This window comes from Pistacia vera, unplaced genomic scaffold (assembly GCF_008641045.1).
Source record: "Pistacia vera cultivar Batoury unplaced genomic scaffold, PisVer_v2 Contig367, whole genome shotgun sequence".
Classification (NCBI taxonomy): Eukaryota; Viridiplantae; Streptophyta; class Magnoliopsida; order Sapindales; family Anacardiaceae; genus Pistacia; species Pistacia vera.
The window spans coordinates 97,014-201,784 of record NW_022196187.1 but is presented as its reverse complement, the minus strand read 5'-3'; the positions used below and the strand labels follow the sequence as shown (position 1 = coordinate 201,784).

Genomic DNA, 104,771 nt, shown 5'->3' with positions numbered 1-104,771 from the left:
AAGTTCTCAATGCCTTTGAGCTACCTCAGCAATATAAGGCAAGAGAAGGATGAATCCATCCAATCGTACATCGATCGATTCCACAGAGAACTTAATAAGGTAGCTCACACTCCCGAAGAGTCTGTTCGAACTATCATCATAGCGGGAGTTCGCCTACAGACTGATGTTGAAAGAGTTACAGGCTGAGGATGATGTTTCCCTCACCCGCTTCTATAACCTCGCGGAGAAATACCTTCGTATTGAAAATTTTTTGGCGATGCTCCACCGCCACGACCCCGACGCTTCAAGTAGTGCGCCTGGTTAGGGGGAAAGTAGGAGAGTTGATCGCAGATGGGCTACTGACAATCAACGGAAAGGAAAGAAATCGCACTATGAGCCCAAAAAGTCTTATGCTCCAGTTCCCTGTCGCGATCGTGACAAAAGTTAGTATACGCCTTTGAATGTGTCTGTATCGGCTATTCTTGACAAGTCAGAATAAGCTAGCCTGCTTGGATAGCCTGAGCCCATGAAAAATCCCCTATCAGCTAGAAATAGTAAAAAATACTGTCGCTTTCATCGTGATAATGGGCATCACACCAATGAGTGTCGAGCTCTCAAACAGGCGATCGAAGACCTCATCAAGTAGAGGCATTTCAAGGAATATATTGATGACTCCACTCCCGCATAGGAGAAAAATTAAGGGAAACCAGGAAGGAAGCGTCGTGATCACAAAGGTATTTGCAGCGTTGAAATGATTTTCGGGGGACCGCACCTCGCGGGTAACTAGCGAGGTGCCCAGAAAAGATATGCTCATGCAACCCATCACGACCCCATCAGTGTGATGAGCACGTCGCGACGACCACCAAAGGTTCACAAGGAGGAGGAAATTATCTTCTCCGAAAAGGATGCAGTTCGATTGCATCATCCCCATGATGACGCTCTCATGATCACGCCTCTGATAGAGCACAACGACGTCCACAGAATGTTGGTAGACAACAAAAGTGTTGTGAACATTTTGTTCCAGACAACTTTCGAAAGAATGAACTTGGATGAGGCCAACGTAAAGCCCGCCTCAATGCCCATATATGGTTTTATAGGGGACCACTTGATCCCCAAAGGAACGATCTCGCTTCCAGTCACGCTGGGTGACTTCGACGAGGTGACCAAGGTAACTGAATTCTTGGTAGTGGATTGCCCATCCGTTTTAATGGTATCCTCGGGTGACCTCTACTGAGAAATTTCATGGTGGTCACTTCGATATACCATCTGAAGATGAAGTTCCCCACCCCGACGGGGATAGGGGAAGTTAGTGGATCACAGTGCGCATCTCGCAACTGTTATGTAAGGGCAATGCAGATGGCGTGCAAAGGGAAAGGCATCTCGCACGACATCCCCCGACAAGCAATGGCCATCAGCCAGATCGAGCCGCAGCCTGGCCCCGTCGAGGATAATATGGATCCTCGTATTCAAGAATGCCCTTCCAGCGGGCCAGTTAAGGATTTGTCTGAAGTGTCGGTCAACCAGAGCGAGCCAAGCAGAGTGTTAAGGATTGGAAGCAATCTCAACCCCCAGCTCGCCACCGAACTGACCAGTTTCCTTAGGGAAAATATCGATGTGTTCGCATGGTCGCACGCAGATATGTTCGGGATCAACCCGAATATTATTTGCCATGCCCTGAACATCGACAGTGAAGCCAAGCCGGTTCGCTAGAAGAGAAGGGCGATGGATCCGGAGTGATATGTTGCCTTGAAACTTGAGGTAGATAATCTCTTTCGGAATGGATCCATCTGAGAAACACTCTATCCGAGCTGGGTTGCCAACCTAGTTCTAGTAAAGAAGCCCAACGACAAGTGGTGGACCTGCGTCGACTTCACCGACCTTAACAAGACATGCCCAAAAGATAGCTTTCATCTGCCCAGAATCGACCAGCTCGTGGATGCCACCTCTGGACATGAGCTGCTGAGTTTCATGGACACGTAGTCGGGATACAATCAAATTCTGATGTACGCGTCGGACGAAGAGCATACGTCCTTTGTTATAGATCGGGGGTTGTACTGCTACAAAGTTATGCCCTTCGCCTCAAGAACACTGGTGCAACTTACCAGCGGTTGGTTAACTAAATGTTCTCCGAACAGATCAGAAAATCGTTGGAGGTCTATGTAGATGACATGCTGGTTAAGTTGCATATCGCTTCACATCACATATCACATCTCGCTGAGATGTTCGACATCCTTCGACAATACAGAATGAAGCTAAACCCCCTCAAGTGCTCATTCGGAGTATCCTCAGGAAAATTCTTAGGATACATGGTTAACCAACAGGGAATAGAGATCAACCCCGAGAAAATCCAAGCTCTCATCGATATGAAAAGCTCGACCAACAAAAAGCAGGTCATGAGCCTCAATGGGCGAATAGCAACACTCAATCGCTTCATATCAAGGGCAACATATTGCTACTTGCCATTCTTCAATGTTCTAAGGGCCAATAAAAAGTTTGAGTGGATTCTCGAGTGCGAATAGGTATTTCAGAGTATTAAAGAACACCTCGGGAAGCCACCTCTTTTGTCCAAGCCTCTCCCGCAAGAGATCCTCCTCCTGTATCTGTCAGTTTCTCAGTTCACGGTCAGTGCAGCCTTAGTTCGGGAAGAGAACAGGGCCCAATGGCCAGTGTATTACGCAAGCAAGCGTCTGTTGGATGTCGAGATGCGGTATCCAGAAATGGAACGATTAGCTTATGCCCTGCTGATCATTTCCAGAAAGTTACAACCTTACTTCCACGCTCATACGATCCATGTGATGACCAATTACCCACTCAGGTAGGTCCTCCAGAAACCGGAGGCGTCAGGTAAGTTGCTTAAATGGGCCATGGAATTAAATCAATTCGATCTGAAGTACAAACCAAAGACAACCATCAAAGGGCAGGCCGTTGCCGACTTCATATCAAAATTCTCATATCAACCGACGAATGAGTCGGAGCAATAGCCTAGCAAAGTCATTCAGGAAACTGCTCAAAATCTATTGACCTAGAGTCTCTATGTTGATGGATCATCGAATAGAAAGAGGGTCGGGGCAAGTCTTCTCCTTTTGAGTCCCGAAAGGGCTCGCATTCATGGCATTCTCTGGTTCGGTTTTAAGGCAACCAATAATGAGGTCGAGTATGAAGCTCTGCTCGCTGGACTGCGGTTGGCCAGAGAAATGAGTGCAACTGCAATCAGTATCCATAGTGACTCCATGCTGGTCATTAACCAAATTTTAGGGGAGTACCAAGCCAAGGGAGAAAATATGATCATCTATCTGAAGAAAGCTAAGGCCGCACTCGAGCCATTCAAGCACTTCATGATCACACAGATTCTTAGAGATAGCAACTCTGTGTCAAACGCCTTGGAAGGATAACCTCGTCATTGGACTCAGATGCACCAGAGAACATTCCTGTTCAATTCATCGAGACCCCCAGTATCAGCCCAATCAAATAGGCCGTGAATGTAACAAAATCAGATTCCTGGATGACCCCTATCATTTAGTATCTTAGAGATGGGACCTTGCCTGACAACAAGGTCAAGGCAAGGACTCTGCGAACAAGATCTGCTTGTTATACCCTCATCAAAGACTAGCTATACAGGCGAGGGTTTAGCGCTCCTCTCCTCTAATGTGTAACCAACGAAGAGACAGATTACATCATAAGGGAGATACATGAAGGGATCTGCGGTAATCACAAGACCACACGATCTCTCGCCAACAAAGTTGTTCGTTAAGGGTATTACTAGCCCCTAATCCAAGAGGAAACCTACAAGTTTGTTAAAAGGTGTGACAAGTGTCAGCGGTTCACGAACATACCGCGAGCTCCATCCCACCAACTGATAACCATGACTAGCCCCTGGCCATTCTCCATGTGGAGAATTGATCTCATCGGTCCCATGCCAGTTAGTAAAGGAGGAGTCAAGTATGCCGTGGTCGCGGTGGATTACTTCACCAAGTGGGTTGAAGCAGAACCGTTAGCCGCGATCACGACCAGAAAGCTCAAGGACTTCGTCTTCAAGAACATCGTGTGCCGCTATGAGATTCCTCACACTCTCATCTCAGACAATAGCAAATAATTTGACAACGAGGAATTCAAGCAGTTTTGCAATGAGCTGGGTATTCATAAAAAATTTGTCTTAGTTGCAAGGCCGCAAGCAAATGATCAAGTTGAAGTTGTCAACAAAACTATCAAGCACACTCTTAAGGCCAAGCTTGGCACAGCCAAGGAGAATTACGACCTCCCCAAAGTCCTATGGGCATACAAGACAACTCCGAGAACCTCTAGAAACCCTTTTTTCGCTAGCATACGGCTGCGAAGTGATGATCCCTATGGAGGTAGGAACCGGTTCACTTCGGAGGGATCTGTACAACGAAGCCGACAATGAAGCATTTATGCGTACAAGTCTAGACCTAGTTGAAGAACATCGCAGCAAGGCTCAACTAAGAATAGTAGCCTATCAGCAACGCGCAAAAGGGTTCTTTGACTCTAAGGTCAGGAGAAGAAACTTTTGGGTCGACGACCTTGTTTTGAAAAAAGTTCTTCTCGGTACTAGAGAACCAAGTGCGGAAGTTCTGGGACCAAACTAGGAAGGCCCATACCTCATCGCTAAAGTGATAAGATCGGGGACTTATTATCTCAAAAGGCTGAATGGTTCCGAAGTACCCCTAGCTTGGAACGCTAAGCATCTCCGACCTTATTATCAGTAGTTCCGAGCTCAATTATTCCCTTGTAAAGGTCGGTTTAAATTTTTGCAATCTTTGTAATAGCAAGTGTACAATTCTGATCATTTGTAATCATTTTCCCATATATATACAATTCTGTTCGTATCAACTTGCACCAATATTATTATAAACAGTTAGAATGCGATCTCATATGTAAAAGAATGTGGAAATTGTAAATACTCACGAAAGAATGTGAAAAGCATTATCTTTAATAATGGAAAAAAGGAAAGTACATAAGCATAATAGGAGAAAACAAGAGAAATGGATCACTGATCCTCTCCCCCAGGCTGGTCGCCGGTCGCCTGATCAGGCGCAAGTTCTTCGGGAGAGAGTTTAGCCTGTTCATCTTTTGGGTTGGGCCCCTGAGTCGCTTCCTCGGCTTCAACCTGTGCCATGGAAGCGAGCTCGCTCCGGTAATCCTCACGGAGGTCGAATAGATCCATCTCAGGATTCCTCGAAAGAAGGGCAAGGATAGACTTAATCGTCCGATCCGCAGCCCTATTCTCGATCTCTGCCTCTTGCTGCTGCATCTCCGCAGTTAGCAAAGTGACGAGGCCTCAAGTAAAGTGGAGCTCGGCCTCCAGCTCTGCCCGCTGCTTCTCAGTATTCTCCCACAGCTCACCCCTATCCAGTTCTGCTTGCGAGACCTGCTCAACGGCCGCTTTCAGCTCTTGGTCTTTCTCACTGGCCTCCCTGGTGAGTCTGGCCACAGTCCTTCGGAGCTCGTTCATCTCCTCCTCTTGCCTCTCCAGCTCGGCCTTTTGAAAGTCCACCGTGCGAAGAGTAGCATTTCTCTCGTTTAGGTACTGCTTCGCCAAGGTGATGGACAAATCTCTCTCTGCATCGATGGCTGTCAGGTCCCACTTAAGCCACGCATTCTCTTCCCTCATCTCCACCAATCTCTCAACGGTCCTGAGCTAGACTTTCTGCAGAGATAGGCACAAACAGAGCAAAGCTTGCACAGTGAAGAGAATAAAGTTAATTATTTCGCATAAGCAAATGTCTTCGCCAAGGGCAATTCGTTTATCGGGCTCAGGTGGTGGAAGGACGTGGTCATCAGGTCCATGGTCCCGGAAGCCATGAACTGCTCGAAGACCTCCGCGAGCCCGCATTCAAGCAATGCGAAAACTACCTACTGCAGATGGTCTGGTAGATGTCCTATTGACTCTAGGATGGGGGTACCAGTGCCCGCCGCAGGTAAAGTCCCTGCCAGCTCTTTTCTTGACCTCCTCCCGGGGATAGAGGTTGTCTATTGCCTCACCTGTTGGCCCCCAGAAGAGATGGAGATATCGGTAGAGCCACCAGCTGGCCTTTCCGAGCGGTAGGCTTGGTAGGGCTGTGACCTCTCTGGCTGAATACCCAAACCGTCCGGTTTGGACTTCGACTCTTCGGTCCGAATCAGCCTCCTCTTTTTCAGCTTCTAGGCCATGGTTTTCTACTTAGGGCAAACAGTGCCCTCAGGTCGGGCAGGTGTCCCCCCGTCGGAGGGACCGTGGGAGCCGCTCCAGCTTGTCCGATGGCACCCCTTCGGGGGAAGGAAAATTGCCTTTGTTGTGGTGACTTGGACACTCTGGGATGCATGGTCGCTGCATGCGAACACCGTTAGTAAAACAGTTTGCTACGCAAAGAATAAAAAAGAAGTCAAGAAAGTTACTTGGCGAGGTCTCTAAGGCCGCGTTTTTATTAAAGAAACTGTATTTCCGCAAGTTCGCAGTCGTCATGAGCAGCCTCGCATCACAACTTACCCTGGGCAGGAAACCGAAGGTTGTGATCCTGTCCGAGTCCGCGAGCAGATCTAAGTTGGTCTTTTTGTTAACTGTTAGAAAAATAAACGGCTCGTTAGCAAAAGAAATAAATTCAATGAATTCGAAAAGAAAAAAAAAAGGACCTACTCGGCTCCAGAAAGTGGCAAATGTCGTCGTAACGAAAGAAAAAGAACTTCATCTCATATGGTCCTATATTACTCGGGTAGCTGTGTATCCCTGCTTCTATGTTAGGTCATTTGGACAAGTAATAGGAATCCTTGTCCTTGCTCTTCTTAAGGATATATGCGCAGTCAAGTTCTACCGTAGTCAGCTTGCCCAGCCCATTCTCACAACAAGCGATGTACATGGTCACGACAATCATGTACCCGTTCGGCGTGAGTTGCATGGGCACAATCCCGAATGATCCAAGACCGACCTGACAAAAGGGTGGAAAGGGATCAACCCCCCCCCCCCTTGATAATATCCTCGGAGATCGCGGCCAACCCTAGTGGCGGATACCGAGCTGTACGTGTCCTATCGCGGAAGACCTCCACGTTGATAGCGTACTGATCTACCACCCTTTCGAGCTCTTCCTAGGTGAGTACTGAGAAGATCTCTCGAATAGGACCCGCAAGAGCATCTTGCATGGGCGAACTAGTCCCTTCCTCGGCCTTGGTCGGTAGGGGGTCCATTCTGCTGCGGTCTGCAAAAGCAACAAGCAGGGAACCATTCAGTCCTCATACACTATTTTGTACGATGACGTGGAAAGGAAAATAAATATTTCCTCCCTTAAACCCTAGAAAAACCCTAACAGAACGCTTAAAGGGCCACCATTAGTGAACCTGACAATGGAGAATATTTCATCTCCGACGAGATTCCAACGGACAGTCGTCACATGGCAATTGTCGAAACCAAAATTAAATCAAAATAAGAGAAGGGATTAGTCTTTACCTCTTAGGATGAGAAAGATTGGCTCTTCTACTCCGAATAATCTGTCAAACACCACTCTGGAAGGCAAAGAATCAAGATTCGCAAAAGCTTCTTGCTCTTTCTCTAAGAATGAAAGTATTGTGACTTTGCCTGAAAAGAGTTTGGGGTTTATATAGCTGAGGAAGTGGCACATTGGTTTTTCGAAGTCAAATGACGTTTGGGCGGAAAAAGTATCTGACCGTTGATCACGACCACGTGTCATGAATCAACGAGGAAGAGTGATCGTCACGCCTCTAAAAATCAGATTGTCATCCGCTTCCGTTGAAATACTCAAACGACGGCACGTTTTCCCTCCTCAACATTTAATGCGCCCACGTCCGCATTTAATGCTCTGATAGGGAATGTCGTTTCAGTATGGCTCGCATTTAATGCACATGGCTAGCACTTATTACGTTTAAGACACGCTTGTCAGGGCAAAAGGTGCTTCATTTAATGTATATGCTGCAAAAGTGCAACGAATAACATTCGAAGAGGTCGTTATGAAAAACACTCTCCGTTTCGTAAGTCGCGAGGCAGAGTGACTCTTCAACCTCACCTCGCGTCAATTGCAAAGTGATGTGATTCCTCGACCTCGACGAATATTAGCTGCGAAGCAGCAATCACTTATCCTCTTGAAAACCGCTAAGTGTGAACGAGTCGAAGATTCCATCTAGGTTGGATCCATCATTATAGCACTGGATACCCAAATCCAGGTCGCTGACTGTAAGGTCGAAGATCGCCTCAAGTTGCATGCGAGGAGATGTCCATTTAAGCTCCTTCACAATCAAGTCACTTCGAACAGCATCTCTTCAAGCACGTCAAATCAAGGCATTTGTAATTTCCAAGGTTCGATTCTCAAACCTTAAAAATCAGGGGACTTCTCTTATGCCTGGAAAAGCAGGGCTGACGTAGAGCCTGGTCAGCGCAATTGGTCAAGGTCTGGGCAGATCTTGCAACCATTCAGGCGCGGCCACGTCGCATGCTGGCTTGAGCAGCATGCTCCTGTAAGTGCAGTGGGTGCGAGCCAGATTGACAAAAGGCTAGAGGTCGTCCACGTGTCCAATCCCTGCATAAAGCGAGGAGATCGCGCGAATAGGTGAATAACGGGACGTAAAGGAAGATTTGCACAGAACCTGACCCCTTTTTACGGATTTAGTAATGATTACCTTAATGAATCCCACTATAAATAGAGAGCTTCTCTCCCATTTGTGGGATTCGCTTATTTTACTCTTAATTAGCTATCTTTCCTCTTAATCTCTCTCTCTCTCTCTCTCTCATTTGTATTCTCATCAGTTCGCTAAGCCACAACCTGATCCTTTAACTATCAATACAATATTAGTGGACGTAGGATTTGCTTGGTCAAGCATCCGAACCACTTTAAACATTGTCTTGCCATTATTTTCATCCTCAATCTCCCATTCACGTGTGTCTTCTGGACCAGCTCAGCATTTCACATGTGTGGTTAGTTGGTGTCAAAATCACGCATCAACAAAATTCATCGCGTCTAATTACAAAATTTAATGGATTTATCCTTATACAGTATTTGAATAATTATTAATTTTATGAAATATTTTTAATTTAAAATCTAAGTAACTAGTTTATAGTAAAAATAAATCATCGAACATTTTTCCAACAAATTTGATATATATACGGCATCAAAGAATGTCTCACAGTGTTAAAAAGACAATCATTTGATACCAAATTATCACCAAAACTGCCAATTTTTTTCCATACACCATATTGTGCAATAAGACTCTTTAGCGTAATAGATTTAAAAGGTATTTTAAAAAAGAAATCACAAATCTCATTTAATATTATTATATAGTCAAATTTATATATATAAGGATAGTAATTTAGTTTATGTGTTCAATGAAATTTATAGTTTTAGATTAAGTCATTACATTTTACTTTTCTATTTCGTTTATTTATCTAAACATAACTGGGCATTAAAAAAAAAAAAAAACAATTAGATTTAAGATTTAATGAGTGATAAAGGCAGACACATCTTTTATTTAAGAATTTTTTTTTATGATGATTATATATGTTTAATAAGTCTAGAAAATTTTAACAAATATGTTAAAATATTTATTTTGAAGCATAGTTTAATTAATTTCAGTAATAGGAATCAAAAAAGGCAGAACTATCATGTGCTGACACTAATTGCTAGCCAACTTAATTGAATGGATCCAACGACGCAACGCTAATATGACCCATCCCTAGTTAGTAAAAACGCGAATTATACGCGAATTCGCGTATAGATCTGGTTCACTGGTTCAGTCATTCTTATTCAATTCTTCGGCAGTTCAGCAGCAATTCTTCTTCTTCCTCACTTCTTCTTCAGCTTTTCTTCCTCACAAATTTCCACAAGCAATCAATCAACTCCCACAATCAACACACAATAATCATCTCCAGCAAATAATCAATTTCCACAACCTTCGTCTCTTTTGTATAGACATAAGTTTATACTTTATACAAGAGAGCCGAAGTTTAACTTTTAAGAAGAAAGTGAAGACTGAAGAGAAGGTGGAACAAAGAAAAAGAAAGAAGAGAAGAAACTTACAGAAGAAAGAGAGAAGAAAGCTTTGAAAAGAACGAGAAAATGAAAGAGAAGAGAAAGGAGAGAGAAAATTTAATAAAATATATACTTTTAAGTTTTAACTTTTACTTGATACATTTGTAATTTTTGTAAACTGACTGTAGGGTGTATTTGTAATTTTTATAAACAATTGGTTTTATTATGATTGTGTTTGAGTCTGGAGACTATAATTTGAATATCAGTTATATTTATATATTGTGTATTTGTGTTATTGGTTAATTGAATACTTTGCATTTGAAATGTTATATTGATTTTAACTAGGTAGTCCATAAAAATGTTAAAACTAAGATTGATATTGCCGTATTTTTCAAAACGTATTATTGACAATGCACCGTATTAAACCCTTATATATCCGTACCGTATTTTTTCCGTATCCTAATGTTATGGCCGAATTTTTATAAACGTATTTTTTACCGTTTGTCGTATTATACCCGTAAAATTCCCGTACCCTTTTTTTGCCGTACCTGTATTTACTAACCAGGGTCCCATCTATGGATAGTCCAAATTATTAAGGTGAGTTTGAGATAGTATAGATAAGTGTATAGTTTCATGTTTAATTTTTCATCTAAATGTTTGTGATTTAAGTAAGGGACCGTGACGATGGATTATTGTGTTAGTTTCTCCCGAAGATTAGTTGAACACCTTAGTTAAAAAAAAAAAAAACGCTAATATGGTTGTTGAGAAAGATTAAGTGAAGAATGTATCTTCTATTTTGCAACAAACATGCAAGTCTTTGGTTGGTTAAATATATCATCCAAAGTCGATCACAATAATATCGAGTAGTGAATGCCAAAAATATGTGGTAGAAGACTGGTGGCAGTCATCTTACAACAATAACTGATCTTCTTAGTTCTAAATAATATTTACCAATCACATTCTCACTTATTTTAAAATATTATTTTCACAATTGAGTAATAAGTGATTATAGTTAGGGAGAACGACATTTTCCGCCAAGGTTTGGCGAAACGGTACTTTTCCATCCGTCAAGTTTCAAAATGACACTTTTCACCATTCGTTAGGTTCTGAATATTTGATTAAAAATACGAAAATACTTTAAATAATCTATTTCTTAGTTAGTTATTATAAATTAAAATTTAGTTAAGTCGAAGTCTTTACCGATTATTTATTATTAAAGTGTAAAGATAAATTTTTCCTTTTGTTTATTAATTAATTATGAATATTGATTTCATGTTAATCAGTAAAAATGAAAAACATTATAAATTTAGTAGATTATTGAATAATAGTGATGGGATATGTGACATTATAAAAAATAAATATTAAGATCATGTAACTTTAAACAATTCATAGCATTATTCTAACTTTTTAGTTGGGGTTAAATATTTTTTCTTTTTTTACTTAATATTTGACTTTTTGGTTAATTAAAAAAAAATAAAAAATTTATAAAGTCAAATATTTAAGGGTATTTTTGTCTTAATATTAACAGAAAAAAATAACAAAACTTAACAAAGTGTGAGAAAGTGTCGTTTCGCCAAAACTTGGGTGGGAAAATGATGTTCTCCTTATAGTTACAAGAATCTCACAATGACCTTAATTTGTACTATATTATTTTATAAGATATATCTACAATCATCCATTTTGTTAATAATTTACTCCACACTGCATCAACCTTTTTAATTCCCTCAACCTGAAACTGGTATAGCGCACCATTTCAAATGTCAAATGGCGTTAGCCTTACGTCTCTCCCTACTATAGTCATCCATGAAATAAGTTGAACATTCATGCAATGAAGTTTGAAATAAAACACAACACAATGTCATGATCATCCATTCATCTCCTCTCTCTTCTTGTATCTCCATCAACGCCAAATGCTCTTCCCATAAAACTCCACCAACCCACTTTTTATCAAAGCCTATAATGAGCTTATACGTGCAAGTAGATTCTATTCCTGTGGAAGAAGGCATTTTATTGAAGGAGCATCAACAGCTTCAGCTTTACTCCACTTAGACATTCCAACTCTTCTGAATTGCCTTCCAATATCGATATCATTGTACGACTATCTCTTCTTTACAACAAATATAATAGCGATATATTAAATAGGCTATGTTGGAGAGAGTTTATCCTAAGACCGGAGGGGTATGAGGAGTTTTATGCTCTCCAGATGATACAAGCACGAAATCTTGTGAGACAGAGGTTAGTGTTGATTTGAGGTCAATAAATAATAATTTGTTTAGAGTTCAAATCACGCTAAATTCCTTGCCGTTTGATGAAATTTATGTTTTTTTTTTTTTGTTCTGGGATAATACTGCAAGTTACTAGTCACGGCTTTTTGATAATTGAGGAGGAAGGCAAAGAAAGTGTTGGAGATTGGGATTGGCATTGGTCTTAATCTCAAGTACTATGCCAATGATCCTGATGTACAGGATTTGGGTGTAGACCCCAACAAAAAGATGAAAATGTATGCCCAGGAAGCAGCAGTGCCAGCTAGACCTCGCAAAGTGTTACCGTACCCGTGGGTAAATGGATACCCAGTCCAAACTTGTGAGACGGGTAACAATATTATTTACCCATCAGAAATTTACTCGTACTCAATCTGCCCGTGAAAAAAGCGGGTGGGTCAGGCAATAACCGCGGATACTCACTTTTATTTAAAAAAAAAAAAAAAGTTAAAATTTTAAAATACTTCTCTCTCACAACTTAGAAGTTAGAACCTAAACCTAATATGTCATCTCAGAATTCTCAGTCTCACCTCATGCAGCAGTTTTCAATCTCCCTTATTCTCACGCCGTCTCACACTGCAGCAACCCTCACTCTCATGGCACCGACTCACTCTCACGGTCACCGTTGGACAATCTCTCTCACTCTCACCATATCATGTCGTCTCACGCTCACCGTCGACGCCATCTCATGCTCACCGGCGACGCCGTCTGACAATCTAATAGCTCTCAATCTCTCTCACTCTCATGTCGTCTCACGTAGGCGCATCCAGCTCTTAATCTCTCTCACTCTCACGGTCACCATATTACAACCCAACAGCTCTCAATCTCTCTCACTCTCACGGTCACCATATTACAACCCAACAGCTCTCAATCTCTCTCACTCTCATAGTCACCGACGGTACTACCCAGCAATTCTCAATCTCTCTCACTCTCACACAAGCACAACCAACTCTCAATCTCTCTCTCACAATCACCGATGGTACTACTCAGTAGCTCTCAATCTCCTTCACTCTCACGGTCACCGTATTACATCCCAACAGCTCCCAATGTCTCCCACTCTCATGTTGTCTCACACAGGCGTAGCCATCTCTTAAGGTCTAGCAATTTGTGACTATAACTGAAGCAAGGTAATTTCTTGTCAGATCATCTTGTGATGTGGTTTTGCTACTTTTGGTACAAGAATACAAGATCATCTTTTCCATGCCTTGCTTATTTTTATTTCTCATCCTTGGAATTAATCAGTGTAATAGCAAATTGAATCACATGCTCAGATAGAAAATTCAAAGGAATTTGATTTTTCAAAAGTGAAATCTTGAGTAGAGACGTTGAGATAATGAAGATTCAACTTTCATACATTTGATTGAATTACATATTAAATGTGTTTTGATTAAATGTAATGGAGGGCTTACATCAGGCAAGTCCTATTCTATATTGAAATAAAAATGGGACTGGATAGTACCATGGGTATAGAACCACCAAGGGGCTCGCTGCTTTTGTGTTGAGTTGGAAAAATCCAGCTATTTGGTGGGGCTGGTTTGCTTGTGAAATATTTGGGAGTGTTTTATTTTTTATTCTTTTGAATGAATTATTATGGTTTGTTGATTAAATCTGTCTTTTTTGTGTTGTGTTGTGTTGAGGAGTGCCGAGTTGGAAAAATCCAACCATTTGGTGGGGTTGGTTTGCTTGTGAAATATTTAGGAGTGTTTTCTTTTTTATTCTTTTGAATGAATTATTATGGTTTGTTGATTAAATCTGGTTTTTTTTGTGTTGAGTTGAGGAGTGTTGAGTTGGAAAAATCCAGCCATTTGGTGGGGCTGGTTTGCTTGTGAAATATTTGGGAGTGTTTTCTTTTTGAATATTTTGAATGAATTGTTATGGTTTGTTGTTTAAATATAAATAATTTGTTGTGTTTGGGACATTTATGCTTATATTTCAGTATTTCACTATCCTTTAGATTGGCAAGGAGGAGTCTACAGGATAAATGAGAATTAGGTGATAGAAAGTGGCTATAAGGTAGCTGAACCCCTTTCTAGTACTGGTACTGTTTGTGCAAAAAAAAACGTAAAATTTCAGATGTTTGGGGTTAGTTTGAAACATTTTCGTATGAGAAAGGGAATGAGAGGGCAAAGTGTTTTATTTGTAGTAAGTCTTATGCATATGGTAGTTCCACTCATGGGACTAAAAATCTAAAGTGTCATATGGAAATTTGTCCTAAACATACATTCTCTACTGTAGATCAATTAATGATTGATTATGATACTAAATTGTGACGTTTGAGGATTTCTCAAGAGACTTATCGTGAGAAGATGGCAATAGGAATTATTAAACATAATTATCCATATTCAATAGTGGAGCATGAAGGAACTAGGGATGTCCATATGTATTTGAATCATGAAGTTAAGCCTTAACTAGGAACACCACTAAGGCGGATTGCTTAAAGATATACAAAAGGGAGAAGGAAAAAATTAAGCTTGTTTTAGAGAGGGTTCCTAGTAGAATATGCTTGAATTCTAATAGTTGGAGTTCTTGTATGACTGACAGTACATTTCTTTAACGGCACACTATGTTGATGAGAATTAGGAGTTACAAAGTAAAATTCTCAATTTTTGCCATATTCCTCCTCCACACTCAAGGGTTCTTTTGTCATAAACAGTGTATGATTTCTTAAAAGATTGGGGAATTAGAAAGAAAGTCTTCTCTTACTTTGGACAATGCAAGTAATAATGAAAAGATGGAAGACGTTTTACAGAGTCAACTTTGTGTGCAAAATGCTTTATTATGTGGTGGTTCTTTTTTTCATGTGCGATGTTGTGCACATATCTTGAACCTCATAGTCCAAGGAGAGTCAAAAGTTAGTAGTGTGGCTTTACATAAGATCCGAGAAAGTGTGAAATATGTTAGAGGAAGTGAGACTAAAAGAATCAAGTTTGAAGAACTTACTGCACAAATTGGCATGATAAGCTCAAAAGGATTAGGAATGGATGTTCCCACAAGATGGAATTCCACTTTTTAATGCTTGAAAGTGCATTAATATACCATCTTGTGTTTGTTCATTTGTCATTGATAGATCCCAATTATAAATATTGTCCTTCAGATGAAGAATGAGACAAGGGAGTGAGGATTTGCAGGTTCTTGAAACCATTTTATGAAATTACTACTCTTTTTTTTGCTTCCAAATACCCCACAGCAAACTTGTACCTTACAAATGTGTGGAGAGTTCAAGTGCGTTTATACGAAGAGATGGAGAATGAGGATGAAGTTGTTAGTACCATGGCAAATCAAAGGAAAGTAAAGTTTGATAAATATTGGGATTCTTATAGCATTGTGTTAGCTATTGCAGCTATTCTTGACCCACGTTTCAAATTTGAGTTTGTTGAGTTTTGTTACAAAAAAGTTGATGACCCAACAGTTGCAACAAGAAAGTTGGAGTTGATCAAGCAGGAGTTGTATAAGCTTTTTGTTGCTTACGAGGGCCTAAATTGCAATGAAGTTCCCACCGGCTCTTCGGTACAGACTGGTGGTCCTAATAGCCTAAGAGATGATATTTGTGTAAGTCACTACACCCTATATATTTTTATATTCTTGTGATTAATAAGGTTTTGTTTATTTTGTAATTTTGCTTATTGAATTTCTATATTTAAATGGTGCAGGAATTTGACCACTACAAGAGTGACTTTAGTGCTACTGAGAAGTCCGAATTGGATACTTATATGGGAGAGGCAAGGTTTGATCGCATCAAATTTTGCAATATGGATATCTTGGACCATTGGAAGAAAAATTGTGATCGTTACTCGATACTTTCCATGATGGGACGTGATATCATGAGTATACCAATAACAATTGTTGCTTCGGAGTCCAGTTTCAGTGTTGGCAGCAAAGTGCTTAGTAAATATCGATGCTCACTTCTAACAGAGAATGCACAATCTTTGATATGCACTTGGACATAGATTTGAAATTAAAGGTAACATGTTAACTTATATTTCACATGTTTTATTATTTTAGTTTGTTAATATATTAAGATAGTTAACTTATATTTCAAATGTTTTAAATTTTGTTAATTGTAGAAGATGAAAATGATGATGATCAGCTTCTTGTGCCATTAACCCAAGCAGCGATTAGGGAATCGAGGGAGTCTTCTAACACAGCCATTGTGTAATAGAATTCATCAATTTGCTTGAACAATTGTCTTTATTTTTGAAGTAATATTATGAAGTTTGCTTACTATGTTTGCTAAATCTTAAATGTATTTGAATTGAAGTAATAGAATTTTGGGTTATTGTTTTGATATGTGCTTCAAGTTTGGTGAAATCAATTTGATGATGAAATTGTATTGTATTTAGTTGTTTAGTAATTAATATAATAATATGTATGTTGATTGTTGAATGACAATGTTGATAATGATGTTTGGTGAAATTTAATTAAATTAACCCAAGTTTTGAAAGCCTTATAAAGGAATTTTATACCAAGTTTTCAAATTAAACCAATATACATTTTAATGTTTGAAAATTGAATAACAAAAATTGGAAAAGCAAACTTTTTAAAAAATTCCTTTTTTGCGAGTAACCCGTGGGTCCACCCGTACCTGTACGAGTGGGTACGGGTCATGCATATTTTTACCTGTTCCAAAATTTTACCCGACTACCTGTAACTGTTTTACTCGTTACCCACAACTACCCGACCCGCCTGTTTGTCAGGTCTAGTGGCAGCTGATTTTGTTGGACATGGTTTATACTTCTCTTAGCTTTGACAGATTATCGACTTATGACTACTCATTCGGGGGTCCCGTTCCCAAGTGAGGTCCACAGTAAGCCCAATTAGTAATTGGGTTTAGAATTGGTTTACTAATATTTGGGTCTGGGTCAAGGTAAGCCCAAATGGGGTTAGATTTTCTATTATATATATTCTATAATAGTGAGAAACCTGGAGTGTGAAAAAAAATAGGGAATGAGAGTGAACTGCCATCATCTACTTTGTATTTGCTGCAAATTTCTGATACTCAATAAAAATCCTCTATTTGAATGCTAGACGTAATTCCTTAATTGGAACGAATCAGGGTAAATTGTGTTTTCTCTTTACTTTTATATTTTTCTTTATTTTGTGTTTTTGGTTGTGTTTTCAACATGTTTTCCTCTCACAAACTTCAAATTCATACAAGCAATATGTATACCAATAATGTGGCATAACTATATAGTTAAAGTTTTAATAATGATGTTAATTTTAGAATATTTAACTAGTTATTACTACCAAAAATTCGATTTAAAGCTACGCAAAAATACTTGTCGTTCTATCCAAAAAACGTGTCATTTTGAGTCAACAACGACACATAAATCGTTGTTGGTCACACATCATTTAAGGCTGACCGTTTTATAGGAAAAATGCGTCATTTAAGCGCATCATTTGTTAGGTAAAATGGTTGCAGTGTTTTTGTTTAATGGGTTCTTGGTAAAAGATAAATGGAGATATATAAAACCCTATATGGCAAACTATTCCTAGAGGGGCGGTGAATAAGAATCTATAAAAATAATTGCAGAATAAAAACTTTCACCAACCACACACATTAAGAACATAAAATGACAACAATGATAAGCAATAAATGAGTATGATTATGAACAATGAAGATAAACAATGGTGAGCAATAAATGAGAGAGTAATAAATATGAGCAATGAATGAAAGCAAATAATAATGATGTTCAAGTAAATATGTAAGGAATAATAAATGAGTTAAGAGAGAAGAAATGCTCAGAGATTTATAGTGGTTCAGAGCTATATCCGCAAGCTTCCTACATCCACTTCTTCAAGGTAACCACCTTGAAGTTCTACTAGAATCAGGTTGCGCCTTTTACACTAGTTTGACAAGATTTCGCTTCTTATAATAGTTTGACAAAATTTCACCTCTAGATTTATAGGATTTTGCCTAGAAGATGTTTGAATAAAAGCTTCTGAATGATTGTCTCTTAAACTAGGCTTAAACACACAATAAGAATAATACACTCAAAGGTTTTCAATATGAGTACAAGAGAGTGATAAATTATTTGGATTTTTAGCTCAAGACATTATGTAAGAATGTTTTTTATAAGACTTTTGTTTCTTTGATATTCTTTTTATCTTTCTTTGTAATAAGACGCTCTATTTTTTACTTGTCTCTTCCCTTTAAAAGTAAAGAGTCATTGAAGCATTTAATGCACTTTTGAAAAGCTGCAGTACCTAGAGGAGTAGGCATTCTACCATCATGAATGGTCATTCTCAACATAACAGATACTTTTGCTCAACTTTAAGGTTTATGGAATGATCATTCCACTATCACAAATAGTCGTTCCACCATCGCAAAGGTCATTCCACCACGAGGAACAATCGGTCCATTAACTTCTTAAAAATCCATAAAATTCTAAAAGCATGAACGACTTCCTAGAACAATGACATTCTGCCAAGAATGATCTTTGAGTGGGAATGGTCATGCGACATGCTCGTTTCACTTGAAATACTTGATCTTCATGGCTTGTTCTTCAAGATTTTGAGTACTTTGACTTTTGACTTGGTTGGAACAAATGTGCAACTTGGTCTTATCATTGCGAGCGATTTGACTTCATTTTGGGCAAAAGAATGCACGATCATATGGAACATGATCATGCTGTGATGAACGTTCATCTAAGTAACTCTATGAAACTGGGAAGTGGGAACAGTCGTTTCGTTGTCTTACACGATCACACCAACTGGGAAAACTGCATTTTTGTTCTTACTTATGACATCTTGTCATACCTTTGCATGTTTGTTAATTAGCAATCGACTTTTGGTTAATTTTAACACATAAAAAAACATGAGGGCTCAACAAGATATATTATAAGCCAACTCTTTTTTAGTCCTTTAAAAGGGTTGAATGGTAAGCATCTGGTGACCAACCCGTTAATGCAACTCNTGTCTTACACGATCACACCAACTGGGAAAACTGCATTTTTGTTCTTACTTATGACATCTTGTCATACCTTTGCATGTTTGTTAATTAGCAATCGACTTTTGGTTAATTTTAACACATAAAAAAACATAAGGGCTCAACAAGATATATTATAAGCCAACTCTTTTTTAGTCCTTTAAAAGGGTTGAATGGTAAGCATCTGGTGACCAACCCGTTAATGCAACTCTATCCATTTCTAAAAAATGGGGTTGAGTCAAGTCTTCCCACAAATCAAGTAGAGTCAGGTCTTCCCACAAATCGGATTGGTATAGGGTTATTAAGAGTGTACTTGATTTTGTCAGATCGATTGTTGTGTTGGGTGGAAGCTGATGCAATCATCAAATCACTTTAACATCAACCATCGAGTGTGCCACCTCATTACTTATCTTTGCCTCATGATTCTTTCTCTTTGATTTCTAATTCTTAAATTGCATACTTTTATTTTAAAAAAAAAATTGGTTGATTGTTGAGTCTTTGCTTGAGTTCCATATGCATAGGATATCACCATTTTTTTGCTTCAAAGAAAATATAGACGACTGCAAAGTATGTTGAACCAAATATTTAATTTCAGGTCCTTTATTCAGGGCTACTAGTCCTCCACAATATTAATGGAATTATTTATGGTTAGGCACATTATCTTTCATACCAAAGTATAATACGTAATTATGTGCTGACAGTTGTTCATTTGTCTAATTATAATTGATTAAAAAAGAAAACCCACCTTGAAAAGACATTTCGACCAACCTAATTATACTTTCTTGACATGTTATTATTATTTTCTTATAATTAATTTTATAAGTATCTTTTGAATGTGCCCAAAGAGACTTCACACGATATTTTTATGATTAACTTCTCATTAAATTTCTAGATTATGCATTCAATAATTCTATTAGAATATAGTTTTTCTATACTATTCAAAAGAAATACCTTTTTCAAGCAACTCACTTGCACTTTCTAATAAGATGATAATTAGTTGGCCTTAAATTAAATTAATAAATTCAGAATTTGCAATTGATATGATATGGATTATCTTCAATAAACTAAATTCAATTGAAATGTGTAAAATTAAATTTCATATAGTTACCTGATTAGTTTTTAATACAAATTAAACGTTTAATTTGAGTAAATTATTTCGTCAATAAAATTAAATTAATACTAAATTTATTCAATTTTTCATTTTTTATGGATTACATAACGTTTTGTAGTAAGAGAAAATAAAAAAATGAAAATCTAAAATCTGTCTCCCATCGATTGTATATCTTCTCCTTTTTGTAACACTGAAGGGCATAAATGTAAAAAGGGCAAAGGCACTAAAATTAATCTCCCTCTGTCGTCTCCCTCCCCGGCAAATTAGGGTTTTCAATTCTTTCTTCAAACATCAGTTCCCTTCACTTGCAACTGTAAGTTTACTCATTCTCTACAAATGTGTCAATTTTAATTCTGATTTTGAACGCACTTTGTTTTCTTTTAACCTCTCTTATTGGTAATAATTTATAAAAAAAAATTTGCTTTTTTTGTCTTCTGATTATGTGTTTTAAGTTGAATTATTATAGCTTTAAAATTCGTTTAATGTTATTCGCTTATTAGTCTTAATAATTGATTATGGCATTGGTGAGCCTCTAAATTTCTGATTACATTTAAATATTATGGTCTCAGTGTTCCTGAATCCAATGACTACTACTGTTTCCAAAGATATGCACGCTGGATGTGTTAAGTTATTTGTTGACAGAATTTAGGTTTTTGTTTTGGTGAATTTGTTTAGTTACACAGTGTATAATTGTAATGTATGATGGGAAAGCTGTATTCGAGATTATAATTTGTATGCTCTTAGTTGGCTCCTCTTGCAAGCTTTGTAGCACGTGAAAGCAAGCGTGACTTGTAGTTGTGGGGGCTGTAGAAAATAGCTAAGACGGGGTCGCTGTGTTGTGTGGCTGCAAGGCCACATGGGTCAAACACAACCAGTAGGGACTGGTCTATGGGTCCGCATGAGCCTTATTGGCAAACTAATTCGAGTTTCTCACCACCTCCATCGCGATGGGATTTTCATTTTCAATCTGAAGGTGAAGGGCTGCCATATGGTTCACATGACCATATTCGGTTGTGTGGATCATCTACATCATCAAAGAGTAAAGAAAGCAAGAACTGGGTGAGAGGCAATCAGCTTTATCGTCATCAATATTCAGCATCTGATAGTGCTGGGCTATTTTTAAGTAGCCCTTCTGACCTTTCACAGGCTCCTCAGTGGACTCCTCCAACAATACAGGAAATCAGCATTGATAATTATGAAGCTCCAGCAAGGAGAGGTAATATTGTATTATGGTTATTGTATCTTTTTGTTATTGATGTTCAATTTCAAGGGTATTTCTATTGCTACCTGGATACTGCTTCATTTTTATATTTGTTTAGATGTATTATAATATCTAGGAAATGATTGAGCATCTATATAAGGTCTTAAGCTGAGGCATCACATATTAACAAGAGATGTAACAAGTTTGAAGTATTTCAGGGTTGACATTAATGATCATTTTCCCTGTGTCTAATTTGAAATTTTTTTTCTGAAAGCGTGTGTAGATATATGTATTTTCCGAATGTTGGATTTTTCCTTATTTTGGCACTAATGAATTAAAGAAAAATCCAAACTTATGGGATAGAGATAAATAAATCAAATTATCTACAATTAAATTATATTTGTTCAATACACTATCGTCAATATGACTAGGATTGTTGAATAGGAATTGTGAGTAAAGGATATAAAAAATACAAAGGAAATTGCGAAAACAAGAAAAGTTTATTTATTAATTTAATGAAATCCGAACATTGAGAATCCAAAGTTAATTAAACTTTTAAAATTAATACACAAATAATTAGATAAATAAAAATAATTTATAAATACCAGAAATAAATCTGAAAGCAAAATGACTTGTACTGGATTTGCACTACATATAGATATGGATCAAGAAACTCTTTCCTGAATTTTGGATTTGGCTTTTTTTTTTTGTTTGTTACTTTCAATGCCTTCTTTTTCTTTTTAAGAAACATATATGTATAGATGCACCACTCCTCATTCTCAAAATAAATAAATAATTTTTTTTTTTATTGCTCCCTTATGTGCTACTTTTCTTTCTTATAATATCCCCCACACCCCCGAGAAAGAAAGGATAATTATGGCTTTGTTCCTCTTTGTTGGAATACTCGGCATGGTTGAATTTCTAAAATATTTTAAAGGATTTCATTGATCCAATATACAAGGTTTCTCTTATTCTTCTTTTTTGCTTCAGGTACTAAACTAAGATGAAATTTGGAAACATTTATCACAATTTTTTTATTTATTTTACTTTTCATGTTTATATTTCCATGGACTCAGTGTTGGGTAGTGTGTCTTTTGTTATGTTCATAAAACTTCTGAAAAAACATTAATTAGCAAGGATTATTAAACTTGTTGTATGACTCTTTTTAGCAATGTGAACTTGCATGAATACAGTTAGTCAAAGAAGGTACCAGTTTCCATTGTTTTGATGATGAAACTTCTTACCTTATTTCTGTTTTGATAAGAAACAAAAACTATGGCCCCTGTTTGTAATATGTGTTTGTTTATTTATTGGGATCATTATTCTAAAAATTAATCCGAATCGAATAAGATTTTGTTAATTGAAAATGAAAAGAAGAGGGGGGGGGGGGGGGGGGTTTAAATATAAGGGGTTAAAAAATAATTTAAATATTTTCAGAAAATGTTTCCCAAAAATGTACCAAACAACTATTCAGCATTTTATCCAACTCTGATATAATTTTTAGATATTATATTAAACACATTCTCAGAATCTTATCCTATTCGATTTAATCCAACTCAACTAAACTTAAAATAGTTTTTCAGAATAACATTTTTCAAATAATCTACCAAACATGCCCATTAATTTCAAACAAGGCAATATTTTGCTACAATAACTTTTTGAAATATTTTGGTGAGATAGCATATTTTATTATTCTCATGTTTTCAACAGAAGAAATAATATATTATGTTGTAAGTGATTGTGATGTCTACTGAAGATGGTTTTATATATGTACAATCCTAAAGTGATATTACCCTTTACTTTTTCTTAGTTCTACATTCTTTTTAATGATGAGCCAAATCTTATTGTAGGATTTAAGATTGATTGTAACTGTTCATTTATCTGGCTGCTGTTCTGATTTTAGCCAAAAATAACCAATAATCTCGATTATTATTTTCCTTTTTGCTATTATTGTTGTTTCCATTTACTTGTATTAACTTTTTGTTGCTTCTTTTTCTGGTTAGATCCAGTTCTTAGGCAATGTTCTTTTACACCCACCATTGAGGTACTTTTATCCTTGTCTTTTCTTTTCCTTTTAATTTGATATGTTTCCTGTCATTTGTATTCCTTAGTGGCTTTAAATTTTTTTAGGGAATGTCAGCAAATGCAGATAGCAGAGGCTCCACATCATCTCACTCAGACAGTAGTGAGTCTGAGCCGAAAGCCAAGTCATGTGTATCCTCCCATCGCAACTTTTCAAGTCGTCTTTCCTTTATGTCCAAACCTGTTTACCCCTTGTCCTTTCTGGCCCAACCTTCTGTTAGAGAAACTACTAACTCTGCAGCTACCCTGTTTCTAGACTATGATGCTTCCACTCCACAAAGGGAGGCCCCTCGTTGGAGTAGTGCCAGTAGCAGCACAGACTTTGCTGATATTTCAGAGCCGATTGAGTCTGAAAGTTATGGTCGATCACATATTCCATCAGATGGTTTCAAATGTGGATTGTGTGAACGATTTCTCTCACAAAGATCACCTTGGAGTTCTCGTAGGATTGTGAGAAGTGGAGACATGCCAGTTGTTGGGGTTCTTTCATGTTGTCATGTTTTCCATGCAGAATGCTTGGAGCAGGCAACACCTAAGACACATAGAGGTGACCCTCCTTGCCCGCTTTGTGTCAGATTGCAAGAGGAAAACTCCCCTGATCAACAAGTTTTTTCAAGGCTTAAAAATGGTTTTTCAAGGCCTAGACCGTCCTTTGAGGATGGGCAGTCAAGGCCTTGGGGCTGTGGACAGGTAGGAGAATGTGTTGAAAGGGCTTTGCTTGTACCTCCACGTAATAATACTATGTTGTTGCTTAACCGAAGTCACATTAAGAAGAACCTTTCTTTGAAGGGCAATTCAAGTAAAGAATTTCCAGGTAAGCTGAGGAAAACTGGCTCATACTCTTCACAGTCACAACCAACTCTCAATCTCTATCTCACAATCACGATGGTACTACTCAGTAGCTCTCAATCTCCTTCACTCTCACGGTCACCGTATTACATCCAACAGCTCCAATGTCTCCCACTCTCATGTTGTCTCACACAGGCGTAGCACTCTCTTAAGGTCTAGCAATTTGTGACTATAACTGAAGCAAGGTATTTCTTGTCAGATCATCTGTGATGTGGTTTTGCTACTTTTGGTACAAGAATACAAGATCATCTTTTCCATGCCTTGTTATTTTTATTTCTCATCCTTGGAATTAATCAGTGTATAGCAAATTGAATCACATGCTCAGATAGAAAATTCAAAGGAAATTTGATTTTTCAAAAAGTAAATCTTGAGTAGAGACGTTGAGATAATGAAGATTTCAACTTTCATACATTGATGAATTACATATTAAATGTGTTTTGATTAAATGTAATGGAGGGCTTACATCAGGCAAGTCCTATTCTATATTGAAATAAAAATGGGACTGGATAGTACCATGGGTATAGAACCACCAAGGGGCTCGCTGCTTTTGTGTTGAGTTGGAAAATCAGCTATTTGGTGGGGCTGGTTTGCTTGTGAAATATTTGGGAGTGTTTTATTTTTTATTCTTTTGAATGAATTATTATGGTTTGTTGATTAAATCTGTCTTTTTTGTGTTGTGTTGTGTTGAGGAGTGCCGAGTTGGAAAAATCCAACCATTTGGTGGGTTTGGTTTGCTTGTGAAATATTTAGGAGTGTTTTCTTTTTTATTCTTTTGAATGAATTATTATGGTTTGTTGATTAAATCTGGTTTTTTTTGTGTTGAGTTGAGGAGTGTTGAGTTGGAAAATCCAGCCATTTGGTGGGGCTGGTTTGCTTGTGAATATTGGGAGTGTGTTCTTTTTTGAATATTTGAATGAATTGTTATGGTTTGTTGTTAAATATAAATAATTTGTGTTGTTTGGGACATTTATGCTTATATTTTCAGTATTTCACTATCCTTTAGATTGGCAAGGAGGGAGTCTACAGGAAAATGAGAATTAGGTGATAGAAAGTGGCTATAAGGTAGCTGAACCCCTTTCTAGTACTGGTACTGTTTGTGCAAAAAAAAACGTAAATTTCAGATGTTTGGGGTAGTTTGAAACATTTTCGTATGAGAAAGGGAATGAGAGGGCAAAGTGTTTTATTTGTAGTAAGTCTATGCATATGGTAGTTCCACTCATGGACTAAAAATAAAGTGTCATATGGAAATTTGTCCTAAACATACATTCTCTACTGTAGATCAATTAATGATTGATTAGATACTAAATTGTGACGTTTGAGGATTTCTCAAGAGACTTATCGTGAGAAGATGGCAATAGGAATTATTAAACATAATTATCCATATTCAATAGTGGAGCATGAAGGAACTAGGGATGTCCTATGTATTTGAATCATGAAGTAAGCCTTAACTAGGAAACACCACTAAAGGCGGATTGCTTAAAGATATACAAAAGGGAGAAGGAAAAAATTAAGCTTGTTTTAGAGAGGGTTCTAGTAGAATATGCTTGAATTCTAATAGTTGGAGTTCTGTATGACTGACAGTACATTTCTTTAACGGCACACTATGTTGATGAGAAATTAGGAGTTACAAAGTAAAATTCTCAATTTTGCCATATTCCTCCTCACTCAAGGGTTCTTTTGTCATAAACGTGTATGATTTCTTAAAAGATTGGGGAATTAGAAAGAAAGTCTTCTCTACTTTGGACAATGCAGTAATAATGAAAAGATGGAAGACGTTTTACAGAGTCAACTTTGTGTGCAAAATGCTTTTTATGTGTGGTTTTTTTTCATTGTGCGATGTTGTGCACATATCTTGAACTCATAGTCCAAGGGAGTCAAAGTTAGTAGTGTGCTTTACATAGATCCGAGAAAGTGTGAAATATGTTAGAGGAAGTGAGACTAAAAGAATCAAGTTTGAAGAACTTACTGCACAAATTGGCATGTAAGCTCAAAAGATTGGAATGGATGTTCCCACAAGATGGAATTCCACTTTTTAATGCTTGAAAGTGCTTAATATACCATCTTGTGTTTGTTCATTTGTCATTGATAGATCCCAATATAAAATATGTCCTTCAGATGAAGAATGAGACAAGGGGTAGTGAGGATTTGCAGGTTCTTGAAACCATTTTATGAAATTACTACTCTTTTTTTGCTTCCAAATACACAGCAAACTTGTACCTTACAAATGTGTGGAGAGTTCAAGTGCGTTTATACGAAGAGATGGAGAATGAGGATGAAGTTGTTAGTACCATGGCAAATCAAAGGAAAGTAAAGTTTGATAAATATTGGGATTCTTATAGCATTGTGGTTAGCTATTGCAGCTATTTTGACCCACGTTTCAAATTGAGTTGTTGAGTTTGTTACAAAAAAGTTGATGACCCAACAGTTGCAACAGAAAGTTGGAGTTGATCAAGCAGGGTTGATAAGCTTTTTGTTGCTTACGAGGGCCTAATTGCAATGAAGTTCCACCGGCTCTTCGGTACAGACTGGTGGTCCTAATAGCCTAAGAGATGATATTTGTGTAAGTCACTACAACCCTATATATTTTTATATTCTTGTGATTATAAGGTTTTGTTTATTTTGTAATTTTGCTTATTGAATTTCAATTTAAATGGTGCAGGAATTTGACCACTACAAGAGTGACTTTAGTGCTACTGAGAAGTCGAATTGGATACTTATATGGGAGAGCAAGTTTGATCGCATCAATTTTGCAAATGGATATCTTGGACCATTGGAGAAAAAATTGGATGTTACTCGATACTTTCCATGATGGGACGTGATATCATGAGTATACCAATAACAATTGTTTTGCTTCGGAGTCCAGTTTCAGTGTTGGCAGCAAAGTGCTTAGTAAATATCGATGCTCACTTCTAACAGAGAATGCACAATCTTTGATATGCACTTGGACATGATTTGAAATAAAGGTAACATGTTAACTTATATTTCACATGTTTTATTATTTTAGTTTGTGAATAATTAAGATAGTTAACTTATATTTCAAATGTTTTAAATTTTGTTAATTGTAGAAGATGAAAATGATGATGATCAGCTTCTTGTGCCATAACCCAAGCAGCGATTAGGGAATCGAGGGAGTCTTCTAACACAGCCATTGTGTAATAGAATTCATCTTGCTTGAACAATTGTCTTTATTTTTGAAGTAATATCATGAAGTTTGCTTACTATGTTTGTTAAATCTTAAAGTATTTGAATTGAAGTAATAGAATTTTGGGTTATTGTTTTGATATGTGCTTCAAGTTTGGTGAAATCAATTTGATGATGAAATTGTATTGTATTTAGTTGTTTAGTAATTAATATAATAATATGTATGTTGATTGTTGAATGAACAATGTTGATAATGATGTTTGGTGAAATTATAATAATTAACCCAAGTTTTGAAAGCTTATAAAGGAATTTTATACCAAGTTTTCATTAAAAACCAAATACATTTTAAGTTGAAATGAATAACAAAAATTGGAAAAGCAAACTTTTTAAAAAATCCTTTTTTGCGAGTAACCGGGGTCCACCGTACCTGTACGAGTGGGTACGGGTCATGCATATTTTTTACGTTCCCCAAAATTTTACCCGACTACCTGTAACTGTTTAATCGTTACCCAAACTACCCGACCCGCCTGTTTGTCAGGTCTAGTGGCAGCTGATTTTGTTGGACATGGTTTATACTTCTCTTAGCTTTGACAGATTATCGACTTATGACTACTCATTCGGGGGTCCCGTTCCCAAGTGAGGTCACAGTAAGCCCAATAGTAATTGGGTTTAGAATTGGTTTACTAATATTTGGGTCTGGGTCAAGGTAAGCCCAATGGGTTAGATTTTCTATTATATATATTCTAAATAGTGAGAAACCTGGAGTGTGAAAAAAAATAGGGAATGAGAGTGAACTGCCATCATCTACTTGTATTTGCTGCAAATTTCTGATACTCAATAAAAATCCTCTATTTGAATGCTAGACGTAATTCCTATTGGAACGAATCAGGGTAAATTGTGTTTCTCTTTACTTTTATATTTTTCTTATTTTGTGTTTTTGGTTGTGTTTTCAACATGTTTTCCTCTCACAAACTTCAAATTCATACAAGCATATGTATACCAATAATGTGGCATAAATATAAGTTTAAGTTTTAATAATGATGTTATTTTAGATATTTAACTAGTTATTACTACCAAAATCGATTTAAAGCTACGCAAAAATACTTGTCGTTTATCCAAAAACGTGTCATTTTGAGTCAACAACGACACATAAAATCGTTGTTGGTCACACACATTAAGGTGACCGTTATAGGAAAAATGCGTCATTTAAGCGCATCATTTGTTAGGTAAAATGGTTGCAGTGTTTTTGTTTAATGGGTTCTTGGTAAAGATAATGGAGATATATAAAACCCTATATGGCAAACTATTCCTAGAGGGCGGTGAATAAGATCTATAAAATAATTGCAGAATAAAAAACTTTCACCAACCACACCCATTAAGAACATAAAATGACAACAATGATAAGCAATAATGAGTATGATTATGAACAATGAAGATAAACAATGGTGAGCAATAAATGAGAGAGTAATAAATGTGAGCAATGAATGAAAGCAAATAATAATGATGTCAAGGTAAATATGTAAGGAATAATAAATGAGTTAAGAGAGAGAAATGCTCAGAGATTTATAGTGGTTCAGAGCTATATCCGCAAGCTTCCTACATCCACTTTTCAAGGTAACCACCTTGAAGTTCTACTAGAATCAGGTTGCGCCTTTTACACTAGTTTGACAAGATTCGCTTCTTATAATAGTTTGACAAAATTTCACCTCTAGATTTATAGGATTTTGCCTAGAAGATGTTTGAAAAAAGCTTCTGATGATTGTCTCTTAACTAGGCTTAAAACACACAATAAGAATAATACACTCAAAGGTTTTCAAATATGAGTACAAGAGAGTGATAAATATTTGGATTTTTAGCTCAAGACATTATGTAGAAATGTTTTTTATAAGACTTTGTTTCTTTGATATTCTTTTTATCTTTCTTTGTAATAAGACGCTCTATTTTTTACTGTCTCTTTCCCTTTAAAAGTAAAGAGTCATTGAGCATTTAATGCACTTTTGAAAAGCTGCAGTACCAGAGGAGTAGGCATTCTACCATCATGAATGGTCATTCTCAACATAACAGATACTTTTGCTCAACTTTAAGGTTTTGGAATGATCATTCCACTATCACAAATAGTCGTTCCACCATCGCAAAGGTCATTCCACCACGAGAAAAATCGGTCCATTAACTTCTAAAAATCCATAAAATTCTAAAAGCATGAACGACTTCCTAGAACAATGACATTCTGCCAAGAAGATCTTTGAGTGGGAATGGTCATGCGACATGCTCGTTTCACTTGAAATACTGATCTTCATGGCTTGTTCTTCAAGATTTGAGTACTTTGACTTTTGACTTGGTTGGAACAAATGTGCAACTTGGTCTTATCATTGCGAGCGATTTGACTTCATTTGGGCAAAAGAATGCACGATCATATGGAACATGATCATGCTGTGATGAACGTTCATCTAAGTAACTTATGAACACGGGAAGTGGGAACAGTCGTTTCGTTGTCTTACACGTCACACCAACTGGGAAAACTGCATTTTTGTTCTTACTTATGACATCTTGTCATACCTTTGCATGTTTGTTATAGCAATCGACTTTTGGGTAATTTTAACACATAAAAAAACATGAGGCTCAACAAGATATATTATAAGCCAACTCTTTTTTAGTCCTTTAAAAGGGTGAATTGAAGGTAAGCATTGGTGACCAACCCGTTAATGCAACTCTCCATTTCTGAAAATGGGGTTGAGTCAAGTCTTCCCACAAATCAAGTAGAGTAGGTCTTCCACAAATCGGATTGGTATAGGGTTATTAAGAGTGTACTTGATTTGTCAGATCGATTGTTGTGTGGGTGGAAGCTGATGCAATCATCAAATCACTTTAACATCAACCATCGAGTGTGCCCACTCATTACTTATCTTTGCCTCATGATTCTTTCTCTTTGATTTCTAATTCTTAAATTGCATACGTGATCCTAAAAAAAAATGGTTGATTGTGAGTCTTTGCTTGAGTTCCATGCATAGGATATCACCATTTTTTTGCTTCAAAGAAAATATAGACGACTGCAAAGTATGTTGAACCAAAATATTTAATTTCAGGGCCTTTATTCAGGGCTACTAGTCCTCCACAATATTAATGGAATTATTTATGGTTAGGAACATTATCTTTCATACCAAAGTATAATACGTATTATGTGCTGACAGTTGTTCATTTGTCTAATTATAATTGATTAAAAAAGAAAAACCACCTTGAAAAGACATTTCGACCAACTAATTATACTTTCTTGACATGTTATTATATTTTCTTATATTAATTTTATAAGTATCTTTTGAATGTCCCAAAGAGACTTCACCCGATTTTTTATGATTAACTCTCATTAAATTTCTAGATTATGCATTCAATAATTCTATTAGAATATAGTTTTTCTATACTATTCAAAAGAAATACCTTTTCATGCAACTCACTTGCACTTTATAATAAGATGATAATTAGTTGGCCTTAAATTAAATTAATAAATTCAGAATTTGCAATTGATATGATATGGATTATCTTCAATAAACTAAAATTCAATTGAATGTGTAAAATTAAATTTATATAGTTACCTGATTAGTTTTTAATACAAATTAAACGTTTAATTTGAGTAAATTATTTCGTCAATAAAATTAAAATTATACTAAATTTATTCAATTTTTCATTTTTTAGGATTACATAACGTTTTGTAGTAAGAGAAATAAAAAATGAAAATCTAAAATCTGTCTCCATTGATTGTATATCTTCTCCTTTTTGTAACACTGAAGGGCATAAATGTAAAAAGGGCAAAGGCTAAAATTAATCTCCCTCTGTCGTCTCCCTCCCGGCAAATTAGGGTTTTCAATTCTTTCTTCAAACATCATTCCCTTCATTGCAACTGTAAGTTACCATTCTCTACAAATGTGTCAATTTTATTTGATTTTGAACGCACTTGTTTTCTTTAACCTCTTTATTGGTAATAATTATAAAAAAAAATTTGCTTTTTTGTTTCTGATTATGTGTTTTAAGTTGAATATTATTATAGCTTAAAATTCGTTTAATGTTATCGCTATTAGTCTTATAATTGATATGGCATTGGTGAGCCTCAAATTTCTGATTACATTTAAATATTATGGTCTCAGTGTTCCTGAATCAAGACTACTACTGTTTCCAAAGATATGCACGCTGGATGTGTTAAGTTATTTGTTGACAGAATTTAGTTTTCTGTTTTGGTGAATTGTTAGTTTCACAGTGTAAATTGTAATGTATGATGGGAAAGCTGTATTCGAGATTATAATTTGTATGCTCTTAGGTGGCTCCTCTTGCAAGCTTTGTAGCACGTGAAAGCACGCGGACTTATAGTTGTCAGGGCTGTAGAAAATAGCTAAGACCGGGTCGCTGTGTTGTGTGGCTGCAAGGCCACATGGGTCAAAACACACCAGTAGGGACTGGTCTATGGTCCGCATGAGCCTTATTGGCAAACAATTCGAGTTTCTCACCACCTCCATCGCGATGGGATTTTCATTTTCAATGAAGGTGAAGGGCTGCCATATGGTTCAACATGACCATATTCGGTTGTTGTGGATCATCTACATCATCAAAGAGTAAAGAACAAGAAAGGGTGAGAGGCAATCAGCTTATCGTCATCAATATTCAGCATCTGATAGTGCTGGGCTATTTTTAAGTAGCCCTTCTGACCTTTCACAGGCTTCTCAGTGGACTCCTCCACAATACAGGAAATCAGCATTGATAATTATGAAGCTCCAGCAAGGAGGTAATATTGTATTATGGTTATTGTATCGTTTGTTATTGATGTTCAATTTCAAGGTTATTTCTATTGCTACCTGGATAATGTTTCATTTTTATTTTTGTTTAGATGTATTATAAATCTAGGAAATGATTGAGCTCAATTTTTGTGTTTTATGAGTTGTGGTCTTTAGGAGTTAATGAAAAGCTTTTGGGGCGCCTTACTGTTAGAATCCAAGGTTTCAAGTGGCCTTGTGTGTTTATGAATTGTTAGAACCCAAGTGTCTTTTACTTTCATACTAGAGAATGAACTTTTTTTAAGCCTAGAGATTATGATTTAATCACCTTACATATTTACTTTTTTTGGCCTCTTGACATTTTCTTATTTACCATTTGACTGTACTCTATGAATGAGCATCTATATAAGGTCTTAAGCTGAGCATCACATATTAAAAAGAGATGTAACAAGTTTGAAGTATTTCAGGGTTGACATTAAGATCATTTTCCCCAGTCTAATTTGAAATTTTTTTCTGAAAGCGTGTGTAGATATATGTATTTCCGAATGTGGATTTTTCCTTATTTTGGCACTAATGAATTAAAGAAAAATCCAAACTTGGATAGAGTAAAAAATCAAATTATCTACAATCAAATTATAGTTCAATACACTATCGTCAATATTGACTAGGATCTTCATTTTGCAACAACAATGCAAGTCTTTGGTTGGTTAAATATATCACCCAAAGTCGATCACAATAATATCGAGTAGTGAATGCCAAAAATATGTGGTAGAAGACTGGTGGCAGTCATCTTACAACAATTAACTGATCCCTTCTTAGTTCTTAAATAATATTTACCAATCACATTCTCACTTATTTTAAAATTATTATTTTCACAATTGAGTAATAAGTGATTATAGTTAGGGAGAACGACATTTTCCCGCCCAAGGTTTGGCGAAACGGTACTTTTCCATCCGTCAAGTTTCAAAATGACACTTTTTCACCATTCGTTAGGTTCTGTTAATATTTGATTAAAAATACGAAAATACCTTTAAATAATCTATTTCTTAGTTAGTTTATTATAAATTAAAATTTAGTTAAGTCGAAGTCTTTACTCGATTATTTATTAATTAAAGTGTAAAGATAAATTTTTCCTTTTGTTTATTTAATTAATTATGAATATTGATTTTCTATGTTAATCAGTAAAAATGAAAAACATTATAAATTTAGTAGATTATTGAATAATAGTGATGGGATATTGATGACATTATAAATAAATAAATATTAAGATCATGTAACTTTAAACAATTCCATAGCATTATTCTAACTTTTTAGTTGGGGTTAACTATTTTTTCTTTTTTTACTTTTAATATTTGACTTTTTGGTTAATTAAAAAAAAATAAAAAATTTATAAAGTCAAATATTTAAGGGTATTTTTGTCTTAATATTAACAGAAAAAATAACAAAACTTAACAAAGTGTGAGAAAGTGTCGTTTCGCCAAACCTTGGGTGGGAAAATGATGTTCTCCCTTATAGTTACAAGAATCTCACAATGACCTTTAATTTGTATCTATATTATTTTATAAGATATATCTACAATCATCCATTTTTGTTAATAATTTACTCCACACTGCATCAACCTTTTTTAATCTCCCCCTACCTGAAACCAGGTATAGCGCACCATTATCAAATGTCAAATGGCGTTAGCCTTACGTCTCTCCCCTACTAAAGTCATCCATGAAATTAAGTTGAACATTTCATGCAATGAAGTTTGAAATAAATACACAACACAATGATCATGATCATCCATTCATCTCCTCTCTCTTCTTGTATCTCCATCAACGCCAAATGCTCTTCCCATAAAACTCCACCAACCCACTTTTTTATCAAAGCCTATAATGAGCTTATACGTGCAAGTAGATTCTATTCCTGTGGAAGAAGGCATTTTATTGAAGGAGCATCAACAGCTTCAGCTTTACTCCCACTTAGACATTCCAACTCTTCTGAATTGCCTTCCAATATCGATATCATTGTACGACTATCTCTTCTTTACAACAAATATAATAGCGATATATTATATATAGGCTATGTTGGAGAGAGTTTATCGTCTAAGACCGGAGTGGTATGAGGAGTTTTATGCCTCCCAGATGAATACAAGCACGAAATCTTGTGAGACAGAGGTTAGTGTTGATTTGAGGTCAATAAATAATAATTTGTTTAGAGTTCAAATCACGCTGAATTACTTGCCATTTGATGAAATTTATGTTTTTTTTTTTTTTGTTCTGGGGATAATACTGCAAGTTACTAGTCACGGCTTTTTGATAATTTGAGGAGGAAGGCAAAGAAAGTGTTGGAGATTGGGATTGGCATTGGTCTTAATCTCAAGTACTATGCCAATGATCCTGATGTACAGGATTTGGGTGTAGACCCCAACAAAAAGATGAAAATGTATGCCCAGGAAGCAGCAGTGCCAGCTAGACCTCGCAAAGTGTTACCCGTACCCGTGGGTAAATGGATACCCAGTCCAAACTTGTGAGTACGGGTAACAATATTATTTACCCATCAGAAATTTACTCGTACTCAATCTGCCCGTGAAAAAAGCGGGTGGGTCAGGCAATAACCGCGGATACTCACTTTTATTTAAAAAAAAAAAAAAAGTTAAAATTTTAAAATACTTCTCTCTCACAACTTAGAAGTTAGAACCTAAACCTAATATGTCATCTCAGAATTCTCAGTCTCACCTCATGCAGCAGTTTTCAATCTCCCTTATTCTCACGCCGTCTCACACTGCAGCAACCCTCACTCTCATGGCACCGACTCACTCTCACGGTCACCGTTGGACAATCTCTCTCACTCTCACCATATCATGTCGTCTCACGCTCACCGTCGACGCCATCTCATGCTCACCGGCGACGCCGTCTGACAATCTAATAGCTCTCAATCTCTCTCACTCTCATGTCGTCTCACGTAGGCGCATCCAGCTCTTAATCTCTCTCACTCTCACGGTCACCATATTACAACCCAACAGCTCTCAATCTCTCTCACTCTCACGGTCACCATATTACAACCCAACAGCTCTCAATCTCTCTCACTCTCATAGTCACCGACGGTACTACCCAGCAATTCTCAATCTCTCTCACTCTCACACAAGCACAACCAACTCTCAATCTCTCTCTCACAATCACCGATGGTACTACTCAGTAGCTCTCAATCTCCTTCACTCTCACGGTCACCGTATTACATCCCAACAGCTCCCAATGTCTCCCACTCTCATGTTGTCTCACACAGGCGTAGCCATCTCTTAAGGTCTAGCAATTTGTGACTATAACTGAAGCAAGGTAATTTCTTGTCAGATCATCTTGTGATGTGGTTTTGCTACTTTTGGTACAAGAATACAAGATCATCTTTTCCATGCCTTGCTTATTTTAATTTCTCATCCTTGGAATTAATCAGTGTAATAGCAAATTGAATCACATGCTCAGATAGAAAATTCAAAGGAATTTGATTTTTCAAAAGTGAAATCTTGAGTAGAGACGTTGAGATAATGAAGATTCAACTTTCATACATTTGATTGAATTACATATTAAATGTGTTTTGATTAAATGTAATGGAGGGCTTACATCAGGCAAGTCCTATTCTGTATTGAAATAAAAATGGGACTGGATAGTACCATGGGTATAGAACCACCAAGGGGCTCGCTGCTTTTGTGTTGAGTTGGAAAAATCCAGCTATTTGGTGGGGCTGGTTTGCTTGTGAAATATTTGGGAGTGTTTTATTTTTTATTCTTTTGAATGAATTATTATGGTTTGTTGATTAAATCTTCTTTTTTTGTGTTTTGTGTTGAGTTGGAAAAATCATCTTTTTGGTGGGGCTAGTTTGCTTCTGAAATATTTGGGAGTGTTTTATTTTTTATTCTTTTGAATGGATTATTATGGTTTGTTGATTAAATCTGCCTCTTTTGTGTTGTGTTGTGTTGTGTTGAGGAGTGTTGAGTTAGAAAAATCCAGCCATTTAGTGGCGCTGGTTTGCTTGTGAAATACTTGGGAGTGTTTTCTTTTTTATTCTTTTGAATGAATTATTATAGTTTGTTGATTAAATATGCTTTTTTTTTGTGTTGAGTTGGAAAAATCCAGTCATTTGGTGAGGCTGGTTTGCTTGTGAAATATTTGGGAGTGTTTTCTTTTTGAGTATTTTGAATGAATTGTTATGGTTTGTTGATTAAATATAAATACTTTGTTGTGTTTGGGACATTTACGCTTATATTTCAATATTTCACTATCCTTTAGACTGGCTTATATTTCAATATTTCACTATCCTTTAGACTGGCAAGAAGGAGTCTACAGATATGATAAATGAGAATTAAGTGATAGAAATGTTAGGAAACGATCCATTGACGCAACGGAGAATAAAAATTAATAACAACACGGATCGTTCCATAGAACCAAGATTATGACACAAATTTATAATTTATATCAAGATAAGAATCTACAGAAAATTAGTTTAGAGTTTAAGAAATCATACACACGTTTGGAGTCTCCTCCAACTTTGTCTCTGAACGTATTTTGTTACCGACCCAAGTGTAGGATCGAACCGATGTAGTCCACACGAAGATAATCGTAAGAGACTAAAGAGGGATTTGCTAGATCCTCTTTAGCCCTAAGAAACAAGAAAGAAAAATCAAAGAATACTTTGATTCTAAGCAAAAAGCAATCTGGCTTGGGAGAGTGTTTTGGGGTTGGAAAGTTTTCTTTCAATGAATGAAATGAAATAATAAAGAATCATACTCTCTCTCAATTAAGCCTTTTCTTTTATAGTGCAAGTTTAATTGCCATATTCCCTTATGGAATAAGCTTGGGCTCCAACCCAAACACCCCTTGTTTCCAAATACTCCCATTTAGATATTTTAATTTTGTTTATCATTATCTCAATGTAAATCAATTAATATATATTTAATATATATTAACATTTAACAATAATAATAATTTATCTAAATATATGCGAACACATATTTAAACGTAATCTCACTTAATTAATTTTTCTAACAAATTAAATAAAGGCTACGACCTCAGCAAATTTAATTGCACTATGAAGTTATCAAAATACCCTTTCGCCTAAAAAGACGAAAACGCCCTTCTTTCTTTCTGACTCTTAAATTATCTTCTATGTGTGTGACCCATAGGCTCCTCATCTTACTGACAGTGTATAGTATGACGATTAACACCAATTAATCGTCTCACTAAACATAGACCAAGATTGGCCCCTAACAAGGCATCATGGCCACCCGATAGATTCGGATTCAGCAAACTAACTACCTGTTAACGATATGGTTACCATACAATTCGGTCCTTTCATCATCCGTTATCTCGACGAGACCGAGGCATCGAAATAGTATCAGCCTTCGGTTACTCTCGATATTGTATATTCAGTTACTGGACCAATGACATGTATTATAAACTAGATAGAGCAACAACTCAATCTCACTGTAGCCATAATTTTAGTGTCATTGCCATTTACTGAATTGCGCCGTGAGATAACTTCTCCTGTACCCGAGAGTGATGAATCATCTGTCTGTCCACCATAGTCTTGATACATTCCTTGATATAGCCAATCACCATCGTATTGACAGTTCTGAATAGAACTGCATTAGGCTAGTGTCAAACTACATCAATCGGTGCATAAGGCGCTCCGGTGATCTCAAGTCCAAGGATCACATGCACCACCATTCGTTAGAGGATTTGTTCCATAGACACTAGGGTTACCATCCATATGAAATCCTCTGGTGGGTCAGTCCAGTGAACTTGCCTATAGCAAGCACCCATGTGTTGCACCAGGTTGTCACCAAACAACCTTGACAAGTGAGATCAGTCACTGCCTTTCGATAGGGTCATTCAACACTATGATAGCCATATCGTATTATATGTGCCCTTACTTTAGAATAATACTAGGGCTATGGACATTTATAGAATAGCAACCATATGTGCTCATAGGGTTCTCACTATCAAGATTTGAAACACTGGATACCCTCATCACGGTTCTATCATTCTAAAGACATATATCAATACATACAATGATGATTTATGCTATATAGTATAAAATGTCTTTTATTGATTAATGAACATTATTATAAAGAGTTAATTCTACAATAATTGATTGGCTCTAAGGCATCTACTCTAACAAGAAAGTGGCTATAAGGTAGCTAAACCCCCTTCTAGTGCTGGTACTGTTTGTGCAAAAAAACGTAAAATTTCATATGTTTGAGGTCAATTTACAACATTTTCATATGAGAAAGGGAATGAAAGGGCAAAGTGTTTTATTTGTAATAAGTCTTATGCATATGGTAGTTCCACTCATTGGACTAAAAATTTGAAGTGTCATGTGGAAGTTTGTCCTAAACGTACATTCTCTACTGTAAATCAATCAATGATTGATTGTGATACTAAATTGTGACGTTTGAGGATTTCTCAAGAGACTTATTGTGAGAAGATGGCAATATGAATTATTAAACATAATTATCCATATTCAATAGTAAAGCATGAAAGAACTAGGGATGTCCATATGTATTTGAATCATGAAGTTAAGCCTTAACTAGGAACACCACTAAGGCGGATTGCTTAAAGATATACAGAAGGGAGAAGGAAAAAATTAAGCTTGTTTTAGAGAGGATTCCTAGTAGAATATGCTTGAATTCTGATATTTGAAGTTCTTGTAAAACTAACAGGTACATTTCTTTTACAACACACTATGTTGATGAGAATTGGGAGTTACAAAGTAAAATTCTCAATTTTTGTCATATTCCTCCTCCATACTCGGGGGTTCTTTTGTCATAAACAGTGTATGGTTTCTTAAAGGATTGGGGAATTAGAAAGAAAGTCTTCTCTCTTACTTTGGACAATGCAAGTAATAATGAAAAGATGGAAGACATTTTACAGAGTCAACTTTGTGTGCAAAATGCTTTGTTATGTGATGGTTCTTTTTTTCATGTGTGATGTTGTGCACATATCTTGAACCTCATAGTCCATGAAGGGTTAAAAGTTAGTAGTGTGACTTTACATAAGATCCAAAAAAGTGTGAAATATGTTAGAGGAAGTGGGGCTAAAAGAATCAAGTTTTAAGAACTTGCTGCACAAATTAGTGTGATAAGCTCAAAAAGATTGGGAATGGATGTTCCCACAAGATGGAATTCCACTTGTTAATTCTTGAAAGTGTGTTAATATACCATTTTGTGTTTGTTCATTTGTCATTGATAGATCCCAATTATAAATATTGTCCTTCAGATGAAGAATGGGACAAGGGGGTAGAGGATTTGCAGGTTCTTGAAACCATTTTATGAAATTGCTACTCTTTTTTTTGGGTTCCAAATACCCCACAACAAACTTGTACCTTACAAATGTGTGGAGAGTTCAAGTGCATTTATACGGAGAGATGGAGAATGAGGATGGAGTTGTTAGTACCATGGCAAATCAAATGAAAGTAAAGTTTGATAAATATTAGGATTCTTATAGCATTGTGTTAGCTATTGTAGCTATTCTTGACACACATTTCAAGTTTGAGTTTATTGAGTTTTGTTACAAAAAAGTTGAATACCCAACAGTTGCAACAAGAAAGTTGGAGTTGTCCAAGCAGGAGTTGTATAAGCTTTTTGTTGCTTACGAGGGCCTAAATTGCAATGAAGTTTCCATCGGCTCTTCAGTACAGACCAGTGGTCCTAATAGCCTAGGAGATGATATTTGTGTAAGTCACTAAACCCTATATATTTTTATATTCTTGTGATTAATAAGGTTTTGTTTATTTTGTAATTTTGCTTATTGAATTTCAATATTTAAATGGTGTAGGAATTTGACCACTACAAGAGTGACTTTAGTGCTACTGAGAAGTTCGAATTGGATACTTATATGGGAGAGGCAAGATTTGATCGCATCAAATTTTGCAATATGGATATCTTGGACCATTGGAAGAAAAATTGTGATTGTTACCCGATACTTTCCATGATGGGACGTGATATCATGAGTATGCCAATAACAATTTTTACTTCGCAGTCCAGTTTCAGTGTTGGCAGCAAAGTGCTTAGTAAATATCGAAGCTCACTTTTAACAGAGAATGCACAATCTTTGATATGCACTCGGACATGTATTTGAAATTAAAGGTAACATGTTAACTTATATTTCACATGTTTTATTATTTTAGGTTGTTAATATATTAAGATAGTTAACTTATATTTCAAATGTTTTAAATTTTGTTAATTGTAGAAGATGAAAATGATGATGATCAGCTTCTTGTGCCATTACCCCAGCGCGTTACAGGGAATCAAGGGAGTCTTCTAACACCCCATTGTGCAATAGAATTCGTTAATTTGCTTGACATTGTGTCTTTATTTTTGAAGTAATATTATGAAGTTTGCTTACTATGTTTGCTAAATCTTAAATGTATTTGAATTGAAGTAATAGAATTTTGGGTTATTGTTTTGATATGGCTTCAAGTTTGGTGAAATCAATTTGATGATGAAATGTTTATGTATTTAGTTGTTTAGTAATTAATATAATATATGTATGTTGATTGTTGAAACAATGTTGATAATGATGTTTGGAAATTTAATTTAATTAACCAAGTTTTGAAAGCCTTATAAAGGATTTTTACAAGTTTTCTTCATGGCTTGTTCTTCAAGATTTTGCAAGGCGCGAAATCATTTGAATTTTGAGTACTTTGACTTTTGACTTGGTTGGAACAAATGTGCAACTTGGTCTTATCGTTGCAGCGATTTGACTTCATTTTGGGCAGAAAGAAATCATATGAACATGGTCATGCTGTGAGGAACGTTCATCTGAGCAACTCTATGAAACTGGGAATTGGGAATAGTCATTCCTTGGTCCTGCACGGTCACACCAACTAGGAAAACTGCATTTGTTCTTGCTTATACTCTTGTCATATCTTTGCATGTTTATTAATTACATCAACTTGATTATTTTGACACATACAAAACATAAGGGCTCAACAAGATATATTATAAGCCAACTCTTTTTTAGTCCTTTAAAAGGTTGAATGGCAAGCATCTGGTACCAACCCTTATGCAACTCTATCCATTCTAAAAAATGGGGTTGAGTCAAGTCTTCCCACAAATCATAGAAGTCAGGTCTTCCCACAAATCGGATTGGTATAGGGATGTTTAGAGTCTACTTGATTTTGTCAGATCGATTGTTGTGTTGGGTGGAAGCTGATGCAATCATCAAATACTTAACATCAACCATCGATTGTGCCACCTCATACTTCTCTTTGCCTCATGTTCTTTCTCTTTGTTCTATTCTTAAATTGCATACTAAAAAAAAAAAAAAAGGTTGATTGTTGAGTCTTTGCTTGAGTTCCATATGCATAGGATATCACCATTTTTTTGCTTCAAAGAAAATATAGACGACTGCAAAGTATGTGAATGGTTTCTGCAAAGTATGTTGAATGGTTTCTTGTAATTTGAAAAGTATTACCCAATATTTAATTTCAGGTCCTTTATTCAGGGCACTATCCTCCACAATATTAATGGAATTATTTATGTTTAGGCAACCTCCATTACATTATCTTCCATACCAAAATATAATACGTAATTATGTTCTAATTATAATTGATTAAAAAAGAAAACCCACCTTGAAAAGACATTTCGACCAACCTAATTATACTTTCTTGACATGTTTTAATATTTTCTTACAATTAATTTCATAAGTATCTTTTGAGTGCCCAAAGAGACTTCACACGATATTTTTATGATTAACTTCTCATTAAATTTCTAGATTATGCATTCAATGATCTATTAGAATATAGTTTTTCTATACTATTCAAAAGAAAACCTTTTTCAAGCAACTCACTTGCACTTTCTAATAGATGTAATTAGTTGCCTTAAATTAAATTAATAATTCGAATTTGCAATTGATATGATATGGATTCTCAATAAACTAAATTCAATTGAAATGTGTAAAATTAATTTGATATTAGTTTTTAATACAATTAAACAGTTTAATTTGAGTAAATTATTTCGCATAAAATTAACTTAATACTACATTTTTCAATTTTTCATTTTTTTTATGGTTACACACGTTTTGTAGTAAGAGAAAATAAAAAATGAAAATCTAAAATCTGTCTCCCATCGATTGTATATCTTCTCCTTTTTGTAACAGGAGGGCTAAAATGTAAAAGGGCAAAGCACTTAAATCAATCTCCCTCTCTCGTCTCCCTCCCGACATTAGGGTTTCAATTCTTTCTTCAAACATCAGTTCCCTTCACTTGCAAGTGTAATTTACTCATTCTCTACAAATATGTCAATTTTAATTCTGATTTGAACACCACTTTGTTTTCTTTTTAATCTCTCTTATTGGTAATAATTAAAAAAAATTTGCTTCCTGATCCAATGACTACTACTGTTTCCAAAGATATGCATACTGGATGTGTTAAGTTATTTGTTGACAGAATTTGTTTTTTGTTTGGTGAATTTGTTTAGTTACACAGTGTATAATTGTAATGTATGATGGGAAAGCTGTATTCGAGATGAAATTTGTATGCTCTTAGTTGGCTCCTCTTGCAAGCTGTAGCACGTGAAAGCAAGCGTGACTTGTAGTTGTGGGGGGGGTAGAAAATAGCTAAGACGGGGTCGCTGGGTTGTGTGGCTGCAAGGCCACATGGGTCAAACACAACCAGTAGGGGACTGGTCTATGGGTCCGCATGAGCCTTATTGGCAAACTAATTCGAGTTTCTCCCACCTCCATCGCATGGGATTTTCATTTTCAATCTGAAGGTGAAGGTCTGCCATATGGTTCACATGACATATCGGTTGTGTGTCTCTACATCATCAAAGAGTAAAGAAAGCAAGAACTGGGTGAGAGGCAATCAGCTTATCGTCATCAATATTCAGCATCTGATAGTGCTGGGCTATTTTTAAGTAGCCCTTCTGACCTTTCACAGGCTCCTCAGTGGTGTCCTCCAACAATACAGGAAATCAGCATTGATAATTATGAAGCTCCAGCAAGGAGAGGTAATATTGTATTATGGTTATTGTATCTTTTTGTTATTGATGTTCAATTTCAAGGGTATTTCTATTGCTACCTGGATACTGCTTCATTTTTATATTTGTTTAGATGTATTATATATCTAGGAAATGATTGAGCATCTATATAAGGTCTTAAGCTGGGCATCACATATTAACAAGAGATGTAACAAGTTTGAAGTATTTCAGGGTTGACATTAATGATCATTTTCCCTGTGTCTAATTGAAATTTTTTTTCTGAAAGCGTGTGTAGATATATGTATTTTCCGAATGTTGGATTTTTCCTTATTTTGGCACTAATGAATTAAAGAAAATCCAAACTTATGGGATAGAGATAATAAATCAAATTATCTACAATAAAATTATATTTGTTCAATACACTATCGTCAATATGACTAGGAATTGTGAGTAAAGGATATAAAAATACAAAGGAAATTGCGAAAACAGAAAAGTTTATTTATTAATTTAATGAAATCCAACATTGAGAACCAAAGTTAATTAAACTTTTAAAATTATACACAATAATTAGATAAATAAAAATAATTTATAAATACCAGAAATAATCTGAAAGCAAAATGACTTGTACTGGATTTGCACTACATATAGATATGATCAAGAAACTCTTCCTGAATTTGGATTTGGCTTTTTTTTTTTGTTTGTTACTTCAATGCCTTCTTTTTCTTTTTAAGAAACATATATGTATAGAATATAGAGCACCACTCCTCATTCTCAAAATAAATAATAATTTTTTTTTTTTTTTATTGCTCCCTTATGTGCTACTTTTCTTTCTTATAATATCCCCCACACCCCCAAGAAGAAAGGATAATTGGCTTTGTTCCTCTTGTTGGAATACTCGGCATGGTTGAATTTCTAAAATATTTAAAGGATTTCATTGATCCAAATACAAGGTTTCTCTTATTCTTCTTTTAGCTTCAGGTACTAAACTAAGATGAAATTTGGAAACTTTATCACAATTTTTTATTTACTTTACTTTCAGTTAATTTCATGGACTCAGTGCTGGGTAGTGTGTCTTTTGTTATGTTATATAAACTTCTGAAAAAACATTAATTAGCAAGGATTATTAACTTGTTGTATGACTCTTTTTAGCAATGTGAACTTGCATGAATACAGTTAGTCAAAGAAGGTACCAGTTTCCATTGTTTTGATGATGAAACTTCTTACCTTTTCTGTTTCGATAAGAATACAAAAACTATTGCCCCTGTTTGTTTCACTTTTTTGAATCATTTTTCTTTTATTCTATTTGGATTAAAAACAGAATATGTGTTTGTTTATTTATTGGATATTATTCTGAAAATTAATTCGAATCAAATAGATTTTTTTTATTGAAAATAAAGAGAGCCGGGGGGGTGTGGGGGGCGGGGACGGTGTTTGTTGTGTGGTGTTTAGTTAAATTCACAATGTAAGGGGTTAAAAACAATTTTAATATTTTCAGAAAATGTATCAAACAACTATTCAGCATTTTATCCAACTCTGATATAATTTTTAGATATTATATCAAACACATTCTCAAAATCTTTCCTATTCGATTTAATCCAACTCAACTCAACTTAAAATAGTTTCGAAAAAAGAAAAATAACATTTTTCAAATAATCTACCAAACATGCCCATTAATTTCAAACAAGGCAATATTTTGCTACAACAACTTTTTGAAATATTTTGGTGAGATAGCATATTTTATTATTCTCATGTTTTCAACAGAAGAAATAATATATTATGTTGTAAGTGATTGTGATGTCTACTGAAGATGGTTTTATATATGTACAATCCTAAAGTGATATTACCCTTTACTTTTTCTTAGTTCTACATTCTTTTTAATGATGAGCCAAATCTTATTGTAGGATTTAAGATTGATTGTAACTGTTCATTTATCTGGCTGCTGTTCTGATTTTAGCCAAAAATAACCAATAATCTCGATTATTATTTTCCTTTTTGCTATTATTGTTGTTTCCATTTACTTGTATTAACTTTTTGTTGCTTCTTTTTCTGGTTAGATCCAGTTCTTAGGCAATGTTCTTTTACACCCACCATTGAGGTACTTTTATCCTTGTCTTTTCTTTTCCTTTTAATTTGATATGTTTCCTGTCATTTGTATTCCTTAGTGGCTTTAAATTTTTTTAGGGAATGTCAGCAAATGCAGATAGCAGAGGCTCCACATCATCTCACTCAGACAGTAGTGAGTCTGAGCCGAAAGCCAAGTCATGTGTATCCTCCCATCGCAACTTTTCAAGTCGTCTTTCCTTTATGTCCAAACCTGTTTACCCCTTGTCCTTTCTGGCCCAACCTTCTGTTAGAGAAACTACTAACTCTGCAGCTACCCTGTTTCTAGACTATGATGCTTCCACTCCACAAAGGGAGGCCCCTCGTTGGAGTAGTGCCAGTAGCAGCACAGACTTTGCTGATATTTCAGAGCCGATTGAGTCTGAAAGTTATGGTCGATCACATATTCCATCAGATGGTTTCAAATGTGGATTGTGTGAACGATTTCTCTCACAAAGATCACCTTGGAGTTCTCGTAGGATTGTGAGAAGTGGAGACATGCCAGTTGTTGGGGTTCTTTCATGTTGTCATGTTTTCCATGCAGAATGCTTGGAGCAGGCAACACCTAAGACACATAGAGGTGACCCTCCTTGCCCGCTTTGTGTCAGATTGCAAGAGGAAAACTCCCCTGATCAACAAGTTTTTTCAAGGCTTAAAAATGGTTTTTCAAGGCCTAGACCGTCCTTTGAGGATGGGCAGTCAAGGCCTTGGGGCTGTGGACAGGTAGGAGAATGTGTTGAAAGGGCTTTGCTTGTACCTCCACGTAATAATACTATGTTGTTGCTTAACCGAAGTCACATTAAGAAGAACCTTTCTTTGAAGGGCAATTCAAGTAAAGAATTTCCAGGTAAGCTGAGGAAAACTGGCTCATACTCTTCACAGTTGTTCAGTGGAAAGTCAGTTGACCAGGGAACAGTAGGTTGTTCAAAGACAACAGCAGGCCCTAGTATGAAAAGATGATACTAATCCTGTAGATGATTAGGAAAGTCAAATTGGTTCTCTTAGCGATGATTTTTCTACCTCCGGTTTGTTGTGTTTAAGTTCTTCATTGGGCAAATAGATTTCTGGTGAATGAGATTGGATACCTACGTGTGCATAGATAATGATTTTCCACTACCAGTGTGTTTAAATCAAAGTTTGAAGTAGTCTATTGCATATTTTACAGTGTGTATCTTTTGCGCTTGGTCATGATAGATGTAAACATTTCAGAGTTCAAACTAGGAAGTACGATTTTTATCATTCTTTTCATTGACATGGAGCATGTTCAGTCATCTATACTCAACCCTTCCCCAAGTGAAAATGGATTTGATAAAGGACTGTTGTATAGACAAATAGGATTTGTATATCAGCCCATTTTCATCTACTAATACGCACACATTCGTAGCCCCTGAAGTGTCAAGCCATTGGAGTCATTTAATTGTTGTGGGAATAGTGTTGTAACATGTCTACTTAGATCCTTTAACTGGAGATTCCAGATGGGAATTTGGTATCATTCGTTTATGGGTTGAGTTACTATCCAATCCAATGGGTTTATATTATTATTCGTCATGATTTATAAAATTCAATAAATAATGATATTTGAAAAGGGATCACAAAAAATAAACAACTTGGCTACTTGTGCAAGTATTTCTATTAAGGGCTACAAGTTGATTATGAACCGGAAGCAGACAGAGAATCAGAAACCAAGAAATGAGTGTGCCCGCATAGTAGATGAAGACAAAACTGAAGAAAATGAAATATCTTATATTTGCGTATGGTATTGTATTGTATGGGTGGTGGGACATTGGAGGGTAAAGCCTAAAAGCTGAAAGATTCCTGAGCCTTAAGTTAAATCAAATATATTTGCCCCCACAATTTTATCTTGAATTATATAATATTTTATTATAGGGATATATTATATTAATGGAAAGAAGGATAACCTCGAAGATTACTGAAAATATTTAGAAAATTTGTTTGGTTGGTTCAAATAAATTGGTAAATAATATGTTTGGTTGGGAGGATAAATGGATGGGTATATTATATAGATTACTAAATTGTCCTCCTTTTTAAATATTAATATAATAGTTTTTTATTATTATTTCTTTTAACCCTTACATTTGAAATTTCGCTAGAACACTCCAGCAATATAAAATTTTAATTTGTAGTAAAATCACCCCCACCTACCCCAAGCCATTGCCAGCAGCTAGCCACCATCACCGACCGTCGCTAGCAGTCGACAGAATGGTGCACGTGCATCGGCAAATCTGAAAATGGCCATGGATCACAAATTTGTGGCTGGAAAATGGCCAGATCTATGGCTATTTCACAGCCAAAGATGTGGTCATGAAACAGCCATAAAAAGGCCAGATTTGGCTGTTTTTAGCCATGGATCTGTAATTTATGGCCGGAAAAGGCCTTACTGGTGCATAACCAGCCAAATCTAGTGGATCGTGCACCATTACGGCAACTGATGCTAGCGATTGGTGATGGTGAGTCATGGCTGGCAATGGTCTTGGGTGGTTGGGGGTATTTTGTTAACTTTTAAACTTTTTTGTGGTTGGAGTGTTTTAGCTAATTTCTCAAATGTAGGGGGCTTGGGTAATTGTTATTTGGTAGACATTTGAGGGTAATTGTATCTAAAATGGTTTTTAATTAAGGGCAAAATGGGAAGAAAAATTATATTACCTCGATAATGTTTTAATAACACCCCCTAACAAGGTAACAAGATTACCCCCCACATTACCAGCAGTAAACACTGTTTGCAATAAAAGATTACCGTAATATTTTATTACTTGCAAACCAAACATAGGAATCTTGCAAAATAAACGAATATTACCCTCGTTATCTTATTTGCCCCCGATCCAAACGGCCTCATAAGGAAATGTTATATTAATGGAAAGATATATCATCTTGAAGATTATTGTGAATATTTAAGAAATGTGTTTGGTTGGTTCGAATAAATTAGTTAATAATATATTTGGTTGTGAGGATAAATTGGTGGATTTGCTATATAGATTACTAAATTACCCTCATTTTTAAATATTAATATAATTTTATTTTTTGAATCATTTTTTTAACCGCCTATATTTAAAATTTTGCAAAAACACCACAACCGTATAAAACTNCGGAAGCAGACAGAGAACCAGAAACCGGGAAATTAGTGTGCCCGCATAGGAGATGAAGACAAAACTGAAGAAAATAAAATTTCTTGTATTTGCGTATGGTATTGTATTGTATGGGTGGTGGGACATTGGAGGGTAAAGCCTAAAAGCTGAAAGATTCCTGAGCCTTAAGTTAAATCAAATATATTTGCCCCCACAATTTTATCTTGAATTATATAATATTTTATTATAGGGATATATTATATTAATGGAAAGAAGGATAACCTCGAAGATTACTGAAAATATTTAGAAAATTTGTTTGGTTGGTTCAAATAAATTGGTAAATAATATGTTTGGTTGGGAGGATAAATGGATGGGTATATTATATAGATTACTAAATTGTCCTCCTTTTTAAATATTAATATAATAGTTTTTTATTATTATTTCTTTTAACCCTTACATTTGAAATTTCGCTAGAACACTCCAGCAATATAAAATTTTAATTTGTAGTAAAATCACCCCCACCTACCCCAAGCCATTGCCAGCAGCTAGCCACCATCACCGACCGTCGCTAGCAGTCGACAGAATGGTGCACGTGCATCGGCAAATCTGAAAATGGCCATGGATCACAAATTTGTGGCTGGAAAATGGCCAGATCTATGGCTATTTCACAGCCAAAGATGTGGTCATGAAACAGCCATAAAAAGGCCAGATTTGGCTGTTTTTAGCCATGGATCTGTAATTTATGGCCGGAAAAGGCCTTACTGGTGCATAACCAGCCAAATCTAGTGGATCGTGCACCATTACGGCAACTGATGCTAGCGATTGGTGATGGTGAGTCATGGCTGGCAATGGTCTTGGGTGGTTGGGGGTATTTTGTTAACTTTTAAACTTTTTTGTGGTTGGAGTGTTTTAGCTAATTTCTCAAATGTAGGGGGCTTGGGTAATTGTTATTTGGTAGACATTTGAGGGTAATTGTATCTAAAATGGTTTTTAATTAAGGGCAAAATGGGAAGAAAAATTATATTACCTCGATAATGTTTTAATAACACCCCCTAACAAGGTAACAAGATTACCCCCCACATTACCAGCAGTAAACACTGTTTGCAATAAAAGATTACCGTAATATTTTATTACTTGCAAACCAAACATAGGAATCTTGCAAAATAAACGAATATTACCCTCGTTATCTTATTTGCCCCCGATCCAAACGGCCTCATAAGGAAATGTTATATTAATGGAAAGATATATCATCTTGAAGATTATTGTGAATATTTAAGAAATGTGTTTGGTTGGTTCGAATAAATTAGTTAATAATATATTTGGTTGTGAGGATAAATTGGTGGATTTGCTATATAGATTACTAAATTACCCTCATTTTTAAATATTAATATAATTTTATTTTTTGAATCATTTTTTTAACCGCCTATATTTAAAATTTTGCAAAAACACCACAACCGTATAAAACTTTAATTTGTTGTAAAATCACTTCCACCCATCCCAAGCAATTGCCGACAGCCAACCACCACTGCCGGTCGCCGCCGGCAGTCTACGAAATGGCACACGACTAGTCAAATATGGCCAATTGTGCGTCAACAAAGCCATTTCCCGCCATGGATCACAAATTCATGGCCTTTTCATAGCCAAAGATGTGGTCGTGAAATAGTCATATTTGTGGCCATTTCAGGACCACATATTTAGCCGTGAAACGACCATAGAAATGGACAAATTTAGCCAGAAAATATCTTATCGACGCGCGACCGATGATCTAGCCAGTCATGCGCCATTACGGCGACTGACGCCGATGTTGGTAAGTAATGACCGACGATGGTCTTGGGTGGCTGGGGATATTTTGTTAGTTTTTAAACTTTTTTTATGACTGTGGTGTTTTAGTTAATTTCTCAAATATAGGGCGGTTGGGTAATTGTTATTTGGTAGATATTTGAGAGCAATTGTGTCCGAAATGGTATTTAATTAAGGCAAAATAGGTATAAAAATCAAATTACTCGGTAAAGTTTTAATAACATCCTTGGGGGAGGGTATCGGATTACTCCCCACATTACCAATAGTAAACACTATTTACAATAAAAGATTACCGTAATATTTTATTACTTGCAAACCAAAATATTGCAAAATAAACGAAAATTACCCCAATTATCTTATATACCCCCGATCCAAACGCACCTACTTGTATGCAATTCCTACATTCTTACTATTACTTTCCCAAATTAGACCATGCATTCTTATTTCTTAATAATTTCGTTATTTTGGGCATCATGATTAATCATTAATGGATGTATAAATGTTCAAAGATTGCACTGTATTAGTAATAAATAAGGAAAAGTAAATAAAATAGGTGTTCAAGTGTGAAAACGAAAAATCATTTGACAAAAGTTTAAAACCGAGAAAGATCATTATCAAAATTGGTCCTCCACACTCAGTCCTTGAGTAAAAATCAAAGGACAAGCATGTAACATGTTGCATGCTTGCAGTGGTGTAAATCGCCATACAAGTAATTATCATGGACCAACTTGTGTTTTTAGAACATGAGGTTCACCGTCACTTCTTAAATGAAAAAAAAAAGAAAAAACACTCGAAAGGAATTAATATTTGTAGGCTGACCATCGTCTTCCCCACAATCATGTGATGTGCTGCAATTACCCCAGACAATTGCACATTGTACCAACACCATGATTCAACTTGGATACTTCGTGGGGTGATTGCCAGTCCTTTTGAAAACATGACCAATCTACAATTAGGGGCCTGCTCACATTACACTGCCCGTGTTCTAGTCATTGTCATTTTCTATCCGTATGTCATAATGCCACTTACCCTACAATTGTCAGATAAATCTGAGATGGTGACACTTAATTCAACTACATCCACCAAGTCTACTAGTGAATTTTGAGAGCTGTTTCTTGCAGTTGCAGCCATGGGGTATCGACGGTGGTAAAGGAGGTGCCCCATTTGAGCCAGTACTAAAGCCTGGTAATAAATTGCAGGGAATCAAAAGAAAAACAAAAAATCCTTGTGGGAGAACTACTCTTAAACCATCATCACAAATGCCATAAATATGTTTCACTTTGTTGTTTGATTTCATATTGAGGTTAAGTTGGAATAAATATGTTTGGTCCATTACATACTTGGTTGAATTGGACCCAAATCATTCATATTTAACAAATTCTTAGTTACACCATAATGTAATAAGTTGAGCAGCTTTCATCAGTAGAAGAAAGGAAAGCTATTAATGAAAAAGCTGTACAGAATCAGACTCAAGATGTTGGCCCCCGGATGGTGAGACTGTTCAATTCTCAGACAACCTATCAAAACTTCTCGGTTGGGTTTGGAATGTCTTTATGTTGAGTAGGTGACATTTCACAAACCCAAATTATTATTCTGATAACCTACCCTTTGTCATCTCAACTGATAAAGCCCAGCCGGAGTTTAAAACGGCTTTGAAATCTCTGCATGCTTTCCTTATGGACATTCTCAAATTTGTATTATAATTTATAAGATCAAGAATTGTTAAAAGTGTATTAATTTATTCAAATATATTTCCAAAAAAGATAAGAGAGGGACCCCAAATATCTTAATATTTTATCTCCTTTATAGATTATGCTTTTGAGTTTTGATTTCCTTTTTTTTTAAATTGTAATATTATTTGAACGTTTTTCATATAACCTTATATGTCCCCACTTTTTAATTAACACATAATTCATCTAAATTATTGAACATTTAATTAGTGATTTTTATGTGTAATCATTTTTTGGTAACCAATTGTTCAGATCAACTTGCGCGCATTTATGACACATAAGGTTGTATGAAAGAGTTTGTATAAATAGTATTATCCATTTTAAATAACACATTTTAAATATTTAATTAATAACCAATTTAATGTCTATGGTGAATATTTATTTACAAAGTGAAAATCAGTTTTAAGCACAGTGGCCAACATTCTCAACCCTCCACCTTTAGAATGTATATGACTTGTCATTGTATTATAATTATATGACCCAAAATGAGTGCATCATAAGTAAAATGTTTAAAATGAAACATAGAGGCATATCCTCGTATGCCCACCAAAAAAAAAAAAAAATAGTCATGTTCCCATCAAATTAATTTTGCTATATTTTAATAGTAAACCTGATGTTTTTATTTATTCAAAAAGAAAATTTATATCTATTTAAAAAATAAAAAATAAATACTTTGTACAAGAGCTTGTGGGCACAATATTTTACCAACTTTACTCACCAAATTATTAATAAACAAAATCAAAGAGAGCGATCCAAACATTATAACATTTGCCTATGTAGATTATGTTTTTGAATACTTTTAATCTCAACACCAAACCAGTAAATCGTTTAAAATGCATAGGACTTTTCAACTATATGATTGGAATTTTGGAAATGAGAGACAGGTGTGTAATGTTTTAAATGAATATGCTATGAAAATAATATTATGTGTTATAACCAAAATGTCTGGGTCAGTTTGTACGTATATCAACTAATTTTCAGGGTCCAAGCCAGCTTGTGTACACCTTAACTAATCTCCGGAGTCCATTGAACACCCTATGAAACCCAAAGAATCAAGTAGGCAAACCACATTGTTATTGTGATAGATGACTTCAAAGTTTAAACCCAAGATCTCATGAAAGAAAGCAAACCTCGTTAACCGCCAAACCATCCAGTTAGCTTTATATCTATGAATAATATTAGGTGTTTTGTTTTTAGTGGAAATTTTTTTAATGTTACATTCATGAATAGTCTTTAAATATGTAAAAAAATTGGGATAATTTATCTATCTGTGGGACACAATGGTAGTTCAAATTACGAAGCTTCAAGGGTGCATTTGGCTTATTGTTTTTATCCATATTCCCAATCCTATTCTTCAAATGTTGTTTGACACGTAATTCTCAAAATATTAGTCTATTTTTTTAATTACTTTTAGACCCCACAAGTTTATTAATTTCATTAAATACCCCCCAGAAAAAAGTAAAAACTAACAAAAACACCCCCATCCACCAATACTTGCCAGATTCTGGCAAGCACCGCCGGTGGTAGTCTAAATCTATCACAACAGTCACACGACCACCGGAAATGGCCTATAATGGCCAGATCTGGCATTTTCCGACCAGATCCGTGGTGGATTTGGCCGAAAAAGGCCATATCGATCGAATACCCGCTAGATCCGACCGGTATGTGTGGTTATCCAATTTTCCGACCAGATTCTGGCAGTGGTGGCCCGAATCTGGCATTGCGGGTGGTAGGGATGTTTTTGTCATTTTACAATATTTTAATATATTAGGGTGTTTATTAAAGTAGCAAACCTTGGGACTTTTTCATAAATTTTTAAATTTTAACTCGTAATACTCCCCTATCCAACTATCCAATACTATCCTTAAAATCTTACCCAAAATAATAAACCAAATACACCCAATTATTCTGAAATCCATCACAAAATGTGCATGGCCAAGGCATGTCACGATTACAGTTTACAAAGTGGGTATATATGGTCCATGGGCCATATATATAATCTCTGTCTCTCTGGTGGGTGGTTATTAAATTAAAAAAAAAAAAGCAAAATTGAAAATATTAAATATATATGTAAGTGATTCAGATTGAGAGCAATGTCGTTGTCAATATTGAATGGAGTAACATGGATTATGTGGTGAAAGGTTGACCAAATGATTTGAAGATAATAAATAATAGTAACCATTTTTATGATATCTTTTGATAGTGAACAAAATCTGTATCTCCAAATCACCCATTACTTTTTAACTAATCTGGTTATCAATCACATCATTTTTATTTTGTTAAAGTTAAAAATCCTGGTGTAAAATAATCAATGGCTGTCCCAATTAGGGCTTAATCATAATTAACTGGAAATTGCACGCGTGTAAAAGTAATTTGACAGTGTCAATCAATCTGATAAAAGTCGTTTAGAAGGAGTTGTGTCGGTAACAACATGAGAAATGATGAGGAAATCGGAGGATGGTGATTGTATAATAATAACAAGAAATGGTAGTTGCAGTGGAATAATAAAGAGAGAGAGGTAGTTTGGTTATCTACCAAAAGGCTGTTAAAAGATATGGGAATTTTGCATATCTACTACAAAGATACTCTCTCTCACTTTTCAAGGCAAAACTTCCCTTAATTACGCCCATCCTTACCCTCCCCCACACGCCTCTTCAAGCGATTGCCAAACTATAACTTGAACATGAGGTGTAGCATGAATTTATAAATTTTTGAGTTGCACGCGCGGTTGAAGTAGAAACGGAGGGAAACTTTAATTATTCTTTGTCCGGCTGTTAAAGAGTCCCATGCTTATTACACTACTTTAATTTAAAATATATTTTTCTTTAAATGAAATAAATAGTCAACTTAATGGAATGTGAGTGTGCAAAGGCATGATTAATGTTATCATCACCATTTTCACAACATACCACATGGGGTTGAAGCGACATTTTAGATTAGCAGAGGCTTAACCAAAACAACATTAATTATTATTACTTTATGGTCCAGTTATAATAAAGAGCTGCCACCCTCTTTTATCAGCACTTAAACTGTATTGGACCAACATTCAATTATTATTAAAATTCATATAAATAATATATCAACATATGTCTCATATCATAAATTCATTGTTTTGAACCAAAGAATGTTAACTTAATTTATTTATAGGATTATTAGTTTGATTAAAGGAAAGTTATATGAAATAACATATTTTTAGGGTTTCAGTTAAAAAAATAATCTATTTATCCAAGTTATAGTAATTTATGGATAAATTTGTAGATATCGATAAATGTGATTAATTCTGAGTTTTTAGTTAAGTAATGGTAATTTGACTTGAGGGGTGTTGGAATTTTAGAATAGGATTAGTTTTAGAGGAACTTCTACAAATTGATTATTTCTCAAGTCACACTCAAAATTTAACATAGAAGAAAAATTAATGTGTGTAACCGTGGTTGAGGAATTAACTTAACCAGAATAATGACACAACTATGGTTAGTTGAGTGGCCAACAGTAGATATGATGGTATGTGTGTTGACTTGTAGTTGCAGATGCAGAGTATCAAAACGCAGAACAGTGAATCCTTAGCAACAGTGAAAGCTCCGAACGAACATAGAAGCAATAAAAATCTAGTACGGCAACTTGTAGCCAGAGAGGATAGACGGTCCAGATTTAATTCTAAAGTTGCAGACAAAAAATAGCAGGGAATGGCTGAAAAGGATGTTGGGATCTTCGGTAGTTTAAAAAGACAAGTTGGTTATTGGCCGTTGAAGGTCTCTATTCAAGATCTTTAACACTTTTCCAAATTACCAAATTCTCCCTTACTTGTATAAATATTATACTGTAATATATGTATAGTATACATATTAATTAACATAATTATAATTTTCGATTCTAGGTTTAGATGCTTCTAATTAAAATTCTTTATTTACAAATAGGTTCTAAAAATACATTTGATATCAAATACTGTACCAAGAATTAAAATGAAAGTGTTGTTTATATTATTATAAATGAAAAAAAACAAAAAAAAAAAAAGCTTTTTTAACGATACGTGGGGAACAAAATCTGAGTGGGCCAAATAGAAAATCACCATTGATGTGATTAAAAGGGAAAACTGTAATTTTTGCATGTGTTTGGATATCTGATATATCTTGGATTCCGTTGTCTTTTTGTTCAACTGAATTTTTCTGACATTGTATGGAAGAATCTGCCGCGGCAAACAAAAATTAAAAAAATAAGAATAACAAAGAATGCAGCCAAAAGGATTGCATGTGCAGCTGCTACATTACCGCTTTTAAAGCCCAAAGCAAAATTCTAAATCGCTTTTAAAGGAAAATCATAAACAGTCGTGGTGGAGGGATAGCTTCAAAATTTAGGTTCCCCCACTATTCAAATTGTTGAATGTTTCACTTGGTGAAATTTAATTTACCCCAACAACGCCTTGCGATTCTGGTTATGTTGAGGAGTTAAAGCGGTTAGTTATCTTGAAAACAATACTGCAAATTTTTAAATTGTTTCAGCTGCGGCAGGCTTTTCGTTCAAATTGCCTTTGACCCTCTAGGGAGTGGCGCCAAATGGGTTCGGTTGGCACGAGCTTGACTTGATTTTTGGGCAAACTAGCCCACGCCTACTCCCTGGATTGGCTGTTTGTGGGGCTACACACCCTACTCCATAGTATCTCCTTCTGTACCCTGCCCCTGCAAATAACCACATCAAAAGAGGTAAAAAATTTCTTGTTTTTAATAGTTAAAAATTTTATTCACATATCTTTATCATAAATGTTGTTAACGTTTTATTTATTTATTTATTTTATTACAGTATACAAAAGAAGACACTGGAAAAACCAAGCATTTTCCAGTGGGGTAATAAGTAATAAAATTGTTTGGTTTTAAATTTAAAGTGTTGAGATTGATTCGTTCAAGTCAAAGAACACTCCACTCCTCCACCAACAATTTGTATTCTTCTTCTTAGTTGATTAAGCTGATTGATGAATTTAAACACTAATAGCGAGAATCGCGGTCCTATTATTTCGCCAATCAATTCATAATCCAACTTATCACTATCCATGCAGATTTCATGTTAATTATAATTTATTAATTTTGTAGTTTTGTATTGTAATATATTCATCAACCACACGTGTCTGAGTTTGTCTTCAACTAACTTGAATCTTTGATGGGTTCATAATGAAAATAATTTAATTGGGATTGTTTAATGCTCTTCCATTATTAGGTAGCTCAAAAAATGCTATCACCCTCGTTCTGCTTTCAATTTGAACGTTCATGATGAATTTGAAATTTTGCAATGTTGAAAATTGTATTAAATGAGGGGGAAGGAATGAATTTTGAATTTTCAACGAAGAAGAATGAATATATCAAAATATCCTATTGAATTCGTTTACCAGAAAGCAGATTTGGTATTGAATTCAGTCCCTACAGTCCTAGTAAACGGCTGAATAATCTAAGGCAGTAATGTGAAATGTTGATGAGTGGAATTGAGTTTAGTCATAAAGAGTTCAAATGAAGGTTGGATACCAACAAAAGTGAGAAATGGGGTAATTGCGGCAAATTGAAGTTGCATGTGGATGTGGGCATGGAGGTTTATGAGTCATCGAGGAACTCAAAACCAGTATGACCCACTTGGATTTAGAGGAATTTTCCCGCTAAGATAGTAACAAAACCACGCGGTTCTAGCCAGAAACAGCTTTTCAAGTTCACATGTGCCTTGTTTTTATTCACAAAAACTGTAAAATTTATTCTGTTATGTATCCCTACTAGTTTATGGTCCCAACCCAACTAGCTTAAAAGTGTTAGTTAAAGATAGTCTCGGTCTAACTCTAACCCCTTTCCAAAATTCTATAAATTCCCCCTCAACCCCTCCCCATTTTCCTCACTCACATTGCCTTTCTCTCTCTTTCCTCTGCTTTTGAGTTTCCAATATCTTCATGTAATCATCTTCTCTCTCATTTACATTTGCTTTATGTTAGAAATTGAACACATACTACAATGATACAAGTTTGAGCTTAGTGTTACTAATGTTCTTCATAAAATGCTAAAAGGGTAAACTTGTCTTTGCAGGAATATGGGTGTTTCTGGGATTTTCTTGGTAGGTTTACTAGCAATGGTCTCATCCGTAAATGCATCTGGAGGTGGTGGGTGGACTAATGCACATGCCACTTTCTATGGAGGTGGTGATGCTTCAGGGACTATGGGTATGCAGCTGTTAAACAATCTTATCTTCTTAAACTACTCAGGGATTTTTGCCAATTTGACTAAAATTTGTGGTTTGGCAGGTGGGGCTTGTGGGTATGGAAACCTATACAGCCAGGGATATGGTACTAATACTGCAGCTTTGAGCACTGCTCTCTTCAACAATGGGTTGAGCTGTGGATCTTGCTATGAGATTAAGTGTGTGGGTGACCCCAAATGGTGCTTGCCTGGCTCCATTCTCATCACAGCCACCAATTTCTGCCCTCCAAACAATGCGCTCCCTAACAATGCAGGAGGTTGGTGCAACCCTCCTCAGCAGCATTTTGATCTCTCTCAGCCTGTCTTCCAACACATTGCCCAATACAAAGCAGGGATTGTTCCTGTAGCTTACAGAAGGTAAGCTCTCTGGTTTTTCACCTTAAAGATGTCAATTTTGAAGAGTAATTTTTAAACATCATTACTAATTGTTGTGGGGTTTTGTAGGGTTGCATGCAGGAGAAAGGGAGGCATAAGATTCACCATCAATGGGCACTCATACTTCAACCTAGTGTTGATCACAAACGTTGGTGGTGCTGGTGATGTACATGCCGTTTCAATCAAAGGGTCAAGGACTGGTTGGCAACCAATGTCAAGAAATTGGGGCCAAAACTGGCAAAGCAACACCCTTCTCAATGGCCAAGCCCTCTCATTTAAAGTCACAACTAGTGATGGTGGTACTGTGGTGTCTAACAATGTTGCACCTGCCGGGTGGTCCTTTGGCCAGACTTTCTCTGGTGCTCAGTTCCGCTAGAGACAACACAACGAACTTGTCATTGTCAAGCAATTGCAGTCGGGTAGAATTTAGAATTTTAAGTTATTATATTAGTATACTAATCAGTATTTTAGTATGAAGGGTTAGTATATTAGGGGTCTTGGGTATATATATAATATACTGTGTATGGGCTCGGTGTTGGGCCGGGCCTGTCGGGTCAAAATGAAAAGGACATATTTTAAAATGGCTCTTTTTCATTTTGAGCTAATTTGATTGTTGTTTCAGGTTCAAGGAACACTTATTATTATTATTCCGGGGGATCTTTTTTGCCTTTCCTGTGTTGGAAAGCGGGGGATGGGAGTGGCAGAGGTGGATTTTTACCACCCGCCATTAGTGTTTGAAGTAAGCTCAATTTTTTATTTGGCTTGTAATGTAATTGTAATCAGCATTTGGCTGAGTATGTCCTTGGTTATCATGTTGGAATTGTATGAGACTAAGGTGTGTGTATATTTCCAATCTATTTTACTAGTTAATGAGACTACTTTTATTATATGGCGTTTTTTATGCAATGATCTCAGATATTTGAATCCCCATTTAACTAAACTTTTGATTGGAATCTTTCTCTAAAGATTAAAAAATAGAATATGAAACTCACCGACCCAACAAGAAAAAGATTGAATAGGATTATCATTAAACTGAAAAGACAATACTTAAATACTAAATTGGTAATTAGTTATACTAGAGTTGTGAGATCTACAAAATTTCCCATAAGCGAAAACGTATTCTTGATTGGACGAATTTTTTTTGTTTTTTGGTTGCTCAAAAGATCGATATAATCAAAGAGTTTTGTCTTACTCTTTACTGAGTCCTGGTAGAATTCGGAATGCTTGGCATTTCTAAAGAAAGTGATGGCAAGCATTTAATTTCCTGTGAGAAACACAGTTAGACCTATTGTAAACCACATTTAATTATTATTGTTATTTTTGAAGTAATTAGAAACCTTGTTTGTTGTGTTAAAAAACTTGAAAGTGAAAATTCAAATCCAACATCCCCACTGAGCAACATGACGAGTAGTTGAAAGAATATATTGGTTTGGCAGATTTTCTGGAGTCAAATTAATAAAGCCATTTCAAATGCAAGAAAGAAACTACCTCTCTGCGTTTGCCCTTTATCTTCCTGTTTCTTTCACTTCAGATTCATATCTTATCTCAAATCCGCTTTTTAACAAAATTTCAGAAAATATTATGGTAATTAGTTGAGATGATTTTGAAAAATCCTAAAAATTGAAGGATTTTTGTTGGATGGTAATGCCCACTGCGTGTCTGATTTTCATTCTCATACTTGATTTGTACCATGTTTATTATCTTTCCTTCTTCCTAAGATTCTATGGCTGAGCAGAAACATTTGTTCATTACCAACCATCCCAAGTTTATTGATAAATTTGTTTTAGGTAATATTTTACTTATAATTTAATTCCATAATTTTAACGTAACAATTTTTAATTGATTAGTTCATATAGATAAAATTACCAAACTTATTAAGAAAAGAAAATTGGTAAGACTGAATTCTTTATCTTTTCTTTTAAGAATAATATTACAATTAGAAGCTAAACTCTCTCTTGCATCATGTAGGTGACAGCTCTAGTTTTTTTGGGATAAATTTCTCAAAAATTATCAACAACGAACTTAGAAACTGCCACGTTCTGAGATAATTATGTGAGATTGGGTGTGAACCGAACTTTATTGTTATAATTTGCCCAAGTACTTTACTTAATCAACAAGTTTTCGAACCAAGTCTTTTTCATTGTACAATCAGACGAGAATTTTGAAAATGAAAAAGAAATAATATTGGAAATTGATGCGTCAACTGACATCACCTCGAGCCACGTGTTCTCATGCTCTGTCTACCCTACGTTTCTATTTCTTACTTGACGGTCACCATCACACTGCATCAAAAGGCGCGATCTTACAACAAACAGCATACGTGTCGCGCCATCATACATCCGGACAAACACCATGTGCGTCGCCGCATATTACGTTTATTTCATGGTCCAAAGTGTAAATGACGTTCCAGATTTCTTCTCTTCAAAATAATTATAAATTCGGCTTTTATTACCATAATTTAAATAACGTGATATTTATTTATTGCTAATTTACTGAAATAGTCAAATTTATTAGAAATCAAATACTGTTGACTTTCATTGCGCACCCTAATGTCAAAATTAATCTCAAGTTGAAGATTAACCTAACTATATAATTAACATTTTGTTAAACCCAACAAAAACACTCTTCCTAGTCAAAACGTTTACTCCTTTATCCTTCAATTGTCTCATGCAGTGTTTGTTTGGTCTGTCCAATGAAAAATTAATATCACCTTTTGAATTTGCAAATTCTTTGCCTGCTTATTATCCACGTCTTTCTGTTAGGACCATTGTTTCACATAGTATACCGTGCCTCATCACCATGTAAACTTCTTTTAACTCAACAATTGCATTCAAAGCTTAATTTATGTGCATGGTCATGGCCCTATTTCATTAGCAAGATGCTAGCTGAGCTGTAGGTTTTATGCCATTTTAATTTCTAATGTCACTTCCTAGTAGTTGGGTTGTCACGGCGTTAAAGAGCTGTTGTCTGGACATTATTTCATGACCAAATTTCTCTAACACTTCATCTTCTGCTATAAGATGTCTTATTGATTTGTAATCCTGGTTGGCTTGGCTTTGGAAGATAATACCTGGACCTGACCATTTCCTATGATAATTCAGTTCACAATGTTCAAGATTCTTCAGTCACCGTCTCGAATTGACATTTGCCCTCAACCTCACTTCCCTAAAATGAAAAGACTACCCAATTGGTCACAGCCCATTCACATTTTCTCCGTAAATTGGGGTCTTATATCGTGCAAAGACATGATAAAACCACCAACATTGCACATAGAGACAAGCCAAAAAGTCCAATTATCTTAAGAGATAGCACACAAGAATTGGCCCGTTAGCAAAGAAACTTTGTCTTTATAGGTGTGTCTGGTTAATGGAATATCTATTAATAGAAATATAGATTACTTTAAAGATAATTGAAAATGTTTAACGAAGTATGTTTGGTTAGGTTAGAATAAATTGGTGAGTATATTATATAGATATGTTTGGTTGAGAGGTAAATGGGTGACTATATTATATAGATTACTAAATTGTCATTCTTTTAAAATATTAATATAATATTATTTTTTGAATCATTTCTTTTAAACTCTTACATTATAAATTTTGCTAAAACACCTAAGTCATATAAAACTTTAATTTATAGCAAAATCACCTCATCCACCCCAAGTCACTGTCGACGTCGCTGGTAGTCGTCAAAATGGAGCACGACCAGCCATCTGGTTGATCGTATGCCGATAAGGCTATTTCACAACCAAAGATTTGGCCATGAAACAACCACAGATCTGCCCATGAAAAGGCCAAATCTTTGGTCGTGATCTGATTGCTTTTAGCCATTTGGCCGTTCTGGCTAGATCCATGGCAATCTTACTGTTTCTGACCTTCGATCTAATTGGAAACAACCAGATCGGCGAACGGTCGGTCAGATCCTGTCGGTTGTGCGCTAATATAGCGTTTGTCGCCGGTAGTAGTCTTGGGTGGTCCAGGATATTTTATTAACTTTTAAACTTTTTTGTGACCGAAGTGTTTTAACTAAATTCTCAAATGCAAGGAGTCTAGGTTAATGGTTATTTGGTAAAAACTAGGGGTGAGAACGGGTAGCGGGTAGAACCGAAACACAGGGTAGAACCGGAACCGGAACCGGCACTGTGTGGGTAGGTTCCGGTTCCGGTTCTTATGTGTGGAGGAACTGGAACCGGAACCGGAACCTGGAAAAAGAACCGATTTTTGGAACCTGTTTGGAACCTGGACTGCAATGAAAATATGAAATATTTGTGAAATGTGAATAATGGGGGGGTTTTATTATTTTACATATAAAAAAATTTAAAATAGAAAAAAGTTAAATTTTTAGAATAACATAATTAAATAAATATACAATTATACTTACTACATACAAATTACACCATATTAAAAACTTTAATATATTATAATATATTAATATTAAAGTTTTGATTAATTAAGTGAATAATTNATTTCATTAGCAAGATGCTAGCTGAGCTGTAGGTTTTATGCCATTTTAATTTCTAATGTCACTTCCTAGTAGTTGGGTTGTCAAGGCGTTAAAGAGCTGTTGTCTGGACATTATTTCATGACCAAATTTCTCTAACACTTCATCTTCTGCTATAAGAAGTCTTATTGATTTGTAATCCTGGTTGGCTGGGCTTTGGAAGATAATACCTGGACCTGACCATTTCCTATGATAATTCAGTTCACGATGTTCAAGATTCTTCAGTCACCATCTGGAATTGACATTTGCCCTCAACCTCACTTCCCTAAAATGAAAAGACTACCCAATTGGTCACAGCCCATTCACATTTTCTCCGTAAATTGGGGTCTTATATCGTGCAAAGACATGATAAAATAAAACCACCAACATTGCACGTAGAGACAAGCCAAAAAGTCCAATTATCTTAAGAGAAGCACACACAGAATTGCCCTGTTGGGAAACAAACTTTGTCTTTATGGGTGTGTTTGATTCATGTAATATCTATTACTAGAAATGTTATACTAATTGGAAAGATATATTACTTTAAAGGTTATTGAGAATGTTTAACGAAATGTATTTGATTAGGTTAGAATAAATTGGTGAGTATGTTATATTAATATGTTTGGTGGCAAGGTAAATGGGTGGTTATGTTATATAGATTACTAAATTGTTTTTTTTTTTTAAATATTAATATAATACTATTTTTTGAATCATTTTTTTTTAAACTCCTACATTATAAATTTTACTAAAACACCTCAGTCATATAAAACTTTAATTTATAGCAAAATCACTCTACCCACCCCAAGCCACTTTCAACATCGTTGGCAATCGTTGAAATGGAGCACGACCAGCCATCTAGCAAAATCACCCCACCCACCCCAAGCCACTGTCAACGTCATTGGCAGTCGTTGAAATGGAGCATGACCAGCCATCTGGCCAGTCGTGCGCCGATAAGGCTATTTCATAACCAAAGATATGACCATAAAACAGCCACAGATCTGGCCATGAAAAGGCCAAATCTTTGGCCCTGATCTGGTTGTTTTTGGCCAGATCCATGGCGATCTGGCTGTTTTCGACTTTCGATCTGACCGAAAACAATCAGATCGACAAACTGTCGATCAGATCCTGTCGGTTGTACGTTGATATGGCGTTTGCCGCCGGTAGTAGTCTTGAGTGGTCAATTATATTTTATTAACTTTTAAACTTTTTTGTGACTGAAGTGTTTTAACTAAATTCTCAATTCTCAAATGTAAGGAGTTTGGGTTAATGGTTATTTGGTAAAAACTTGAGGACAATTGTATTCGCAATGATATTTAATTAAGGACAAAGTAGATATAAAAATCAGATTACCTCGATAATTTTTTATAACACTCCTTAACAAGGTAATCTAATTACCTCATATATTATTAATAGCAAACATTATTTACAACAAAAGATTACTGTAATATTTTATTACTTGCAAACCAAACAAAGAAATCTTGAAAATTAAACAAAGATTACAAAAGTAATCTTATAATGTTTTTGGATTACAAATATTGATATATAATATTATATGAATTTAATTTACAGCTTAGTAACTCATCACCAAAATGAAGCAAAAATAGCTCCCAAAAACCTACTGTTATATAACTTTTACACGTATGATATGATATCACAAATGTGGTGCCTCATTCAACTATGTCAGCACCATTCAATCGAGCAAGTATCAATAGGTCACTTGTTATCATGTTATACATATTTCACTGGCTGATTCATGCTTTTGAACAGCTAAAACAGACCATTGCAAAATCAGCAGGCCTACTTTGGTGCTTGAGAAATTTAGGCAGACCAAGTTCCATCAATGATTGAATAGTAAACCTCTTTCAATCTCAATTGAGATGCTGCAAAAACATAATCAAAGATTGCATAAGACAAAGGAAGTGGCCTCATTGAACAAGTTGCTATTGCTAAGCTATTCATGATATCTCAGAACAAAAAAAAAATCCTTCTATATATGCATAAACTGATTCAATCTTATCTCCCAAAAAGTTCTGATCCTACCATAGGCAGTCTAATCACTCCAGTCGCATATGCAGAAGAATTTCCACCGAAGGACCAAAATGAAACTAATAAATGTCATCTGTTTTGTCATTTCATATGAGCTCAACGAACCATCCAAGTATTCTAGGCTTTGCCACTCATTTTTTACCATGTTCGTGATTCCTCCTTCACTCACCAAGTGAAGAAGAATAAATCATATAATCAGAAAGTTTCATGGTGGCCAGTGACTTGAAACTTTTTCTACTATGAAGGCATGTCAAAACATCCTTTTTCAAGAGCCACGTTAGTAATATGCTTAAGATAATTTTAGAAATATGCTCCTTATAATATAAAATTTATCGAGGATCAGGATTGGTGGGTGTAATAAATATTTGGTTAAACAGAAATCAAATTCATTGCATGATTAGTTGTTTTTCTTAAATAGACGATAAATTGAAGAGCACCAAGGGCACAAATGGGGCCACGAAGGAAACAGAAGGCAAAAAAAAAAGAAACAGAAAAAAGAGTTAACTACATGTTCCCACCCAAAAAATAGCCCATTGATAAATTCATACGCACCCACTTTTTAAATACCATTTCAGTACCCAAAACATAATTTTATTAGTAATTTTTGTTGTCAGGAAGGGCAAAATAGTCAAAAGTCTATTATTAACGAGGGCAGAATGGTCAACAATCATTGGCTGCCGGAGAAGAACAGCGCACGTTAGCAAGAGATGGCGCATGTTAGCAGCGTCACAATTGGCGGTTTTTGCCTCTTTTCAACCAATCCCGACATTCAAAATCACTTCCAAGACCACCCACAGAATCCCCATCACCTTCTCTATAAAGCCCAAGCCTCCATTTACTGTCATCACTCACCATTTCCCACCACCACCTCCATTCGCACGACCAACTCTTCAAGCCGGAATTCCGGTTGATTTCTTTGCCATAAATTCCCCCAGACACCACCATCACACTCCCCACAACCCACTCTACAAAACCCTTACCTCCATCACCGTCCCTTGCTCGTTGGCCATGCACCGCCCAACCTTTCAACTTCCAAGCCGATTTTTGATCGTTTCCATTGCCGAAAATTGTCCTTGCTACCACTAATCAATTCCCTGGATCTTCCTCTCCAAAAGCCCTAACATCCCAGATCCCATCTGCTCACCAATCGTCGACGATTGAAGCTCCCCCACCCTAAGGTTTTTCGAGTTTTAATTGGATTCATTGGGATTGATTCGTTCGATTTTTGTGTTTATTGGGTTGAAAGACAATTGAGGAATGTTTATTTGCAATATTTTTTGGTCGCCAGCGCTCCCCAACGTCGGCGGCAATTGCTGGCAAGGGATGAGGCTAAGAAGAGAAGTAATGGAAGAGGCTAAGAAGAGGGTTTTTTAGTAAATCACCATATTTCCCACCCAAATCAGAGGGAAACATATTATTTGGGTAGTAAGAGGGTGTTTTAAAAGTTTAAGGGTGGGAAGGTGTCAATAGAACTTTTTTTGGGTGGGAATATGTCATTAACTCAAGAAACAACTAGAACAGCAAGAATAAGACTGCCTAATATATACATAGTAGTGTGTCTCACAGCCATGAATCTTCAACTTATGACTTCACGATCATTAGGCTAATAAGGGCATTATCAAATAAATAAAATGAAAAAAAAAATTGTGAGTCTTCAACACCAAAACATTTTTGCCTTCCAATCACAATGGTCATAACAGAATTAACAGCCTTCATGCAGAAAATTTGGAATAGAAGTATCCCCAGGCAAGAAGTCCTAAAATTAGTATTTTAGCACCATATTATTGATAGCTTCAAATTCCTTAAATACTCCATTAAGTATGATGAATTTCTTGCATCAAGTAAACAACTACTATCAGTAATCCATCATCCGCTTAGCAATTGAATGCTTTTCAGCTCGCACCAACCTTGAGAAGGTTAACAGAACTTTATTATTTGGCAGGAAATGAATAGTTAATTTAGGAAGATTAAAAGACATTGGCTACCACTGGAAAAACTGAATAACTAAACAAACAAAATAGCTCAATTATCATATCTCTCTCTTATTCACCCATAATCCAAGCAATTAATCAAGCTAACAGAGCATATAAATTCATGAGTTATCAATATAATGAGTACAGAAAAAGAGGACATTCACTTGAGAAAACCCAGAGTATACAGAATGGAAGCGTACCTGAGAATACAAGCGCCCATCAAACAAGCTAACTTCACAAGGCCCAGATGTGGAAGCCCAACTACCATGTGTGTCATACCCAGGTCTAGGAGCTTCCAAGCTTCCACTGACATGATAATCGACAGGGTTTTCTTGTATGTTCATCTCTCCTACTGGTTGGAATTTATCATTCAGCAAATTGACATTATACGGTAGGTAGGAGCATTGCCCCCCCAGTTGCAGCCTCAGTGATGCAGTTCCACTTAACTCGCTAAGTAGGCTGCTTTCCTGCCCAGAATTAGAAATCTCTGAACTTTTATTTGTGCCAAAGTAACCAGAATAACTCCCAAAAGAGGAACTTCCAGAACATTCCACATCCCTACATAAAGAAAAATAACTAACTGGGTTGAAAACAATGATAAAATATAAATTCATTTAACAAATTTGTATAAAAATGGAACAAATGTAATGTCTGACTAAGACGTTGATGTCATGTTTCTGAGATCCTTCATACGAAACATAAGTTCCATCATATACTTCTATATTTCTCTCTCTCAGTTATGGGACAATATTTTCATCTTACAGATCACAGAAAGAACATTGAACTCAAACCTTAGTGAAACCTCTGCAATTTGAAGCATACTCTAATTCTAAACAGGTCCACTCACCTATGCGAAAGCAAATTTGGATCCTCTGGTAAAACCATATGTCTATTGTCATTATTTGGAATCCACGAGAGAGGTTGGAGCTGTTGCTCAGAACCCAGTCTGAAGGGGATATGCAACCCATTTTGAAACTGCACGATTATATCAGTTCAGACAACATTTTCAAATGAACATCTACAGGAACTAATCAGAGAGTATTCCCAGATAAGTTAAGCATTTTTTTACCTGACCCGTGCATTCTAATGACATAAGCTGCTGCTTTCCTAAATTTTCCTGCCAAAGAAATGTAAACAGAGTAAGTGTAACAAAGTTTTTTTTACAGGTAAAAACAAACAAACAAACAAACAAAAAAAAAAAAAAAAAAAAGAACTAGGCAGTGATGAACTTTAGAAATTTTAAAAAAAGAAGATATTAAAGCCATTAGACTTCTAAATCTATATGCTGCTATGAAGTTTTTTCATTCTTCAGATATCTGTAAAAACTGACCATTCTTTGCCTCTCAGATACTTCAGAAAAATTTAGCCATCTTACACCTTTGAGGTTGGGAGTACATTCTTCCTTAATTATTATTATTTTCTTTTTAAGATCCTATCAAAATCAAATAAAATTTAATGTAGGTATCAAAACATTTCAATATCTCCAGCCTCATTGGGCTCCGCCCTTTCATCATTGAAGATAAGAACCTTATACTTCAAATATAAGTTCTTATTAATAACTGTACTTGATATTATTGTAAGACTAAATCATCCACTTGCTACATCTCATGCACGGTGTCCAAGTGCAGATCCTAATCCAATCTAGTTTCAATCACCTATTGTCTTAGTGAGCCTATAAAAACATAAAAGAAAATTGAAACATGAACCTCATTAGATAGCTCCCACCACAGTCATGATAGGGCATACCTTCTGCAAACGGATTTGGTTAAGCGATTCCCTGATCGAATTTTCCATTTGACCCAAATGTTCTACACTGTTGATCTTCTCTGGGTTAGTCCAATAGCTGTGGAATTCAATATGATATACAATTAGCACAGTTTACAACTGACCATTGAGTTGCTTGAATTACAATATAGGTGCATAAAATGGAAACCATGACAACCCCATTTCAGGTAAATCACCTCAGACGCCTATGTATTTCAGAAATTTGAGTTTGCAATAACCTCATTTGATTCGTCAGGTCCTGCTCAAAGCAATTTGGAAAGTATAAAATATGTCACCGTCATGAAATCTTTGATGATCATAAACAAGCTCAAAATAACAAAGTTACAGGCATACCTCTATTGTTTGAGAACTGAAACAAAAAGAAAAAACAAGAAGCCTCATTACACAGATTTAAAATAAAAGTCAATCCAATTTTAAACAGAGCAAAGCATGGCACTATTACATTACAGATTTGTCACATACCCTGTACCCAGAAATTCTTGTATGTTTACATCATGGTCCAACTTCTTAAAAGTCTTTCTCAGTGCCTAGACTCTCAAAGAAAAAACATAAAGTAATTTAACAGATTAGACTTCTGGAATTATATACACTTAGACAAACCATGAAAAGAAAAGAGAAAAAAATCAGTGAAGGGAAATGGGTTGTAAGAAAAAACTTACTTCAAGACTTTCCAACTTCCTGTCCCAATCCAAAGAAAAAATATTTGTCAGTCCACATGCATATTTAAAATAAGAAATTTAAAAATCAATCACATGGTTTTTCAAGCGAGAAAATTAAATTGTACCGTTTTGCCCGTTCCTGTGGGGTTAGTTGAGCAAATTTTGCGATGACCTCTTCAATGCTACTAAGCTCACATAAAAAGTAAAAAAGATCATAATGCAGTAAATATTCTATCCTTTTAGAATTAAAAGTAAAGAAGATAAAGCACTCAAACTCTTCAATTTCCCCTATTAATTCATAATATTTACATAAGTTATTTTCACTGATGACTTCTTTTGAACATGCACAAAAGTCATGGTAACAAATAATTTCCCACACTGGATTTTGCAAAGCCATCTAATTGCTGAACTACTTTCAATAGGTGTATAAAATCTTCCTGTAAACTTTTTGTACATCAGAGAGAAATGATTGGCAAAAATTCTTCTATGTTATTTCTCAAAAACATAAGTATTGCTGGATAATAATCATGTCCTTATAAGGATCAAGGTAGCAAAAAGCTTCTTATTTATATTTTACCTCTAATAATAAAATAGTTTCCTTTTATTAAAATAACACTCTCTAAAAGCATACTTCGAAATTCACTGTCTCTGAAACAAAGCTATTTGAGTGGAATAAAGTAGGGGTGCCTAAAATCCGTTCATTACTAGGACTCAAAGATTATAAGTCACTCCTAAAGTAGCTGATGATTTCATTGATGAAATGTAACACACAAGAAGCACGACTTTTATGTTTGATTGAAGCACTTCTGTCAACTGAGGATTAGTTCCACACATGGTGACAATCATAATGATAAGAAAACACCAAATCGCCAATATATTGCACAAACGGCCATGCAAGCTTTTGCAAAACAATAGTGAGAAAGAGATCACCATTAATTTAGCAAAAGACAAGTATAAATGTCAAGAACAATTTGAGCATTATTCTAGAGCACAATACTCCAAACAACATCCAAACATCTAATGGCATGTTGAGAAAATAACTCAAAGGTTGACATGGGTTAGATAATAAGTTCTCACTCACTTAAGTGAGATGAGGTTATAATTATTGTGATCATGCACTTAAGTTCTTATGAGTAGCCAAATAAAAGAAAACTAGCATCACATTTTTTTAACAGGTAAGCTTAGATTACACTTCAATTCTTCCAGAGGTTGTGTTACCAAGAACTATTATGGTTGATAGCCAATTAACTGACAAAGATTTGAGATTATTGTTACATCATCAATGTATCAAGTCAATTTGTTTAATTGAAATATCTAAACATGTCTTTATGACGTCCTTTCGTTCTCTCTAACCTTTCTTATTTGTGTTCAAATTTTCATTTGATTTATGTATAGCAGGACAAGAAGAATCTAAGAAACCTGAAAATGAATTATTTTTAATACGTGTAATTGAACAAGTTTTTTAATACCTAAAACTTATCTGGAATGAGTACCAAAGAAAAAGAAGCAATGATGCAATAAAATTACTTGGCAAAAATGAATGTTTTCTCCTTTTCCCATTCAATGACAATGATAACAAGAAAACCATAATTACAAGCAAAACAAAAGGCAATTTACCAAAAACTACACAAACTTCGTTCTTTCCTTTTAGTTTTTTAAGCCATAAACTGTGTCTCTAATTAACAAAAGGCAACCTTCAATGCCAACTTCTTATGGTGGTACTCGTATTGTTCTTGCTCATAATTTCTTCTAGATATTAGGAACTCTATACAATGTTCATCACAGACAGGGTTTTCAAATGACCATGTAACAAGCTATCTAAATTCTAAACTAGCCTCAGCGCTAAGTGCAACGTTGTTACTATTATATGAACTGCAATCGAAGTAGTAGATAAAACAAAAAAGGTAGATATAATGACATTAGTTATTAGCATAAATCTCAAATTTATGCCCCATTTTGTTTTTCCTTTATTATTTAAGGGGTAATAGGATGAAGAAAAAGTACCTCCGCTTTCCATTGCATAATGAAGGCTTGCCAGTAGGTGAGAACATGAGAAGGATTATGTCAATGTCACACAGAATTGATAACTCATTAGCTTTTTTCATGATGCCATGTTTCCTTTTGGCATAGGTCGCTTGACGGCCATTTGTATTCTCCAACTTCTTTATTTTAAGCTTAACCCTTCCCATCCTGCAAAATTAACCAAAACTAATTGTCTTGAATCCCCTCTTTCACATTCACATAAAAAATTGAAATCCTACCTTATTCATTAAAAACCAAAATCAAAATCAAAAACGAAAAAATATATTTCTTATGACTCTCATAAATCCATTCCACATTCAGAGTGACTCAGTTGATCAGAAACCAAAAACACAACATGTGAAACAAATTAGCAAAAGAGGGGGAGTGGGGTTGATCAGAAATGATAGGAGGAAAGAAGAATTAAAAGAATAAAAATAAAAAAAGAAAGGAAAAAACCCAATGGGTAAATTTAAAGTAGGTAAGGTGAGATGATAAAAAAATATACCTTTAGAGAGAGAAAAAAAAAATGAAAAAGAAATGTAAAGTGAGGTTGTGAAGTGAAAATGGAGAAAGGAAGGGAAATGAGGGAATCAAACGACAAGTTGAAAGGAAATGAAGGAAAGGGGTTAAAAGAGAAAGCAGAGGTGTGAGCTTACATATAGGATTGCATTACACGACCGGGTGAGCGGGAAAAGCGGTCATTCAGAAGGAGCTGGAGAATAGGGATCGCTCAGAAGTTTCCCACAAAACCGACCAAACCAACTCATTCATTTCCATCTCATTTTAAACCCCCCTTTCCCTTTGAACTCTACAACTTATCAACAAACCAATCAATCAATCAAACAAACAAACTACTTTTCTACTACACCCACACCACCACATCACTCTCTTCATTTTCTACCACTAAGCACACACTTACATTTAAACATCCTCTTCATTCTTGTTACTTTCACTTAATACACATCCTCTTTCCAATACTTGTTATTTGTTTCACTTTCACCATTACATTTACAACATCAAATCAAAAAACAAGTAACCATTTAAATTTACAAACACTTGTCCAGATCAGATATCCATTATCATAAATACATCTTTACCATACAGTCAATCATAACTCAAAGCCAGTAATCGTTGAACAATTGAGAAGTCATCCTTCTAGATGACTGCCAGGGCGCATTAAAATATGTAAATCATATAATGGTCTCTTCTACATGTTAAAACGAACGGAGGAATACGCGCAGACTTCACTTTGCTTTTTCTTATTGTGCATTGATTTTTCATTTTAATTAGATTAGGGTGTGTTTGGTTAAGGCTGTGGAAAGATAAGTCTGTTAATGTATCTTTATTTTCGGATATTTTCTTGTTTGGTTGTGAAGTATTAAATGATTTCGATAATCTTTTAATATTAATAATAATTCTTATAGGTAAAATAAGAGGTAATCAGATTACCACCTCAAAGGGTGATATTTAAGATTATTAGGGTAATCTTAATTTTATATTTATTTTGCCCTTAATTAAATATCATTTTTGACACAATGACCTTTAAATGTCTACCAAATAAAAATCAACCCAAACCCCTTATATTTGAGAATTTAGCTAAAACAACTCAACTACAAAAAGTTTAAAAATTAACAAAATACCCCTACCCACCAAAGACCACCGTCAGCCGCTAGCCACCATCCCCGACCATCGGAAATAGTTGTCAGATTGACGTATGACTGGAGGGATCTGGTTGGCCGTACTTCGATCTGACTGTTTCGGCTAGATCGAAGGCCAAAAATGACAGATTGTCGTGGATCTAACCAGAAACGACCATAATAGATCTAGCCGTTTGTGGCTGTTTCCGACCAGATCCACTGCGATCTGGATTTTGTTGACATTTTCAGGCAGATTAGCGTGGATCTGGCTGGAAATAGCTAAATTGTCATGGATCTCGCCGTTTTTGGTCAGATCCATAGTGATCTAGCTGTTTTCGACCTTCGACCTGGTCGAAAACAACCAAAACGACGCACGGCCAGCCAAATTTCGCTGGTTGTGCACTGTTTTAGTGACTGATTCCGGTGGCTGGCGGTGGTGGCTAGCAGTAGTCTTGGGTGGCTCGGGTATTTTGTTAAAATTTAAACTTTGTTGTTGGGGTGTTTTAGCTAAATTCTTAAATATAGGGGATTAAAATTTATTTAAATAATAATAATAATTATTATTGTTATTGTTATTATAATGATATTAAAAAGGAAGGGTAATTCAGTAAAAGCCTCTGTCAATAATATTTTATTCTTCCCAACCAAACATCTTAATTATTTTACCCACTAATCTGATCAAGCATATTGATATAATATTCCTTCGTAATCTTCAAGGTAATCTATCTCTGTAGTAATCTTACATTTCAGCAACAAAATATTCCCTGAATCAAACGTACCCTTATAGTTTTGATAGATGAAAATAAAATTGCATATAAATCAAAACTCTATTATGAGAGCGTTGTATGCATACAAATTTATAAAATACTCCACAACATCATTTGCGCCTAATGAAAATAATACTAAAGATACTTCTTTTAGATGATCCTACATATATAATATTTTTATACAACATTTCTCATACAATATGATGTGGCAACATATAATTAGTTGATTTTAAATTAAAAATAAATTTTTACTTAATCATCTTTTACCACTGCATAAGAAATATTGTATAAAAATATTGTATGTATAGTATTACTTCTTTTATAATAATACTATTAAGTGTTGGGAATAAAATTACCTATGCCCGAATTACCCAAGTCCAACTTGAATCACAATGAGCAAGCCCAAGAAGGCCTAAAGTTGGTTAACAACTTAACATTGGTCTCCAAATTAAGTGGATCCGGTCAATAATTCCCAAGATTCTTGTCCAAAGGAAATAGGCCCAACATGAGTTACAGTAGGGGAAATAATTTTATCCTCCATTAATTGTATATGCAGGATGCAGCTCCCATTTTTTCGATGAGTAATAGTGGAATCTTATTTTATATTCACTTTTTAAAATCATCTTTTTTTCTTTTATATTAATTGAAAGCTATTTTTGAAAAAAAAATGAAGAACCCTAATAAATCTTAAAAAATCCATCAATTAAATTGTCAAATAAAAATTCCAAAGAACATCCAAGTTCTTTTATTTTCATTAGAAACCCTCTTGACCAATTTATTTTTGGGAGGATTAATATTTACTTATCTTACGATTTTCTGTTTTGTTAGAAAGTCTTTGGTTAACCACTAGCCTTGCTGCCAGACAACAAAACTTTAATCATTTGGATGGGTTACCTAGAGGTCTTGTATTCGAGTTCTATAAAGTGATCACCTATCACATTTGTAACTTACTTGGTCCATTGGACTTGTAAGATGTTTAATAGATCTCAACGATTAGTTAAGATGTGTACAAGCCGATTTGGATACTCCGGTTATAAAAAAAAAAAAAGAGGCTCTGGTTTTAGGTGAAATTGCAACATTTATTTTCCCTATTTATTAAAACCGTTTTATTTAATATTTATGAATTATGATAGGGAAATATCCTTTATCACATTTCATGAAAGGTTAAATAAGATTAAGGTAAGTGATTTCAAAACTAGGTCGTTTTACAATTGTTCAAGGTTTCTTAAAACAACTTTCGGTACTTATCTTAACAATTTTTTTTTTTAAAATGTTCTATTTTTCAAAATTCCAGACATAGGAAATGGGCTAGTTTTCTCACCCCCCTAAGAAATAGCTAAGTCTAGGGGATCCAACAATTTCTGGAAAGTATCAATAAGCCTCCTATAAATATCAAACCTCCCTAGTGACTAGTGAGGAAGGTTTTTGATACATTCGAAAAGTTTATGTGGTGCTTAAGGCTTAACTTTATTTTAAGGGACTAAATAAAATGTACCATCGGAAGAACACTTTCACGTGTTCTTAAAGCAATTTCTTTAGAATTTTTTTTTTTTCCTTTATTGAAATTTATTTCATATTGAAAATGATAGGCGGGGGATAAGTACAACAGTTTTGAATCAACTTACCCCCATTTAGTATGAAATGTATCAAATTCCTCCCCAATCATGATACATCGTCAATGAGCCGTTACATGGAGACGGGCAATTTCGAGTAAAAGACAAATTTACTCCGCTTTTGTCGTTGTTCGAAAGTGAAGTAGTTGACCATAGGGATGTTATCGAGCCGAGCTTCTTAGTGTAGGTGTCCTAGAGCCAATCAATTATTATAATATTGCCTCTTTATAAATCATGTTTTGTATCAATAAAAGACATGTTTCTTCTATATCATGTAATTCATAATTGTATGTCTTGATATGTCTTTAAGATGGTAGAACTGTGACGAGTGTATCGAGTGTTTCAAATCTCAATAGTGAGGATTTTATGATCATATATGGTGGTCATTTTAGAGACCTCTATAGCCTCAACATTATTTTAACCAAGGGCATAGACAATATGGTAAATGTGAAACAACCACACAAGTTATGAACTTAAATCAACAACAGTGATAAATAATAAATGAGAATGTTAATGAAACAATGGTGAGCAATAAATGAGAGAGCAGTAAATATGAGTAATGAATAAGAACAAGTGATAATGATGTTCAAGTAATAAATATGCAAGGAAAAATAAATGAGTTGAGAGAGAAGAAACGCTCAGAGATTTATAGTGGTTTAGAGCTATATCCAAAAGCCTCCTACATTCACTTCTTCAAGGCATCCTCCTTGAAGTCTCGCCAGAATCGGAATGCGCCTTTTACACTAGTTTGATAGGATTTCGTCTCTTACAATAGTTCGACAGAATTTCGCCTCTAGATTTACAATATTTCACCCACATGATGTTTGAATAAAAGTTTGTGACTGATTGCCTCTTAAACTAGGCTTAAACACACAATAAGAACAATATTCTTAAAGGTTTTCAATATGAGTACAAGAGAGTAATAATGATTTGAATTTTTACCTCAAGGGATTATGTGAGAATATTTTTATTAAAACCATTTTATTTAATATTTATGAATTATGATAGGGAAATATTCTTTATCTCATTTTATGAAAGGTTAAATGAGATTTAGGCAAGTCATATCAAAACTAGGTCGTTTTACATTTGTTCAAGGTTTCTTAAAACAACTTTCGGTACTTATCTTAACAATTTTTTTTTTTTAAAAAAAAGTTTTATTTGTTAAAATTTCAGACTTGGGAAACGGGTTAATTTTCTAACCCCCCTACGAAATAGCTAAGTCTAAGGTGTTAGTAAGTGATCAGGTTCACGCAGCGGAAAAACGAAATATTAAAACGAAGAAGATCACTTACATATCCCAAAAATCCAGGCACAGATTGTATTGTTCACATGCATAAACTAAAACGTAAAATAAAATATATATAAAAACAAATCCATACAAGGATTTAGTTCATACCGACGTTTGGAGGCTCTTCCGAATATCTCTGACTTTGCTAACGCAACACTGTTCACCGAAACTGTTCACTAATTGAACCAATGTAGGATCGCACTCACAGAAATCCAGATGAAAACAATCCGCAGAACCCTTGATTATTTTGTTAGAACAATCAAGGGCTTCAAGAATTAAGAAAGAACACAAAGAAAAATCTTTCCTTTCACTAAGGAGTGAAAACGTGAGAGAGAGAGAACCGTTTGGGTGGCTAGGGTTTTTTTTTGAATGAATATCTCACATATATTAATTTTCAGTTGCACTTATATAGTGCAACAATTAAAAACCTATTCCATTTAGGAATAGCCATGGGCTCTAACCCTAGTTCACCTTTGCAACCAAACACCATATAATTGGTATTTTAAATTAATTAATTATTATTATAATTAAAATCAATTAATATATAATAATATATTAACATTTAATTAATAATAATAATTCATTTAAATATATGCATACATATATTTAAATATAATCTCACGTATTGAATTTTAATATCAAATTAAATACAGACAACAACCTTAGCAAATTTTATTGTACTGCGAGATTACCAAAATACCCTTTTGTCATGAAAGACGAGAATACCCTTCTCACAAATTGATTTTTAAATTATCTTCTAAGCGGAAGACCTGTAGGCTCCTCATCATATCGGTAGTGTGTAATATCGCGATTAACACCAATTAATTGTCTCACTACATGCAGACCAAGATTGGCTCCTAGCAAGACATCATGGCCACCTGATAGATTTGGATTCAGTGAAACCGTAGCCTATTAACGGTGTGGTTACCGTGCAATCAAATCCTTTCATTAACTGTTATCTCATCGAGACTGAGGTACAGAAATAGTGTCAACCTCAGATATCCTCGACATGTTTGTATTTAGTTACTAGACTAATGACAGGAATATTAAATTGGATTGAGCAACAACTCAATCCCACTGTGGCCACAGATTTAGTGTCATTGTCATTTACTGATTACCTAGTGAGATAACTTCTCCCTTACCCAAGAGTGATGAATGACGGGAATATTAAATTGGATTGAGCAACAACTCAATTCCATTGTGGCCACAGATTTAATGTCATTGACATTTACTGAATTACCTAGTGAGATAACTTCTCCCGTACCCAAGAGTAATGAATCCTTTATCGATCCACTATAGTCTCGATACACTTTTCAATGTAGCCAATCACTACCGTATTGATAGCTCTAAATAGAACTACCTTGGGCTATTGTCAAACTACACCAATTGGTGCACAAGGCGCTTTGGTGATCTCAAGTCTAAGGATCACATGCACCACCATCCGTTAGAGGATTTATTCCATAAACACTAGGGTTACCATCCATATGGAATCCTCTGGTGGGTTTGTCCAGTGAACTCGCCTCTAACAAGCACCCATGCGTTGCACCAGGTTGTCGACAAACAACCTTGACAAGTGAGATCAGTCACTGCCTTTCGACATGGTCGTTCAACACTATGATAACTTTACCGTATTATCTACTCGTTGGTCAAAATAATACTGGGGCTATGGACGCTTCTAGAATGGCCACCATATGTGATCATAGGGTTCTCACTATCAAGATTTGAAACACTTGATACCCTCATCATGGTTTTATGATCCTAAGGACATATATCATTACATACACGATGTAAAAGAATATGCCTTTTATTGATAAATAAACATTTATTACAGAGTCAATTTCGTAAATCAATTATTGTAACATTGACTCTTTGTAAATCATGTTTATATCAACAAAAGACATTTTTCTTCTATATCATGTAATTCATAATTGTATGTCTTAATATATGTCCTTAAGATGGTAGAACAGTGACGAGTGTATCGAGTGTTTCAAATCTCACTATTGAGGATCCTATGATCATATATGTTGGTCATTTTAGAAATGTCCATAGCCTCAGTATTATTCTGATCAAGGGCACAAATAATACGGTAAGTGTGAAACCTAAATATGGCAACCTCTTGCTGATGTAATATATTGGCCATTGAATTTTTCCTTCTTCCCTCACCAATGCTGCACTGATGGCATGCAGTGAGACTAATAAATATAACAATAACACCTCACCTGGTATGGGCTTTGCAAGCAAGGGTGGCTGGCCTAGGTGTTTTTAGAGATCTTGAAATGCTTGCTTGCATTCTTCAGTCCATTGAAACCTTTTGTTGCACTTCAAGACTTCAAAAAAGGGAAGACAATGATCTATAGCCTTTGAAACGAATCGACTGAGAGTTGCCACTCTCATGCTTAGACTTTGCACATGGTTTGGCTTTATTGGGCTGCTCATGTTTAGCAAGACTTGGATCTTTTCTGGATTTACCTCAATTCCCTTCTGGCTAACCTTGAAGCCTAAAATTTTTCCTGAACCAACCCTGAAGTCACACTTGAGCAGATTTAACCTTACTTTGTATCTTCGGAGAATTTTGAAGGTTTTTGCTAGGTGGTTGTCATGCCTTGACGCGCTATTGGATTAAACCAGTATATCATCCACATTTACTTCCTAGTTTTTCCTATCCGTTCGTCAAACATATGGTTCACCAGACATTGATAGGTAGCTTCGGCATTCTTCAGGCCAAAAGGAATGACTTTATAACAATATAGCCCTCGGTCAGTTATAAAAGAAATATGATCTTCATCTCGTACATGGGAATCTGGTTATAGCCTGAATAGACGTCTATAAAGCTGAATAGCTCATGGAAGGAGGTCACGTCCACCAATTGGTCAATTCTTGGCAATAGAAAGGCATCTTTTGGACAAGCTTGATTTAAATCTGTGAAATCAACACATATCTGCCACTTGCCATTTGGGTTCTTTACCAGGACAGGGTTTTCTACCCACTGCGAGTAGTGAGCTTCTTGAATGAATCCTATAGATAAAAGCTTATCTACCTCGCTTTTAAGTGCCTTGTAACATTTCGCACCCATAGCTCGTCTTTTTTGGCGAACAAGTCGCTTATCAAGATCAATGTTCAGTCAATGGCACATGACTTCAGAATTGATGCTTACCATATCGCTATGGGTCTAGGCAAAGACGTCTTGGTTTTCCTTTAAAAAGCTAAGTAATTCTTCCACAATTGAGTCGTTGAGATCGCTTCCAACTTGTAACATGCACTTAGGGTTGCCTTCGTTGATTGCGATCTCGGTTAACTTCTCGACTGGCCCGTTAGGAATTTCCCCTTCAATGATTCGTGGGTCAATAATGTCCTTCATTTCTGGTTGGGAATCACCCTTGATGACCATCATTGTTTGGGATTGATATCCCTTGGAGGTGATTTTCACTACTTTGTAGTAGCATTTTCAAGAATCCTGTTGAGAACCTTTAACATACCCTATTCCTCAAGATGTAGGGAATTTGATTGTCTGGTGGTATATTGAGGTTGTGACCTTCAAGCTCTACAATAGTGGTCACCCTACTACTATGTTGAATGCAAATGAGCAAACTACCACAAGGAAAATGGCCATTCGTTGTTGCTTAATGCTCCTCCCCTGGTGTGATGGGGAGTGAGATTAGGTCGTAGGGGATTATATGATCCTCGATGAACCTATAGAGCGAGGTCACAACCGACTTTAAGGCACTATCTTGCAAGCCTATTTGCTTGAAGGCGGGATAATACAGGATATTTACAACACTCTTGTTGTCCATAAGCATTCTATGGACTTTGTGATTCTCCACGTGAGCGATTATAACAAGGGCATCGTCATGAGGATGGTGGACCCACCTTGCATCTTCTTTTGTTACGACAATGGGTTCAACGTTAGGTTGCTGGCATTTGGCAAGTCACAACCAGAGGCAGTTTTCATTTACGTAAGGATTCGATCTTGCTTACCGAACATAGAGATTTAAAGAGTGACGCAAATTCCCCCTATGTGAGGTCCACCAAAAATCACGCTGATGACTGTCAAGCTGGTCGTCACAACCACAAAATTAAGCCTAAGTACTATAGTTGTAAGAAGGGTCGAATCCACTGGGAGCAAGACTATCGACCTAATGCGTGTTCGAGTTGAACAAAAGGGAAATTGACAAATTGAACAAAGGAAACTAACTAATTGTAGGAAATCTAAATTACTGACTAAAACACTATAATAAAAACGTTGCCCTTACGGATTCGGCTCGACCCGAGACTAACTCCCACAATTCATTTCCTCGTTCTTAGACTTCTTAAACCTACAAGGCTAGGCAAATCACATAAAATGATTTTTCGACAATCTAGGTATAATCTATCCTGTCTCCATGTTGTCTTAGTTACAAATCGATCGGTTAAAGACTATCATCGATTAATCGAAAGCTCTAACAATTAAATACCACTAGTTGGTACAAAGCTAACAAGTACCTCCTATCAACTTTATATCATCCAATCAACTAATTACACAACGAATGCATTCCTAGTAGAAATGATATTAAACGCTAATACAACTTGATTGCAATCAGCATCGAAGCAATTTAAAGTCATAATAAACATTCAATAATCTCAAACCGAACATTCAATGTGCAAATTGTTCAATTTCAACAAACGTTCTCCATGGACATAATCAATTATCACAAATCATGCAATAAAATATATTAAAGTATCATAATCAACATGAAACGAAAACAAATATAATCTGAATACGCAATACTTAACCAAATTGTCCACTTTTTGATCTTGGTCAATCTAACTAGTCAAGAGATGTCGTGAAGAGGAGCCATGATCGTCAATCTAGGTCTGGCCTACACTGTAATGGGCAACTAGGAGCTCAGCTGCTCATGGGGTGTTGACGGTGACTGGTGGTGAAATGACGCACAAACATGTGGGAAGATAGATAAGGTGTTGGAGAGTCCAGATATGTAACTGGGGGGGTGCAACAACGTCGGAAAGTGAGCGAAATATGGTGTGGAAGTCGAAGAGTCATGAAATGCAAAATGTGGATTTTGCCAAAAAACGGCCAAATTGAAGGCAAGGAAGCCCGAGGAAGGTGAGATGGCACTAGGGGAGATGACCCAACCCTTGGGAAGGTGAAACGTTGCTAGATTCCAATGAAAATCAGCTCGGGAAGATGAAGGGGCATGAAGAAGGTGTGATGATGTGGAGATCGTCGAAAAAGTAAGTGGCCGACCGTGGGGAAGGTGAATTGGCACAAATGGATGTCAAGGGTCGTAAGAATCTCACCCAAAAATTATGGAGAGTGGCTAGAATGAGGGTGGAGGGGTGGCTCCCCTGTTTAGGAACTATTCATCTTCTTTTATACTAAATCTAAAAAAATTTAGTTCAGTCCTTACATGAATGAAAATTGACAAAATCAACCCCTAGAAAATATGACAATTTACCCCCTGAATAGAATAAATGGACAAATTCGGCCCTAATCAATAAACCACAACCTAATATTCACAACATCTCAAAAATCATTCCAAACATGAACATTCATAATAAAATATTAGAATGTGATTTTTCATGAATAAATTCATAATTTTATACATTGTCTCAATATAAATTCAAATTAAACCATAGCAAGGGTATTTTAATCACATTAATGGAGTCATTTTCATGACTTTAACACACTCCCGAACTTATTCTTTGCTTGTCCTCGAGAAAAGTCAAATGAACTCTTTCAACATTTTCACAAAACCATACACAACCAAGGCATTCATCAAAAGATGAAGTGAAGAATTTGAACATATCAAGTAAACAACATTATGCTGAATAAAGAACTAAAATTTCTATCAAGATTTGCCTATCTCCATTCAAGTTTCTCAAACACACATCCCATGTTCATATCTTAATGCCAAAATGTCATGCAAGACTCCCCAACTTATGTACATGCAACACAATGCTCATTTTCCACACAAGATTTTGACATATACTTTCTTTTTCATTCATTACTTGATTTCTCTTCTTTTTCTTTCTTTTACTAGTCTTAACTTCTTAAGCTTTCTAGAAGGTCTGTGTAGCGGGCTTTAGGTCAATGACTCCCAAACCAAACGACTATACGGAGCTAAGTGTAAAACACTCCTCGGACTTACTCACCCGAACCAACTATATATATATATATATATATAATGACTTATTAAGCGTTTTAGAAGACCCATGAAATGAGCTTTGGGCAAACCACTCCCAAGCTAGATAGCTTTTGGAAATTAGGTGTAGAACACCCCTCAGGCTTACTTACTCGAGTCAACTAGGCTTCAAAGCAAAACCAAATCATCAAACAACATTAAGCACTTTCAAAGACAAAGATTACTATTTTTAACTCATACAAGATAATAAATGAAAATTTGCTTCATGGGCATGCAAAATATGTGAGAGACTTGCATAAACACTAAAACATATGACATTCACACAAAACAATATCTAAGCACAATTATAGACAAACCTAGCATATAACAGAAACAATAATTCAATTTTCAAAACCATGTTGCAACAAACTATTTTCACAAACCTCACAAAACCTTCCAACTATTACCTCAATTGCTTCTAAAATGGTGATTATGCACGAATTTATGAAAAAATAAATAGCTCACTTTACTCACTTTTACCACTTTTGGACTTACAAGAGTAAGAATCAACATATTTTCAACATAAACATAATCATAACACAAAAATAATGCTACAAAATTTAAGCATAATCCATTCAATCACACAACCGTCACAAAAGCATGCATTCTCCATCACAAAACACATCACAAAAACAATCTCCACAAAAAATATGATCAACAACACTTAAATCAAAACATCCCCACCCCCCCAACAACACAACACTCCGCAATAGCATCATCAACACCATCTCTACAAAAATATGCCAATAACACTCCTCAATTACATACATACTCCACAAAAACAAAAATCAATCAACACTCCCCAACTTAAAATGTCATTGTTTTCAATGACTCACAACTACAAACAGTCTCCCCAACTTAGCATCAAATGATCTCAAATGACAATAAAATCAATAAAAATTAAAACAATCCAACACATTTGAGAACATATCCAACAGTAGCAATATATAAGGTGCAAAGATACAACCTAAGGAACAACGATGGGGTTGTCACCAACGAGGTTTGCAGACCATGTTTAGGAGTAGTCCTTGAGTAGTCAATGTGAGTTTCCAACCATGACAATTCCTACAAAGACAAAAACAAAAAAAACATCAAAGCAATAAAAACATATTTAAAAGGTAGGTTGCCTCGCACAAGCGCTAAATTTAAAGTCTTCAATCGGACTTGATGCAAACAGAAAAGTTCAAGGTGGTTGAAACGTTGGCGGTGCCTTACATGACCCTCGCAATTCAGCAATGGGTAAGGTGTCATGAGGTCCCAAGAAAGCATATTTGAACTTAATGTTGGGAATTTAGTACGATTACAAGGCAGCAGAAATAACAAAAATTCGCATTAAACCCCAACACCCATGAATCCAGGGTTTAAATATTTTATTTAAATACATAATATAACAAAACAAATAAATCCAGACAAGGATTCGATTATACCTGTGTTTGGAGCCCCTTTCTCTAGATACTGAAATTTTGCTAATCAATCCAAGCAAGGATTGCACAAACGATATCCACACGAAAATAGGATTGTTCACAATTGATTTAGTTTGATAGATTAAATGAATGCTCTAAGGATTAATGGTGTGCAAAATTTTCAAAGAAAATTCTCTCTTTCTCTTATGTGAAAAACGTTGGGAGGCTAGGATTTGTAAAAAAACTTATTGTTTTATTTTAATTACCCTTTTTATATTGCAACTAAAATAAAACCCTTATTCCTTACTTGAATAGTATTAACCCAATAACCAAACATTATAATTATGGTATTTTAATAATTATTATTATCTATTAATAATTAATAATTTAATATATTAGTATTAACAATAATATAATATATATAATATATAATATATATATATATATTATATATATATATATAATATCTATATATATATATATATATATATATATATACTATATATATATATATTATATATATATGTTTTGATATTGATAAGTGCTTGTAAATACACTTATACTTAGTGGTTATAGGTATCGTTTGTGGGAAATTAGGATTAATTTGCATGAATTAACATAATTGTTTCATAAATGCACTTTTCAGGATCACCGGTATTTTTGTTGTGTTTTTAGGGAATAAAGCTTAAAAATAATATTCGGATGAGAGATGATGTTGGTGAGAGAATTTGTGACAACTGCAAACAAATGGATCAAAAATCGGAGTTGAATTGAAGAAGTTATGGAGCTTTGAAGTAAAGAGGAGATTCTAGATTACGCTCTAGTTTGAGTACACCTCGGTGTTTTGATTATAATTTGAGCTGTAAATATTGTATCGATATGATTCTTGAACTGTTGGAAAGCTGATTTAAAGGGATAAATTTCATATGTTTTCCATATTTCCAGATTCCATTGTTATCATACTAAAAAATCACCATCTCTGGAGTGCTGAAGAATGATGCAAGGTTAGAAGAGAAATTGGACCATGCTGCAGCACAGTGCCACAGCACACTTAGTCCAAAATAAACCATGCCGTAGCACTATGCCACAACACAGTCACGATAGCTAAAAAGTTTTCTTCTGTTTTTTTACTAGGAAAATAGGGTTTAAGAGTCCTAAACTAAATAGAATTAAGGAAAACAAAACCCTAACCCTTGTGGGATATAAATAGAAGTCTTTTAGCATTATTTTGGGGGATTCTTTTGAGGAGAATATAGAGAAAAAAAATACTCAATAATGTAGAGATTAAAAGAGATTGAAAGAGGCTTAGATAGAAGAATTGGTGAAGATCATCATCAACTCCATTGTTTTACCCAAGATTTCCTAGGTTTTTCTTATCTCTTGTTGTTATTTTGTTATTCATCAATATGATTATGTTTTTATTCTTCTCCATGAGTAACTAATTTTTTTTTTTTTGTGATTGAGGGTGATTTCAAAGCCCTAGACATGTCTTGAAATTAATAAAATCTGCATCTATTTATCTTTTGATCCCTCTTAGTTATGTGATTATTTCTCTATGAATAAGGTTTAAATAGATTGTCTTAATTGTTTAAGTGCGCAATTAAATTGTTAGGATTAATCTATTAATGCCAATTTAGGTTGTTTAGTACGGAATCGCTTTATTAACGTAAATAACTAGTGGTAAAGTGTATGCCTGCATACATGGGGGGTAATCACTCTAGATAACTAAATCGACCATATGAGTTTAGCCTTGATTCAATAGATCTCTTGCAAGTTAACGCTTTTATTACTTTAAATCTAGAGATCGTATCCTAGGTTATTTAATAAATAAGGAATTGGGTTATGACCATGTCTAGTCTAACGACTTAGTAAGGAGAGACGAGACTTATCAACGTTTGGTATTTTCTGAGCTCATGTGATCAAGAGGGTATAAAGTTAAAGAGTGGTTTTATTATATGTAATTCATGTCTAGTGGTGGCGAATAAACCGTCAATCTAGCTTCTCTTATTCATGTCTTTCATTATTGTTTGCTTGTTTTACTTTGCTTAATTTTAGTTTGCTAGTTTTTGTTGAGTTTTTATAATTTGTCATTTGAAGTAGATGTTCACAAATCCTCTATGGGAAAGACCATTACTTGCTCTTTACTACTACACGACTTTGCATTAGAATTTAGCAAGGTAAAATTAGGTGCTACATTTGCACGCATCACACACACACACACACACACACACACACACACACAGAAATATATATATAATCTCACTAATTTGAACATGCAACAACCTTAACAAATTTAATTGTACTGTGGGATTACCAAAATATCCTTTCATCTTAAAAGACAAAATTACCCTTACCACTCATTAATCCTTAAACTGTCTCCTTATGTGTGTGACTTGTAGGCTTCCTATCATATTGGCAGTGTGTAGTATTGCGATTAACACTAATTAACCATCTCACTATGCACAAACCAAGATTGGCCTCTAGCAAGGCATCATGGCTACCCAATAGATAAGGATTCAACGAAACTGTAACTTATCAACGGTATGGTTACTGTGCAATCAAATCCCTTCATGATCTGTTATCTCATCAAGGCTGAGGTACAATAATAGTGTCAACCTCAGATATTCTTGATCTCTTTGTATTCAGTTACTGGACCAACGACCGGAATAATAAATTGGGTTGAGCAATAACTCAATCCCACTGTGACCACATATTTAGTGTCATTGTCATTTACCAAATTGCACGGTGAGATAACTTCTCCCATACCCGGGAATGATGAATCCTATATTAATTCACCATAGTCTTGATACACTTTTCGATGCATCCAACCACTACCATTCTAATAGTCCTCAATAGAAGTACGTTGGGCTAATGTCAAATTACACCAATTGGTGCACAAGGCGCTCAAGTGATCTCAAGTCTAAGGATCACATGCACCACCATTTGTTAGAGGATTTATTCCACAAACATTAGGGTTACCATCTATATGGAATCTTCTAGTGGGTCAGTCTGGTAAACTTGCCTATAGGAAACACGCATGTGTTGCACTGACAACCTTGACAAGTGAGATCAGTCACTGCCTTTCAACAAGGTCGTTCCATACTATGATAGCCTTACCATAATATTTGTGTCCTTAGTCAGAATAATACTGGGCTGTAGACATTTCTAGAATGGCCAACATATGTGATCATAGGGTTCTCATTATTGAAAAGCACTTGATACCCCTATCACGGTTCTACCATCCGAAAGACATATATCAAGACATACTATTATGAATTATATGATATAGAAGAAAAAACCTTTTATTGATAAATAAACATGATTTACAAAGAGTCAATATTATAATAGTTGATTGACTCTAGGGTACCTACTCTAATACTTAATACGCCATTTCCGTGTGCACTAGTATTTTAAGAACTTAGCAAAGGTAGGTATGTGCTTAATGGCATCTAGAAGTGGAATACCATTTGGCCTTTGTCTAAACAGCTCGACCATTTCCTCCATCCTAGTGGTTTTTTTTTAAAGTTGGATGCATTATATAACTCTAGGTATTGAGAAAGAGGTGCTATCGGCATGTAAGATGCAGGGGATGGCTCTTTCTCCGTAACTTCCTCGTTTTTGTATCTCAACACACCTAACTCTACAGTTGGTTCTCTCTCACTCGTTTCAGCTTAGTTCCTCTCTAGGCTCTCTTTCTCTCTAGCCTCAGCATATAATTCCCTCTTAGGCCTAGCTAGCTCTCAACCGCTCTGAAGAGTTATCATGACCTTAACTTGTTCATGATACCCCATTTGGTGAGGTGCACCATTGGGATTACCTACAACTTAACTCGACAAATGGTCTTCCTCTCTTCTATTAACCGTTTCAGCTATTTGACCAATCTGAGTCTTTAGCTTACTAATCGATTGGGAATGGGAATTTATTATTTGGTAATAATGCTCAAAGTTAGCGTTATATTTCTACATGGTTTGGAGCATGTCTGCTTCATGTTCCTGCATGGTTTATAGCATTTGAGCCATCATTGACTCCAATGAACCGAGCACTGGAGTGGGTTGTTGAACAGGAGGTGGGATCCTAGATGGGAAGGGTGGTTTGGACCGAATGCATGTCCCTATAAATGCCTTGCTGATTGGAAGAACTAATCCTATATGGAAAATTATGGGAGACATTCTGAGGTTGTTGCCACTTCCATGCAAAATTAGGATGGTTATGCCACTCACAATTATACCTGTTCAAGTACCATCTCTGGAAACCTTGTGCAGCTTACACTTGCTCCTCAAAAGTGTAAGGAGTTGGTTCCTCAAATACGTACTCAATAGCTAAAGGGTCTAAAGGCATAGAAAAGACATCCTGACTTGTCCTAGCGAGTGGTGGTTGCCTAGAAGCTTGCCCTTGCATGGATATGAACATGTCAAATTGAGAGGCTAAAGACTCCAACTTAGATTCAATATTGTCCAAGGGAGATACCTCATAAATGCCACCATTCCTAGGCCGCTGCCTTATGATGGGAATCCTAGAAGTCAAATGGTTGTGCATGGAATAAAGCTAATCATCCATCCTACGTGCTTGCTATTTTTAGATCCAAGGGTACTAAAATTGGTGGATACGATTATCTACCAAGCATTCATCAAGCAAGTGCACCAAAGGTTCCACCAACAATCACAACACAAAATTCGAAAAAAAAAAAAAGAACTAGAAGCAATTCCTAGGATTAAAACTCAAAATGCACAAATAAAGAAAATTAAAAGCTAATATACTATATGCAAATCCTAGAAAGCAAATTCAATAAACTCACATAAAGAAAATCAAAACTAAATATAATATCACTCTAAAAAAAATCCACACAATCAACTAACTAAAACTAACAATCAAACAAAAAGAAATTAGTACTAAATCAAATATTTAATCCTATGAATAAAAACAAAATATGCAAAACTAATACAAACATGCAAACTAAACAAACACGAGAACATGCAAACATCACACAAATTATTAACAAGAACTCAAAAGAACTAAAGCTAAAAAGATTTGAAAATATCACAATCGGGTCACGCTAAAACTTTGTTGCACATGACACACTGTAGTGTTTTTCCAATTGGAACCTTTCTGCTAAATAAAAGCAAACACGAATGAAACTATCCTAATGAAAATTAAAGAACGCAAAAAAATTAAAATTAAGGTATTTACAAACTCAAAACACACAAGGTCAAAAGCACGTTGCTTCCCGGCAATGGCGCCAAAATTTTGTCGAGTTGGTTGCCACGGCCACAAAATAAAACCTAAGTACCATAGTTAGCGATAAGAATGGTCAAATCCATAGGAAGCAAGACTATCAACCTAATGTGTGTTCGAGTTGAACAAAAGGGAAATCAACAAATTGATTAATTAAACTAAAGAAACTAACTAATTGCAGGAAATCAAAAATATTAACTAAAACACTATAACAAAGGCGTTGCCCTTATGAATTCGGTTCGACCCAAGACTAACTTCCACAATTCCTTTCCTCGCTCTTAGACTTCCTTAACCTACAAGGTTAGGCAAATCACATAAAATGATTTTCCGGCAATCTAGGTATAATTTATCCTGTCTCCCTGTCGTCTTAGTTACAAATGATTGGTTAAAGACTATCATCGATTAACTGAAAGCGCTAACAATTAAATACCACTAGTTGGTATAAAGCCAACAAGTACAACCTGTCAACTTTGTATCATCCAATCAACCAATTACACAATGAATGAACTCATAGTATAAATGATATTAAATGCCAATACAACTTGATTGCAATCAGCATCGAAGCAATTTAAAGTCATAATCAACATTCAATAATCTCAAACCGAACATTCAATGTGCAATCTGTTCAATTTCAACAAACTTTCTCCATGGACATAATCGATTCTTACAAATCATGCATCAAAATATATTAAAGTATCGTAATCAACATGAAACGAAAGCAAATATAATCTGAATACACAATACTTAACCAAATCGTCCACTGTTTCGTCTTGGTCAATCCCATAGGTCAAGAGATGTCATGAAGAGGAGCCGTGGTCATCAATCTTGGTCTAGCCTACACCGTAATGGGCAACCGAGAGCTTAGCCTCTCATGGTATGTCGACATTGATCGGTGGCTTAATGATGGGCAAACATAAGGGAAGATAGATCAGTGCTAGGGAGTCTAGATATGTAGTTGGGGGGTGCAACATCGCTGGAAAGTGAGCGAAATCAGGTGTGGAATTTGAAGAGTCACGAAATGCAAAATGTAGATTTTGCCAAAAAAAAGGAGCGAATCGACGACAAGGAAGCTTAGGGAAGGTGAGATGTCATAAAGGGGGAGATGACCAAACCCTTGGGAAGGTGAAACGTCACTTGATTCTGGCAAAAATCAGCTTAGGAAGATGAAAGTGTGTGAAGAAGGCGTGATGATTTGGAGATCGAAAGAAAAGTAAGTGGTTGGCTGTGGGGAAGGTGAACCTGCACAATGGGAGGTCAAGGGTCGTCGAAATCTCGTCGAAAAATGGTGGATAGTGGTTGTAATGAGGGTGGAGAGCTAGCTTCCCCGTTCTAGAACTATTCATCTTCTTTTATACTAAATTTGACAAATTGTGCAGTCCTTGCATGAATGAAAACTGACAAAATCACCCCCAAAAAATATGACAATTTACCCCCTAAACAGAATAAATGAGAAAAATTCAACCCTAATCAATAAACCACAACCTAATATTGACTCACAACATCTCAAAAATCATTTCAAACATGCAACATTCCTAAGAAAATATTAGAATGTGATTTTTCATAAATAAATTCTTAATTTTATACATTGTCTCAATATAATTTCAAGTTAAATCATAACAAGGGTATTTTAATCACATTAATAGATTTAGTTTCATGACTCTAACAATGACACTATCTTCTTTAGGGGCTTCTTGTTGTGATGCATTGGGTTGTTGTTGGTATTTGCGATCAGCCTTTGAGCTCGCCTAGTTTTTCACATACTCTTTCAAATGGCCTCTATAGATGAGGTCTTCAATTACGTTCTTCAACAAAAAGCATTCTTCAGTAGTGTGTCCGATATCTCGATGAAATGGGCAATACTTCTTAGGATTACGCCTTTCCCAGGGCAACTTTATCTCTGCAGGCTTTGGTAGTAGCCCTGCTTTATCCATGGCCACAAATATTTCTTCTACTGTGTATAGCATGGTTGAAGGAGCGGAGCGAGGTTCCTTTTAAAATCTACCCAAGGTCTTTTGTCCACTTCTCTCTGGTTGTCCTCGCGTTTTTTTGAGACAACACTCCTCTTTCTTTCCCCGAATGGTTTCCAATCCGGATGCGAATTTTAGTTATAATGTTAGGAATGCAACCTTGCAATGTAGCGATGAGTTCTCGATCTTGAGGTACTTTCCTCCATTCGATATAATAAAGCTAAAGACACATGGTCCTCGGCTTGCAAATCTTTCCATAAATCTGTTTGCTGGTGGACTCCTGCTATAATTAGAGTTCATATTGACTCTTCGAGCGCATTTTCCATTCGACTCAGTTCAGGTTGAACCGCTCCAGATAGGATTTCAAAGTTTCTTCTTTATCTTGACGAATTTTGCTAGGATAAGTTAGCGGCATAGAGAACTTTTGGTTCACCTGGAAGTGCCTAAGAAACTGTGCACTTAATTGTTGCCACGATGTGATCGACACCGCAGGTAGCGATCTAATCCACCTTTTTACTCTTGCACCGAGAGTCAACATTAGGCAACGACATTTGGAAAATTAGAGACATGATGTAATTCCATCAGATTGTTGAATACATCAAGATGGTCTTGGGGGTTGTCATGATCGTCAAAGATCTTGACATCGAGGGGGGGGGGGGGGGTGGCTCATAAAGGATCTCAGGAGAAAATGGTGACCTCCCATTCCCAACGGTCCTTTCTTCCTACCTTGCACAAAGCTCGTCAAGAGCTTGCTATAGATATTTTAATTGTTGCCCAACTGGGAAACTGCTTTCTACGACCTTTGTCTATCGTCTACAGTTTTCGAAGGTCGTCTCTTGATGATGGTGGTAGTTCCCTTTGGGTTTTGATGGCATCTTCTTCTCCCCAATCTATCAAATATGTTGCCTCGCACATTACCGCTTATTTGCATAGGATAATCACTTTGGGGAGTCTCCAACTGAGTGTTGTCGCCGGTAAGCTGGTCGCGAGTAATCTCTAGCAGTGGATTAGTACTCGCACTGTAACATCCACTTTGAGGTACATCTTTGATTCATGTTCATTTGCCTTTTAAATGTTGTTTGTTGGCCCTAAGGTTACTTGATATGTGTTATTGTTGTTGGGTTGCCCTGTGTTAAGTTTGTAAGTTGTTAGAATTGCTTGGATGCCCTGAATTTGGTAAAGTCTTGGCGGATTTTGGGAAATGAAGACTTCATCGCGACGAAGAAGAATCGTCGCTACGGCAACATAGGCTTTGTATTTTTTCGCCGGGGCGAAGATCTGGCTGATTTTTTTTGTGAAGTTTCTAGAGAATTTTCCACAGGGGTGAAGTGACCATTCTACCCCTAATTAGTAGGAAAAGTGGGGAGTGAAATGTAAGAAAATTTCATAGAGAATATTTTAGAATGGGGGTGAATTTGTAAAGAATTAAAGGATAAAGATAGAATTTTCAAGAAAGTGTAAGGGCAAAATGGGAAAGAAGGCTTAGTTATATGAGATATTAAGGGTTCAAGCACACAAACCCTCTCATTTGCTTTATCCCAAATGCCACCTCTACTCCCAATTCTCTCATCTTTCTACCAATTTTCCAAGGTTGATTTGAGGGCTTTTGGTTGGATTTCTATAAGGATTTGATCTTAAGCATCAAGAGGTAAGGATTCTGGTTCTATATGAGATTAATTTAAGTTAGTAGGAATTCTTATGAAGTTTATGCCCAGGATTTGAGAGAAGAAGCAAGTCCAACAAAGATAAAGAGCTTCTAGTGGAGGAACTCAAGCAAAGGTAAGTAAATCCAACCTAAGTTAAGATTTAAGCAACTAAATGATTTGATATGCATGTTTATGCTTATGAGCTTGAAATTAATTGTGAGGATGTTGATGATGATGAGTAGATGGCTTTTGATAAGTAGAATTGAGCCATGAGAAGAAGAGTTGAGATTGTGGTGACCAAGTGAAGTTTGGTTGCTTGTAGAAAGAAATTGAGTAGAATATTTGAAGTGTTTTTCTTGGCCATGTTTAGATTTATTGTGGAGGTGTTTTGTTCCATGAATGGATGGTTTAAGAAAGAAGTAGAGATTTACCAAAGATAGAATTAAAGTATGCATGCATGATGTTTGATGAAATGCGTAAGAGAAGCTTGTGTATAAGTAGTGAAACTTATTTTTGTGCAACATAGCATATTTGCATTGCATAATTGCACTTAAGAAAGAAACATAAGCATGAGCCATTCACATGCATATAATGCATATGCATAAGAACTTAAGGAAAGAATAAAGATTGTATGATAACAAAGAAAAAGGAAGAAAAGCACTAAAGAATTAAAGAAGAGAAAATAATAGGTTGTTGCGATGGGGAACCCGTGGGTGCTAAGAAGAAGTTCCTACATACACGTCGCCTTAAGTGAGCGGCATAAGAAGAAGAAGAATTTGTACAATCCGTAAGACTGTACATGGATGAGGGTTGTACCAAGAAGAATTCCTACATGCACGCCACCTTAATTGAGTGGCCTAAGAAAAAAGAAAGAATTTGTACAGTCCGCAAGAGTGCATGTAGATGAGGATTATACTCACTCACACGACTAGGGTTCCAAATCCATGCATCAACTGAGTTTGATCAGCAAAGAATAAGAAAGAATAAGGAAAGCTTGAGCCAACAAGAAAAGAAAGAAAAGAAAAAAAGGGCTTGAGCAAGCAAGAAAAGGACAAGACATAGAATAAGAAATAGAAAAAAAAAAAGAAAGAAATGCATTTTTTTTTATGCATTATTGCATGTGCATTCCATTCATGCATGTAAGAATAATAAGAATAGAAAGAATAGAAAGAAAGCATAGTAAGAATAGAAAGAATAGAAAGAAAGCATGAAAAGAATAGAAAGAAAGCATAGAGAGAAAGAAAGAATAGAAAGAATGAGAAAGAAAAAAAAGAACAGTGAGAACTAGAAACAGAGAAAGAAAAGAGAAAGAACTATGAAAGAATGAAGAAGAAAAGAATTAAGTAAGGAAAGAATCAAGAGAAAGTTGTGGGGATAGAAGAGAAGAGGATTTACTTACTGAGCATTTTTGCGCTCACCACGTTGTTTTTCCATGTTTTGCAGGAAATAGGTGAGAAGCGGTCGGATGGATGTCAAAAAGCGTAGAGAAATGGCATCATTGTCCACCGTTGCTAAAGTTTTTGTACATGTTACTTTGGTATATGCAAAGAATTATATTTTATAAATAACGAAAAATTTGGGCCCAACTACTTTTCATATGCTAAGTATGTATGTTTTCATTGTATATTTTCTAAAGTATACTAGTAGAAAGAAGTCATTATACGCATCTTGTTGTTGCCTGTTGTGAGGCAGGTTCAATCCCTTAAGTGGAATGGTATGGTTGGGGATTGGTTCCGAACATATGACGCGGTCATGCACTGCCGTTAGTGGTTCTCTATGGCAATTCTTGGGACATGCCAAGACTTCGTGGATGCCGTATGAGGTGGCCATGGCATCTGACCCCTTGAAATTTGTCTCTATAAGGCACCGTGTTGATTGTGCTCCCTTTCTACCTTTAGGATGTTTGTCGTGGAATCCAAGTGTTGTACCAATGTCTGGATTGTTTTGGCCAATGTCCCCAACACGTCCATCATTTGTGGATTTCCAACCCGTTCTCAAGCTTGGGAGGCTGGTTCTCTTTGGGTATGGGATGCATATGGTTTTCAACTATTTCCCCTGCCTGGTTCATAGGGGCTTTGTAACTGGCTCTGGTATTAAGCATATCGGTAGATATGTTACAGATTTAGGATATTGTTGTTAGTGGGGAGAGCTTTGGCGGAGTCCTTCCTTCTATCGTCAAAATGTTGATGCAGTTTTTTGCACCAATGAGATGTATGTAAGCCTTCGAAAAGTTTGCGCAAAAGGTTTACGATATACCGTGGAATAGCAAGTATGATGCTGAACCAATGGGTTCAATGAGGTTTATGTGTGGAAACTAAATGGAGTGCTAAATAGTAAATGCGTAAAAGTAAATAGAAAATAGACAAGAACGACTTTTAAAGTGGTTTAGAAGCAATAAACAATTCCTACGTCCACCATTATTTTATTAATGTGTTTACAAGAAGAACTTGGTTTTAAAGGCTAGTGCTGTAGTGCTCTTGTAGTAAAAAGATGTCGATATCCTTCGTCACCCTCTATTTATAGTGTTCTGGAGGTAATCTTGGATGCGAAGTAATTCAAATGAAACTGAGGATATGGCGCCGCATTGTTATCTTGGTAGATAAAGTAATCCTCATGCAAGCTGACACGTGGAAAGAGAACCAACTTGCATCCTTATTGGTGAAGCTTTCTCCATGCAAGTGGGCACTTGTCTTTGGGAAGGCGGCTTGTTTCTTTCCCTTTGAAGCTTCTTCTTCTAGATGGCAGCTAGGTGTTGTGATGATGGCTCACTTTGTTAGACATGTGTTGGGCTCTCATTCTGCATGTTTTTACCCTCCATCACAAGGTAAAAATAAACTCATTACGAAAAGAAAAAAATGGAGACAAAATGAAGCATGAAACCGTTATTCTCTGGGTAAATTCCCATCTTTAGTATGTGAAGTTAGAAAATTTCCATTGATGGAGGCAACGAAACAAACTAGAGGAAATTTAACTCCCCGAACATCCCAAGTTTGCATTTAACAAAATGACCCTGAAAATCTTTTTGATTTTTTTTTTTTTTTAATTTAGAAAAGCTGATGTGGCACACTTAGGATTCATTAAACATGTAAAATGGGTTAAACTAAAAAGATTTAAACATATGTGGGTAAAATCATAATTAATGAAAGTTGTTTAAATTTTGAAATTTGAAAATGAGCCCACACCCTTCAAAAATCGCTTAATCGAGCTATATACCCAAAAAAGACCGACGAACACTATTCCTTTCTCTGCGATTTCTAGTGACTATATTGCCTAAATTCTGGCCAATTTTCAATCCATTTTCAATCTTAAAGCTTCCTTACACAAAACCATGGCTGACATTCACAAAGAGGAGGAAAACCCAACCCCACTTCAAATCCTAGACTCTGGTGGCACCAGCAGTTCAAAGGCTGCCGAAGACGATGCTCCAGTGGATCATCTGATGATTGAAGGTGGTCCACAGGCAAAGGAGACAACGGCAGCACAAGAACAGAGAGAAGAATCAGAAAACGGTTCTGAAGAGGAAGACGTCGGTGAAGAAACAGTACGTTTTTTTACTTGTTTTTTTGAATTGGATGAGAAAATGGATTGATTCAAATTTAGGGGAGATGTGGTTGTGGCGTTTTGTCGAGCAGTTGGCAGGCATTGGTGGAGTGGCTTTGTTTGGGTTCCAGAGGAAGGGGGAAGGCAAGGGAGGCCATAGGGAGGCTGTTTCAGGGAGTTTGGTGGGCTGGGGATGGCAGGAGGTGGCCGAATTTGGCGGGCTACCCTGCATATTGGCAAGGCTGGCCACGCATAGCGCACGTAGCGCTACGTGCACTATGCGTGGCCAGCCTTGCCAATATGGGCTTGCATGATTGTTGGCTATGATTGTACTAAACAATCATGCAACCTCTACAGCCCTGCGCACGCTGTGTGAGGCCAGCCTCACCTATATGGGCTTGCATGATTGTTGGCTGTGATTGTACCGAACAATCATGCAAGCCCTCTTGTAAGGCTATAGGGGTTGCATGATTGTTTACAGGGCTGGCAATGATTATTGTGTTAGAAGTGTTAAATTGTAGGGTTGGCTATGATGCATTAGATTTTTCGTTGCTTTATTATATAACGGGCAAATTACTTTCTTTGTTATATTTTGATTGAATGTCAAAACATTAGATGATTGAAGGACAAATATTAAATCTCATTATACGATTAAGCAGCTTATTATTAGAAGAAGGTCACTACTTTTAGGTTGGCTCACCATCACCACTCAACTTTATACCATAATTTCTAAATCAAACAGAACCAATGAAACCACAAAAAACATTTATTTAATTTTGGACTCAGAAGAAAATAATTATTCTCCTTTTCCTATCATTTATACAAAGGGTTTAAGCTTTGGTTAGGTTTGGTGCAAAAAAAAAAAAAAAAAGATTAGAAAAAAATTTAAAAATTAAATTTTATTTAATAATATAAGGCTTAAAAACAGTTTCACAAGAGTTTGAATAACATCACTCAAAAGCTTTCTGAATTGTTTATGTGATGTTAGGCTTATTAGCCCATTACATTCTCTTGTAATCTTGTTGGAGGTAATATTAGTAAGTGAAAGACTAAGTTTGCATGCTTGCTTCTCAATTGATGCTTCGGTTGAGTTTTAGTTTAGTGATGTTTTAGATGTGTTTTGAGTTGTTAACTGTTGTGACGGCAGGATTAGTAATGAGCTGTGCAGTATGGTTTTTATGTTCATTTACATTGTATGATGCTCTTTTTTTTTTTTTTTTTTTTTTTTTTTTTTTTTTTTTTTTTTTTTTTTTTTTTGTCATACACTTGAAAAGATTAGTTGAAATACATTGTATGATACTTTTTCTTTGTTACAAGTATGTTGGCAGCCTATTAGTTGTTTTGATTTCTTTTTTTCTTGATATTTAGTTTATATCGATTATGAAGATTTTCCTAAGCGTAAACTATAAAGACTATGGTTGGAGGTTGTAAGCGATAAGGTACCGTACCTTCCTAGTAGGGTGGACAGTTAGATCAAGTTGGCAAGTTTTTATGAGAATAATGGATATTTTACGGGAATAGAAGAATGGTTTAGACCGATTCAAATGAGTTTTTGGTCATTTTATGAGATTGGAGAAAATTGGAAAAAGGTGTTCTAGGGGCAGGGAGTGCATTTATGTTGCTGCACTTCGTTAAAGGCAAAAAAAAAAAAAAAAAAAAAAATGAAATGTGGTTTTTGGTGGATGGAAAGCCACTACGTTTTGGGATAATGGAATATGCCTTGATGGCAGGCTTAAGATGTGGGAAATTACCAGAAGCGGCAGAGCTAGATGGAATAAAGAACAGTAGGGCAACCGAAAACTTGGCTAAAAAGGGTTTAGGGGAGAAAGCGTGTATTACGGGACATGATTTAGAGGAGAGGTTAGAAGAAGGTGGGTATACCTCTTCAGAGAGGTTCAAAATGTGCCCGGTATGGTTCGTGCATTCAATCCTAATGGCTTCTGACTCAACAAAAGCCGTTAATATGGATTGGGTGAAGTTTGCAAGCAACATGGACTTCTTTAATGCTTATCCGTGGGGACGAGTATCATTTACGCTAACCATGGATTCCCTGCAAGGAAAAGACATGGCGTTAAAGCAGTCCCAATCTGTCGAGAAGAATAAACTGAGCACGTACAATTTGTTTGGCTTCCCATGGGGAATGCAAGTAAATATTAGGGGCTTTTTGTTATATTTTTTTGTATTATATGTGTTGTAATTATGATATGGACTGTTTTTTTATAATATAGGCTTGAATATATGAGGTCGTCCCTGTCCTGGCTAAGGTAGGGGAGAGAGGGGGGGGGGGGGGGGGGGGGGGGGGGGAAGACTTCGGATGAGCGACTGCAATTTCCTAGGATGTTGTGGTGGCACATCGAGAAGTGTACTCATTGGGATTATGACAAAATAGACATTGAAATTCAAGCGGCTAGGGTAAGATTAAATGATTAAGCTTTTGAATATGCACTTGCTTTTAAATATGACTTAAATTTGATTGATTTTGTTTCTTATTGTAAGGAGTCGTCCGTATCTTCCTCACCACTACTAGGGGTGAAGCGGGAGAGGAGTATGTTACATCCTTCGAAGTACTGGAGGATGAAGCAGATGAAGGGATAAACCGCCTAATTCGAGATCTAAAAGGGGTTACGCATGTGAGTTCAATTGTAGGGCCACTGCTTGAGAATGTTGTTGACGCCGAAGATGATGAAGCTCCAATCGGCGGGAGGGAGGAGGAAGAGGTTCGTACGCCTCCACCCAATTGACAAACTGGTACAACAAGTACCACTTTGTTGAGGCGTCGGGGTCAAGAGAATGAGGTGGTTGACCTTATAAATGGTCTGTTTGAGAGTTTTACGACAGCCGTTTATGAAAAGTTTGAGAAGATGGAAAATCGGATGAAAAGGGTGGAGGAGAAAGTTAATAAGGTGGCAGAGAAAGTTGGTAGAGTGGAGGAGGAAGTTGGTGAAGTATTAAGCGGTTGAAGTGCAACTGAGCTAAAAAGAGAGAGCCGAAAGAGTAAGTTTGTCAAATCTCCTTACACCGTAGTAACATATGGAAAGAAGAGGAAAATTAAGAAAAAAATTAAAAAAGTCCACGAAAGTGGAGAAGCAAAAATGGAGGAGATTAAGGAGGTTGCTGGAGGAAGTGGGGAAGTGATAATGGAGGAGGCTGAGGTGGGACGTAAAGGAAGTGGGGATGTGCAAATGGAGAAAGTGGGAGGAAGTGGGCAAGCAAAAACGGAGGAGTTAAAGGTCGATTTGTATAGGCCAATAGTGGAGGAAAAGAAAAAACTCTTCTATGCCTATTACAATGAATCTGGAAGTGATGCCCATGTGAAGTGCAAGACTGGGGATTATCCCCGGGATTGGTTTGAAAAGATGTTGACGATGGGCAGGTGGCTTGACGACTCGGTGAGTTATTTTTTCTTATTTTTGCTTATGTTTTCCATGAGGTATTGTATACTTATCATGTTGTTTTTATTTGATGCAGCACATTGATGATGTATTGGCACTCATGAGGCTACGACAGAGCAATACTGGTGATATATTGTATCCCGATTGTGCCATCACCGATGTGGCCTTTGGCCAAATGCTAGTAATGATATATGACACTTTAATGAAAAAGGCCATTGGTATAGGTGTAGCAAGAGGAGCCAAGCGAAAAAATTAGGCACAGATGACTTCGACGGCGTCCTTGATGATTTTCAGTTTGATGACAGGATCATGCAGTATGTACGGGGGAAAGGCCCAAACATGGCCACAGTTGGGCAAAGGTTAAAAGAGTGTACTGCATCTTCAACATCAAGGATATGCACTGGATAACAGCCGTCGCGCTTCTAGAGGAGGGCTTGCTAAAGATCCTTGGCTGCAACCCAAGTATTTGTTGAGAGAGGCAGTTAGAGACGGAGTTGGAGGCACTGTGCGTATTGTTCTCCTGGCTGTTGCGCGATAGTGGGATGTTTCAACACTTCGGTGACGAAGTATTGACAGGAAAGTGGCCACTCAAGCGCCTTTCCGTCCAGACAAATGACTCAAGGTAAAATTTGTATAAAACTTACATAATACAATTGTTCATTAAGCTGATTCTAATGCTAATGTCTTCCTCCTATTGTAGTGCTGATTGTGGGGCATATGCACTCAAATTTATTGAGTTCGACATGACCAACACCCCGATGGACGGCTTGGATGACGAAACAATGAGCAATTATCGGGAGCGCTGGGCTGTTGAGTGCTTCCATGGGCAAATAGATCCCTTTTGACTGACCAGAACCCAATCCAAGTCATTGTTGATGCTGTCATCAAAAGGTATGGAAGTTGGACTTAGAATTTTGTAGTTTATGTGATGCTGTCTTATTGGGTTGTCTTGAATAATTGGATTGTGTTGAATTGGATCAGCTTGTGTTATTAGGCGTCAGGCTGTTGATACTTGGATTGTGGTGCTGATGCTGAAGGTGTGCCCTGGCTTTTTTTCGGTGTATATAGGAGATTTATTTATTTGTTGTACATAATGTTGTCATTGAATGTAATTGACAAATTTCAGATTAATACAAAAGCTATTCAGTATTTCTCTCCCTCTTTTGAGTTTGAGTTTATTTAGTATTTTTGTTACATGGTGTTGATGATATTAGGTTGTCAAATTCAGGAGAAAATATAGAATTAATATGTGTTGATGATGTTAGGTTGTCAAAATTCAGGAGAACAATTGGAAAAAATAGGTATTGCCCATGATCGCTAAAGCGATATATAAGCGACTAGATATATCACTTAAGCAACAAAGGGTTTTCAACAGAGAATCGCTTAAGCAAGAGAATAAATCGCTTAAGCAATCGTACAATTGGACAGATCTTGATTTTGTCTCAGACTTGATCGTTTAAGCGATTATAGATCTCTTAAACGACCAAGGGTAAAAGCGAAGAATCGCTTAAGCGAGACCATAAATCGTTTAAGCAATCGTGCACCTGGGCAGATCTTGATTCTGTCTCGGACATGATCACTTAAGCGACCAACGGTAAAAGCGAAGAATTGTTTAAGCGATACCATAAATCGCTTAAGCGATCGTGCACCTGAGCAGATCTTGATTCTGCCTCGGACATGATTGCTTAAGCGATCGACGATCGCTTAAGTGACCAACGATAAAAGAGAAGAATCGTTTAAGCAATACCATGTATCGCTTAAGTGATCGTGCACCTAGGTAGATCTTGATTCTTCCTTGGACTTGATCTCTTAAGCGATCTACGATCGCTTAAGCAACCAAGGGTAAAACCGATGAATCGCTTAAGCGATACCATAAATCACTTAAGCGATCGTGCAACTGGGCAGATATTGATTCTGCTTCGGACTTAATCGCTTAAGCGATCCATAATCGCTTAAGCGATCCATAATCACGTAAGCGACCAAGGGTAAAAGAGAAGAATCGCTTAAACGATCGTGCATCTGGGCAGATTTAATTCTCCCTCGGTCTAAATCGCTTAAGCGACCAAGGGTAAAAGTGAAGCATCACTTAAGTGATCTTAAGATTTGCTTGTACGTGATCGCTTAAGCGACGGTACTAGATCGCTTAAGCGACTAAGGCTAAATACAGAGGATCGCTTAAGTGAGAAATGAAATCTCTTAAGCGATCCAATGTATTTGGATTATTTTTATTGCCTTTCACAAGATCGCTTAAGCGATGAAAGCTAAGTGATGAAAGCTTATCAACACTTCCTTTTATGTTTTTTTTTTTTTTTTTTTTTGTAATAGGTTTTTCCCATATTGATTTGATTATTTATATCACTTGATCAATTTTTTTAATTAAATTATATTAAATTAAATTAGTTCTTTTACGTCTATATTAAACATATATGGTGTACAATTAGTTCAGTGGACTAGGGTCTGTCTTGTGTCAATTGATTTATTTATTTATATCACTTAATCAATTTTTTTATAAATTAAATTAAATTAGTTCTTTTACGTCTATATTAAACATACATGGTGTAGAATGTTTACGTCTATATTAAACATATATGGTGTACGATTAGTTCAGTGGACTAGGATCTGTCTTGTGTCAATTGATTTGATTATTTGTATCACTTAATCGATTCTCTTTAAATTAAATTATATTAATTTAAATTAGTTCTTTTACGTCTATATTAAACATATATGATGTATGATTTCTTCAGTGGACCATGACCACGATTATATTTTAATTAAATTAGATCTTGTACGTCCGTATTAAACATGGTCCATAAACTTGGAAAACAAATATTAAAGTAAATTACCTTTATTGCTTAAGGGATATAAGGTATCGCTTAATCGATCTCATCTATTTAGCATTGGTCGCTTAAGCGATATATTCTTTCGCTTAAGAGATCCTGTCTATTTAGCCTTAGTCGCTTAAGCGATAATAAATCGCTTACGCGATCTTGTCAAAGGCAGAATAAAGTTCATCCGAGTACAGTGGATCGCTTAAGCGATCCCAGGTCTCTCTTAAGCGATCCAGTATGTTTAGAGTTAGTCACTTAAGCGATCATGTAAAGTCGCTTAAGTGATCACTTACAAGTGAGGATCAGGATCACTTAAGTGATGTTTTACTTTTACCTTTGGTCGCTTAAGCGATCTTGTACAAGGTAGAATCAATACGTGCCCAGATGCACGATCACTTAAGCGATTTACATTCTCTCTTAAGCAATGGTCGCTTAAGCGATACATAATCGCTTAAGCGATCAAGTTCGAGGCAGAATTAAGACCTGTCCATATGCACGATCGCTTAAGAAATTTACGCTATCGCTTAAGCGATTCTTCACTTTTACCCTTGGTCGCTTATGCGATTATGGATCGCTTAAACGATCAAGTCCAAGGTAGAATCAAGATCTGCCAGTTGCATGATCGCTTAAGCGATTTACTGTCTCGCTTAAGCGATTCTTCGATTTTACCCTTGGTCACTTAAGAGATTCTAGATAGCTTAAGCGATTAAGTCCAAGACAAAATCAGTATCTGCCCAGATGCACGATCGCTTAAGCGATTTATGTTATTGCTTAAGCGATTCTTCACTTTTACCCTTGGTCACTTAAGCGATAAGAAATTGCTTAAGCGATCAAGTCCATGACAGTATAAACTTTTGTCTAGATGCACGATTGCTTAAGCGATTTATTTTCTCACTTAAGTGATCCTTTATGAAAAACCCTTTGTCGCTTAAGCGATATATCTAGTCGCTTAAGCGATCATGGGCAATATGTTTTTTTTTCTAGCTTTTCTCCTGAATTTTGACAAACTAAAATCATCAGCACATATTAATTACATACTTTCTCCTGAATTTGACAACCTAATTGCATCAACACATCAAGGCCATGTAACAAGAATACTAAATATGAAGGATGATTTATTTAAGGTAACAATAAAATTGAAAACATAAAAAATTGAAAACAACAACTCCTCAACGGTTGGCCTTAGCAACTCTCTCGATTTCATCCTTCATCGAACCTAATTTTCTGGATCTACATGTGATTGATTCTCTTGTGGCTAGGTTGCTTGCAAATTGAGCACTTATTCATCCTTCGGGGAACTTCAGAGGCTGATGGAATACGCTTAACTCTTTTTCTCCCCTTTTCTGTCTTCATGAATGGCGGATGGATGATAATGTCAACCAACTCTGGTGGCACTACCAACTGCTCTTCTGGAGGAACTGGATATATCGTTTCTGAATAAGCCAGCATGTAGTGATTTGCCATATAGAGAGGGGGGCAAAATTCCATGTAAATTCTTGAACCAAAATCCGGCTTCCGTTGGTGTTTCAGTGCTGCTAGTGCATGAGGACAAGGAAAACGTTGAATGTCAAGCACTTTACAACTGCAAGTTTTACTAACAAGGTTAACTAGGGCATCCGGACCATAACTGCACAAGGTGAACTCTTAAGCATTCAGAGGATAGGCAAACAGTGCATTTGACAGTTGCATACGTTCTCGCAATAATTTTTCAGCTGACAGAACAAGGGTTGTAGTAAAATTATCTAACTCCGTACGACACTCATGGAACCACCGTGACAATG

The 104,771-nt window shown here is 35.9% G+C and overlaps 4 protein-coding genes across 5 annotated transcripts in view; 3 read left to right on the top strand and 1 right to left on the bottom strand.

Moving 5' to 3' along the window:
- Window positions 1-20,453: 20,453 nt before the first annotated feature.
- Window positions 20,454-46,410, top strand: LOC116140263. The gene is made up of 5 exons (XM_031425906.1): window positions 20,454-20,554; window positions 20,811-21,457; window positions 23,446-23,486; window positions 23,573-24,332; window positions 46,170-46,410. The coding sequence occupies exons 2-5, from the start codon at window positions 21,130-21,132 to the stop codon at window positions 46,286-46,288; spliced, it is 1,248 nt and encodes a 415-aa protein (XP_031281766.1). The 5' UTR covers window positions 20,454-20,554; window positions 20,811-21,129; the 3' UTR covers window positions 46,289-46,410.
- Window positions 46,411-57,746: 11,336 nt separating this feature from the next.
- On the top strand, window positions 57,747-59,438 carry LOC116140262 (expansin-A1-like). The gene is made up of 4 exons (XM_031425905.1): window positions 57,747-57,860; window positions 57,992-58,125; window positions 58,207-58,519; window positions 58,607-59,438. Coding segments are annotated over exons 1-4 (756 nt in total). The 5' UTR covers window positions 57,747-57,858; the 3' UTR covers window positions 58,914-59,438.
- A 5,181-nt stretch (window positions 59,439-64,619) lies between these two features.
- Window positions 64,620-72,704, bottom strand: LOC116140264 (agamous-like MADS-box protein AGL30). Of its 2 annotated transcripts, none has more exons than XM_031425908.1 (12): window positions 72,155-72,702; window positions 71,481-71,666; window positions 69,602-69,661; window positions 69,477-69,495; window positions 69,280-69,344; window positions 69,151-69,166; window positions 68,994-69,055; window positions 68,779-68,875; window positions 68,102-68,149; window positions 67,880-68,007; window positions 67,233-67,590; window positions 64,620-64,893 (listed from the first exon to the last, which is right to left on the bottom strand). In XM_031425908.1, exons 1-12 carry the CDS (start codon window positions 72,166-72,168, stop codon window positions 64,882-64,884), a joined length of 1,065 nt encoding a protein of 354 aa, XP_031281768.1. In that variant the 5' UTR covers window positions 72,169-72,702; the 3' UTR covers window positions 64,620-64,881. The 2 variants fall into 2 exon arrangements, with proteins under 2 accessions (XP_031281768.1, XP_031281767.1); XM_031425907.1 differs by lacking the exon at window positions 64,620-64,893 and adding an exon at window positions 66,882-66,966 and having other exon boundaries at window positions 72,155-72,704.
- Window positions 72,705-98,493: 25,789 nt separating this feature from the next.
- The window catches only part of LOC116140255 (transcription factor MYB119-like), a 23,745-nt gene continuing 17,467 nt past the window's right edge, over window positions 98,494-104,771 (top strand). Inside the window, exons 1-4 of the mRNA XM_031425893.1 lie at window positions 98,494-98,641; window positions 99,267-99,400; window positions 100,239-100,380; window positions 101,144-101,199. Of these exons, the coding sequence (XP_031281753.1) occupies window positions 98,494-98,641; window positions 99,267-99,400; window positions 100,239-100,380; window positions 101,144-101,199 (480 nt within the window). The remainder of the gene's footprint in view (window positions 98,642-99,266; window positions 99,401-100,238; window positions 100,381-101,143; window positions 101,200-104,771) is intronic.

Coding starts and splice junctions, on each gene's coding strand:
- LOC116140263 (XM_031425906.1), top strand. CDS start 21,130: ATGGGTCCGCATGAGCCTTATTGGCAAACTAATTCGAGTTTCTCACCA. Junction 21,458..23,445: donor TGAAGCTCCAGCAAGGAGAG/GTAATATTGTAT, acceptor TTTTCTGGTTAG/ATCCAGTTCTTAGGCAATGT. Junction 24,333..46,169: donor GGGCAATTCAAGTAAAGAAT/TTCCAGGTAAGC, acceptor CAAGTAAAGAAT/TTCCAGGTAAGCTGAGGAAA.
- LOC116140262 (XM_031425905.1), top strand. Junction 58,126..58,206: donor TGATGCTTCAGGGACTATGG/GTATGCAGCTGT, acceptor GTGGTTTGGCAG/GTGGGGCTTGTGGGTATGGA. Junction 58,520..58,606: donor GTTCCTGTAGCTTACAGAAG/GTAAGCTCTCTG, acceptor GGGGTTTTGTAG/GGTTGCATGCAGGAGAAAGG.
- LOC116140264 (XM_031425907.1), bottom strand. Junction 68,150..68,778: donor ACCAAATCCGTTTGCAGAAG/GTATGCCCTATC, acceptor TTTCTTTGGCAG/GAAAATTTAGGAAAGCAGCA. Junction 68,008..68,101: donor CATTAGAATGCACGGGTCAG/GTAAAAAAATGC, acceptor ATAATCGTGCAG/TTTCAAAATGGGTTGCATAT.